Source organism: Cucumis melo, chromosome 10, assembly GCF_025177605.1.
Source record: "Cucumis melo cultivar AY chromosome 10, USDA_Cmelo_AY_1.0, whole genome shotgun sequence".
NCBI classification, from domain to species: domain Eukaryota; kingdom Viridiplantae; phylum Streptophyta; class Magnoliopsida; order Cucurbitales; family Cucurbitaceae; genus Cucumis; species Cucumis melo.
This window is the reverse complement of record NC_066866.1, coordinates 3,988,249-4,099,644: the sequence shown is the minus strand read 5'-3', so window position 1 is coordinate 4,099,644 and position 111,396 is coordinate 3,988,249. Positions and strand designations below refer to the sequence as shown.

General features: G+C 32.5%; 17 protein-coding genes, 1 long non-coding RNA gene and 1 other non-coding gene across 26 annotated transcripts; 7 read left to right on the top strand and 12 right to left on the bottom strand.

The window, feature by feature from the left end:
• Window positions 1–13,877: 13,877 nt before the first annotated feature.
• Window positions 13,878–13,958, bottom strand: TRNAL-AAG (transfer RNA leucine (anticodon AAG)). The gene has a single exon. It is a non-coding gene; the product is annotated as a tRNA-Leu (tRNA).
• A 539-nt stretch (window positions 13,959–14,497) lies between these two features.
• LOC103488916 (mitotic spindle checkpoint protein MAD2) lies at window positions 14,498–17,069 on the top strand. The gene is made up of 7 exons (XM_008447866.3): window positions 14,498–14,777; window positions 14,878–14,893; window positions 14,996–15,126; window positions 15,294–15,414; window positions 15,495–15,598; window positions 16,001–16,122; window positions 16,222–17,069. Exons 1-7 carry the CDS (start codon window positions 14,705–14,707, stop codon window positions 16,279–16,281), a joined length of 627 nt encoding a protein of 208 aa, XP_008446088.1. The 5' UTR covers window positions 14,498–14,704; the 3' UTR covers window positions 16,282–17,069.
• Window positions 16,733–17,069, top strand: LOC103488917 (uncharacterized). The gene has a single exon (XM_008447867.3). It carries the CDS (start codon window positions 16,733–16,735, stop codon window positions 16,916–16,918), a length of 186 nt encoding a protein of 61 aa, XP_008446089.1. The 3' UTR covers window positions 16,919–17,069.
• A 932-nt stretch (window positions 17,070–18,001) lies between these two features.
• Window positions 18,002–21,823, bottom strand: LOC103488919 (F-box protein SKIP14). The gene is made up of 2 exons (XM_051091240.1): window positions 19,355–21,823; window positions 18,002–19,240 (listed from the first exon to the last, which is right to left on the bottom strand). The coding sequence occupies exons 1-2, from the start codon at window positions 21,140–21,142 to the stop codon at window positions 18,740–18,742; spliced, it is 2,289 nt and encodes a 762-aa protein (XP_050947197.1). The 5' UTR covers window positions 21,143–21,823; the 3' UTR covers window positions 18,002–18,739.
• A 1,908-nt stretch (window positions 21,824–23,731) lies between these two features.
• LOC103488920 (uncharacterized) lies at window positions 23,732–27,502 on the bottom strand. The gene is made up of 6 exons (XM_008447870.3): window positions 27,258–27,502; window positions 27,041–27,171; window positions 25,848–26,200; window positions 25,492–25,588; window positions 25,121–25,402; window positions 23,732–24,928 (listed from the first exon to the last, which is right to left on the bottom strand). Exons 1-6 carry the CDS (start codon window positions 27,394–27,396, stop codon window positions 23,927–23,929), a joined length of 2,004 nt encoding a protein of 667 aa, XP_008446092.1. The 5' UTR covers window positions 27,397–27,502; the 3' UTR covers window positions 23,732–23,926.
• A 1,447-nt stretch (window positions 27,503–28,949) lies between these two features.
• LOC103488921 (stemmadenine O-acetyltransferase-like) lies at window positions 28,950–30,612 on the bottom strand. The gene is made up of 2 exons (XM_008447872.3): window positions 29,780–30,612; window positions 28,950–29,663 (listed from the first exon to the last, which is right to left on the bottom strand). The coding sequence occupies exons 1-2, from the start codon at window positions 30,551–30,553 to the stop codon at window positions 29,115–29,117; spliced, it is 1,323 nt and encodes a 440-aa protein (XP_008446094.1). The 5' UTR covers window positions 30,554–30,612; the 3' UTR covers window positions 28,950–29,114.
• A 1,402-nt stretch (window positions 30,613–32,014) lies between these two features.
• Window positions 32,015–33,917, bottom strand: LOC103488922 (stemmadenine O-acetyltransferase-like). The gene is made up of 2 exons (XM_008447873.3): window positions 32,946–33,917; window positions 32,015–32,855 (listed from the first exon to the last, which is right to left on the bottom strand). Exons 1-2 carry the CDS (start codon window positions 33,714–33,716, stop codon window positions 32,310–32,312), a joined length of 1,317 nt encoding a protein of 438 aa, XP_008446095.1. The 5' UTR covers window positions 33,717–33,917; the 3' UTR covers window positions 32,015–32,309.
• Window positions 33,918–39,397: 5,480 nt separating this feature from the next.
• LOC103488923 (uncharacterized) lies at window positions 39,398–41,615 on the top strand. Its single transcript, XR_537556.3, has 5 exons — window positions 39,398–39,542; window positions 40,057–40,240; window positions 40,529–40,599; window positions 41,087–41,184; window positions 41,303–41,615. It is a non-coding gene; the product is annotated as an uncharacterized LOC103488923 (long non-coding RNA).
• A 5,706-nt stretch (window positions 41,616–47,321) lies between these two features.
• On the bottom strand, window positions 47,322–49,454 carry LOC103488924 (very-long-chain 3-oxoacyl-CoA reductase-like protein At1g24470). The gene is made up of 3 exons (XM_008447874.3): window positions 48,537–49,454; window positions 47,776–47,845; window positions 47,322–47,690 (listed from the first exon to the last, which is right to left on the bottom strand). The coding sequence occupies exons 1-3, from the start codon at window positions 49,184–49,186 to the stop codon at window positions 47,412–47,414; spliced, it is 999 nt and encodes a 332-aa protein (XP_008446096.2). The 5' UTR covers window positions 49,187–49,454; the 3' UTR covers window positions 47,322–47,411.
• On the bottom strand, window positions 47,776–54,721 carry LOC103488925 (regulator of G-protein signaling 1). 4 transcript variants are annotated; one of them, XR_007824428.1, is made up of 13 exons: window positions 54,498–54,721; window positions 53,817–53,937; window positions 53,661–53,721; window positions 53,466–53,550; window positions 53,288–53,361; window positions 52,903–53,094; window positions 52,590–52,678; window positions 52,168–52,406; window positions 51,621–51,745; window positions 50,635–50,756; window positions 49,997–50,537; window positions 49,806–49,911; window positions 47,776–47,845 (listed from the first exon to the last, which is right to left on the bottom strand). XR_007824428.1 is itself a non-coding variant. In XM_008447875.2 (11 exons), the coding sequence occupies exons 1-11, from the start codon at window positions 54,572–54,574 to the stop codon at window positions 50,328–50,330; spliced, it is 1,395 nt and encodes a 464-aa protein (XP_008446097.1). In that variant the 5' UTR covers window positions 54,575–54,721; the 3' UTR covers window positions 49,571–50,327. The 4 variants fall into 4 exon arrangements, 1 of the variants encoding a protein (XP_008446097.1); XR_007824427.1 differs by having other exon boundaries at window positions 49,806–50,537; XR_537559.2 differs by lacking the exon at window positions 47,776–47,845 and having other exon boundaries at window positions 49,571–49,911.
• Window positions 54,722–55,504: 783 nt separating this feature from the next.
• On the bottom strand, window positions 55,505–56,534 carry LOC103488926 (protein NOI4-like). Its single transcript, XM_008447876.3, has 3 exons — window positions 56,342–56,534; window positions 56,041–56,259; window positions 55,505–55,771 (listed from the first exon to the last, which is right to left on the bottom strand). Exons 1-3 carry the CDS (start codon window positions 56,348–56,350, stop codon window positions 55,745–55,747), a joined length of 255 nt encoding a protein of 84 aa, XP_008446098.2. The 5' UTR covers window positions 56,351–56,534; the 3' UTR covers window positions 55,505–55,744.
• Window positions 56,535–57,747: 1,213 nt separating this feature from the next.
• Window positions 57,748–65,492, bottom strand: LOC103488928 (trans-Golgi network-localized SYP41-interacting protein 1). 2 transcript variants are annotated; one of them, XM_008447878.3, is made up of 8 exons: window positions 64,814–65,492; window positions 64,419–64,679; window positions 61,131–64,274; window positions 59,812–60,676; window positions 59,074–59,723; window positions 58,657–58,813; window positions 58,500–58,581; window positions 57,748–58,228 (listed from the first exon to the last, which is right to left on the bottom strand). In XM_008447878.3, exons 1-8 carry the CDS (start codon window positions 64,991–64,993, stop codon window positions 58,126–58,128), a joined length of 5,442 nt encoding a protein of 1,813 aa, XP_008446100.1. In that variant the 5' UTR covers window positions 64,994–65,492; the 3' UTR covers window positions 57,748–58,125. The 2 variants fall into 2 exon arrangements, with proteins under 2 accessions (XP_008446100.1, XP_050947196.1); XM_051091239.1 differs by having other exon boundaries at window positions 64,419–64,660; window positions 64,814–64,962.
• Window positions 65,493–67,158: 1,666 nt separating this feature from the next.
• LOC103488929 (E3 ubiquitin-protein ligase AIRP2) lies at window positions 67,159–69,220 on the bottom strand. The gene is made up of 6 exons (XM_051091238.1): window positions 69,009–69,220; window positions 68,632–68,736; window positions 68,244–68,406; window positions 68,057–68,129; window positions 67,709–67,943; window positions 67,159–67,617 (listed from the first exon to the last, which is right to left on the bottom strand). Exons 1-6 carry the CDS (start codon window positions 69,128–69,130, stop codon window positions 67,407–67,409), a joined length of 909 nt encoding a protein of 302 aa, XP_050947195.1. The 5' UTR covers window positions 69,131–69,220; the 3' UTR covers window positions 67,159–67,406.
• Window positions 69,221–71,770: 2,550 nt separating this feature from the next.
• Window positions 71,771–77,665, bottom strand: LOC103488930 (probable LRR receptor-like serine/threonine-protein kinase At1g67720). The gene is made up of 15 exons (XM_008447882.3): window positions 76,871–77,665; window positions 76,199–76,736; window positions 75,452–75,963; window positions 75,190–75,319; window positions 74,892–74,963; window positions 74,740–74,808; window positions 74,577–74,648; window positions 74,377–74,445; window positions 73,850–74,016; window positions 73,528–73,769; window positions 73,154–73,280; window positions 73,017–73,082; window positions 72,678–72,864; window positions 72,458–72,590; window positions 71,771–72,384 (listed from the first exon to the last, which is right to left on the bottom strand). Exons 1-15 carry the CDS (start codon window positions 76,938–76,940, stop codon window positions 72,067–72,069), a joined length of 2,772 nt encoding a protein of 923 aa, XP_008446104.1. The 5' UTR covers window positions 76,941–77,665; the 3' UTR covers window positions 71,771–72,066.
• A 3,586-nt stretch (window positions 77,666–81,251) lies between these two features.
• On the top strand, window positions 81,252–83,083 carry LOC103488931 (E3 ubiquitin-protein ligase AIRP2-like). Of its 3 annotated transcripts, XM_008447884.3 has the most exons (5): window positions 81,252–81,412; window positions 81,767–81,929; window positions 82,077–82,143; window positions 82,225–82,435; window positions 82,557–83,083. In XM_008447884.3, the coding sequence occupies exons 1-5, from the start codon at window positions 81,330–81,332 to the stop codon at window positions 82,762–82,764; spliced, it is 732 nt and encodes a 243-aa protein (XP_008446106.1). In that variant the 5' UTR covers window positions 81,252–81,329; the 3' UTR covers window positions 82,765–83,083. The 3 variants fall into 3 exon arrangements, with proteins under 3 accessions (XP_008446106.1, XP_050947194.1, XP_050947192.1); XM_051091237.1 differs by having other exon boundaries at window positions 81,412–81,549; window positions 82,077–82,435; XM_051091235.1 differs by lacking the exon at window positions 81,252–81,412 and adding an exon at window positions 81,439–81,660 and having other exon boundaries at window positions 82,077–82,435.
• A 734-nt stretch (window positions 83,084–83,817) lies between these two features.
• On the bottom strand, window positions 83,818–85,041 carry LOC103488933 (small heat shock protein, chloroplastic-like). Its single transcript, XM_008447887.3, has 2 exons — window positions 84,568–85,041; window positions 83,818–84,489 (listed from the first exon to the last, which is right to left on the bottom strand). Exons 1-2 carry the CDS (start codon window positions 84,779–84,781, stop codon window positions 84,011–84,013), a joined length of 693 nt encoding a protein of 230 aa, XP_008446109.1. The 5' UTR covers window positions 84,782–85,041; the 3' UTR covers window positions 83,818–84,010.
• A 4,797-nt stretch (window positions 85,042–89,838) lies between these two features.
• On the top strand, window positions 89,839–93,830 carry LOC103489544 (glutamate--glyoxylate aminotransferase 2-like). Its single transcript, XM_051090883.1, has 11 exons — window positions 89,839–89,955; window positions 90,381–90,446; window positions 90,807–90,924; window positions 91,356–91,437; window positions 91,602–91,689; window positions 91,815–91,973; window positions 92,084–92,257; window positions 92,342–92,473; window positions 92,570–92,635; window positions 92,730–92,794; window positions 93,722–93,830. The coding sequence occupies exons 1-11, from the start codon at window positions 89,839–89,841 to the stop codon at window positions 93,828–93,830; spliced, it is 1,176 nt and encodes a 391-aa protein (XP_050946840.1).
• Window positions 93,831–98,546: 4,716 nt separating this feature from the next.
• Window positions 98,547–104,331, top strand: LOC103504480 (glutamate--glyoxylate aminotransferase 2-like). Of its 2 annotated transcripts, none has more exons than XM_051091233.1 (14): window positions 98,547–98,847; window positions 100,048–100,252; window positions 100,751–100,816; window positions 100,933–101,050; window positions 101,421–101,502; window positions 101,613–101,700; window positions 101,835–101,993; window positions 102,556–102,729; window positions 102,804–102,935; window positions 103,033–103,098; window positions 103,195–103,259; window positions 103,496–103,587; window positions 103,695–103,851; window positions 104,066–104,331. In XM_051091233.1, exons 2-14 carry the CDS (start codon window positions 100,136–100,138, stop codon window positions 104,193–104,195), a joined length of 1,446 nt encoding a protein of 481 aa, XP_050947190.1. In that variant the 5' UTR covers window positions 98,547–98,847; window positions 100,048–100,135; the 3' UTR covers window positions 104,196–104,331. The 2 variants fall into 2 exon arrangements, with proteins under 2 accessions (XP_050947190.1, XP_050947191.1); XM_051091234.1 differs by lacking the exon at window positions 98,547–98,847 and adding an exon at window positions 98,857–98,989.
• A 3,377-nt stretch (window positions 104,332–107,708) lies between these two features.
• On the top strand, window positions 107,709–109,067 carry LOC103488937 (uncharacterized). Its single transcript, XM_051091232.1, has one exon. The coding sequence runs from the start codon at window positions 108,162–108,164 to the stop codon at window positions 108,912–108,914; it is 753 nt and encodes a 250-aa protein (XP_050947189.1). The 5' UTR covers window positions 107,709–108,161; the 3' UTR covers window positions 108,915–109,067.
• The last annotated feature ends 2,329 nt before the right edge of the window (window positions 109,068–111,396 follow it).

Genomic DNA, 111,396 nt, shown 5'->3' with positions numbered 1-111,396 from the left:
TAAAATATTTTATATATATAGTTGAAAAATAAAAATAGTTGAAAATTAGTTGCAAAAGCAAATATGTCCACCAAATTTGATAATCCCCACTTAGTAAAAGTGAAACATTGGCAATTTTATTTCTCTTTGCTTAAAAAAGATATGGTATTGATTAACAATAATCATTTGGGTTTTAAAAGTTGAGTTTATAAACCTTTTCATCCATGGGATTTTATCGATAAAGAAAGTCTATTTTAAATTCACCAAATTTACGTATTTTGTCAAATATTCTGTTTTTTATATTTTTCGAGAGTAATCATTTATATTATATTTGGTATTTTTTTTAGTTTTAAATTAAGTCTATTTTGTTTATGTGTTTTAGAATGATATCTTGCTTGAATACAAATTATTGAATTCTTAGCTAAAATTTGGAAACAAAAACAATCTTTTGAAAATTACTTTATCTGGTTTTTAGAATTTAGTTTGGTTTTTAATTTAAACCAGTGATAAAATTTAGAAAAAGTAAGCTTTCAAAACTATTCTTTTAATTTTTGGTTTGGTTTTTTAGGATAGAAGCTTGAAATTTAGAGGTGCCGTAACTTTTATAAAATAATACCACTAAATCAACTACGATCGATTTAGTAAATATTCAAACCAACCTTAATCATCAAAGTTTCATCATTAGTCAATTTTTCAGTTATTTGAAAATGTTTTTTTTTTAGTAATTTGGTTAGAGACACTTTTTTTTTTAATTAGAAAATATAAAACTTTAGTTTAATGCAGGTTAAAGATTTTAACGAATTTGAAATGAATTGTTTATTATTGCATAAAAGATAATAATTTTAAAATCCAAAATGATTTCAAAATCTTATTTTTACCAAAAAGCTTTCTTCGCCGAGGTTTCATAATATCAAAAAGTTAAATACCTAATCATTTTTTAAATTTTCAATTAACATCTTTATAGATAATATCTTTTTCGTGATTATTTTTTGATCCAATAAATTCTCTTAACTTTATTCTTCTCTTTTTCTTTTCAACCACCATACCAACATAAAAATTTCAAAACCAAACCTAATTAATTTATCAAACTAAAAACAAAAGCTTTTTCTTTTCTTCTTCTTATTTTCCTAAAAAAAAAAAAGAGAAAAATAGAATAAATAAATAAATAAATAAATAAACATTCCTTTTTTGAGTCGAGGAATAAGAGACTTTATTCTTCGTAAAAAAAAAAAGAGAGACTGATTTGGTCCCGACTCCCGGAGTCTATAGTGTTAATGTTATTGAGTCCCGTGATCCACTCATATACTACCACGTGTACTGTTTAATGACATAACCCCAAGTCGTGTGGCTGACCAGTGGCTCCTAGTTGCCAACCTGGCCCGGTACGTGTCCCACCACCTCCAAGCGTCTGCCGTCTGCGTGACCCTCACCTGCCGCCCCCCCACCTTCCATTCTACTCCATACAAAATAAAACCCAACCCCCTTTACAACAATAACTTAACTTGCTAGATCTAAATTAGAATTTAGGATTGAGATTGCAATATTTGTTTAATACAACTTGATGGTTATTAGAATCAATTTTCTTGTGTAAATGAAAAGTAATCAAATTGTAGAAAGAGTATTCTATCCAAAAAAAAAAAAAAAAGTGAAATATGTAGTTATTCTTTTAAATTACGAGACAATGGAGTTGACCATCTTAACGTTAAGATTACACTATGTGTGACTAATTTCATATTGGTTTACTTAATAATGCATTCAATTTTCTAATCTCTAAGGTTGAAATAAAAATATATTTATTATTAATGAAACCATTTTAATATAGTGTAATTACTCACGTTTTTCTTTTATTTGAAATATTATTTGAAAAGATATATAAAAGTTGTAATAATATATATTAATATTCATAGAAACTTGTGTTGATATGAAATGATTAATGTTTGAGTTGGAAAATTTATTATTTAATAAATTGTGTTAAATTGAGGAGCAATCCATATATACAATTTTGTGTCGAGGTCACGTTGATTTTTGTTTTCGAGGTAGTGATTCGACACGATACGATAATATTTAACAATTGCAATGGTGAAGATAATAATACGATAATATTTATTTTTTTAGTTATTAATCTTGTGGCTACCTTAAGATGAAAACATATATAGAGTGAAAACACAAACAAAATCTAAACCTATTTTTAATTAATTAAAATATTGTGAAGTGCATTTAAAAAAAGAAAATAAATATTAGAGTTTAAAATTTAACCTTTCACATGTAATTAATTAAAACTAAAAAGAAAAGAAAAAGAAAATAATGAAACACATGATACCAACTTTTCCCTTTTGTTTTGTTTTTATATTTATTAAGACCAAAAGCCTATCCTTTTTGGCTTCTACCAACTTGTATTATTTACTCCTTTTAATAATCAAACTTAAATTGTCATTATATTTATTTAAGGACTAAAATAGATCCTTTCTTTTATTTTTTATTATTTATTATTTTTAGTCCAAAATATATAAATTTTTATAACATCTAATTTTCTATACAAAAAAAAAAAAATCCATATCTCAAATAAAGTATTGGAATATATTGCACATTGAAATTGTTTAGTTCAATAGATACAAAAAGTGTGTGTGTGTGTATATTATATATAACTTTTATTTAGTTTTTAAAAAATAATTAAAAAAAAAAGAAAGAAAGAAAGAAAGAAAGAAAGAAAGAAAGAAAAGAAAACATTATTGAATTGTTGACGAAAGAAGAATATTTTCAAAACGTGTACCAATTAGGATAGATCCAACATCTTTCGTGGACACTTCAAAGGAGAAAGAAACATCCCTCGTGGACAACTTTTCTTTAATGTTTAATTTATCGAGGCGTTTGTAAAAATAACAAAAAAAAACACAAAAAAGTATGATAATATAGTTCATGTCGTAGCATTTCGTAAATTGAAAAAGTAGTAAATTTAAAATCGGATAGTCATTTGATAGTCATATGATATATCTAATTACTTATCATATTTACAATATGAAAAAAAAAAAAGTGTTATGAGTGTTTTTTCTAAATTTTTTTGTCATTTAATGCAATTTTTTTTGAAAAAAGATTATATGAAGTGAAAAATCATATGAAAATTAATGTTCTATATGAAATAAGATACATTTGATCGATGTGGATCTAACACTAAATAAATAGAGCCTCGTATTCCTTTAATTTAACGTAATATTTTAAAACAATCGAAGTGTGTTCTAAAATAGATACATTTTCAAATACAACGAAACCAACCAAAATATTTACAAAATAAAGTAAAATTTAAAAATTTTCATCGATAGAATATGAAATTTTGTTATATTTTATAAATATTTTTGACGATTTTGCCATTTACATTATTTCTCCTTTTCGAGGTTCTTTAACTTGATATTGGTATTTATAATTATTTACAATCTAAATTGAACTAAGTAACACAATTTGAAATCCTCTAGCAATATACTATTCATTCTCTCTTCCTATTTATATTACAATTTAAACTAAAATAGTTTGTAACCGAATACATACTATGAAACTATAGCTTCATTGATTAAGTTTTATACCTTAGTGATTGGAAAAAATCCAAAATTGAATGTGACTAAGAAAATGATCCTTAACTTTGTTAATATGAGATGAACCGACAATAAATAAGTCAACGTTAATATACTATTGTCTATTATTTAATTCAATAATTTGAACTACAATTTGTTGTTTTTAACTTTCAAGAATATTAAGATTTAAGATTGGATAAGTTAGTTTGATTTTTATTTTAAAATATTATGAAAGAAATCTTACTAAAATACACACAAAAGCAAACAAATTTGGAAACAAGAGTAGGATAAATAAATTTCTCACCCCATTTTGACCTTGACTTTAATTTAATATTTTATTAAAATCATTATTTTTCTTATAGAAAACTATAAAAATTAAAAGTCTTAGGTCAAATTTTATGTATTGGAAATTTCGTAAAGAAATACGAAAATGGGTTCTTTTCAAGAATATAAAAAAGCGGCAAAAAATTTACACTCTATAGAACAATTCAAAAAATGGAAAAAGGTCATAAGTTCTGTCATGTCAACCACGCTGTCAATAACGCATGCGTAATATATTTGTGATCGTTTAGATATTGTTACAATTTTACGCAATCGTTTATATATGGTTCAATATATACGCGATCGTTTAGATACAACTACAATGCAATCGTTTAGATATTACTACAAAATCGTTTAATTTTGTTACACGATCATTTAGATCTGGGGGCCAAATCTAAATGATTTTTTTTTCTAAATTCGGTACACAATTTTTTTAATTCTTTTGGTACACGGTCGTTTAGATTTCTTTACAGGTTTACATTTGGGCTACTCAATGATTTTTTTTAAGATTCTTTATACACAATCTTTTATTTTTTTAAACGATCGTTTACATTTGGCTACTCTAATCTAAATGATTTTTTATTCTTTATACACGATCTTTTAGATTTTGCTATTTTGTTGTACACAGTTGTTTATATTTTATTACCCAAATGTAAACATGTAAAAGAAAAGAAAAGAAGAAATATGATAGAAAGAAATCGGAACGAAAAAAAAAAGAAGAGGAAAAGTAGAAAGACGATGGAAAGAAATCGAAGTGAAAAAAAACAAAGAGGAAAAGAAGAAAAACGATATTAAACGACATAAATAAAGAATTGAAAAATAAGAAAGATATGAAAAAAAAATTGCAGAAAAGAAAAGAAAAAAGAAGAAATACGAAATCGAAATAACAGGAGGAAGCGAATCGCGAGTAAGAAAATAAGGATGGAACGACAAACCCGAAATATTTAAAAACTGACTAACTTTATGGGTTTTGTTACACGGGCCGTAAATAGTTTATATTTTTGTTATAAGTTTTCCTAGAAAAATTAGTTAAAGAATAAACATAGTATAAAAAAACAATTTAGTGGAATATTTTGAGAATGAAAAGTTGAAACGTAATTAACCTAAAGAAAATGAAGAGAACATTAAATTTTGATAATTTTTTTTTTCTTTCTATTATATCAATTCATATGTACCTAATTACCTTTTTTAAAAAAGAAAACTCTTTTAGAAATTTCTTTTTAAACTTCAAATGGAATTAAAAATCAAATCCAAATTTAGATAAATTGGTTACTTTAGTACGTATGTTAGAAAAAAAATTAGATAAATTTCTTTACATCGCAATAGATTACTATAGTTCGCGATAGATTAGAATGTGATATTTCGTAGAAATTATTGTAAATGCCAAAACTGTTGAATATATATAGTTAAATTTCAAAATTTATCAATGATAGATATTGATAAACACCAATAGAAAAACGGAACGGAAAAAGAGAAATTTATTTTAATTGTTCCCACTAATCCTTAACTAAAAAGGAAACATTTCTATACATATATATATATATATATATTTTGAACGAGAAACAAAAAACGTTATCAAACACTTTTGTTTCTTATGAAACTAGAAACATAAATAAAAAAAACTAAAATGAAACGACCCCTTATTAGCTGAAACAGCCTCCACAAGTCTAAGGTTGGGGATGAGATAGAGATATACATGGGGGTACCAATTTTAAGTTTAGGAAAAGTCTCCTTCTTTGAGATTTTGTTTTATTTTTGTATATTAATTGATTTAATGTAAACAATATATTGTAATGTTTGGTTTTGTTGATGAAAATGACATTGTGACAACCAATTAATGTATATGACATTAATCTTCTCCTACAATCTTCATCATTCCCTTCCCCCATGCATTATCCTTAAATATCCACAAAGGAATCTTTTTCAAGTTTGTTTTTTTTCTCCTTTTTCTTTTTCTAAAAAATTCCACTTTGATGACGTGGCCTGCCCTATCTCATGATCCCATTGTCACCTTCCTAGAAAATTCTATTTCAATGGAGAATTTTCTATATTACATCTTTTTTTCGTTGTCATCGTATATATTTGAATCCCACTCGTTAGTTTTCTAACGAACATTGGTATGTTATTCATAATAATCAAATATTACAATTCTATGTATATTCAAATTAAAAGACACAAAAAGAAAAAATATATAAGAATAATATTTCCTAAGGATGATAATCTTTTCTAAAAATACTCTAATTATGTCAATACCCTCTCTCAAAATCAAGGTTATCACAAACTTGAATTTGCTAAGAAAGTTTCTTAACCAAATCAGTAGATCTAGGATAGAGTCAGAAACCCACAAAAAAAAACAAAAACACAAGAAACATCTAGATTAGAGATAGACTCACGAAAAAGAAAACAAAAAACTTTTAGGATAGAAATATAGATTATCGTATAGTAATTCATAATAGAACTTACGAAGAACTTTGAATAAGAACAAAGATCCTCGTAGAAAGATCTATAACGGAACCTAAGAACCACCGATTCGAAAACATAAAAAAAAAATAATATTTTTAAAAAATACTCTAACTAGGTGGATACGAATCGAATCAAATGAGTTCATAATTCAATGGAAATATCATGAGTTGAATTGGGTGGGCTATGGACTTTTTATGGTTATCAAACATTCCTGATGTGACAAATGCAGCCATGTCACCAGCTGTTTCACACTCACGCCACCCCCATCTTGTCCCACGTGTCGTACTGTTTATGCGTTTGGGTTTCTAGTGCCTTTGTTTTTAAAAGTTCTTTTTGACAAACCTTTATTATTTTTGTCGTCAAATTTATCCATACACCTACACTATAAGGATGGCTTTTGTCACACTTTCAAACTTTCCCTTTAATCAACCTTGTAGAATTTCAAAAACTTTAAACTAAGTTGTTGTATATTGATTACGATAATTTAAAACCCTCGATTTATAAAGTTGTTAATTAGGAAAAACGGTTAAAGTTAGTGTTCGATTTGTGAATAGTCATTTATACAATTAGATTTTTTGTCTTTGAGTATAATAGAAGACACCAATCCTTGGACCGATTAAAGACGAAGTTTTGATAAAGAAAAATCATCACTTTGGCAAACATATTTGACCTTAATTTAGTAGGATAAGGAAAAGTCAATCTCATCTTGATCAAAAGGTAAATTCAAGGTCATTAGCTACGGTCCAAACAAAATTTGATCTTAATTTAGTAGAAAGAAAGTGATCATCGATACATAATTATTTTAATATCACATTTCCACCCTCCTTTCAAAATACACTTTTAATCGTTTAAAATAAAATCAATTTCTAACAATACACTTGATTTATATATTAGATTAAATGCACTAAAAAGGAAAAAAATGAGAAGAAGAAAAAGAGAATTTGAAAGTTGAAATGTGAAATTAAAAGGGAAGGATATATAGAATGAAAACAGAGCACTAAGGAGGTGGCAGACATTAAAAGAGGATAATGTTGTATGGAGATTTTTGACCAAAATTAATTAAAGTAATGTTTGTTTACAGATCAACTATGCCACGTGACCAAGATGGTTCTCAACAATAATTTTCTCCACCACAACCAAATTTCCACCGCCTCCGCCCGCCAGCCCGCCGTTTGTCGGCGGCTGCAAAATCTTCCACTTGCAACTGCTCAATATATAAATATTAATAACGTTGCGTTGACTGAGGTCAAAGATCTTAATTTTAATTTCTTTATTATTAGTAGAGGGGAAAGTTAATCCAATTGTTTAATCATTGAATCCATTAAATTATGTATAGAAAATTAAAATATGTTGACTTTGGAGGTATGTTTTAATCCTCTATTTATGAAATTTTATTTTATTTCCAAGCTTAGAACAGAATATAAATAGTTATAATGTTAAAAAAGGAAGAAAAAAAAGAAAATCAAGGAGTACTTAATTACCTTCCATTTTTTTTAGAGTAATTTTTTCCTCCGTTTAGTTTTAGAATTAAAATAAATGTAACATTTTTTATTTTTAATTTAAGATCTTATTTTTTTGTTTACTTTTAAAAATTTATGAATTTATGAAATAAGTTGGTTTTGAATAAACCTATGAAATATAAAATGCATTTTAGTGTTTTATATTTAATCTCTTCTTAATTTTATATAATTTTCAATTATCAAAATGTCCTTAGAAATCATTTATCTAACTTTGCATTATTATCGCGAACAACTAATTAATATACTCATTTTTAATATATAACAAATTAATTAAATCAAACTGATCATAATCAAACACATAGATATTTTTAGTTTTAAAAGATTTTAAAATAAAAATGACTTTGACAAGTCAATCCAAACAACACCGAGTCCATTGCATGAAAGTGTTCGGATTAAAATGAAAAAAAAGAAAAAAAAAAAAGAAAGAAAAATTCTCAATTTTGGGAGACTATTGATGATGAAACCAAGTAAAGTATTATATATTTATTCAATTTATTAAGATGAAAAAAGAAAGATGCAGGTAGAGAGGTTGGTGTTTGAATGGAGAATTAATAGAAAAAGAGGATATTGGTAACTGCAAAATTGAGTATGGTAACCTTATTGGAAAGAGAGAGTGGGTCAATATTCCAAATCTTTCAAAACAACCCATTTCCCTACACTTTCCTTTTTCATTCAAACATTTTTCTCTTCTAAAAAATTTTCCCATTTTTTTTTTCTTATTATACTTTCGCTTTGTAATAAGGTCTCTAGTGACATTATTTGATATACGAGGATTATTAGTTTTTGTGTTTCTTCCATTTTAGGGGATGTTCGAATATAATTGAATCCTTAATTTTTCCAAACTAAATTTTAGGTGTTGTTTTGTGACTTTTAGTTTTTTTTTTTTTTTTTTTTTTTTTTAATATAGATTTGTTTATATTTTTCTACAAAAATAAATAATACCCTAAAATAATAAATTTATTGATTTAATTCAAAGTAGTTTTGATTTTAATAAGTGTATTAATATATACTTTGTGGTGTCCTTCATTTTCATACACATTATGTTAGACTAATAATTCAATTATTGGTTTTTTTTAAAAAAATTTGTTCTGCATCAATTAATAATTCATTTTATTAGTTTAACAAATGTGTTTTTCTGTAAGATAATAAAAAATAAATTATTTACATTTTTTGAAAAAAAAAATAAAAAATAAATGCTCGAAGTTAAAATATTTTGTCTACTTTACCATTTTTTACAATTCTCTGTTAAATACGATTGTCTGTCACATGTAATAAAATAAATGAACATATTTACAAATACAATTAAATTTTACTATATTATATTTTCGGTGTTTCAGCATTTAAAATAATTTTTTTTATTAAATATAAATATAGTATAGAAATTTACTATTCTTATAAATTTTGGGCTATGAAATTTGGTTTCCATCTAAATGTTAAATAAATAAATAAATTGAATTCATATCCAATAAAAAAAAAAAACACTTGTTGGTTTGTCCATTTTTATTAACGGTGTCCAATTTTTTATTTATTTTTTATTTTAGAATTTATATTTTGAACTATTTTCTTTTAGAAATTGAAATGATTGATTTGCACATTATGAATTTTTGACCTTTTATTATTCCTCTTTTCATTACATAAAGTTAGCCTTTTTAATTCTATATATATTTTCCACCTTCTATGTTTAATTTCAAGTTTTAATTACTTAATTATGAATTATTAGTAATGAATAGGTTTATACTCTCCATAGCATTTATTAAAAGAAATTAAATCCCTATACGTATATATATTTATAGGGTAATTAAGTCAAGTATAATATTGAAAAATACTTTAATAAAAGAAATTACACTAAAATCACTTTTATCATATCAAAATTTATCGAAAACACCCAAATTTAATTTTTAAAAAATAACTTGATGTTTAATTTTACATTTTTTCTTTTGCTAATAAATTTGATTTTAAATGATAAAAGAAGGTTTTTTCTTAGTGATTTTTAAAATAATTTGAGAATTGCTTTCAAATATGCATTTAAAAGAAAATAAATTATAGCTCGTTAACAATTATTTGATGGGATGGCTAAACTAGTAAAATGCTTATATTATTCTGTATGATAGCTAACTAGACGTCTAATCATTATGTTCTTTAGAATATAGTATTAAATGTGATTGTTAGACTTGTGAAAAACACAAACTTTTAGTCCATCAAAGGTTCTTCTCAACTTTGTTTTGTTTGTTAGAACAGTGAAAAATAACCACAGCACTAAGTTTTCGTCGACATATTGATGTTTTGATTGACATTTCTCCATTTTCAATTTGAACCATCAGTTGGCATTAAATATTTAAACATTTAAAAACTAATTAAGTTCGAGATACACAAATCAAAATTAGAAGCTATATATATATATATGTATATATATATATATATATATATATATATATATATATATATATATGTTTAAGAGTAGAAGTTAACTGGGGAATTTCCATCCAATAATCTCTAGCAACAAAAATTGGCAAAATAAAATAAAACAAATCTTTTATAAAAGCATAAATTAACAATCGAGACAATAGTTTAAACTCGAGATTCAACGAATAGAATCAATATTAAATCGGAGAGCAAATAGCATTAAGAGTTTGAATGCATAATTTTTTGCTTTGATACTACATTGAATTAATAATTATTTCGTCTCCATTGGATGTTTAGATTTATTTTGTGTGAAGGACAGAAGCCAAACTGTGTTGGGAACAAACCCTTCAAACGTCTATACCTTTATTGCCTTTTTCTTTTGGGTTTTGCCGGAAAAAGTAACCCTTTATTTAGCCATTCTTGAACTTTGATTGCATTCCCGACAATTCATTTCAAAATAGTCATCTGATCTCTCCAAAATTACACTTAAGCATACTGCTTGGTTTTGTTTTTGGTTTATCTAAAAGTTCTCAAAAACATTAGAGATAGTTGGTATTCGAACCACAATTTATTTAGACAACATGGACTTTGATTGCATTACCAGCTGAAAAGATTCAAATGACAAGAGCAATATTAGTAGTGATACTGATGATAATGTATATGAGTTATGTGTAGTAGATCAGAATGGATTTTTATTCTAAAACAACATTATTTCATCATTTTATTTTTTTCATAGAGAGAAGTCTCTCAAATTAAGTGCCACATCTTGTACTACATTCAAATATCTACATGCTTGCTCATGATGAAACAAATGGTCGTCGTATTGTTTAATCGGGAAAGCATTACAGTAGAAGTAATATGAAATTCATCAGATGAAGAGCTTGCCAAGGCAAATCAATTGTGGACGTAGCACACAAAGAAGATCACAAAATGGAGTTAAGCCATTGAAAGAAGATAAACCACAGAGAAAGAGCATGCATGTCAAATATAAGCTCTAATAAAGTAAAGAACAAACGAGGTATACCTCAAAATATTACCATAGCATTTCTCTCTACTGATTCTGATCTTTTTGGAGCATTTTTAAGAAATAACAGTTAGAACAGTGCAAGCAGAATCTTGAGTTAATGGTGGGATTCGGAAGAAAGTATGAGGAAACTCCATGGATAAATAAATCCAAAGTGATTGAACAAAACCAAGAACATAGAAAACAGTAAATTAGAAAAGAAGCCAATGATTTGAGAAAACCATATTAAAATAATATGTGGTTTGTTCAAAATATTAATTAATGGAATTTATGGAGTTTCAGAAGATGACAATGGCATTTTTGGAGGAAGGGAGAAAGAAAATACCCCATGAAAATGGAAGCAGGTAGGTTTTAAAGAAAGGGATAGAACTAAGGAACCCTTTTATAATAGTGAAATCCACTCCACTACTTGGTAGAAATGTTTATATGAAGTATTTACTTTTGTAGGAAGGCAACCAAATTATGGGTTAAATTTAGTAAGTTTAGTTGATTAACTTTCTAAGTTTGTGGAAGTAAAATTGTGTACTTCCACCTCTTGTTTTCGACCCAAGGAATTAGGAGGTTTCACGACTAAAAAAACATAACTTCATATCATCTTGTTATCTAAGACAATTACAATAAATTTATATATCGACATTTTTTCTACAAAAATGTAAATATTGTAAGATCTATAGTGGTAAACTCTATTAATGATCGACTTTTTCCAACGATACAGACTATCACTAATCTGACTTTGAAAACCTAGATGTAGATTTTGTTATATTTATAAATTCTTTTAAATTATATCGTTATATCTACTATTATTTTGGGTTTGACTGCTCCATTTTGCAATTGTCTCTATTAAGTACTTATCTTATGGACTCTAAAACTTGACAACTCTCTAGACGTCACGTTCCACTCCTTACCTTAGACACTCAAAACTTTAAAAAGTGTCAAATAATTTTTTAAAAGTTTCAATTTTATATTAAATATATTTTTAAACTTTCAGTTTTATTCAAAATCGAAAGCTTGGAATGATATTAGACCTATAAACTTCAAAATATATGGACCAAACCCGTACATAGACGATGAAATTATTTTGTCGCTAGAATTCTTCTACCGTCAATAAATGGAATCAACAACTTAACTTTTCATTAAATTAGAACTTTGCAAAATAAAAAAGACTCGTTAGTCGGCTGTTAATCTTTCCGATTTTCAGTAGGTTTTTTGTTTATACAATTAATAATGAATAATTTTAATCTAAAGAACAAATATAAAGAAATTATTTCTGAACAATTTTGTAGTAAAAAAACTCAGTGCCATATTTCCTATTTTTATCTTATGTCACCAAAAACTGCACATTGCTGATGTCTCTTCTCTCAAATTGTCAACATTTTTCACCACAACATCTTTTAACTTTTTACTTTTACCCAATAAACCGATCCATTCTTATTAGGTTGGATATATAATTTGATTGAACAATAATGGAAAGATTTAAATAACGTAATAGGAGATAAATTGACAAAGTAATTTATGTAATTCATTGATATCATGTGTTAGAAAGAAATATATTCGAGTTAGAGATTTGTATACTGTGTACTTCTCTAAACTCTTATGATCAAAATTGTAAATAACACAACTCTATATCCGGACCTTTTTTTAAGCACCAAATAACATATTTGAAGTATTTCAACACTTCAAGAAGCTCAAAAGTGAGTATCGTATGATATCAAGAATTTGGCCATCAACTGAATTATTTATCTCTAAACTTTCCTGATATATATAGTTTGCGCATGTTGAAATATTTAAGGGCTTTCATAAGTTCTAAAGTATATGCATGAATGTTTGTTTTAATTTATTTGTTCTTCAGAATGTGACAGCCATATTTGTTCTCACCTCAGTTTCTACCTAATTACACTTAAAAACCTATTGTTAGCTAGACGAAAGCTTTATCAACTGTATTTTTTTTCTTGGATATGCTATTTGCTTGAGATGATGAGTCTCAAGTTTCTTACTCGACAGAATTCTTCACCCTTTGCAGTTCATAGCAGTGTGCAATGTCCATCATCATTATCAACAAATTATGTTTTACCTCCTCTACAAATAGATCTCGATCGACTGTTGTATATTGAATCTCCTCAAGAAGAATTCATCCACCAACACTTTGAAAATGTGGAAGAAAACTGTTCTCGAGTAATGGAGATGGAGAATCGTGCTCAGTGACCTTACCTACAACGTTCAAGCTGATGCATTAGGGAAGGATATATCAATGTCCTCTTCTATAGTATATGCTCAACTCCATGCAAACTAGGAATCATATATATCTACAAAAAAAAAAAATAAAAAAAATTGAAGACTATGAAAGAAGTTGGCTTGCCTTTCATCGTCAAGAACCAAAACCAAATCATGGTCGATAACTGTCGGTATCCGATGAGCCACGGTAACAACGGTACATTCATTAATTTGTTTCCTCTCTGATTAGTTTCTGAACAATATATGTTCTTTCAATTGCAACAATCAAAAGACTTTCCATTTCCTGTCCTGTATATCCACAATGGCTTTTTAGCTCAATTTGCATTATACTTAAAAAATGATTACAGATCAATAAAAAGATATAAAAGTATGTGTTGAGAGTGGGATTTGAACCCACGCCCTTTCGGACCAGAACCTTAATCTGGCGCCTTAGACCAACTCGGCCATCTCAACACCTATGAGACAAGGGTGCTACATACATTAATATATATAATCTACTAAACTTTAATATTACTTCCCCATCTTATGAGATTAGAAATTAAAATTTGAAAGATTTTTTTTAAATATAGTAAAATTTCAAGTATTCTTAATGACAGATATCAAATTTTGTAAATATAATTTTTCATTTCGAGAAAACTTACAATATTTACACAAAAATTTAGATATTTTTATTTTAAAAGTATTTTTCCATAATTAGTGTTTAAACTTCAAAGGGGATATAGATTGATTTATTTTTGCTTGTTAGAGTTAAAATGGTTAAAATTCCCAAAATTTAAATATATACAAATGGGAATCATTTGTGATATAGAAGGAGGGATTAAACAAATAATAATAAAAAAAAGTTTTATATAATGAGGGCAATTTGGAGAATATAACGGAGCCGGTTCCGGAACCCAACATCCTACCGTTACGGCGCTAACGGTAGATAACGGCGTAAATTTTAAAAGAATGTTACCGTTGGAAAGAGCCGTTGCATTTCCACTCGATGTTCTCTTGGAGACGAACCCTTCGTCTTTTACTTTTAATCACTTTCTGCATCTCAAAGTTGTCAAATTTTCTCACATCCTCTCCTTTTTCTCTTTGTCCGTTTGGTTTCTTGATTCAGCTACTCCAATTTTTCTTTCAAATTTTGGTTTCCCCCTGTTTCGATTACAAGCCCTAAATCCGCTCAACCCAAGAACTTTTGGGGAAGATTTGAAATGGCTTCGAAAACAGCAACCAAAGACATAATCACTCTTCGTGGTTCTGCGGCAATTGTCAGCGAGTTCTTCGGTATATTTATCGCAATTTTCTGTTTAATTTGGTTGATGATTGATGAATAACCTTGGCTGATTTTTTTTTCCTTTTCGTTTTCTTGAAATTCCCCAATTAGGGTATGCTGCGAATAGGTATGAATATTGGGTGTTCTTTCTTTATTCTTGTTTTTGTCTTTGTGATCATGTAAATTTGGATTTTGTCACTTACAAGCGATGTCGATTGTAACTGTGTAGCATCCTTTACAATCGTGGGCTTTATCCGGAGGAAAGTTTTGTTAGGGTTAAGAAATATGGACTTCCTATGTTGCTTACTCAGGATGAAGGTGTTAAGAGCTTCATTTCTAATCTAACTGCTCAGCTTTCTGGTTAGTTCCCTTTCTCTGAATGTAAGATTCGTAACTTCCAGCAGTTCAGAATTGTAATTTTTTTTTTTTAATTTTTTCTCTTGCAGTAGATAAGATTGTAGTGTGATTTATACTTTCTTGAGAACTGTACTTATTGGTAAGTTTTTGAATTGTGAAATTGGTTTTAGAATGGCTGGAAGCTGGGAAGTTACAAAGGGTTGTGCTGGTTATAATGAGCAAATCCAACAATGAGGTCCTTGAGAGGTGGAATTTTAGAATTGAAACTGATGGGGAGGTGGTGGAACAAGGGTAACAAATTCAACGAAAAACTCCTCTTCCCCTTTCCTAAATTTATTGATTTTTTTTTTGATCAGATGACATTGTTGCAGTGTATCGAGGGAAAAGAGTGATAAAGAAATAATGAGGGAGATCCAAGCAATTATGAGGCAGATTGCTTCAAGCATCACCTACTTGCCCTGCCTAGATGAACCCTGTAAGTGTTGACAAAATTTTTCATTTTACGGATTGGTGTAACATGATGTGATGTTGCTTACCCATGTTCCAAGTCGATAGGATGTCTAGTTACCATTATGAAATCATTAAGCAGATCCTGCAAGTTTTGCTCCAATCATCACTTGCCCCGCTAGATGATGAACCGTAGGATTACCATGATGCTGCATTTGCTATTTTGGGGATTAGTTTCACATGTGAAGCCTTATATTTTTAGGCTGCGTTATGAAACAGTTGGATGTCATATAAGTTCCACTGTGAAATCGTTACTATTTATAGATGATTTGAACATAGCTTGAATGGCTATGCATAGGTGTATCTTTCTTATGGGATTTAAGTTCAAATCATACTCAATCAAGTTTTCTTGATGTTTTTGTTGTCTCAGGTGTATTCGATGTGTTAGCATATACTGATAAAGATCTTGCTGTTCCATTTACTTGGATGGAGAGTGACCCTAAACTGATTGCTAATCCACAAATGGTGAAGCTGCATTCTTTTGACACAAAGGTGAGAGATTGGGGACTTAATAATATCTAACTTATTCGTTCAACTTATCTTGATCCACTGCAAGCAAATAATTAAACCTTTAAATGGTGTGTATTGCAGATTCACAAAGTGGACACTCTTGTTTCTTACAAGAATGATGATGACGGTGACGACGAGTAAACACAAAAACAAACTCCATTTTCTTCAATTTGTTGATGATTTCTAAATCCTCCAACCTGACCTCTTGCTTTCAAGGTGGCATTGTGAATCATTTATTCACATTTTGTATTGTACTCTAACGCTGGAACGAACAATGTTGTTTTGTGTGTTCAATTAGAATTCCACCTAAATGAAATGGTTGAAGGTTGTCATTGTTTCTTTATAAAGAAAACATGTTTTCTACAAGAACAAGGTTGTCATTGTTGTGTTTTAAGAACAAGAGTGGACCAAGTCTCTGAATCCACTCAGTTTGTCCAAATTCTTCGGTCGAACCAAAGAATTCTGTTCTCTAAAAATAACAATTTATCCAAAATTAGAAACTTTGCAGGTAAATTTAATTTGAAAATTCCAAAAGTTAGATGTGAAAACGAAGAGAAGCTGCCGAGAGAAAAACAAGGGAAAAAGAAGAAGAATGGGCTTAGACGGTGGTCTGTCATGGGCAGATCAATGGGACTACAACCCTGACCCTCCACCATCTTCATCGGATAATGACAAGAAGAAGAACAAAGATGGATCTTCAGACAAGAGCAAATTTAGGAAGACAATCTTGGGCTTCAAGTGGATGAAAGACTTGCGAAAGAAATCTGACAAATCTTGAAAAAAAAAAAAAATACTTTCTTATTGTTGGTTAAGCTTTATGAATGAAATGACAGAAGCCAGGAAATGAGCATAAAAATTATTCTGGTTTCCTTAAACCTCACCATCCAATGAATTCTGATATAATTAATTATTGTTACATTACTGAATTATTCTTCTGTTTTCTTCTTCTTCTTCTTCCAAACTCAGCATCCAATGAATTCTATAATAATAATAGACAAATGTTATGAGATGTTTGAAAATGGACGAAGGTAGTTGAGTAGAAGGACCACTCTGACTGACAAAAATGATTTATTCGATATTACATCACTGAATTATGCTATTGTTTTCTTCTTCTTCCAAACAAATTGTGAGGGTGGGTGGGTTGAGGATAAAAAAATGAATTATGCTATTTTTTTCTTATCCATATACTATTTTGTATCATACTTCCAAAATATGTCCGAAAAGGAAGTAGTTCCTTAGATTTCATCCCCAAAAACAAGGAGGTTTTGTTTCTCCAAACAAAAAGATAATCGATATCTTATTCCCAATCTATGGCTTATAAAATTTGTCCAAAAAACGGATCTTAGATTTCATCTCAAAGACAACAAAGTTCTGTTTCTCTAATGAAAAAAGATGATAGATGTTCTATTCACAAACAATTTTGTATCAAAATTTGTTTTATTTTAACCACCGCCTCTTATTCACTTCAAGTCCATGCCAGAGTGCATTTGAGAAAATAAAACATAAAAAAAAAAAAAGTCAATTTGCGCAATTTGTAATGACAGAACAGACACCAAATTTTAAAACTTAACACTAGTTTTCAAAGGAGGCAATTAGGATAAGAAAATTTGAACCAAACCTCGTGGTTTATAGTAATGTCAGCTAAGGTAAAAGTGAGCTATAGTCATAATAAGCGAGTTTATTTAATAATATTATTAAAAGAAAACAGGAAAAATGGAAGCTTACATTCTCAACCAAGATGTAAAAGGTTTGAATCATGCTTTAACTTAGAGCATAACTCAAATTATTATCATTATTTTCCTACGTTCCAGATAAAATAAATAAAAGAAGATGAATGTCAAAGAAGTTGTAGAAATTGAAGTTTACAGGAATGTTCGACTTCATTTAGTTCATTATTGAAACATCCAACCAACATGACATTAGGATCCCCACAACATAATAGAAGTAAAAAATACGACATCTAAGTCGTAAGACCAACAAGTTCTTAGAAATTAAAGAGAGAATGAAGGAACAGAGCATAACATGAACTGTCTGACACAAATAGCATAACTTCGACATACTGAAAAACCACCACAGTGATAAGAAACAGGACGTAATGAATAATAAAGACGACCAAATCCTATAGAAAAAAGACACCTTCTCTCCTGACTTCATCAACAGTTGAACGTTCTGAATTGTGTGCACGGATGATGATAGTCTTCAACAGGCAAGTTCCCAGTAGAGCTTGAGGAAGAAAAACGGAGAGCCGACGTCAAGATGACTAAATCTGAGAAGCAGAAAGTTATTTCCAGAACCATGGCACCAATTCTGATGCTAGGAGTTTTTTTCTTTTTTCTTTTTTTTCTTTTTTCTTTTTTTTCTTTTTCTTTTTTTCTTTTTCTTTTTTTCTTTGACTTCATTCAAAAGTCTAAAATATCCAACATTTGGATTGATAATGCCAATCTCTCCTACGATCATTGGCAGTTTAAAATAGGTTTCTGGCAAGAACCAATCCGAAAATTTTAACTTAAATGCACATATAATATTTAACCAAGAAGCAAAAAGGCTGCAAGAATTGATTCAGTACAGATGGAAAAACCCCGGTTGGCGTTCGTCCCTCTTATTCACATTTGGATATCTCCTTCCCACAATCAATGCAACGCAAGTCCAGACAAAATGTCTCCTCATGTACTGTCTCATCGATGCAGCGTCCACACCAGTTGCACCGAGGTATACAAATGGTGCATGCCCTGCATCGCGGTGTGTTGGTGTTAGGGTCGGTGTCACCTTTTATTCCCTTGCAGCCAACCACCGGGCAGTCATAAACGATCCTCATATTCATACATTTTGGACATCTTTCTATGTCAATGGCACGCCCACCATCACTTGATGGAAAACGAGGTTCACCTCCTCGATAAAATCGAGGCTGGCAAGTATCTAGGTGAGTTAAGTTTTCAATACCTACTAACAGCTTCTCCAACTCTTTATAATGCACTTCTGTTACTCCGTATATTCCTGCTACACTTAAATGTTTTATTCCTGGTCCACCTATTGATTTGAAGGCTTTCAAATTATCAACAATACCTCCAATTGTGAGTCTTGTGCATCCTGGAACACACAACTACAGAAAGAAGTACAATTAGAATCTAACGACAATTTGAAATTGATATTTATGTAACATGCAAATTAAAAAGGAAGTTTTTGTACAGTAACGGTGCAAAACTGTAATTCCTACCTTCGTAACTTTAGGATTATTGAGAAGCACCTTGTTAAGACCATCATCACTTATCATTACGCAGTTTACAAGGCTCAGACTTTCCAGACCACCTTGAGCCTTGCTAGTCAATCTCAATAGAACATCGTCTGTAATTTTTACATCCGGCTTTCCACATATGTTAATGTTTTTCCAAAAGAAAGGATCCCCTTCTGCAGTTGACTGCAGGAACTTGCAAACTGATTCAACAACAAGAAGTTCCCGTGTGCCAAGATAACCAAGCACAAAACTAAGAGCTGCATGAGGAGGTCCACTTGCATCAAACGGGACAGAGTCTCCCTCGTGAAGAACTACAGGTTGCACCTCAGAAGTTTCAGGTTCAGTACCAAGAGTCTGACGTGTACCCACTAAATATGGTGGTGATTCTGGAACAGGAAAATAGGATATGACACCAGATTTTCTACCGTCAGACCATGTAACGAAGACCCCTCCAGGAAATTCAGATTCAATAGTATGAGTATGAATTGAATCCATAACATAAGATGATTGAGGATCAGTATGGCAGGATAGACCACCTGTCTTTCTCCCATCAGACCACACACTGAATCCCCCTCCAGAAAATTCAGGTTCAACACCAAAAGTCTGAATTGTATCCACAACATATGTGGGTGATTCAGGTTCAGCAAGGCAGGACAGACCACCTGCTTCCATCCCACCAGACCACACACTGAATCCCCCTCCAGAAATTGCAGGTTCGATATCAAGAGTCTGAATTGTGTCCACAGCATATGATGAACGAGGATCAGTATGGAAGGATACCGCACCTGCTTTTCTTCCATCAGACCACGCACTGAATCCACCTCCAGAAATTTCAGGTTCCATACCAAAAGTCTGAATTGTATCCACAGCATATGATGATTGAGGTTCAGTATGGCAGGATAAACCACCTGCCTTTATCCCGCCAGACCACGAACTAAATCCATCACCAGATTCTGGTTCAATACCAAGAGTCTGGAATGTATCCACAAAATAATGTGATTCAGGATCAGAATGGCCTCCTGTTGTCCCATCAGACCACGAACTGAATCCATCTCCAGAAATTTCAGGTTCAATGCCAAGAGTCTGAAATGTATCCACAAGATATGTTGATTCAGCATCCGAATGGCAGGATAAAGAACCTGCTTTTATCCCATCAGACCACGAACTGAACCCATCTCCAGAAATTTCAGGTTCAATACCAAGAGTCTGAATTGTATCCACAAGATATGGTAATTCAGAATCAGAATGGCAGGATGCACTACCTGCTTTTCTCTCATCTGACCACGCACCAAATCCCCCCAGCTCACCAGTACCGTGAAAAATTCCTCCATTTCCAAGGGGAAACGACTGGAACCTAAAAGCATTGTTCCAAATATAGTTCAATCCAGCAAAAAGCTCATAATTCTCATCGACTGGGACTCTCTCATCTCTCCCATATCCACTACCATAGTCAACATTCAAATCATCAAGCCAGCCTGTGATCGCTGTCACAGTGGTACTTATATCCATACCAAAGGGATCTGAAGGCAAGAGATCCAAAACATCCCCCGGGACACGATCTCGAGACCCACCCCCTTCGCAGGTATCCTCTAAAAAATTAAGGCAATCCACGAGCTCCCGATTAATCAGCCAGGACGTCCCATAAACATCAAAATTCCTCTCGGAAACATCATCGACAACAAAACCACTCGAAATGTTCATCGAAGAAACCAAATTCTCCTCCGTAAGATGAGGGGGGAAAATCGGTCGATGTGAAAAATTCAAAGCCATTACATATACACCCTAATCCAATAATTTTCCTATTGCTAGAAGGAAAAGTACAAAAGAAAAATAGAACTAATAGAGGAGATCCCACCTAAAAGAAGAGGAAAAAAAGAACTCTCAATTTCGGATAGCAAACAAAAACACAGCACACCAAAATTTCACGGAGTTTTCTCGCAATTATAAGGTAAACCCAGATCGAATCACAGGTGAAAGAACAAAAGGGGAACTAAAAAGGAAGTACCCAAATCAAATATACCCAGAAAGAAGAACAGACACAAGCTACGACAATCCAATCTTTTTTATTTTATTTTTTTCCAATTTTTTTCCAATTTTTTTTGGGTTCAGATCAACAAAAACAAAACAAGAAGAACAAAACACCAGAATGGAAATCCAAAAAGCGAAGAAACAAAAGAAAGAAGGAGAGGAAGAAGAAGATATAAGAGTAACAGAGAGAGAAAGATGAAACCCTAAGAAATAAAGGGAAAATCTGGCGGAATCGAATGTCCCCACAAACGTAGCTTACTGAGAATTGGGAAAACAGTAAAATGAATTGATAAGCTGCGGCAAGCTTTAATGACGAATGGGAGAATTCAACCAGAGAAAGAGAGAAGATGCAGATTCGAGCTTTAAGAGAGAGAGAGAGAGAGAGGGAGGGGGGAGGAGGGGATTTGTGAAACGGAGAAGGTGAAGAAAAAGGGGGAAAAAAATAATAAGGAAGTTGGAAAAATAAGAAAAAAACGGTGAGAAGGACACGTGTCGGTTACCTAAGAAAGGATTCTGTTTAAGGGTAACCTAAATGTGGCGGGAGACGGAGCCCTAATTGGCGCCTCCTCCTCAATATCCCCACTTTATACTTTGTTCGTTTTATACCGTTGGATTTTCATCTGACGGCCGGTTTTTCTTTCATGGAACTTGTGGGCCATTCTCCTCTCGTTTAGGTTCAGTTTCAAATTCTAACTGCCGTCAACCACGCGCTTGTCCCTACTTTTTCTCTCTCCACTCCCACGCGCCTCAATTGGATAAATTAAATAAATAAACTTCTTCTTTTTCCTTTTTAAATAAATACCAATAAATTTTTTTTAATTATTTTCAAATATAAAACCAAAATATTTACAAATATAACCAAATATCGAGATTTATATAAACTATATTTAGAAAGATATATCTTACGATAAAAGGATAATTATAGTTGGTAGTAATTTTAAGAATAATAATTAAGTATATAAAAATATTTTTTAAAATGTTGCTATATATTTGATTATTTTAAATCTAAGTGATATATTTGCAACTATCTTTATAATAAAATTTTCAAATATAAATCAATTTTATAATTTTTTATAAATTAAAAAAACGTATTTATTTAAAAAAAATGATATTTTTATTTTTATTTTTACTAGTCACATCGTACGTATATGCGTATTCAAATTGGAATGAGATGGAAACACATTCATAGTTATATTTTTGTATTCTTATTACTTGTATTTAGTTGACATGACCAAGCTAATTCGGTTGAGCTAGGTTCGTATTGGTATTTGCTAAACTAATTCGATTGTTGTTGTTATTATTATTATTTTACCTAACACTTCATTATTTAAGTTTGGAAGATTGAATAACATTGTAGACTTTTAAGCTTCCTTACACATATAGCATTCTCGAGTGTGTGTGTGTGTATATATGGTAAAACGGGGAGTTATTGGCATTACCATATTGTAGCAAATTATGTATGAAAAGGGTAGTTGTGTAGAATAGCAAAAAAAGAAAATCAAGTAAATTGAAAGAAACCAAATTTGGTTGGGTAAGAAAAGTTGGTTATTTATTAATAAATATAGAGAGAGAAGTTAGAAGAGATGCTGTTGGGATAACTTGGAGGATAAGATTGGCATAGTTTCATTGGTATTTGCTAAATGCTTTCCATAGCAAATCCAATAGGTTGGTAAAGGGTCCCATTTTCTCATCTCCCTTCAATTTCTTCCCATCAAATTTCAATTCAAACCCAAGTTTTAATTATTTAGTCAAATCCCTACCTTTCTTGTTTAATTAAAGTAATGAATCATATTTAGGCCAAAGATACCCCTTTAGAATTTTGAAATCAAACTCTCTCTAAATTAACATAGTATGTAGTCTAAGTTGAAAATAGTAAACATAGTAACAAACGAAGATTTGAAATAGTTGGAGACGCCAGTCTCGTTCAAATAACAACTCACTCCACTCACTTGAAATTAAAGGAATCAAAACACAGCTAAAAACTGAAAATGAATTTAAATAGACTAAACTATCTAAAGCATTAGCCGTCATAAAAATCAATAAGTGTAAAATTGTAATATTAACTTCGAGGTACAAGGTTTGACAACTATGTCACTTGTACCCTGAAAAGAAAAGGTAATGTAATTATCAGTTAATATATAATTATCTCAAAGCTTTCTCAGTCACAACTTGGGAGTCAAGTCAGACCTTTTCTTTCTTGTATTGCACGAAGAAGCATCTACTCCACATGCAAGCTACGAAGCTTCCTTCAAGTAATTCAAGGTGAAACTTCCATGGAAATCTTGTCTAACAATTCAAGCAACATTATGAGGATGACATTAACTCAAAAACTACAGAATTGATGTGATCTCATTAAAATTTTGAATTGCACTGTTAAAAATCGTTAATATCTTAATTCAAAGAGAACTGATGCTGATGTGGTGACAAAGTATTTAGAATGCTCACTTTAACATATAACATAAATTGTTCAAATACCAGATTATCCAAGGAAACAGAATCCCAAAATTTGGACCTGGATTTCTTAATTTAATTCCTAGACTTCTTTTTTGAAGACTTTGATGAAGGCTTAGATTGTTCAGTGTTTTGGTTGGTCCCTTTCGAGCTCGTTGCTTGGTTAGATTTTGAATTTGCATTGTTGGAACTGCCTCCAGAGACATTAGTTTCATGTTTTTCTCTAACCACTGCACCTTGAGAACCTCTCACCTGGGCAGCTCGCTTATCTTTTCGCTTTGGTCTATAGCTTGATCTCTCTCTCCTGGGAAGCCACCTTTCTGGATCTGGGGGAGGACCAGGATTTGCAGGATCAAATCCTTTAGGATATCTTGGCTTTCTCTTTCTCTTTTTCTTTGATTTGGTTTTGTTTTTATCCACCATGTATGCATCAGATGCTCCAAGATCAGCAGCATTCTCAACATGTTTTGCTCCGGAAGTCCTCTCCAGATTCTCCACATCAACCTCCTTCAAGCCCGGTAATGGCTTCAACTGCTTCTCGTAAGTTTCTGCCTTCTTAATATCCACACGAGCTACTGTCTTGACCAATCCAGCCAATGCTTCTATACTTCCATGAGTTTTAACAAGCTCTTCGTATAATTTGGCTGCATCTTCTTCACGGCCATGCTTCAGCTTGAAGGAAGCTGCTTCTTGCAAAACAACATCAAGCTTGTTGTCTTCAGTCATAGCATTTGACCACCATTTGACTGCAGAGTCAAGCACAGCAATAGCTCCCTCAACATCGCCAGCGCGTTCTTTGAGAGACACAAGTGTAGCAACGGTCGCAGGCATGTGTTGAATATCTTGTATTTTAGAAAGGGACTCAAATGCAATATGAGGATGGCCTGCAGCAGCAGCAACCTGCGCCCTTGCTAGGAGAACCAATTTCGACTTGTCTGGGAAATTTTCAGCAAACTGACCCAAAATTTCTTCCGCTTTCCCGGCTTTATTCTCTCTTACTAATACAGCCGCTTGAAGCAGTACAGGAGTCACACTGTTTGGAAACATATCTGCCATATTTGCAACCATTTCTCGAGCCTGGAACATGTAAAAGGGTCTTTCAAGCAGATGCAAACCACAAAATTTATGTACAAGAATAATCAATATGCGGCCACAAGGAAAGTTCTATTCCCACTAATTAATATTTCATTTCAAACTATTATACATCCATAAAATTGCAGAAAGGTATGAACTATGAAGTTCTAAAGAAAATGCAGGATATAAACAGACCTGATCCATCTTATTAGCATGGAGAAGGAGAAGGAGACGATTTGCATATATTGCTTCCCTTTGTTTTTGAGAAATCTTTGGTTCAAGTCCACGAGCAAGTCGGAAGTTTGGTGCATCTTTCTCTTTTAGCTTATCGAGTTTTCTAAGGCCATCGGAAATATCTTTTGGACCTTTCAATGCAATGAGATTGTTCACCGCCACTGCAAGCGAAGATTCATCTGCCAAATCTCGATTAATGATGTCTTTGTAAGCTTCAGAGGCTTCAGATGTGTGACCAAGAAGCTGATTAATAGATAGATTGGTATTACTTCACTGAATACCTCAAGTGCTCAAGGAAAAGAAAAAGGCATTCATTTTGTCAGTGAAGTTACCTGCTGCAAGTATGCCAATTGGACAGCTATTGGGGCTAGCTCAATCTCAATATCTTCATCAGGCAAATTCTCTTCCATGAGCGTTTCTTGACCAATTCTGACAAAATCATGCAGAGTATAACCAAAAATGTTAGTTTAAAGAAAATAATTTTTACGATAAATGGAGAACTTCAAGTAAAACAAAGATACAAGACAACCACTTAAAAAACATTTCTAATAACAAGCAACAATAGCAGTGATAAACACATGTGTAAATTGACACTCAAATACGTCACTTGTCTGTCATGCCACCATCGAGCACCAAAAAACTAGAAACCAACTATTTCTGTGAACTTATATATTAATAAACGTATTACCTTCGAGCTGACAGCAACAGTTGTTCCGCGTCTGTATACTTGTTCACGTCAACCAAGGAACATGCAGTATTGTATGCCAACTCAAAGCTACTAGTAGCTTTCACCCTAAGAGCCTCCATGGCTCCTTGTACTTCAGAGGCCCGCCCAGCTGCAGTTAAAGCTGCAACATAATTTATTTCTAACGAATCAATCTTTGATTTTGCAAGCTTCTGATAAGTGTCCACGCAAGCATCCATTTGTCCTAAACGATATAAGATCTGGGATTCCAATAGCATCGTCATTGAGTTTCTCTCTTGGTCTCTTAAGGAACTCAAAGCTTCATCTAACTTATTTTGCCTGTATAGGCAGTATGCCTAATTTTTGAAAAGAAGTGTAAACAACGAAAAATGAGTTAGTTGTGTGAGGGCACACTTACATAACTACATGAATCTAAAGAAAGAAGATAAAAATAATCAATCAAGTTTTGTTTGGTCTAAAGGAGTAATCGAGTGTTTTCTAGAATTTGATGGTTGAAACTCCTTAATTTTGGAAAGGAAAGACATAGACAAAAACAGAAATAGACTGAACAAAAGACATTAGTTTTTCATCTCCATTTACTAGCGAGTTCATTTGAAATTTGCATGTGCATCAAACCAACAACGGTAATATAGTCTACTAGAAGGATTCTGGAAATTCTATTCATTTTTATTCTTAAACATTATTATTCTTCACTGAACTTTAAGAGCTGCAAGCCAATCAATCCAGGTTGAAAAGCCTATCTAAAGTGAAACAAGAAGACAACATTGAACGAAAAAATTAATCTCAGGCACTCAAGCTATATCTTCGCTAGTAACCCTAACCGTAATTTCATTCAAGTTAATTAAGACTAAAGGCTCAACATTCCCAAAAACATTACAATTTGTAAACCATCAAGCTCCATAAAATCAAAGACAGAACAAGATGAAAGCAAAATTTACTATCCTTAGACCAATTTAAATTCATAAATACACTGTTGCATTTTATTTAATTACTCATTAGTTTCATTTTCTTTTGACTGTTGTTTTCAGCGGCATGAAATAATTTTAAGAAGTGACTAAAAATGGGCTAAGAAATCCAAGTTCCTCAAAAACATAATCCAACGATAATTTCCCCCCAAAATACTCAATTCATCCATGTTTAAAAACAGCCAACGTAATTCCTAAAACCCCATCTACCTTGAAGAAGCTGAAATCAGCGGTCTTAGAAGATTGAATAGCTGAAAGAGCATTATCGATTCTATCATCCTTGATCAACGCTACGATTTTGCATCGAAGGGCATCTTCGTCGCCAGGAGCAACCGAAAGAACTGAGAGATAATTCAAAGAGATGAGAATTTAGGAAGTAAAAAGAAATGGAATAAAAAAAATGTTGGAGAAAAAGAAGAGTACTGACTTTGATCTGCAACTTTGACGGCCTGTGAGAATTCAGATCGCTGGATGTGTCTGTTAAGAGAAGTGAATTGATCTTCAATGGGTGGAGGCGGCTGGGAAGATGGTGATGCCTTCGGCTTGTCTTTCGATTTCGGAGCCATTTTTCTTCTTCGCCGAAGCGAAAGCTCTGATTTTTGCTTCTCTCTCGCCAAACAGACGGATGGATCTATCGCGTTGCTTCATCTAGTCGTAATGGGCATCTAGACAAGACGAGGCCCAAACTCTTAGTCTCTAGACGCATCTTTGAAGCCCAAAATATTTTTGGGCCGATCTAGCAATTTTTAGAATAATTATTAATTACGTAGCAATATTTTAAAAAAATTGTAAATATAGCAAAATCTATCAGTGATACACTTCTATCGTTGATATACTCTTATGGTTTATCAGTGATAGACCAATATTTGCTACATAGTCTATCAGTCATAGACCCCTATCATCGATAGATTTTGACAGATTTTGCTATATTTGCAATTTTTTAAAATGTTGCTATATAATTAATTATTTTAAATATAATTGCTAAATTTACAATTATCCCTATAATTTTGATTTTAAGAAATATTACAAGGGGAAAAAGAGTAAAATAATAGAAAATTGACAATGAAATGGTTAATTAGAAGGCAAAAACTCTTAATCAATTCATGGTGATCTTCTTTAAGATGAACAAAAACCTCAACTCCATCACCATCTTTCCTGTCAATGAAGACAAAGAGGTTCTTGAAGATCAAGGTTGGGGAACTAATCGAGTAAGGTTTTCTCCACCCAATATTGATGTCGTAGATCGGCATTTGACGGAGGCCGATAAAGGAGGAAAGGATGAGCTCACTCGTAAAGGATTGAGTTGCTATCTTCTTTATGGAGTCCAGGAATTTATAGCTTTCTTGAATCCTTTTGGGATAATATTTGTCGATCTTCTCGATTTCTTCCCTCTCTTGCTTTTACAAGATCATAACATTACTTATCGTCAAGAATATTTTTCGAGGGAACTGCAAATGTAGTTCGGTAATAGTTTTTGAATTCATAATCAATATCAAGTGGATCAAATCTTGAGTGTATGTTTACAGAGCAACATACTAAGAATATCCTTTTTTCTGATTATGAGTTTTCATTAAACCAACTGTCTTGAAACCTATCTTGAAATAAATTTTTTTTGGGAGGATAATGAACAACTAGAACAAGTAATCTAATCTTATAAAATTTACAATGTGTTCTTAGAATAACCTTTTTCCATCTACCATACTAAAAAATGTTACTAAAAATTGTCTAACAAGATAGGTCAATTTAGCGGCCTATAAATGCTTAAACCACAATACTCAACAAATACTACGGCGTACAAAATTATATATAAAATATAATGAGATTTGAAGGTATAATTTTCTATGTTTTTTTATAGACTACATGTATATCTATTGGTTTTGGGTTATATCTTACGAGAGAAAGCGTATTCTTTCAATAAGACATTGTAGTACATTAAAGAAAAATACACTCTCTTGTCAAGAATTGTTGTAATTTTTTTAAAAATAGATGATTATGCTTCAAGATCTTTATCAAACAGTCTGCGTTCAATTCTTTCATGAGGCATGTTTACCTTTTGATCCAACACACATTTATCAAACAACAACTTTTTTAATGGTTGTCAAACAGTGATTCAACCACAAATCGAATCATATTTTTATTGGGTTTTTAAATTTTGTTTCAATGGACAAACTAAATCAAGAATTAAAATAGCATATAACATGACATTATTCCAATACATTAAAGTTACAAATTCAAATCCATACACAACACCCAAATATACAAGAGTTAATACTCAATGAAATTATTAATTAGAAGGCAACTTGGCATACTTGAGGAACTCTTCGTCCATTTCAAACTTATTCATGTGCTCTTGCTTGAGATGAACATAAATATCAACTCCATCACCATCTTTTTTGTCAATGAAGACAAAGAGATTCTTGAACATCAATGCTGGGGAGCCGATCCAAGCGGGTTTGCCCCACCCAAAATCAGCATCATAAATAGGCATCCGACAGAGGCTAGTGAAGGAGCAAGAGATAAGTTCACCGGTAGAGAATTGTGCGGCCGTCTTCTTCATGGAGTCGAGAAATTTCGAACCTTGTTGAAGCCTTTTTAGATATTCTTTGTCGATCTTCCCAATTTCATCCCTTGCCTGCTTCACAAGATCGTAACAGTAAGTGTCATTGAGAATATTCTCAGCGGGAACTGCAAACGTGGTTCGATAATAGTTTCCAAATGCGTAATCCACAACCGGCGGGTCGAGCCTTGATCGTATGTTTACAGAGTGACATACTAGGAATATGTTCTTCTCCAATTCCGTGGACCTTCCATTCTCCAACTCTGAACTAGAAACCTATCAATATATAATGGGAAATTAATCAATTTTAATTTCATCCTTGTTATGAGACACAAAGACATTGAAGTTGTTGTTTTATTATCTAAAACTTGTAAGGTAGAGTGAGCTCATACTACGGCTTTAATGGCGGCAATAAAACGACCATAGATGAAGGCAGACAAGGCTTCAACTCTCGTAGGCCGCCTTTGGCTTTCCATGGCAGAGCACTCTGCATATTTAGCTCTAATACTTTCAACATTCCCACCATCAATTTCATACCGTCTCGCCACTCTTTGTCTAAAAATACTCGTCCTCGTGTTGTAAAGCCCGGTCTTCGTCGGCGGAAATAGCTCCGCCGAGGACAAATGAGCCCGCACCACCTCCTTCTCCCCCCGGCAATATGCCGCCCACTCATTAACCACAATGAACAAAGACAGAGCATCGCTAATCTTATGAGAAACACAGATCCCAACAGCAACGCCGCCGCATTCGAACACATTCAACTGAACCCCCATTGAGACTTCGTCAAGCTGGTCCAATTCGAACGGAAGAAATTTGTTTAATTCAGAAGGAAACGGCGTGTTCATTACACCGGACATTCGGCAGTTGATTTTGGTTTCAATGAAAGGGACACCGTCGTCGTTGCAGTCTACGAAAAACTCGTCGTAGTTTACTTTACCAGCGAGAGGGTAGTAATGGGTCAAGACATGGGAGAGGGATTTTTTCAGGTGGTCGGAGATTTCTGCGGGGGTGGCAGAGCCGCCAGCGGGGTAGAAATAGACCATTGGGTTGTAGACATCGACGGTGACTTGGTCGAGGAAGGATAAACTGTAACGGCGGAGATGCTCCGGCGTTGGGGAAGAGGGTTTGATTATTGCTTTAGAAACGATTTCGATTTGGACGGCCATTATTGATTGAAATTTGAAAAGTGAAAGAAGAACGCGAAGAAGATAGACGCCGGGGAGGGGAGGGGAAGGGGTGAAAAACGAAGCTCTGTTTTGGATTCAAATTTATGGACAATGAGGACATAAAATTGAGTGGAAGTCAAATAGAGAAGACAACACGTCATCATTATAATATATATTAACAATGTTTGTAAGTTAATTAACTTGTTAAGCAAACAAAAATATTTCTATTTACTATTTACTATTACATAAACTTTCTTATTCCTATGATTGATTCTTAATACAAACAATAATTATAGAACCAATGAAAACTTAGTTGAATTATATATGTATTAATGTAGCATTTTGTTTAAGAGTAATTCAACTTTGGGTATGTTTTTTTCTTTATTTAATTGTTTGTTGAATAAGTTGGGTATGGATTGGGTTGTCCTTTCTCATTCACCTACTATTGTACTAAGTTGTAAAAATATTTGCCCCCAAAGTATAATTTAAAATTCAAATTTAAACTCCACCCTTATCAATTTAGTTTAATTATATTAAATTACATTATGTTGAAAAAATTATATTACTAAAAGAAATTAAAAAGGAGTACGTTGTTTTTTAATATACGATTCCTCGGTGAAAATGTGACAATAATGTTTATCATAAATTAGATAATACTATACAAAAAGATTTCGGATTTAAAAAATTAAAAGAATTATAAACTAAAGCTTTTTTATTTTATAAAAATAATTTAAGTAGATATTAATTTTTTAAAATCTCCGTCAATATTTAAGTTTTGTTTTAATTTTCTTAAAAATAAGTTTTGATTTTTCAAAAATATCTTTCAAGGGGCACTTTATGAGATCTTAGATTTGAATTTCTTTTTTTTATTCAAATTTTAGAAAAATTTACTTTCTTTTTGACATGGTTAAGTGAAAACCAGATTTGTTGCTTATCGAAACTATTTTAACTTAAATTATAGAGATAAATCTTTTTTGTTTTGATATCTATACGTACATAACATGAAACGAAATAGATAGCAAAACCTTTTAAATATCTTTTAACGTGAACTCATCTTGAACTTGAAATCTTTCTTCTTCTTTTTTTTTTTCTTTTTTCAATTTTAGTTTCTTTTAACATGGTGTGAGATTTGTTTTCTTAAAAAAATCATTTCAACGTGAATTATATAGACAAAAAATTTCTTCAAATCTATATTCACATGACGTGAAACCAAAATAGGGGCAAAATGGAAAACAAAGGTTTTTTTCCTCAACGACCGATGTTTTAGATAGTATAGATGTATGTGGTAGGGTGTGTGTGTATATATATATATTGTGTCACGGTGATTATAATATATTATTACTAAAAGAATTTTTGTTATTGTTGTCGTTATTGATAAGACTTTTATTTCAACTTATTATCTATCGTAAATAGAAAGTGAATCTGTAAATTCCAAAAATAATAATAATAAAAAAAGGTAAATAGATAAATAAAGAAATCAATTTATTTCATTCAACACACGTATTTATTAAACAATAATTTAATGACAAAACAGAACTTGACCTTACAGTATAATTGTCCGTAACAATTTCACAAACCAACCTTGCTCTTATTGGTTTCTTTGTCTTGTTTCAAGAGACAAATGAAATCGAGAACTAATTTAAAAGTAGATAATATGACAACATGTACTCCTCCACATTTAAGTTAGATATTCAAATATAATTCGTGCAATATTCAAATACTAATCGTACTAATAACATATTAAACAACAAAATGATTAATTAGAAGGCAACTTCGCGTACTTGAGAAACTCTTCATCTATTTCAAACTTTTTCATGTGCTCTTCGGTGAGATGAACATAAATCTCAATTCCATCGCCATCTTTCTTGTCAATGAAGACAAAAAGGTTCTTGAAAAGCAAGGCTGGGGAGCTTATCCAGTCGGGTTGTCCCCATCCAAAATCGATGTCGTAGATCGGCATCCGACAAAGGCTAGTGAAGGAGCAAGAGACGAGTTCGCCAGTGAAGAATTGGGAGGCAGTCTTTTTCATGGATTCGATGAATTTCGAGCTTTCTTGAAGCCTTTTAAGATAATCTTTGTTGATCTTCCCAATTTCTTCCCTCACTTGCTTCACAAGATCGTAACAGTACTCGTCGTTAAGAATCTCCTCTGAAGGAGGTGCAAATGTGGTTCGATAATAGTTTCCAAATGCATAATCAGGAACTGGTGGGTCAAGTCTTGAACGTATGTTTACGGAGTGACATACTAAGAATATCTTTTTCTCTGTTTCCGAGCTTCCATTTTCCAAGCGTTCCTTTGAAACCTATCATAATTGAAAAAACTAACTCAATTTTCTAATTAAACTTGTAATCATTCAGTCCATGAACTTTGATAAAGTCTAAAAGGATGTTACCGCTTTAATGGCGGCAATAAAACGGCTATAGATGAAAGTAGACAAAGCCTCAACTCTCGAAGGTCGCCTTTGGTTTTCCATGGCAGGACACTCTGCATATTTAGCTCTAATGGTTTCAACGTTTGCTGCATCAATATGATACCGTCTCCCTACTCTCTGTCTAAAAATACTCGTCCTCGTGTTGTGAACCTTCGTCTTCGTCGGTGGAAACACCTCGGCCGACGACAAATGAGCTCGCAATGCCTCCTTCTCTCCTCGACAATACGCCGCCCACCCATTAACCACAATGAAAAAAGACAGAGCATCACTAATCTTATGAGAAACACAGATTCCAACAGCAACGCCGCCGCATTCGAACACATTCAACTGAACCCCCATTGAAACATCGTCAAGCTTGTCCAATTCAAATGGAAGCAATCTGTTCAATTCGGAAGGAAATGGCGTGTTCATTACATCAGAAAGCGGGCAGTTGACTCTGGTTTCAATGAAGGGGACACCATCGTCGTTGCAGTCAATGAAAAACTCATCGTAGTTGAGTCTACCGGCGAGAGGGTAGTAATGGGTCAAGACGTCGGAGAGGGATGTTTTTAGGCGGTCGGCTATTTCTGCAGGGGTGGTGGTGGAGCCGGCGACAAAGAAATAGACCATTGGGTTGTAGACATCGACGGTGACTTGATCGAGGAAAGATAAACTGTAACGACGAAGGTGGTCCGGCGTCGGAGAAGAGGGTTTGATTGTTTCTTTTGAAACGATTTGGATTTGGAATGCCATGATTGATTGAAATCTGGAGAGTGAAAGAATAATAACAATAATAATAATAATAATAATGTAAAGAAGATAAACTCAAAGGAAGGGGTTGAAAATGAAGCTCTGTTTTGGATCCAAATTTATGAAGAAGTGCATGAAACTAAGTCAAAGTAAAATGGAGAAGATGACACCTCATCATATAAATAATATAATGCCAATTCTATTTAATTCTTTGTTGAATCGGTTATAATATATACATATATTTATAAGTATATGTATATGTATATGTATGTATATGTGCATTGCAATTGTTGTTTCCCACTCACCTACTCCTTCTAACAATGATTGACACCAAACTATAATTTGATATAAATGATGATTTAAAATTCATTTTTTATTTTACTTTTTTGTTCTCACCTCAACTAATGTCACGTAACAAATCGTCTACCCCTACAACATTTAAATGTCAAGTAAATTCGTAAAAAGTTAATTCCTAAGTATTTATTGAGATTATGTCTCTCTTCTTACTATTAGGTCAATCCATGATAGTTTATTTTTTATGCGTGATTTGTAAGTATACTGTTGTTGTTGTTATTGTTATTATTATTACAATAATAGTCAGGTGTTTTCGCATCTTTAGTTTAATTAAGTTGAAGGTAATTATATAATCGGAGGTTGATAATTTTAATACGTTAATTAAGTTTATATATATTTTTGTTGGACGAATATTAATTTGTAGCATTAAACCTTAACTTGAAATTTTTTGGTATATGGTAGAAATGAAAATGTATGTTTTTCAATTTTTTTTTTTATTTTCAATGATATTTGGCAACTTTTATTTAGATTTTTGGAAAGCTGACATTGAAGTAAAGTTTTGTATTTGATTAAAAAAACTACAATTATACGGCTCAAAATTTAAATTAAAAGAAAAAACACACACACACACACAACTTGAAGATTAAACTAAACAAATTCAACTTTGTACATTACGTGTGACAAATTATGATTTTCATTTCCCTTTTCCTTTTCTAATTAAAATTCCATGCAACTTCGACACTTTACCTACAAATTAAGTTAGCTCAAGTTTTAAATTAAATTAAATTAAATAGCTAAACTCATTTATTCTCACATAAACCTCCTCAATGGTAGCTTAAGCCACCTTGAATCACTATAATTAATGAAACGAGAATCGTATTTTGTAATGTAATGTAATCTTAAATTTATGTTTGATTCGAACATTTTAAGGTTAATTTGTAATATACAATTTATTTCGTTTCGATAATTTTTAATCTTTTTTTTTTTTTATGTTTTTTTTTACTTTATTTCCGTCTTATATTGTTTCCAATTTTTAATACACATATGATTTTCGGTAATCCTAATTAAGGGTTGTTTATAATTAAACCATTTTAATTTTTTTTCTTAATAATAATTTCGATCATTGTTTTTAGTTTTTGTTTCTTATGAAATCAATGACATAAACTATTTTTGAGACAAATATTGTTATTTTTTTTTCTAATCAATTATGGAAAAAAAATATTTTAATAATTTTATTTTCTAATTAAATCAAAAATTTTACTCCCAAACTATAATTGGTGAAAAAAAAATCGAATTTTAAAATTTGCACTAAAACTACTTGTATTTAAATATAATATAAAATGTTGATTACATCTAATTTATTGAGAAAATACGTAATTTTAATTTATAGTTACAAATGAATGTAAATAATATGTAATTTACAATCAATTGAAAAAAAAATATGATAATATTACTGTCAATTTGTTTATATCAAACGGATTATTAAAAGGACCAAACGTAATAAAGATTATCTAAAACTGTAATATCCACGTCTTATTGAATACTATTTTAAAAATTTCTAATTGGCTACGATAAACATTATTTTAAAACTCCCAATTTACTATAGTATTTATTATTTGGTATAAATTTTACGATTTGACATTATTCTTATTTACTATAATGTTTACTATTTTTTTATTAAATTAAAATAGTTTACTCAAAACATATATTATTATAACCTAAACTAAAATAATCTAAGCTATTTTAATCGAACATCACTTAATTAAATGGCTTCTATTGTTGTTAACAGTAAATTTCTACTAAAAAAAGTCAATGATTAATAACTTGTTCCTTTTGAGTTTAATTAATTGATTGATTAATTTATAATTAAATTAAAATATTATGTATAGAAAACATAACAATGTGTATATTAATAATAATAAATATATAATTAGAGAGAGAGAGAGAGAGATTGGAAGTGTTTTTGTTTGAACATTTCCAATTGCTTTGTGATTGGGATTAAATCAATTTTATGTTGCAATCTTGATATAGTTCCATAGCATATCTTTGATATGAAGAGTATTAACTTAAAACAAATCTTCCAACTTGTACCCAGAAATCAAAGCCTAATCAATTATTTATTTATTACAGGGGAGACTTTTTCAACCCCATTATAATATAATCAAATTTAGCCTCTTCATATCTATAATCTAATCTAGCGTAACTAAATTAATTAAAATGTGTATTATTTGATTTTTGTGAATGTCTCAATTTCATGTGTTGTTATTGTTATTTTAAGATATTTTTATGTGAAAAATAGTTATGATAACGCGACGATATACGATAAAAGTCAATTGATTGTAATTGTGTATGCTTAAAAAAAATGTAATGAATTTAAGTAGCAAATTTAATATTTGTCATTTATGAATATTGACTTAATTACCACCAACTCTTTTAAATTATATATATATATATATATCACAAAGAGATGTCGATGATTTTACTCATTCTCTCCATTTGTTATGTTTAATTTGAGTTTAATAATATTATTAATGTGATCGTGTATGTTATTTACTTTTAAATCTTTTAGTTAGGTCGAGAAAAAAAGATAAATTTCTCTACTTAAACATCTTGATGGAGGTGCCTATGTAAAGATATAGTTTCAAAGTTGGTTCTTTCGGCTTAACTCGTTAAGTAACTTTTTTCTAAGAAGACTTAAACAAACTCTAAAAGAATATTGAGGTAAAGAAACAAAATCACTTATCACGATCATTACCGTGGATAAGATATGTTATTACTTTAATTGAAAATCACCTAATTCAAAGATCTTGACTAATTTTATTATTTTATATAACGTGAGATGTTTTTTTTTTTTTTTTTATAGGTAATCACAATAAAGTTATTTAAATATTTTAACTAATCTACAAAGAGACCACATGGAGTTGGAAATTCAACCCTCTAAAAATTTAAAATCTAGTCAATGATAGCATATACATCTTAATCAACATAATTAAGTATAGCACAATAATGATAGTATATGAAAAAATAATAAATGATATCGATATCGATATTTCATTTATTATTTACTTCTTCAACGTTTACTTTCAACTATTTTTCAATTCGTCTACTAAATATCTATTGAATGATCTTTCTTCGAGTTTGCTTTCCAAAAAAGAGGGAGAAAAAGTATGGTGTCAATAAGTTAATATTACAATTTAAAAAAGAAAAGTCAATGTTCTAAAACTCTTAATTGAGAGGAAACTAATGTTTATATATATATATATATATATTTTGTTATTAGCTGTGATTGATTATATATATATAATTAAAATGGGATGCAAAGTTTCTCATAATTAATACAAAGATTTTGTGGTAGTGGAAGACATTTCCGATTCAAAATCTCTATGAACATATTTAATTTAATTTAATTTAATTTAGTAACAGATAATTCTTTTTTTGTTACTTGAATTATAAAATATGTCATTTTCTTTTGGGATAGTTGCAAATGTAGCAATTATATTCAAAATAATTAAGAATATAGCAACATTTAAATAAAATATAGCAATGGAAATAGTTTAGTAATGGAAATATAGCAATGGAAATAGTTCAGTAAAACTACCAATTTGAGACGGAATCGTTGCCTTTGACTCTCCCATTTCTTGTGCGTAAAGTAACCGCAATCTCCTTTCTCCAACTCTCCTCCAGACCCACTCGAACCGTTCATCCACGAAGAACAGCCGCCGGAAACCCAAGGAAGACACGTAGTCCTCCCTCGGCGCTTAACCGCTACTGCTACTTTTCGAACCTCGACGGCTTCTTCCGGTGACTGTTTTTTTACGTGACCAGTTTAACGTTTGAGAAATTTCCTTTGGTTAAAAGAACTGCAAGAAACAAGAGAGGATAAGTTGTTCTAATTTCAAGATTTCGAACTCTTCCTTACTTAATTGATCAAGCTAGATTTAAAGTCCTAAACATATATTCTAATACAAGAACATAAAGAAATGCATAAAGTTTGAGAGAGAACACTTTATAAAAAATTTCACTCAAAGTTCAAATCGTGTTGTTCAATCTTATTTATGTTTTGTGAAATGACACAATATTTAGTTTTATATCATTTCAACCCATTCTAATAAATGAAAATATAAGTATATAATCCTCTTGCTAACTCTTCAAGTTTATCGAAAAGCTTAACTCGAATGTAACTCATTTTCTATGTTAGCTAATCAATGTCAATTATTTGTTTTTTTGGGCATTTTCTTCGCTTTTCCATACTAAAGGGACTTTAGTTTTGTTTTACCCACTCCTAATGCTTTTAAATATGTAGGATTAAGCTTATTATTTATTCAGAAACGTTCCAGCAAGGCCATTGTAGCCGTTCAAAGTTTTCTTATGGAAAGCTATGTAAGTTCTACCATTCTCTCATCTCACATTCAACTTTTGATTTCCTAATTGTACTTTTTTAAAGTTGATTCTATGGTTCAGCAAAATCTTCAAACCTATTATTTGGCCATTTGTTGCGTTGTAGACATAGCATTTTTGTACAAATCGAAGTAATTGTTAGATGGTATAACATTAAATTTAGGTCAATTAGTAACCAACAAAGTGTCTATATTTTCTCTCCAACTAATATTAATTTCCACTCATTCTATGAGTCTTATCTTCTACTTGTTTCAAGTTCGGATGGGAGAGTGTTTGATATAATATAATATTAAATTTACTTCCGTCCATCGACTTAAACTTTTGGATCAATCGAGGATTTAACACGAGTCATTTTGTCTATTGAGTTATTCTTTTGTTTGTGTTTAATTTTTTAGAAGTCCTACAAAGTTAATCCTTCTGGGTCCTAGGATATGTCAAAGTTTAAGCGGACCATGACAGCCTGATTTTAGCATTGACGATTTGCGAATGGAGCTTCATATTCCATGGAGAAGAAGCTAAAGACGTCCTGATCAACGCCTTTCAAGAAAACATGTTCGTGGTATCGTAGCATTTAATAGTTGAAAGAAACACAATGAATTTGTGCATGCTTCTTGTTTTTCTTTGTTTTTTTTTTTACTTGTATGTTAACGCAGACTTTCCTGTCATAAGAACTATGAAGAGAAGCTCCAAGCTAAGCCTTTTGTCATGGGCGTGTGTATGAGGATGAACTACAAGGAATATTATTTAGTGATCTTGAAGTGGTTGGTCACCAAAGTTCAAATGCTATACACTTCAACCGTGATGGAATTTTATTTCTTCTTTTGAAGCTTCATTTGTTTTTATTTAGTGAATATTTGTATGTATAATCTTCCTCACATATGTTTTCCTAGGTGGAATTTAAAATGAAAATATGTTTTGTTTTGTCTAATTTTATTTAACTTTTAAGGACTCGTTCATGTTTTTGAAGTTTTCTTCATGTGATGTGCAAAATTATTATACGCTACTATATATATTTTTGATTTAAACTATCACTACAAGGAATCACCACTTCAAGCACAAGCTGATTTGAAGCAGGACGTGGATTTAGTGGAAAGTTGTTTAGATCATCTAAAATATGATCGTCTGCTTAATACAAAGGTGTTTTTGGGAGTATATAAATTTACATTATTTCTTTTGTTGACGCATTTTTTAGCATCTCTAAGTATATGAATGCGACATACGTTTCATTCCTCTTGATATTTCTTTTGTCCATCCCTCATGTCACGTATCAACATTATATTTTCTCAATTAGTTTGTCCTTTTGCTTTAGTTTTTACTTGCTTGAGTAGAAAAAACTTTGAGAGAGAAGCTATTGTATAGTAATCATCTTGATATTGATCAATAATGATATAAATGTGTGTCAAAATCCCCCAGGTGATTTTTAGCATGAATGTGACAAAAGCTTTTCTGTTTTGTACAAAAATGATATATTTGAAAAGGTTTCCGACTCTTTTTCTCTCTTTTTCCATTCTATTTCGATGTTTTCATCTTCATTTCTCTTTATCCAAAATATAGATCAGATATTCATGTGACTTATCGTGTTTGGTTTACCAACTTACTTGCTATCATGATTTCTTCTAACGTCGAACCTTTTGGGCCAATCTCATGGCAGGTAGCATGGTTCAAGCTTCAAAGAGTGCTTAGACTTTAGAGCAGGAGAGACTACAAAAACTTATGTGTAGCATGGTTCGAGCCTCAAAGAGTGCTTTGACTCTGACTCTAGAGCAGGAGAGACTACAGAAACTTAGGGAGGGGTAAAGGAGGGGAACCAAGGATTGAGATTGAGTTCAAATAAGGTGTGACATTAACAAATTAATAATTTGAAAGCTTATTATCTTGTCAGTTCTATTTGCAACAAATTTTGCCAGACGTGGATAATGTATATTTCATTTTTACGTGGAATGCAACTTACGGGTTAGGTTAGGATATCATAGTTAACATTGGTTAGGCTTCCATGTGATTGAATGTATCTCTTAACCTTTCTTTTCTTATACCCATCTAAGAATTATTTCACTTCTATTAATTAAACGTAGAAAAATTTCGTTCTACGACTTATATGTACCTATCTTTTCATTTGATTTCAGGATTTTAGCACCCATGAAAAGCATATTGCTAGGATAATTAAACAAATAGGGGGGATAGAAGAGAATGTCAGGTATGAGAGTTCTTAAACTTTACATCTGAAAAGAAGTTCTTTGGTTTTCATATGGCTATCTTGCAATTGAAACTGTTTTGATACAGCACTTCTGTTTTTCATGTGCACTTCTCTTTGCAACTGGGGAAGCTTCTTTGTTAGCATTTATTTAGTTACAAATGCGCTGTCCTGTCACCTATAGCTTTGGTCTGCTAAATGTTTAGGATGCTGAATTTAGATCCCCACCTTTGTCTTTAGGCTTCATAATGTTATTGCTGTTGTTGTTTATATATATTTTTCATGAATGGTATGATATTAGTTCAATGTTTAAATGTAATATTTCACGTTAGTTTAGTTTATATGTGAACAATAACGTGTCGCGGATAGTGTCGTCATGTTTAGTTCTTTCAAAAATTTGCTTGTTTTTTTCATCATTTTGTACTTGAGACTTTTTTAATACAATTACTATTTATCATGCATGCTAATGCAAGCAAACTTTAAGAGTCAGGTTCCAAGTGCTATGGTTCTTTTTCTTGTAGAGCTCCATGGAGTTTGCATTTATTCGGTTCGGAAGCACATAGAATATCTCTAACCTTATTCTATATGGTAATACCCTAAGTTTCAGTGTTCTGTCTCCTCCTTCTTGGTGGCAGTTTACTATGTCATTGAATACAATCTTGATTGACTGATTCTTATTATTTTAAATTTTAACCTTTTGCCATAGGCTGCATTTGAGTCCAACGAGTCATATCATAAAACTACTGGATTTTGAGAAGACAACGGAAAAAATATGGAGAGTGATGAGAATTATTCGATGTCAATTATCAAGTTGTTTGTACTCTCGAACTAAACTCTAGATATTGTTATTCGTAGTTCCATTCATATTATGTTTTACATGTATTTATAAAAGATGTTGGAGATATCTACGAATGTTCCAACTTTACATAGACATTCTTTAATGAAAAAAGAAAATTTCAGCAATACTCAAAGGCTGTACTCCAGAAATTGTGTATAAACTTGTAACGAACTTTGTTTAATGACAGTGATGAATTTTGTCTAAAGGAAAAACTTTTGCTTTGTCGATGATAAACATGTTTGAAAGATTTATGCATCAGCATAAAAACCAAATGTGTGCACATTTATAAAAGAAATTTTTTAAAAAATGAATAAACTAAATGATAAGTTTAACATGATCTCCGTACTTGAAAGTTACCGCAAATATAAAAAAGGAGTGTGCGACATTCGGTCAGAGTCTAAACAAACTTTGATTGTTGAGGAGTGCAAACTAATCCTCGGTTTTACTTTTTAAGATCTTTGGTTTTATTTTTTAAAATTATTTTAGAAAAATTGTCAAATTTAATTTTTCCAAACCGAGTTGGTTTGTTTGTTTGTTTGTTTCTTTTTTTTCTTTTTTTTTTTTTTTTTACCTATCATACTCACTCATGTGGTAATTTTATTTTCTGAATTTTTAATTAAAATAAACCACTCAATTTGATTTAATTTATTAAAATTCCAATATTTTATACCCAGAAGTTTGAAAATATATTAGAAAGACCTATTCAACATAAAATTATTTAAAAAGTATAGTCTAAATTCAAATATATTATTAGGCACAAATTTATAAATTTATAGAATAACCTGTATAGTTTAACCTTTCTTTTTTTCAAATGGCAGGAAGTAATTGATTAAAATAGCGAGTAATTTAATTACTCAAAGTAAGTTTAATTCAATAATAATTTGCATGTATTTCATTGGAGATTCCAATCTTTATCTCCGTAATTGTTATATTAAAAAATCTATCATGAAAACTTAAAAGATTTAGTTGATAAAACCATAGCGTTGGATAATGTTTATCTAAACAAACAAAACATAATAAATGATATGTATATATATTTTAATTAGATTTTCGATCCAAGATTTTAATCGGAACAATCTTCAAATAGATATTTTCTCTTTTAATTATTATTAATAAATCATCGATCTTAAGTTTTGCTAATTAAAAATAGAAAATATCCACGTGAAGGCCATTATTTCAATTAAAATCTTGAATCGACAATTATATCAATTTAAACATATCAATCTCTTATGTTTTGTTTAGATAAATATTATTTAAGATTATATAGTTTTTTATCAAGTAAACTCTTAGGTTTTCATGATCAAATTAATTTACGGAGTGTTTGGATTACATTTTCAACTATTTAATTTTTAAAGATAAGTTATTTTGAAAAAAATTAAAGTGTTTGAAAACTTCAAAATAGTTTTTTAAGTGTATTTTAAACAATTTTTTTTCAAGAAAAAGCTTAAACAAAAATGAATTCTTCACAAACATTTTTTTATTAAGTCAACCCAAACGAATTGTTTGAATAATGATAATAATAATAAAGTTAGGTTTAAGATGTATGATGAAGGTCAACTTTGGTGTCAAATCCTTTACTATAGTGTTCTTGAAAACCAATAAATCATAGATAACAAAAGTCTAAGACATTATTTTTCTTTTCGAAGAAGTTTGGATATTAATCTTAGCCGCCATCCTCTTCGAAGAAAGATTATTCAATCAATTCTCTTTAAAATTTTCTTTTAGAATAATCGCGTTTATAGATGAGAGATTGAACATTTGCTTTTTAAAGAGAAGGATCATGTCAATTATTATTGAACGAAAGTTCATTTCGATATTATTCAATGAATATCTCTATTGCATATAACTCATTGTTCTTAATACCTATTGGAGATTCAAAGTTATTTTTACAAATTCTCTCGTGTTTCTATTATTAGTTACATTGTTACGTATATGAATAATTTCTTGTAAGAAAGTCTAACGTGGTTGGGAAGTTCTCTTAATTTTCCTTTCAACAATTATATCAAATATACATATTATTATTAAATTCGAGAGAAACCTAATTCATTAGATTATGGTAGTTTTATTTTAAAAAAAAATTAGTTGTCTTAATTTATTGGTTTATAAATGTTGGGAATGATTTTGGATGGAAGAGTACAATTGACATTTTTTATACAAGCCACGATTAAGGTGGTTGGCTCTCGTGGGTGGTCAAGACCTTTGCTGGGGTTGACTTGAGCTCGGCCCAAGTCCGTGGCTGACTCTTGCCAAATGCCCAATGCGGCATATTCTAGGCATGCAGCCTCAATCCAATATTACACTTGAAGTCCAATATATAGTATGAGGAAAATCATTGTCGAGGTCAAGGTTGACCCCTTAAGGCACGCCATGACCCATTCAACTTGAAAGATAATCTATATATCTCATCTAGGATTAGGAGATAATTTTCTAAATTCTATTTGGCCAAAGATAAACCTATATCAAATCCTTTATAATTAATAGAGACCTTATCTCCATATGTGGTAGCTTAAACTTCTCACTTCTTCTCTATTTTTTCCTAAGTTACAAATACAACCGTTGTTGTCACGTGGAGGAGGGTTAAGTACGGTTTTTTGGGCAAAAATTTGACATCAAGAATGAAGATTAAAATTAAAGAAAAAAGAATACATTTTTAGTCAACTTAATGTTTTATTTAACTTTTAAAACAGACTATTAGTTTTATATAATATTATCGAGTAATTAACTTGCTTGCTTAATTCAGTATAACATAGATTTACAAAATAAATAGACAACCAAGAATACAATTGAGGAACATAAACCCTAATTATTTTTTTTTTAACATCGACAATGAACGAAGACAACAAATAGTTTAGATATGGAAAGTCGGGCTGCCGGAGAAGAAAAAGACGAAGAAAGAGTACTCCAATATGTCATTAAAGCCCTTTAGCATCTATTCTTTCCGCCGATCATCAAAGCCCTTTAGCATCGATCATCTTAACCCTAAGCTAACTCATTCTATTTCATCTTTTTTTAGTATCCCTACTCCTAAGGGAAGTTGAATATTTTACAATTTCCATTAAAAAAGAGATGTCTTAAGCCACTAGATGATAGAGATTGGAGAAGATGGAGATGGGGTAAAAAAAGTTGTTTAATCGTATATATCTATATATACATATACATATACATATACACATATATATACATACACACACACACATATATATATATTAAATAATTGGCATACCAAAAGATTCATATATAACAAAAATGATCAAGAAGTATTAGTATCATTATTAGTTAGCTTAGTGCTCGATCTATCTTTTAGCTTCCTCTAAACCTACGTTAACGTCCCTATTCCTTGCGATATTTTTTTAGATTGTTTTTATTGAATGATAAAAGTCCACAATCTACAAATTTTTTGAATACCCCACAAATTAAACATGTAATTGTATATAATTTAGTTCATTTATAATTTATTTGGGATTGTTTGATTATTATAATAAGTGGCTATTGTAGATTAATGTTGATCATAAGAGTTTGAATTATATCATATTATAACAAATGGAAACTATAATTAACTTATTCTACTTAAGGTAAGTTGAAGGTCCAAAACTTTTTTTTTAATGTAACAACTGTGTATAGGGGATTGAACTTTCAACCTCTAAAAACGTGGTCATGCCAAGATCAAAATCCTATAAAAATAAGATGTCTCGTTTGGTTCAAAGTTTTATGAATGTCTGAAATTACAAGATGACTAAAAATTAAATGTTCGAGAATATAATGTTTGGGAATGAAAAAAAAAAAAACTGTTTTATTTTGGTTGTACATAAAAATGATATCAAGACTTTATGAAAAAAAAATTATTTTGTATTTAATTTATGAATTTAAAATTGACAATTGAAATTTTTCTCTCTTTGATTTTGTTTGAATTTAGGGCAAAATTTATATTCATTGATATGTACATTTAATGCATTGTTAGTTTCCGTTAACATTAATGTCTTTTTCGAGCTATGAGTTTCCCAATGTCATCAACTTTGTGTAGAATATATAATTATAAAACTTTAAAGTATTTAAACTTTCAAAAATATTTTCCAACTATTAAAAAGTTTAAAAAATAATGTTAAAAATTTTAAAAGTATTTTTATTGATCGAAATTTTACGTCAATTTTCTCGGTAATTATGATTTTGATCTAAATATAAAATTTTAAAAATTTTCGTAAAAATTTTAAAATAAAAATTTCTCCTTAAAATATACTAAAACAATAACTAGTCAACTAAAAAAAGTATTTAACTATTAATACATTAAACTTTTGAAAATATCCTTAAACTAAAAGAAAATTTTGAACAATTCCTTGTTGTTATATAGCAGAAGCCATAATTGTTGTACTTTTCTAATATTTTTTTTCTTTTTTCTCCACTCTTTTCTTCAATACAAATAAATAAATTTATGTAATTTAGTAACATATACTAATTCTAATAAAAATAAAAAGAATAATAGAAGTACTAAGAGATTTTAGGACTTAAGTGCTCTAACGAACTTTTGTACGTTAGTGTGTTAAAAGGGAATTTCTCAAAATATTTAAACTTCGTAGAAAAATCAAATGTAATGAAATTTGTATTTTAGTTAATCGAGTGTAACTACTTTTTGAAAAAAATCCCGTGTGTCAATAGTCAAATATTTTTCTTTAACTAATTATATTGTTTTAGTATGTCTTAGAAGAGAAGTTTTTATTTTAGAATTTTGTGAGTAGAATTTTACGTTTTAACTTAAATTTTTCATTTTTATTTTGGAGCTAAGAAATTTGGTGTAAATTTTGGGTGAATGAGAGTATATTTTAACTTTTATTAACTGTAAAGATATTTTTTAAACAAAACTTTAACTATTTTCCTCGAAATGATATTTTTGAACTATTTTTAAAAGTTGAACAGCAATTTTAGAAACTTTTGAAAACTTTTTGGATATTTTTTACCCAAACTATTTTTATAATTTAGCTTATAAGATAGAGATGAATTATATTTTGGATGGGTATACATCCACCATAATTTCAATTTAATTTCCACAAATTCAAAAAGTCTCTTATCATCATTTAATAATTTAAAATCGAATAAATTTGTCTCATTGAAAAATTAGATAAAAAAAAAATATGGTTGCATTATATTTTTCGTGGCTATACCCTCCACCATAATTTCACTTTAATTTCTACAAAATTAATAGTTTCATTATCATACCTACCTTCTTTTAATAATTAAAACGTAATAAATTTTGTCTCAATGAAAAATAAATTTAAAATGTGCTTGAATTATATATATAAGGAAAACTTTTATAAATGTAACTATTAAAATATTTACTAACAAAACCCCTAAAGCTAACTATTGTTTCAAAAGAATTAAGAAAAAATCGTTTAGATTGACTAAATGATCGTATACTAAAGAATACTGAAAAAAAAATATAAAATCATTATGTAAACGTGTACTTTGAAAAAAATCTTTTACCCAAATCTAAATGGTCGTATACCAAATTTTAAGAAAAAATCGTTTAGATTTAGGTTAGCCAGTCAAATCTAAAGTGTAACCTAATTAGTAATTGTTATTGACGGAACATTTTTGGTATTTTCCATGGTGGACCTGTAGGTTTTTTTTTGTTTTTAAAATTGTTTGTAAATATTTTGCCGCTTTGAAAAGGGTCTGTATATATATATATCCCCAACTTTAAAAATATAATCATCATGTCTACATTTAAGTTAAAATTTAATAAATATAATAATGTTAGTCTGCTACATCTATTAACTATTTTTTACCACTTCATACATCACTCAAATAATGTTCTTAAATCGAGAGATTGAACTATCAACTTCTAAGATGTTGACGATCCGTATGCTCGAATTGTAATTTTTGGGAACAATCAAAATAATATGATCATATTCTTACTATCATCTTATTGAACAACTTGACTTGTAATACATTTACTATTTCACTATATCGTGTAGTTTGTAACCTTTCATTCTTGTTTGCAACCTTCAGTCCCTTCCATGGCGACGGATCCGTTGCTCCTCCTCTGCAAGCCAATGGACAGCCGCCAGGCGTCAAGCACAGCCTCTGGGAGCAGGCGAGCAAAACACCACTGGAGCGAGTGAGCCCAGTAAGGGGTGCACCGTGGCTCGTATCCAATTTGGCGAATTGCAGCTTTCACATAGTCATCGGCTGATGGAACGAACGGCGACGCTCTGCTTACCGACGCTACTCTTGACGCCATTTCAGTTGCGACATACAACGGCACCTGGATTGTGGAGTATTTATTTCACGCAAAAATTTGAGCTCAATGGTTAAGTTTTGTAACAAATGAGAGTTCTTGTTTTACAAACCTGACATTGAACATCAATTCCCCAATCTTTGTATTCCACGTATAGAGATCTTGAGAGTTGGTCCACGTACCTGAAAAAAAAAGATAAAGAATTAGAAAGAACAACATGATTATATCAACATTCAACAAAGATCATATGGAGGCTTTCTTTTCAGCTTTTCGATAATCCCATAATCAGAAAAAACAAAAGTCAAAGGTTTTTAACTTAGACGTGGAAGTTGGGGCCCGGTGTGTGGATGGAAAAATGAGTTGCGTTTCATGTGGTTCACATTTGAGAGTGGTTTTGAAATTGTTGAAACCATGTTACGTTCAAAATGACTATGAAACATGTCTTTAATTGCACTCTTAAATGCAATTTTCATATCATCAGCTTTGATTTAGGACTCCAAACATGTTTTGAAGTGATTTTAAAAATGTTATTACAAGAGCATTTTATTTAACCATGAACCAATGCCATCTGCCAAAACCTTTTCAACCGTACCTGTACTTTTTCTAATTTCAAAAAGCAGAGGAGAAGTCAACAATTTCTCAAAAATTAATTAGGAACTTTGGCAGAAGACATGGCAGTTGCTGAGACATGGGGGAAGTGATGGAGGCCCATCTCAGTGAACAGTTCTTCCCTCAGGAAGATAGAGAAAGAGATGGACTTCTTCCCTCAAACCTTCTTCATTTTATTTTTCTCTTTCTTCCCTAAAAGAAGAACAACAAGAACAAGAACAAGAAAATATATCAAGGAAGAGAGTTGAGAATTTGATTGCATACGCTTTTGTAGCAGCATAGATTGCATAGAGAGGATGAGAAGGAACAATAACAGCAGCTCCAGAGCCAATATTCACAATAGCTCCTCTGTTCTTCTTAATCATCTTTGGCAAAACAGCTTTGGTAACCCAAGTAGTTCCCTTCACATTCACTTTGAAAAGATTCATCCAAACTTTCTCATCCACTTCATGGAAAAAGCTAGCGTTCGGATATGTAATCCCCACGTTGTTTATCAAAATCCCCACATCCAAATCTTCAATCACCTCCTCAATCTCTGCAATACCACCACTAATATCGTCTTCTGTGAAGTCTAATTCAATGATCTTTACCTTTGTATCAGGAAATTCAGATTGAATATCCTCGGAAACTGCCTTGAGCTTCGTGGAGCTTCTGCTCACCAGTATAAGGTTGAGTCCGGCTCTGGCCAGCTGATAGGCAAAGGACTTTCCAATGCCATCAGTGGCGCCGGTGACTATTCCCCAAGAGCCATAGTATCTCAAATCCTTGGAGGGTCTGAGAAAGGCTCGGAAAACCCATCGGGCGACAGTGGCGGAGTGCCGAAGAATGGTGAAGAAACCGAGTAAGGAGAGGATGAGAAGCCAAATGGGATTAGTGTAAAGTAACAGAAAGAATGTCTCCTTCATTCTGTGCATGATTTGTTTTCTTCTCCTCCTTTTATCTTACTTGCGTTCGCCTCATTGTCATGTTATAACCGATTACTTAATAAGAAAGAGGAGGGAGAGAGAATAGTAGGGTCGAGAGTAGAGGAAGGGTAGAGAAAGGGTAGAAAAAGGAAACTCTGCTTGGTTACCTGCTTCGTATGAATGGTCATTTTCTTTTGTTCGTTATTGCAATTCAACAAAAATCAAGAAAAAGCTTACATTTGTGTGGATGCTAAAGAAATAAACTAGGACTTACAAATGTTAAAAGAATAAAGAAACGGTTTTTTTGTGTTTGAAAGTATGCCACCGACGATTAAATAAAACTCTAAAGATGAAGAAGGCCACCAACCATTAGGCATTAATGGCGAAATCAGAGAAAAGTAACACAGATCACTTCCATAATAGGTAAACAATGAAATTATGCCTGTACATTAGGAGTAATTTCTGTGCAGCTGAAGCTGTCAAATTTGTACTTCAAACAACATTTGGGATGCATCAAATGCACAAAACCATGGAGTTGAAGGCAACAATGGTTCGTAATTGTTGTAATAAGAAAAAAAAGTTAAAGGTAACTTTAGGAAATTTGTGAACTGACATAAATATTTTGTACCTAAAAGTTGGAGGGTTCTTGAAAAACTAAATGGGTCTAGTTCGTGATTCAGCCTATCCACCTGTCCATTTTCAGTGCTTTATTTCATCAAAAGTGACCATCTTTCCTGCAAGATGAAAGCGCCGATGCCATTACTCCTTATGAGGAGGACCACTAGATATCAAATGAAACGGGGGACATTAATTGCTTACAGTGCATCCCCTCAGTTAACATTTACATCTTGGAGGCCATAACTCGTAAAGAAGACAAACTTTCGTTTTATTGCTTTAAAAGATGAGAACAATCACATGATTTATCTGTTGCTTCGCTGCGTTATCAACTCTGAGCTTGCCTTGTTGTTGATGTAGAGAGATTAATGACAAATACGCTTTGTTCTCCCAACTTCTTCCCATTTTTTTTCTTTGGACCCCATCCTTGTGAGTCAGAAAGAAGGAAATAGTTTAGCCTACGAACCGATTAATAGACTTGAGATGTAAAGGCAGCTGCAACCAGGCATGTGTAGGATTCAAATCTTAGGCACTTTTAGTGGTCAGAGTCGTGAGTACTATCATGGCCAGAGCCCTTTGAAAATTGCTCTTGCTGGAAAGGATCGTCGGTGCCTTGTACAGAACTCAATCTAGGAGAGAGGTTCCAACTCGCCATCTGTTCAAGGTCTCGCCCATTTGATCTCATACTCGTTTCTTCTTTTAACTTCAGAAAGAACATTGATGACCAGAAATCTTTTGCCAAATTCTTCAAGGAGAAAAAAAAAGAGGACAAAATACGGAGATGTTATGAAATTGAATTGAATGGAAAATAAGTGAGAAGTGCAATAGAGATAGATATATACCATCTTTATCAACTGTATCAGCTCGTTTAGTGCAGTATTGAAGAGATTGGGATCAGCCAGATCAGAAGTAGTCAAAATCTCTTGACGGCATCGATGAGAAATGTTCACCTCCATTGTGGCACCTGTTGGAGGAATGAAATATGACACTTTGAATGAAAACAGAGCTCACTTAAGTTCAAACAAATATATAGCACATTTAAAATACAAAATGGAGTTAAATCCGGCCAACTATATAGCACATTTAAAAGAAATCTAATTCCATTGTTTTCCATTATTTGGTCCTTGAAACAGTGCTAGGCTAAAACGCCATTACAACAGGAGGAAAAATTATTGATTGCTTAAAGTTTTCATATAAGGTTTGATCATTAATAACCAACTTGCGGTAACTGTCAAGACTTGATCACCCGTTATCTTCATGCTTGTCGATCGCTCCTTCCTCACCAAAAGAGGACAAAGCAAGCAATCACGAGTTTAGATTTTATATAAAATATGAAAGCATTAAGCATATAACGCAGATTTTTTTTCTTTGTTCTTTCGTTTTTTTTTTTAAAGTTGAATGAGTTGGAATCATTTAAAAATAAATTACACCAAGTGACAGTAAAATGACATTATGAAAGTAGGTAGAAAACAAATGCTTGTGCGTACACACTATAGACTAGGGACAACTGTTTTTCACATTATAACTGAAACCCAGAAAGAGTTTTTCACATTATAGCACCAACTCTATAGACTAGCACCAACTGTTTTTCACTCTATAGACCATCACCAATTTAATGACCAAAACGTTAAAGATTATATTTACCCAAAGAAACTCGGAAAGAGTGATTTTAACCCAACTGTCCTTGGTTCAAAAGGGAGTCAAATTTTTAATGTGTTCCAATCAAAGTAAAAACTTTTAGTCACTCACAAGCATACATTACAATGAAACTCAAGCTTGAACAAAAGCACGACTGGTTAAGTTTCAAGGATATATCAAATGCCCGAACCTGGTGTTATGTAATTGTCAATTATATGTCTTGCCATATAGATTCTTCTCACAGGGTCGTCCAAAGGCAGTTTTCCAAGCTCGTGCACTTCATCATAAAAGTGCACATTCTCCCCAGCTAAGCAACTGCAATTGAGAGTGGGGGAGTATATTAAATAGTAAAATCACAAGCACTTAAACCCTCTAAGTTCTTCTAGAGAACTTGGAGAGTTTTACATGAGAAGTTGCAAGGAAAAAGATAACCCAACAAAGGCAGCATAGGTTGAATAACCCAAAGCAATTAATAATACAAGTAAGAAAAAAGTGAAGACTCCTAAAGGTCAGAGCCAAAAGTTTGACACAAACTCCCACCAATGATCTCCGTCTCTATCAACATCTCTTCTCTATACTCATAAATGAGCTTTGAATACCAACAAATTCCAAAAACAAAGTCAAAGCCAACAAACGACTCAATCCTAGCACACATTCAAACAAATCAACAACTGTTCCATCTTCAACTTTGTTCTCTCTCTTACAGAAAAATACAGGAGGAACGACATATTTAATACCTGTCAGCAAAAGCCATGAATGATCGACGAAATCTTTTGTTCAGAAGTAATTTCTCCAGTGGTTCATTAGGATCTATGACTGTTTCCGGTTCCCTTTGTAGTAACAATCCACTATCTGGTATGCCCAGAGCATGACCCATGGAGTCATATTCAAGTGCTTCCCTTTTTCTCAAACTGATTTGAGAAAGCAGCGGTTGTGAGCTTGAGGTAGAGAAGAAGGTCAGCACAAGAATACTTGCCTGTAAAATATGCCTGGGAAATGTTAGGTAAATTGGCATAAGTCCTACAAAATGTCTCACATTACAAGTGAACTATTGACACCTCTACTATTTGAAAGCAAGTTACTAGAATGTGTATTCATATTTGCCGGCTAGGCCACAAGAGGAACAAAAAAGACAAGTAAACCAGCATGGATGTCATACCGTTACTAATAGCAGAAATCTAGAGGCAACCTGAAGACCTAAGATCTCTTCATGGATTTCATTTGTAATGTAGGCAGAAACCCAAACTCCTGGAAGAACAAAGAACAAGAGAAAAAATTAACCCCGAATTTTGAATCCTAGTATCTGCACGTATATTTACTCCATACAAGATTCTTGTAAATTACTTTGACCCTTTTTGACGGTCATCTATTAAGTTTTTGTGTTCCATCAGCTGAGATTTGGCATAAAGACAATAAAATTTTAGCATCGTATACTATGCTCATCAAAGAAAAACATCAGAGGTATTATATACCAACGGAAAATGCTGAGACTATTATTCCCTTCCACAGATCTCTTAGTTCATCAAACCTGAACTCTATATGACGAACAGCCCATGTAAGAACAATCAATGTAGCAACATATAAGATATGAAGAGTCATGATTGGAATAATCCACCGTGGCCCCATGTGGCACCTGTAATTTAAAGGCTTCTTGACATTGATAACTGCAGAAACAAAACGAAAAATTCTTGTTTCTGAAACTTTCTCATCTGAAGTTACAAAAGGATATCTTGAACTCATAATAACTCATGTGTAAAATATATCGAGGACAAAATATTGTCGTCAAGTCAAGTGAATGAGGTTGATATTTCGTGCATAGTGGTTCTAAAGTAAGAAAGTTCATTATTTCAGACTCACATGTAGCCCCAGAAATCCACGGCAACAGAATTAGTGGAAGGAAGATGTGTGTTTTGATGGGTGGTAGACGCCGCCTGAAAATCAAAAGGCAAACCCAAAAGAACATTAGGAAGGGAGGCGTATAGCAGAATGTCTGAGCTTTCTAGTCCACTATTCCATAATCTATACGTTTACTTACTTTACAAAAATGTAATATAGTTGAAAGGTCTGTGTTATACGACTGCTCAGCAGCAAACCGAATCCAAGGGGACCTTCAACCCACACTAAAGCAAGAAATGGGAAATCAAATTTGGGAGAAAAGTAATAACAAATATTTAAGAACTCTATTAGATAAGACGTTTATAAATTCTAAGAATAACAAAAGTATTGAAACCTGCCCAGATATAGCAAGAGCGCCACTTTTGCCTCTTGAATTTGAAGAAACTAACAGATATCTGTACAGAAAGACAGAAAGGTGGCATAAATTACACCTTGAATCGAAAAAATGGAAAAGAGAATAAAGAGTAATACAAATAGTTCTATAGCCTACCACAATTGACAGCAGAAGATTGAGGCTAGAAAAAACTTGAATTACTGGAATCCAAAAGCGGCTGCCTTTGGGAAGAGGAATCTTGTACATCACATACGGTAATATCCACCGAAAAATCAGCCTGAAAGCAAGAAAGTGGGATAATTTATACCCGATTCAAACAGACAACGATCAATTAATCAACAGAAGCAAATATGGGAAGAGCTTAGCCTTCAATTACCAACTAGCCCAGCTCTAAAATATAATACTGCATAGCTCCACTCATCAACAATTAAGAAGAACCAATTCTCTGACAACAAAATGCAGATGCTTTCCATTTTTCACAAAGAAAACGACATTCCACGTAAATGAATTACAACTCAACTCATCCAAGAAACGATAGAAGGTGAAATGAGAGAAAGACATAATCAACAGACCCAGAACTCATGGAAAGGAGAACATAGCTAAGCTACCATGGCCGCAATGGAACGAACACATCCAACCCCATTGAAGAACAGAGTGTAATAGGAACAAAAAGAAGAACAAATATACACAGAGAAATGAGCCAAAACGTCGGATCGTTTCAAGTTGAACAACAACAAAATTTTTGCATTAGGTTAGAGAATCAACAAGCAAATAACTCCAAAACTATCAGAAGCAAAAATAAAGAATTGATCAAAGAGAAGAAGAAAAGAAACTCACAAAGCCAAACAAAGTGCAGCAAAAACTATAGCGATGTAATCGCTGGGGCAGCCACCGTCGACGGCACAGCGCGCCATTTTGCTGATAAATAAATTCCTTCTATTAATGGAAGTAGAAGGAATCAGTAAGTTGAAGAAATCATTCTGATTCGTGAGAAATTCTTCGACATAATCGGTTGATTTTCACTCAATCAATTCTTCTTCTCTTTCCAATAATCGATTGATGATTGTGTACTTGTTGGGGTCGTCTTCGTTTTCACTTTTCAGGGTCCATTGCCACGTCAGTATGAAAGTTTGACTGAAAAGTCAGTATTGTTTGAATATTCAAACACACTTTATTGACTAAATTAGGTAAGGTGTGCTGACGTGTCTTGCTTTAGACGACATGTCGTCTATCATTTTCTGTATTATCATATCTCTTTGAAAAATACTTTGACAAAGTGAGCTTCAATTAACCCATATAGATTTGTGTAAAACAACTTACAAATTTGTGGTTGGATACTAAAATAGTATTTGTTAAGAAATATAAAAATATGATTAAGATATTAGGAGGTAACAAATGATATATTTCAGTGTCATACCTCTTTTGCATGTCGGGAGTAAACAACATTAATGTTGTATTTATGAAATTAATCGTGGTGAGTGTGAGTAAGTTAAAATGTTGTGGGATATTCTTTTAGTGGATGATATATGAAGTGCTTAATTACCCTAAACATAATTTAGATTGTTAAGCACTACTTAGATTGATTCTACTATTAGCAAACATGTTTACAAACATTAGGCTTGTATTTTCGTCTTTTTCGTATTTGTAAAAATGATTTAAAAATATTGTCGTAGTTTGAAAGGTAAATAACGAAAGTTACTGATACAAATACTTTAATGCTGCATTTTGATACTCAATACAATTTTTTCGAATGCAATTTTAGGTTTGATATTCAAATTTGAAAATTTAAAAGACGGAGGTGACGATGAAATTAAGGGAATGTGAAAACAAAAGAGGCCAAAGAATTAGGTAAACTCAAACCTTTTTCTTTCTATAAACAATGTTTATTTTCTTATTATTACAAGAGGAGGCAACCCAAGAAGCCTAATTAATGTAATGAAAAGAATGAAAACCCCATGAAAAGTTTCCCAAAATCTTTATACAACACAACAAATTGAATCTACAGCATCCATCAATACTCAAGATCAAAGCCACCAACCACGAAGAGAAGAGTTTTGTGTTCTTTCATTGTGACAAAAAGTGGTCTACCAAAAGCAGGAACACCATCCTTTCTGCAACAAAGAAAACGGTCAGATGGTTAGAAAGAAAAATTCACATTGTAAAAGTGATAGTTTGGTTTTCACAAGATACTAAAATAGTAATGAACTTCAAGAACCCAGATTATGTCTTTGATTTTCATTCATTCCAGTTTAAAGTCCATAGATCATAATGTTTTAAGAGAGTGCTTCTTTAATTAGGATTTTAGAGAGGTTTTTAAAACATAACATGAGGAAGAAGAGAGGTGCAAAGCAAAAGAGAACTGGACAGAACTAAACCAGACCTGCTTTCTTGGATACTTCTGCTTCTGCTTGATCTCCTTAGAAGGTTCTTGCTTTTGAGTTTGGTTTTGGGGTGGTATCACGTTATTAGGAGTTCCAGCTCCTCCACCATTCTTCTTATTATCCCTTGCCCTGTTGAAAATCACCGTAAACCCTTCAGCAGCAGCAGGATTCTTTTCATCCCAATCACCAAATTTAGGCAGAAATGGACCTTTTTGAGCCTAAAAAAAGAACAACAAATCAGAAATGAAAGAGAAAAAACAAAGTAGCAAAGCGTGAAACGAAAATGGAGAAAGTTCTTACTGAAGTCATAATTGAAGAAAGTTGCAGTTTTGAGGAAATGGGTAATTCAAAGAGTACTTGAGCTGATGAAGGAGAAGAAGAACAAGGAGTTGTGGGTTGAAGAAGAAGATGAAATTTGGGGTTTCTTATAGAGGATTGGGCTATGTTCAACGCGTCAGAGAGTTTCAAAGGCCTCAAAAATGGCGGCTCAATAACGATGGCCGAGTGGACATTCAATTTATAAACACAAAGTATTATATAAACTATACTTTAAAATAATCATATGTAATTCATATCTCCATATGTTTGTTTCATTGTCTATCTACCATAAAAGCTAAGATAATTATAGATACGTACACATAATAGATTGTATTTTTTTGTTAATGACAGGTCAAAAACATAACTTTTCAATGAATGGACAGAGTTGGAAAAGGTATTACTAAGACTTGTAAAAGTTCATATTATGTTGTCTTGACCAAATATATAACCGCGTTTTACCTTAAGTTGACAGCATTTTATAACATTAACACATTTGAAGAAAAAAAATTCAATGATTTTTGGAAAGAAAAGTTCTTTCTTTTTTTTTTTTTTTTTTAATGTTGTTTGCAAATTTGTGATTAAAGTGATTTGGTAAAAGATTATATGATTGTGTATATTAAAGTAAATGTGAGAAGTTCAAATTTAGTTTAGATAATTGTAACTCTCATGCTCATTTTAATACTTTTAACTTTGACTTATTTTGGTTATTATAGTTTCAATTTTAGACTTGTAATTATTATAATTTATTTATTTTTATTTTTAAGGATTCAAAATAATATTTTAGTTAAATAAACTAAAGTTAATCTTTTTAAAAAAAGTATAGCAACCAAAATAAACTAAAAAGATAAAATTTAAACTTGAATTAAACCAAGTGTACGTTTTGACTATCTATGAAAAAAGTACTTCTTAATAATACATTTTCTTTTAAACACTTTCTTTAAATTGAGTTTCAAATTTAAACACTTATATATTTGGTTATATACTTTTATAAATATTTATATACATACTTTTACAAAATATGGTTCAAAGAGTTTTCTTTGGAATTGATTGTCTCATTTTTAAAATGTAAATACATTTTGAAAAGTTACCGAACACCTCAAATTCTTTTAAAATATTTTCTTTTTCAAATTTAAACACTTTGAAAAAGTAATCAAAGTAGAAGGATGAAGCTAACTGCAATCATGAATTCTTACAAGGAAAGAATAATTTTCCTTTTAAAAAAATGGTCTTTGAAGGGAAGAACAATTCTTTATATATAAAAAATGTAATTCACACATATTTTTGTTCTTAAAAAGGGAAAATATTTCGCAAAACAATCTCCTCAAACAACACGGTGAGTCTTTTTCTAGAAAACATTATACATCGACTTTCAAACAGCCAGAGCCAGCTAGTAGGAATTAGTTTGGCCATTGTACTTTTTCTTCATGTCTTGGTAGCGTAGAAAGTTACATAATTGACCATTTAAACTAAAGAAAATGGTCAATCGAAGAAACCGAAATGTAAAGGAAAAGTATCAAGGCCTATATTCTATTATTCATCTATAACTTGATCTATCATCTAGCAAATACAAAAAAGAAGTGAGCTCTCTGAACTCCTAAAAGTTGAGCCCCGAGAATCAAATATAGGCGTGACAACAGGTATAATCTAATGAAGTCAATAAATGAACCAAGAAAAAAAGAAAAGAGAAGTATGGTTGCAATGTACATGATACAAATTACCAACACCTGAAGGAAATTCCCTTAGGTGGTGGATGGTCTTCTATTTGGTCACAAAATGGTTCCCAGTAACCATATGTGTAACAAGAGACAGTAGGTTATGAGGCTGAGCCTTGCACCTGGACGACTCATTAAAATTCGCCCACCAGAAACCCTGCAATGGGATTACCATCAGGAATGCTCGTGTATCATGTATAATCCAAAGGGTAGAAATTTGAGTGTACTTTGTCATTTGACCGTTTAATGAAAATGGTAGTTAAGTATTAACAATTTTTCTATATGGTGGGGAGGAAATCATTTGTGTTTGATCATGTTGAGACCATACTCTACTAACTAACCATACCATGATAATTCAGTAGGAGCTCAGGTGAAGCGTATGTTTTTGTAAAAAATATAGTACTACCTCGAGAAATTTTGGCACTTACCAAATTCCATCAATTCGATCTGCAATAAGTTTTCCTTGTCTTGGGATGAGACCTGATGTATTGAGTGATTTGAACACGTGACCTGAAAGAAAAAAGTTGGAGTAAGTACTCCAAGCTTTGGAACTGATGAAACAAATAGGCAAAACTTATAACACACCTTTGTCTTCATCACTTTCCCTGCCCTTTTCTAGTAAACGATCAGATTCTATATCCACATCAATCGCAAGATGATCAGTTGAACCTTTTCGCAAAGTTCGTGCATGGGCAGCTGAGGCTGGTGGAACAGGTGGTATTGCACTTTTCCCAGGTGGTCCCTGCAAAATATCAAACAGTGGAAGACGTAATGCATGGAATTTCATGCCCAGAGAACCATTTATATGGAGTGTACATCTAAAAAGTCACAAAAACAGTATCCTACTCTTGACTCGTGGGTAATACAGTAGCTAACTATTTTGTCTAACGCAAGCAACTTACATTCCATATATTAAAAACCTCAAGTTTCTTTTATTATTTTTTTCCCTCTTTTGTTGTTTCTCACAAGTAAATTCAATCTTCCTAGTGTGTGGATACGTACCGCATCTTCAATCTCTGATATCTCTGATCCAGATGGAAAGGAAGGTGCTTCAAAAATGCTCCTTTCTTTGATGATCTCTGGTGGGGATGTCCGCCCTTGAAGTGACTCCTCAAGTAGCTTATTCTTGGCAGTTAGTTCATCTACGATTTTTTGGCTTCCTATTAACTTTTTACTCAGTTCCTCAAATTTGACTTTTGAATTTTCAGATTCTGAGAGCATATCCACAATCTGCTTTCCTAATGTTCTTACTAGTCCCTTCAAGCCATCTGACTTCGACTCTCCACTGTAGTTAGTATCCAATGAACTAATCATTTGTACCAAAGATAAAGAAACCTCCGAGAGATCTTTCTTCATCTTCTCTGAATCAAGTTGATTCCTTGATGCTCGGTCAAACTCCTCTTTCAGCTGTTCAAATTCAAGTATTTGTGTAGTCACTGTAGATTGCAGCTTTTGCTTGTCATGAGATAATAAGTTGAGCTGATTCTGTAACTCAGAAACATAATCAGCTAGGTAAAAGAGCTTCTTTACATCAGGTGAATCATATTCTTCCAGATCTAGGTGTTCTGAATCTGGCAAAGGGATCTCAATCCTTCTAACTTTCTCGAAGAGGGCTTTCATTTGCATTGTTGACAAAACGCAGTCTTCTGCATCTGAGAAAAATATAAATAAATCAGCAGAAGATTTTTAAAAGATAGTGGAAAATATCTACAAATACTTGCAGGAAGAAGAATGGTTTACCTTGTCCTTTCACCAGCATACTATTATACAATGATGAAACTTCAGCTTCCCTTTCTTTTAACTTTTCTTCGGTTGCTTGGCTAGCCTCCAGTTGACGCCTAAGTTCACCAAAGGTACTCTGTAATAGTTGAAAATCAGTTTCCAACTTACCCACCATATTTTGGTTCAAGTCCTTTTCCGCTCTCACTTTTTCAGTTGTTGCCTCAGTTATTTCCAATCTATGCTGCATATCTTGAATTCTACTAGCTGCAACCTTGCTAGTGCTCTCAAACTGCTCAAACATAGATCGAACTTTTCTAGTAGCAGTTAATAATTGTTCTGCAGCAGCAGCTGATTCGTTACTAGATGATTTCATTCGAGAGTCTACAGCTGAAGCTCCACTAGTCTCACTACTTTCCATGAGTTTGGCATCCTTCAAGTTGTCAAAATCGGGAACAGAGTTGAGTAGAAGTAGATGGTTGGTCATTTCAAACTGAAGTTCTTTAGCTGTGTCAACACACACCGACCTTAGAAGTGAAACATCATTTTCTAACATCACTCTGGTACTTTCTTGTTCCTGTTTATGCATTTCGAGATTCTTCACCATCTCTTTCAAGGACTCCACACGTCCACACACACAAACTATTTCCTCCCTTGTTGCTTGCACATTTTTTAACAGATAAGCAATAAACCCGTCCATTGGAGAGGAGAAACCTTCAAAATAATCGGTAATTTTTTTGTTCTTTAACCAGATTTCTTCCAGAATCTTTCTGAAAGATGATGAAATATTACCAACATCATCTTCAACAACCGCCTTATGAGTTTCACTTTCAACATCAAAATCAAGGAGCTTTCCATGAGAGAGGCTTTCCATGCCATTCAGATCCTGGATTAAATTTTAAAAAAATGTAATCAGAAAAAGAAACCATATTCGACAATAACTAATTAGATACTTCACAAATTTCTAAAACTGCAATAGCAATCAGGTTAGTGTACCCCAGGGAAAGAGGAAAATACTAGAATTTGTGTGCCACTGTTAATAGATTCAAAATAGCATCAAATGGGTGCATCCACAAAGAAAATGCAAAATCCAAAGAAAATAATAATAATAAGATTTTTTTACGATGAGAAAACTGCATTTATTAAGAAGAATAAGAATACTATAGAAAAACAGGCCACAAAGAGATTTCAGGCCGAACCAAAACCAAATAAATGAACTACCAAAATATACAAACGTTAAAGACAGAGACCACACAGAAAAACCTTCGTATGCACTTATTGAAAGTGATAGAAGATACTATTTTACCAATCTTGATATCCAGAAAAGCATAGAAAATTACCATGACAGCATGGTGATTATGAGAATCTATTATACCGCTGTTAACAAGACAATTCCTGGTGTCCTTCAGAATGATATCCATCTCTCTTAGACTCTCAAGCTTCTTCTCAAAGCATCCAGTCATCACAGTTAACAATGTCTTGTCTGCAATAAACTTATGAAGATCATTGAGGTAGCCCGCAAACTCTACAGATCTGCTCTCTAAGCTACCATTTGTCCCGGCCAACTCTTCCATGCATGCATTTAACTTGGAATTTAGAGCAAATATCTCATTTTCAGAAATTTTCCTCTCTCCTTCAATTATAGAAATTTTATTTTCTGCCTTAAGTAATGAATCTTCCAAGGATTTTCTTGTTTCCACTGCTTCAACAACTTTGCTCGCTTGAGAGCTTACTTCCTCTTGCAATACCTTTCGCTCATGCTCTAGCTTCTCTATAGCACTTTGTGCTTCAGCATTCTGTTCCGTCAGCAAAGCAACATTGGTTTCAAGCTCAGTCAATGTCTTTTCTAATCTGTTTATAGTTCCTTGGGCCTCTGCCAGTCTATCTGTCTGAACAGCTACTTGCTCCTTGACTTTGTGAGACTCCGCCTCTGCAGTGACCTTACAGACTTCAGCTTCTTCTTTCTCTTTGACAAGCACAGATATTTTATTTTCTGCCAGTGATAGCGACTCTTGAAGACGACTCATAGATAAAGAAGCCTCCGCAGAGATCATGCTGGACTGGGAATAGGCTTCGTCCAATGCTTTCTGTAATTCCTGTTCAATTAATGTCTTACTAGATTCTAATTCCCTTTTCTCCTTGGAAAGTTGGAAAATGTTGTTCTCTGCAGATGATAATGCATCTTCCAATGATTTCATAGCAGTTAAAGTATCTCCTAATTTACTTTCCATAGCACTTGATTCCTCCTTAACATTCTCCAATTCTTGTTCAGTACGTGTCTTAGCATCATGAGATTCCCTAACGTATTCTGAAATCCACTTCACCTTAGCTACAGGCTCTTCAAAAACAATATTAATGGGAAGAACAATTCCATCGATTGATTCAATTACTTTCTGTAACATATTATTGCTCTCCAACAAGAACTGTTCATATTGACTGCATTTGTCCTTTAAGATACCAAGTTCAGACTCCAACTCCGGAATGCGTTGTGCATCAATAGACAACAAATTGATTTGACTTCTGCAATCAGCAACTGTTGACTCTAGACTATTTAATTGTAGTTTCAACTTCTCTATTTCTAAGTTCTTATCATCCAAGAGACTTTTCATACTTTCCCTGTCCTGGACCAGTCCTTTGCCTTTCTTAACTGCCAAGGACAACTTTTCCCTTAGCATAGCATATTTCTCCTCTGATCTCTGAAGATCCTTCTGCAAAGAGTCATTTTCCTCTTTCACTTCTCTATGTTCTTCAGATATTAATTTTAACCTAGTCTGGCAATTACTCAAATTAGAAGACTCCTCTCCCAGTATTATATCATAGAGCATCAAATCTTGATGACTGATATACAAAAGAGCATGAACCTTCTCAAAAGATTCCACATATTCACTAGAAATTTCAGCAGAAGCACAAGCCTGCTCTTTTATCCTTTGAATGCATCTGTAAACAAGCAAGTTCAAATCCAACGAAGTTTCACTAATCCCTGCATTATCTGTTGTCACTCCAGATTCTTCTTGTAACATTTTTATGATTTGAGCCTTCTCCAACGAATTCTGATGCTCTTTTATACTGGCTTCTTCATATTTGTTTGACAAGTCATCCAACTGCTCCTGGATATAGTCCTTTTCCTGTAATTTGATTAAAACCAATGCACTTATGCGGTCAATCTCTGCCTGTGCTGCTTCTTTTGTTTTAGCAAGTTCATCTTGCAAGATTGTTATTTCATCTTTAGCTTGAAAAAATGCTTCCTTAAGCCAACTAACAGAAGATTTCAGGTCATAAGGTGCAATCAAATCTGGCCAATCAGATAAGTTTACAGCATCTTTTAATTTATAAAACTCCAACAAAATAGCCTCCAGAACTTTTTTCTCGTCCACAAGCCACTTGAGTCTTTCCATACTGTCCATTGATTCAAGTTCCCGAGGAACGTCAAGTTGAGATATAATATCCTCAAAACTTTCAAGGATCATGTTCCTTTGCAACAGATTTTCCTGAAGTGATGCGACTAAAGTTTCATTTTTAGCCAAGTCAACCTTAATTACTTCTGCAGCCTCCAAAGCAATTGACTTCTCTTGTAGTTCGGCAGAAACTTTTTCAAGTTCGCTAACCTTTTCAGCTAGAGACTGCTCTAATGAATTGCGTTTCTGTACTAATGCCTTCCCTTTTGTCACAGCCATTGTTAACTTTTCTTTGGTATTAGCACACCTCATCCTTTCCTGCTCCAGCTCACTCTTTGCCTTTTCAAGTTCTCTATTAACAGTCTCAGCTGCCAACCTGCAATTGTCTAGCTCCTCTGCCAATCTTCTATTTTCATCCTCCAGGTGATATATTTTTCCAACATCGCTTACCTCTTTAGCTTTGAGCCGAATTAACTCATCATGAGCAGAGGCCAAAACTGTTCCAACTTCTGTAACGTTGATGTCTGACTCTGTCCCAGATAAAGATTTTTGGAGTTGATTGATATCTAGAAGGATTCTGTTATAATTATCAATTAACAGAGAAGTGCTTCTTTCGACATTAAGTCTTTTTTCTGATATAGAATCATCAAGAAGATGTTGCTGATTCAGTACTGAGTTGAGAGAAGTTAAAACCCTATCTAATGTGGCTTCCATATCCCTCTCCTTTTCTGATGAAACTTTCATAGAATCTTCAATTGAATTTGCATAAGAGCGAACAACTTGATCAGACACTGAAATTTCAATAACCTTTGCATTAAGATATTCAATCTCGTGATCCTTCATTAAAAGTTTATTACGGAGTTCTCCTACAGTAGCTTCATACTGCAACCGTTCATCTAAAGTTCTATTAACCAATTGTGAGCATTCACTGACCAGGTCTTTCAATGTGGTATTAGTACCCAGATTGTTTTCTTCCACGTGCTTGATTCCATGACTGCCGCTAATATCAAGCATCAACGGTTGATTAGTAGCAGCCTTGAGTTGGCGACAAATGATAAGAAGTTCTTGCACAGAAGCCTCTCTTTCTTCCTGCAAATCAAACACCCAAAAAATGCAATTTAATCCCGAAAGCATACAACCATAACTGGGAGGGTGGTTATGAACCTCAAAGTCGTGTATGACATTTTCTTTCTCAAAAATAGTCTTATTCAGAGTGGCCCTCGTGTTTTCTACCTCGTGCATCTGAGAAACCTTTTCCACCTCATACTGAAATTCCTGTTGCATATCAGAAGGCGTTTCCTCCATCAAACTACCTTGAATTTCAGCAGCTGCTACTACTTCTCTGCCATCAACATTGCCAACTAACTCGTCCGGGCAGTCCACAAACATATCTTCTTTTCCAGCATCTTCGACTACAAGAGTACCATCAGGACCATCTTGTCCAGAGTTCTCTGCACCTTCCGTAAGAGTACCCACTGGCGACAATGTTTGTTCCTAAAACCCATGTTAAAAATAATCTTATCTTCAAAGAATTTAACTACAATTTTCTTCTCTAATTAACAAGGAAAATTCATATTAAGAACATTCTACAACTTCTGCATGCGAATAAATACTATAACAACACTAACCCGGTTGGATTCAGAAGGAGAAAATCCAGTGGACACTTCAGAAGACTGCAAAACGGAGTCATTCTGAGAAGATGACTCCCCAACATTAACATTGACCGCACCTTCCACCCCTTCATCTCCATTTTCAGCTCCATTTCCTAAACTCTGCAGCGCCTGTTCTGGATCATGATTCTCAGACATGTCGATATCTCATAACCCAACCACCCTAACCTCACAACGAGAACTAGATCTCAAACACAACAAAATCAATACTAACAAATCAAGAAGCTCGATAATGAAACCTAATTTGAATCAAATAACCATTAAACCCTTAAAAAAAAATATACAATCCAACACCCACAATTCGTTGAATTACAAATTCAAAATAATAATAATAATAATAAATAAATAAATAAATAGATCCAAATGGCGCGTAATGGAAATGGAAATCAGGAAACAGAGTATCGCGAATCCGTAGAATGGATGAGTAATCGTGTTGTATGAATAATAGATCAACAGGTCGAAGAAGTTTTCCACATGAAGCTGGAGAGTTTGACGCGATTCACTTGGCGAAACAATTGGTCTGATGATTTAGCGCCATTGTTCGTCTCAATCGAATGGGCTCAAGCCTCAAAGGGGATGATGCTATTCACTACCGTAATTTAGTTTGAAAGCCATCCGGTTGAAGAAGTAGATCTTATCTTCAAATCCTGACCGTTCATTTTCTATTCCTTAAATATCACAATAAATAAAATAAAATTATTATGCTCTATGGGTTGTGATTATTCAATTACTAATTTAAATTAAAAATGTTGGCGGAATTTTTTAGGAGACCAACAAAATATTAAATTTTGTTTTTATAGTTTTCGAAATTTACGATATTCTGTTTTCTTTTAACAAAATTTTCATACTTATTATTAAAAAAAATATTTCTTTTTATCTTTATAAGAAAAATGATCAAAAATATAATAATTCATAAAATATATATTCTTCCTCGAGTAATAAAATTTGTGTTTTAGTGATTTTTTTACGGATTATTCTTTAGCCTCATCGAACATTACATGGCATGATAACTTTTGTTAGGTAGCACGTCTCGATATACATTCTTTCGAGAAAATAAGCTATACTTTCTAACGTGTATCTAAAATCTGCCGTATATTTGTTTGTATCTCTATTTTCAACTCCATCAATCTTACCTCAAAGTTTTAGATTGCATTTTTGTTTAGAAAACTAAATAATATCTAAACTAGTTAATATATAAATAACTTACATATAACAAAAAAAAATGATCATGTACGCAGATATTGCTTGTACACACAAAATGTAATTCAATACGAACATGGCTTCTAGACATCTCAAAATCAAACTTCAATTTTCTACTTCACTTATTAAAAAAAACCATGACGACACAAATACTTTCGGCAGCGTTGCTTTGAGATTTTGTCGAATGAGAATGGCGTAGCCATCAAATCAAACAGGTCCATGAGAACGATGCTAAATAGAATTTGTCAGCAGACTTAATGTACATTATCAAGAAAACATAGTCACTCGTATCCCCCAAGGAAAGTTAGTGACTAATAGCATTGAAAGACTCTACAAAATTAATGACTTTTTAGGGAGGAGAAATTAGTGACTAATAGCATCAAGAAAATGTATGACTTTTTAGGTAATCTCTTGAAAAGCTTTCAATATAAGAAAGAAAGAAAGTGCATTGAATCAAGCTCTTGAAGTCTCGTTTCAATGTCTTTTTCTATGTTCGTTAGTTGAATAACCCCATCTAACCCTACTCTACTTATACTTATAATGATGGGTCTAGGTTGAAATTCAAAGACGATAAGCTCATGTGAGGATGTATGATATACAGGCAGCTTTGAAAGCATGAAAATAGTGAACCATTCATTTTTCAACGTGTAGTTTAACATCATGAAGAACTCATGTACTAAAAGAAAAGACTTCAATATGTAGTCCACAATTTGCTTTCAATAAGTAGTCTACTCCTAAGGACAGAGATCATACCATTATCATTGGGCCAAACTCACTTTAGCAAAGAAAAGTCTCCAATTTTCTCAATCTTAATCTGTTTTCTGCCATGAGCATTGCTTTCAAATTGGATTTTCAATCATTTTCAATTCCTTCAGACAGCAGATTACTTTCTTTGAAATTATTGTACTTTGGCTAACCTTGACTATTGATCACAAGTTATCTTGTTGATGATATAATCACAACCCCACATGAAAAAACAGGGCGACTCAAAATATATTATCGATAATGCACAATAAGGTCAGAGTGTTGAAGGTTTAGAGAAGACCCCACAAATTACACAGTGCATGTTGAGATTTTTTAAGATCACATGCCAACAAAACATATGATATAAACCACCAGAGACCAAATTCATCTTTATTGACAATCAGTGCATTAGAAAAAGGCACTTTCAAGTTTATAAGATACACGAGCCGAGATGCGGAGATGATTGGCATCTTACATTGATTCATTATTGGTTCTAGCTAAGCATGTCATGTGATCAATGATTCTATATGAAGCAGAGAGGATATGTTCTGACCTTTACAATTTGCGTCGGGATTTTCCCTCTATACAGTTTACTCTGAAGCCTGAACTAAATTAGATATTCGGAATATACTATGAAGAGGGCATCTGGATAGTCTTTTGGAAGGCTGTTTATGTAGCGATGAAACTGCAACATGTCCTCCTTGGAGACGGTTTCAGTATCAACCACATCATCGCTGCACGTGAGCACCCATAAGTCCTCTGAGTTGACCCTCTTCAAGCTGCCACGACAAAATGGACATGATTCTGACCTTGTGTTCCTGTAATGTAGGAAGAATTAGCAATTGAGCACAGAGGTCACTACAAAGTGCTTCATAGACAATGACGATGCTTAATAAGACTTGTTTTTACCAATTACGATAGCATTTGATGCACATTGAATGACAGCAATTCGGCAAAACCATCTTTGTACAGGGCTCCAAGCAAATACCACACTCGTCTTCTCGCTTCATATCGATGTTCTTGAGTCTACCATCTTTATCACCTCTCTTCTTGCTAGACATCTCAATCCAGTGATGCCCTTCCTTGCAATCGTCCAACTTATCCAAGCTACCATGGATTCGCTGAAGCGAAGGCAATATTATAGCTGGAATCCAAAACATGAGGAAACACACAATATCAGAATACACAAAACTACAAAAAAAAAAAAAAAAAAAAAAAGGTACAAATCGTTAGCCAACAAACTTAACAAGTCAGTACCATAGAAATCCCTAATAGTTGCCTTCCTTCCATGCCTTGATATATTTTGTTTTTGTTTCCCCTCCGGATATACCTGAATTGATACAAAGATCAACAATAAGATACCTCAACCATACCGATACTGTTGCAGTTGAAAGAAACTTCATATAATCGTCAATCGTCTACAACTACAAAAAAACCAACAGACCTTGTACACAAGTATGTGGAAGAGGTTCAAATATCTTGGAAGCAAGCAAGTGCAAGAACAATCCATCCATTGTAGCAAAAACAGAACAATGGGAGCCAAGTGATTATAAACCAACTTCATTTGAAGGTAGACACCCCCTTTTGCCATGGGGATTGCAGCAGCCCTAAAAGACCAAAAAAGAAAATCAAACAAAAAACAATCAGATATCTAAGAATAACATCATCAAAACCCCAACAAACAACAATTTATTTCTTTCCATTTTGGGAAAAACCAAACTCCTACCCTTACAATCACTTCCAGACAGAAACAAAACCAAGATGTCGATCATCGGACTGAAAGGGGAAAATTAAGAAAAGTACTCAACATACAATTAAAAGAGAAAACTCACAAAGAATTAGCATACTGAATATCCGCTTCCAAGACTTCCAGAGAATCCTGATGAGAGAATTTCTCGAGCTGATAATACATACTCTGAAAGAATCCCTTCCCTCCTCTGCAAGAAACCGATGAAAACAATAGAGAAAAAGCAAGAAAAACCAAAGCGTAGAGGTGGTTTTCTTAATGGGGTATGGCGAAAGAACAAACCCTAGCTTAAAAACCTATAACCCAAAATCCCCAACAAAAGAAGAGACTGCAAAACGGAGAAGGTAAGCCCCAAACCCACTTTCGAAACCAAAAAAGAAGCCTCTTTTTTTTATTATTATTTCTCTCTAGCTTTTAGAAGCTTTGTCCTTTAGTCAATGGCGGGTGGCAGTGAAATTAAACCTTTGCTCAGCCTTTGGGGTCAGGAAAAGACTTTCATATAAGAAAGAACAAGTTTCAGCTGAAATATGATGATGATGAAGAAGATGAAGATGAAGATGAAGATGATGAATGGTAGAGTTCATTATGGGTTTGTTGGAGGATGGCTTCAAATTGTATTTTATTTTTTTTCCTTTTTGATAAAGCTTTGATTTTTTTCATTCTTATCCATCCAAAACATATTCCTTTATTGCTTGTGAAGCCTTTATCCTTTTTTTAATAAATAAATAAACAAATAAGAATTATTTTTTTCTTAACTCATTTTATATATATATATTTCTGCCCTCCATTATTGAAAAGCAGAATTATTATTTTAGTTATTTTCAAATTTTTTTTTTATTTTTATTTGAAAATGAACTAATACCCACTTAATTAATCTATAATTAGTTGGGCTAATTGATGAATTATGCTGTCCTAATGCTATAATAAGTTCATGGCCTATGTTGGTTAATTTACCAAATCAAAAGGATGGGTTTGGCACAAATTTGTTTTTAATTTTTATCATATCTATAGATGATATAAATTCATTTTCACCTACTAATCATTAATTGATTTATAAAATTGTTAACTTTTTTCCATGCTTTGATCATAAGGAATAAGATTTGGAAGAAAAAGAAGTTTTATTTGAAAAATTAGCTTTCATAATAATTACACAGGTTCTCAAATACACTTGCATTTCTAAAGGTACGGTTTTAAAAATAATTATGTTGAAAAAAATTCTTTCTTTTTTTTTGTTTTGAATTCAACGCTTAGAGTTAAAAGTCAAATTTATAGTCTTTCGTGCGTCTCGAATAATTAGAGTATGTTTGAATTAGCGGTGAAATTCGATAAGTTTAATTTGATGCAATAATACCTTTTTATCCAATTTCTTTTAAATAAACTAACATTAACAAATAGATATTGTCATTTTAAATATAATATAAGTTTTTTTAAGTCATTAATAATTACATTATATTAACTATCTAACCAATCATAATCATCTAAAAATTTAATAATTTTTAATACTAAATTTTATAAGAGAATTAGAACTTTCACCAATATAATACTAATAATAATAAAGAAAATTTTAATATAAATATAAATGTATTATTACATCGAATTAAATTTTGATAACAACTAGTTTGCTTGCTAATTCAAACGTATCTTAATTGTTCAAAATATATGTTCATCTAACAAAAAAAAAAAAAATCTATAGGTTCTGACTTTTAATTCTAAATTTGAATTTAGAAGAATCGAACTTCTTACTCGATTTTTCTAATGGTTCACATGTAAAATTCCACGGTTTGAACTAATAGACATTAGGAATCTTTATCGATGTTTTTAAGCTTTTTATTATTATTATTATTTGTTTTATGCAACCTAATTTATTAATTAGATTTAGTAATCTTTCTCGTTTTCCTATGTCTATGTGGTCAAACTTATGATATTAACATTTAACAATTGGTCACTTTATTTCTCTTTTTACTAACATTTTTGTTTGTACTCTTTATGACTCTTTGGCACATGGCCAAAAGCACTGCTTTCTTTCTGCTTTCATATCAATCCCATATCTTTACCTAATTCTACTTTCCATTTTAATTAAACATAAACCAGTAATGATATGTAGGTTAAAAAGAGTATTTATTCGTCTCAATATTTAGATTTTTGTTTCAGATTGGTAGAAACTAATAGAAGTTTATTAATGTCTATCGATATGAAATTTTGCTACATTTTATAAATATTTTTAATAGCTTTGTCGTTTACAATAATTTTTCTAACATTGTTGTAGTTTAACCAATTTAAATTAAAAAAAATCAGTTTTGAATGGTTGAATTGAAGATTTATATGTAATAGTGACTAATTTTTCATTCTTTTACAAATACATTCACATGTTTGTATCCGAGTACAAGGACAAGAGGTCCCGAATTCAAATTCACTCACCTTTAAGTTGTTGTATGAAACCGTTTAAAAAAAATAAGAAAATTAAAATATATAGAGACTAAATAAGTATTTGACTTAATATTACTCGATTACTTTCCATTTTGATTAGCATAGGTAGATTTTTACCGACACGCTCAAACGTGATTTTAAAATGTTTAGAATTAATTACTTTTATCTTTTCAAAACCACCTTAAAATACAAAATTCCAAACTAATATTAATTACAAGAAATCTATGATGGGAAGAAAAAAAGAATTAATCTCAAAGTAATTTTAACGGTTTCAAAATGATTTGTAAATTAAAACATTAACTATTTGAAGAAAACAATTCAATTTCCATGCCATTGAAGCTTTGTAATTATCACTTCTATAACTATTAACAACATATATTTATGGCTAGAATAACCTCTTAAAAAAAAAAAATTCAAATACAAAAACAAAAATTTTTGATATAGAAATCGAAAAATGAGTTATTCCCAAATTTAACAAAATGAACCAAACTATTTACAAAATATAGTAAAATACCACAATTTATTTACAATGAATCACCATAAACAAATATATTAGGATATTTTTTAAAGAAAATTGTGATTTAAAATGAGAGTAAAGTAGAGTAGCTCAACTTGTATAAAATATTTAGTTCAAATCTCTTTTTACCTCTATTATATTAAAAGAAATAATTGTGATGATCACTTTTATGATCATTAACATCTATTAATTAATAGTGATTGATTCAAAACGTAAATGTAAAGCAATGGCAATCTTAGAGAATCTTTGGAGAACAAATAAATCAAACAAATTCACTACATTCTAAAATCAAGTTGTAATATTATAATAGGCATTGATAAGATATTAATCACTTCCCCTATGAACAATTTCAAAGTATATTCTTCCATATTCACTATAACCAAAAGTTATGTCTCATCTGTTCAAAAAATCATACTAAAAAGTATAATTATTCAAGAAATAAGAGAATGATGAAAGGTGAAAATGTGTTGTCAGTGTTCCTACTCTTTGTGTTCCTATCAAACAATATTTCAGTCAGGTATCGGTATCATTTTTATCGTACATTACCTGAAAGTCATGTCGAAGTTGTTGAGGGTTTTATCTTGCAGATGGAAGGAGGGAACCATCGGGGCTCTCGATTTCAAGAAAGGTCGTCAGCAAAGTTTTTCGAGATGATTGTGCTTTTAAACTGTCTGAAGATAGCTTTTGGTTCCCTTCGGTACCACCATGTTCAATCTTGATTGCATCTTGTATGGCTAAGATGACTTCTTGCATCCTTGGTCTGGAAACTCCATGCTGTTGCACACACTGTATGGCAACTTCGGCGATTCTCCACACCGATTCTATTTTGACTTTTCCTTCTAAAAATGGATCTACGATGCTCGTCACGTCCCCTTTATGGACCAGGGACCTCGCCTGTAAAAAACAAATCGATTGTCTAAAGAATTGAGAATTGTGATAATGTGTTGAAAGTGAAGATCTTACATACCCAGTGAACAATGTTCAATTCATTGCCGTAGTCTTCTGGTGAGACAGGTTTCTTCCCAGAAATCAGTTCGAGCAGCACGACCCCAAAACTATATACGTCGCTCTTTTCGGTGAGTTGTTGACAAGCATAATACCTGTTATTTTCATATGTCTATAGTTATGCTTATGAGCAGGGGAAGGGGGTGAAATGTGTTGTGGAAAAACAATAAAATTCGGCATACTCAGGATCCAAGTAGCCTACGGTTCCTCGAGCAACGCTTGAAACGTGGGTCAAATCTTCCTCAGCTTGCCTCGAGAGGCCAAAGTCAGAAACTTTTGCCCTCATATTGATGTCGAGGAGTATGTTGCTAGTTTTTACATCTCGATGAATGATACTCGGGCTGCATCCTGTGTGCAAATACTCAAGCCCTGAAAAATGATCAATTCATTTCAGAAGAAAAAAAAGTAAAAAAAAACTAAAAAAGAAAAAGAAGAAGAAGAAGAAGAAGAAGAAGGCAAGGCTTGAAAATGGAGAGCTAAAATTCAGAGAAAAAATAACATAGTTTTTCACTAGGATGAACCTTTAGCTGCATCTTCTGCAATGTGCAGGCGAGCCAGCCAGTCCAAGTGCTTTTGAGTCGTAGAACCTGCACATGAATGATTAATGGAGAAAGACTGGAAAAGTGAACTTTTCTTAAGACTGGATGGAAGAACAAACCATATAAGTGATCTCGCAACGTCCCATTATGCATGTATTCATATACCAGTATCCGTTGATGTTCTTCTTCGCAGTATCCGATCAAAGGGACCAAATTCCGGTGATGAATTCTTGATAAGAGGGCAACCTGTTGATATTTACACGTTCGGTAAAATTGAGTACAATTTCACATGTCAACTGTATTCACTCTCCCTCGTTTCCTTTTTTAAAGTTGTTGAGTTAAGAGTATATAGTTCTCTCTTGGCAACATAAGAACCACAGGGATCTTAAATGGACTAATCTGTGCGTAATCAAGAGAACGTTTGATTCATTTCTAAGAATATAAAGTTATGTAAACACAACGAGATCCATCCAATAATAGGCCGACGACCTACCTCAGTCATAAATTGTTGATTCCCATGTGTAGATGACTCGGCCATGATCTTGACGGCAACTTCTTTGCCATCATTCATTTTCCCATAAAAGACTGATCCAAAGCTGCCTTTACCAATTTTCTTAGAGAAGTTATTTGTCGCCTCTTCCAGCTCGGAGAGGGATAAATAGTAGGCCATGCCTTCGTCCCCCTTGCCGATTGAGTATGCCGAAGAGCGTTTCGTGCTGATATTCAGAGAACCACCTAAAGCCCACAAGACATGACATAATTTAGAAAAGGTGGTGCTATAATAGAAATATTAAGCAGGTTTCTCGAGTGGAAACCTTTTTTCTGGTAAGGTGCCGTTTTTCTTCGAAGCTTGCGGAGTAATAGCAAACTTCCTAAAAGTAGAATAACCAGAAGCACAAGCACTCCCAATGAAACTCCTAATATAAGCTTAGAATGCACCTTGTCTCGTTCACTTTTGTACAGCTCCACGTTACCATCGTACCTGCAAGGTAAGATCACAAAGAAGTAATACAAACACATCAGGACCCCTCTTCTTGTCCCATCCCTGTCGTTCTTATTAAGACTGCTCCTCTTCGAGCAGAAATGGCAACTTCAAACACGTGAGTTGTTTTATCAGGTCTTATGGTGCACAATCTACATAGACTTCGTGCAAGAAATAGGGACCAACAGACTCATTTCCACTAACAAAAAACGCACTCATCCGGCATGACTCCCTCTAGATGAGTCCCAACTCTTGAAGGCATTTGTAACTTATTTTTCTATGCTTTGTCTCTAGAAAAAGAAAATCACATTCTCAAAGGCAGTTTAAGACTTATGGTGGGATATCAGTTGGAGTACTTACTTAAAGATGAGTTTCTTTGCCAATAATTCTGAGGGTATTTCACCCGAAAATGTATTGTTTTGAATATATCTGCCACGCACAATTCACACAGTCAATATAACAAGCAAGCTTTCCATAAATGTTATGAGAGAAACAATAACCCAAACTTTCTATTCAACCTATTTGCCATACAATGCTCAGAGTTAGAGATTTGAACATACAGTTCCTGTAAGTTGGGTAAACTACCCAGGTAAGAAGGCAATGTCCCTGTTAATTTGTTATTCTCGAGATGTCTGCACGTTCAAAGATCACAATGTTAAATCACGATGAAACATAATGTCCTGTTTCAAGAATGGAAAGTTGTAGATAACCAAGAGTGCTTACAAAATCTTCAAGTTTATTAGATTACTCATGTCAGGAAGTGGCCCTGCAAGAGAATTTCCATCCAACCACCTGAAGAAAAAGAGGACATGACAATGAGTTGCAATGAGGATAGGTCAGAAATCGGTGCTTTGCTTGAAGCAAGTTGGACTTACAGTTCCATCAACCCATCCATAGTATTGATCTCTGGTGGAATTTCTCCCTTGAGATTCTTTCTGGAAAGCTCTCTGCATAAGAGGTGAAAGGATAGATATGCATGCATAGGTAAAATGCTTAATTTCCTTGAATGCATATTCAACTTCTTAAAATTTTCAATTAATTGGTACAAAAGGCTTGAATCTTGCATTTCCTTTCTCAAGCAGGAGATTCTCAACTAGCTACATATGAAAAATGAATGGTTTGAACCTCTGAAAAGGATAAAAATAGAGCCATTGACGTGATGAAGAAAGTTACATTTTAGTTATTCTTGGTGGTTGCGTGGCAGAACAAGTCACCCATTCCCAGCTTGTTGGAACACAAGGATCGCCTATATTTGACCAGACATTCTCTGCTGACACGTTACGGAAGATATTCGCAACAGCCTCTACAATTTGAGACAGAAAACACAAGTCAATCAACGATAAAAGTCTGATGGGAAAATTTATAATTTGTCACAGATAAAAAGTCTGATGATATCACGAATCTTCATAATAAGATGTAACGATGAAGAATCTACCATCTCGCCCATCAGTCTTGGGAGCAATTTCAACATATCTGCTAATTTCCAATGCATTCAAAAGTGGTCCACGAGTCGAATCTCGAGTCTTGACAAACGAGAACGAAAGCACAAAACTCAGAGTCACATTCATATAACTTGGTTCATAAAGAGTATACGTCCCATTGGCATTCTCTGCAATATTCACCACTGCATTACTCGAATCCGGAATGTTAGGTTCCTCCAATTTGAACTTCCGAGTCTCGTTCCAACCCAAATCTTCGATCTCAGCAAAATATGCATAAGCCCTAGCATTGGCAGGAAAATCATCCAAATTCAACCTGTAGCTGAGCACTCCTTTTGTGCCAAGAACTGCAGTTTGCATCACTTTAACAGGTGGATATTCTCTGGTCATTACATTAATATTATTCAATGTGCTAATTCTTTCTGTCCCTGGAGCCACCCCCACAAGATAATTCTGCCTCTTCTCAAGGTCTGAATCCCAAATTCTGTCATATGGATCATCTGGGTACCTAAGAAAAACAGATTCAAGTACACCAAATAAGTAGTTTCCTCACCATTCAAACGAACACCTGAAGCCATTGATTTACGCGGTTGTGTGTTAGCTACGTTCACTTGAACAGAGGGGAATAGTTTACTACTAAGCCAGATTACATATCGGAGATGCCTCAAACCGTAAATAATGTAAATATGACAAATCCGAACAACAACTTAGGTTTCGGGGCGGAACCCTTCAAACTAACTTACCTTATCGCATCCTTGGTTAAAGCACCAAAATTCACTCTAGCAGCTACTTCCAAGAAGAAATTATCTTCAAAATCTGTTGCATACATTGAAAGATTAAAAGGGCGAAGCTCAAGAGTGGATATGAACGGAGAACCAGTAGTTGCACAGCATATGCAAACATCAAATGAATTTGAAGGTGCCCTGATGATCATCTCCTTCACATAAACTCTCGAAGCATCAAAAATAGTAACAGTAGACCACTTAGTTGCATCCAAATAGAGCTGAAATTTAGGGTAAGTTTCTTCATCTTTCAAACTCCCATATTGAAAAGTTGCCCGAACCAAATACCTTCTTCTTTCCTCTGTTTTCAAAGTGTAACAGTACTTCTTGTCGTCGATTGGAAAGTCTCGCCGTGTTTGGTACTGCATCAAGTTTCCATTTGGGTTTTCCACTGGTGATGACCCACCGGCGTTCATAATTCCGGCGTCGGAAATCCATGCCAGCCCTGTAACTGGGTCGGTGTAATTCTTTGTCCCTCCACAATCTATACTGATGAACTCTGTTTTTTTTTTTTTGGAGAAATCAGTGTTGTGGAGTTCATTTTAAACAAAATGCTTATGCATTTCAAAGCATCAAACGGGGAAAAACAAAATGAGGAACAACAGAGAGAGAAGAAAGAAAGAAAGAACATACCTTTAACCTGACAATGGACAGAAGAAACGACGAGAAGAAGAATCAAACCCCAAAAAAGAGGAAACCCCATTTGAAGAACAAAGAGAGTGAAGAAACCCACTGATTTTTATCGATGATTATGCATAACAGTGATCGTTATAACGACAACAGTGAGCTGAGTTTCACTTTCAAAGTCACATGGTGTCCTCCAACTTTAGATGGGTTTGCGCTTTCTATGTCCATTATGCTCAATCATATCCTCTCCTTGGCGTAGATTTTGGGTTATGGAATCGTCTTTTTCCAACCCAAAACCTTTCACGGGCAAGTTTTTTAGACTTTTGTTGGTCCAATCCTAGAAATCTATCAAACTTACTTTTTCATTGAACGTCATCAACCCACTCTACTCCTTGGAACTCATCCTCTTCCGATTTTAGGATCAAGTCATTTCACCTTTAACACCTCAAGAATTGCCTCATATATTACAAAAATTCAGGTATAGTTTCAACTACCAAATCCAATAAGTTACATTTGAAATACAGAGTTGCGAAATAAAATCACTCGATAAACATAAAAAGTAGAAAAATAAGTAAAAATCAAAGAAAAGATGGAGTAAGAAACTTAAAAAGTAAAGTTAGTAGGACAAACTGGCTGTGAAGCTTTTATCTCCATTTCATTCCTTTTATTTTTTACTTTAGTTTTTGGAAATGAGTGCAATACAACAAGGTGAGGCTAAATGTTTATGGGAAAAGAAACAAAGATAAAATCATTTGTTTTTCATATGGAAATACAGAAAGAAAAAGAGGGCATTCATTCAAATCCTCATGCAACAGTGAGGAATATGGAAAAAGCATAAACTTTTAGAAAGAAAAAGATAAAGAGAAGTGACAAATTGAAAATGATGGTGCACTACACTACACTTCTAAATTCACAAGATTTTATGAAGATAGATGGGGCATAATAGATTGATAGAGAGAGCCATGCAAAAAGATAAAATAAAATAAAGTGTGAGGAAAGAGGTTGAATACAATATATATATATATATATATATATATATATATGTATGTATATATATTCTTGTGGCTTTAAATCAACTTTTGCTTTTGGTTAAAATTACAAAATAAGTGCTTTTCTTTTCTCCACTTGGGAGGGACAGCTTGTCTGCAGCTTTTTAAAGCTTTGAAAAAAATGCACACACGGATTCGTTTTCGGTTTGGTCCCTCTCAATGACGAAATCTACTTCCATTTTTTTCACCTTTGAATTGGTCAAGGAATCAAATTCCCACTTTTTTTCTTTAGCTATGGAAAAATTTCTAGTACTACGATCATAAAAGAGGAGATGCAATGCAAACAGATAGATTGATGTAATTATACTATATCAGTTATCATTATTTTGTTATGGTTATATGTATGACAGACCTCTATTATTACTGTTTTAGAACAAAAAAATTGTTCATGTTGATAACCTTATGTGTTATCGTTATCTTTAATAGTTTCATTAACAATTAATCTGAATAGTTTATAACTTTAAGTAGATATCATAAAAAGACTCACTAAATATTTATCACGATTGTATTAACAATTTTGTAAGTGTAGCCTAAATTTAATCTTTTAACATCAAAAAACTCTAGATTATATCTTAGAATTTCATTACTAATAAAATATTCTGTATGAAAATTAATAATCTGACAGAAGAAAAAATTGAACAGAATTAATTATTTGGCTGAATTGTCTCTATCAACCTATTGAATGGATGACAAAAAATTAATTTCAACTTATGACCGATTACAATTTTAAAAGTTTTATTTCGAAAAATGAAAGATATAAATGATAGGTGTCATCAATCACTAATTTTTATTCACTCATAGTTTTCAATTCGAGAAGTATGTTATTCAATTACTATCACTAATAGCCATATTTTAAGATAACCCAACAACCATTAGTAACAAAATTGACTCATAACCCTAAATCAATCGATACCCTAGAAATCCTCAAAATAGTGCTAAAGGTTACTACTAAGATGAGTAAAGTAAGATAAATCAACTAAAACGAATCAACGACATACATTGACAACAATCATGAATCAAATTACACATTTTAGGGATTTAGAAAGGTAACCTACTTCAAAACCAAAATTTCCCGAATAACATAAGTTTAAATTGAATTACATTGAAGACAATTTTTAACCCTATTGCACCTTCTCTTCTTATTAAGTTATGATATCGTTTTGTAATATTGTTAAAATGTTAGAACCAAGTTTGAGTAACCACGTTCTTTAATTGATATTATTTTTCTTTTTTTTGGTTGCTTTCGGTGTGTATCATTTTTTTTTTCAATAACCAATTGTTGGAGCTTCTGCACATATCATTACAGCCTCCACACAGCTTTACACCAAACATATTTCCTGTTGCCATTATAAATTAAACATATACAAATTTGTATATATCATACGTGGCATAGTATATTTATAGGATTAAAGAACAAACAGATACCCACAGGCCACGCTACTAAATGGTACATCTCATAACAAAATATTAAGGGTATATTGCAAGCAAATACGCCGACCAATGTGATGGGATGGGTATATTTGACAAAGAAACCTTGTTCATTCCACCCAGAAAGAACTTTACCTATATTTCAAGTGAATATTCCCACAAATATTCCACAGAGGTTTAAATCATAACAAAGTTTGGCGACAAGATATACACCTGAAACCCAAATATATATACACACACACATATGAAATTCAACCCAGATAAGGGTAATAAGGCAAGGGCACATATCCAATTTGTGCTAAACAATTTTGAAATATTTTAGTCCATGAGTGCCTGATTGATGTTGAAATCAGTGTAGGGATGAGATTTCCTTTTAAAGGCCCAAGAGAATTTTAGCCCAAGGCTTTAGAAGAATAAAAAAGTCTTTTGCTTGCATTAACAAAGTATTCTAAGGCCGCTCCTCCGTCTTGCTTCTCGCTTCTCCATGTTGTTGCTTTTTTATTTTGTACGAATTCTTCCTCACTTCTCACGCTTTCCTTATATTCCTCATCCGTCGTAACTGTAATTGACCTTAGAACAAGGGAGAGGAAAGAAACGGTAGAACATTTGTGTAATAAACATGGTATATATTTTTGCCTAAAAATAGTATATTTGATAAGATGAAATATCAGACGAGAGTATTGTTCATACAAGAAATGGAAAAGAAAATGTAGAAACCCGTGATGATATGACAGTAACGGAAATGATTCAGTCTAAGGATTTGGAGAAGAAATATCAATGAAATGCTTAAACAGTTAAAATAAAATTTAGAAAGAAAAAAAAATTAAAATTATCTAAAATCGTTGAAATAAAAAGTTAAGGAGATTTGCTTGAATCGAACAAAAGCATGAACAAAAAAACCTACGACAAAGGAAGCAAAAATTTTAAGAGAGAAGAAAAAAGCCATAAATAAGTCCGACAATAGTCCACGGTTCGATTGGTCCAAATTTAGATTGTTAAATTTTTTTAAAAAAGTGTGGATATTTGATGTTGAAATTTGATAATGTGGTCCTTTCAGCTAAATATTCCTATTTTTTTCTTGGCTATAAATCCTAATATTTAGGCCCGAATTATTCCATTCAACTTTGGATTGAAAAAAATGAAGGATTGACCGTTGGTTCTTGTATTCTTTGTTTGATATAACAATTTATCATCTTAAACGTTGATAACTATTTAAATTCATTTCGTTATATTTGAAAACAAGCCTACAATACTAATAACAATAATTATTACTATTATTTAAAGAAAAAAAAGGACCTTTGAATTGGGATCTTGATCTTCCTAAATAAATATGACGGGTTTGGTCCAGGGTAAACGTCGACATCCTAGAAGTAAAAGGACTCGTATTGAGGAAGAGAGATGGTCCAACCGTTAAAATCCATGGAGGAGTTCGTTCAAGAGACAGAAGAAGATGGGTGTTGCTGGTCAAGAACCACAGCCCACTTTTCGGTGGAATGAAGTGGCGAGGAAGAATCACAATTATGTTGTTTGTGAATTCATAACCCTCTATTTGTTTTACTTTTAGCAATCAATCAATGAGTTACGGGATTAGTTAATCCTACGTTTATCCTAACAATGCTTAGTTATTGGGTTTTGGGTTTTTTTTAGCAAAGGAAGGAAAGTCTGACTTGGAAACAATGCAATCCCCAATTGCAGTTGAGAAAGTTAAGAAAAACAAAAGGGTAAAGACTTAACAAGAGAACCTATCCTTTTCTTGTCTTAAAGTGTTACAAGGTTTGAAGTTTGAAATCAAAGCAAGGTTTACCCATCTCCCCATTCTTTTACTTTTCTTGTTTTCTTTTCGTTTTGATTACCCCCTTATAATTCTCAGATGACAGGACAAAGCCTTTCCTCAAATACATTTCACCTTTTTTTCTCTAGATCATCTTCCTTTTTGTCTTTTTCTTTATCATTTGTTTTTCTGTTCTGTCAAATTCAAAGAACAAAGAATGTGGCCAGAACAACCCAAAAGGAATTCATTTAAAGAATCTCTTAAAGCTGTCGAAGCTGATATAAGACATGCAAATACATTGTAAGTATAATACATAGGCTTAATCCAAGAAATGTAAAATACCTGGCAATATAAGGAGGCAACTTTGGGGGTGGTTCTGTTCTCAGCATCTAACTCTTCCAAGTGATTTATTTCAATGCTCCTCCAATTTTCTGCTGGTAGTTTTCAAGTGTTGGCGATATTTCCATCATTTTCCCTAAATTTAAGACTTCTTCTCAAGTTTCATCTTCTGTCCACTTTATATTCTAGAATCCAGAAGATTGCCATGGGTCTGAACTTCTGATATACAAGCCTTGTTGTTACACTGGTAGAGTATTGACATTGAAACCTGGGGTTTCTCATGGGGTTTGAACCGTTTTGGTTTTGCATTTGCAGGGCCGCTATGCTACCGAGAGAATATGGTGGGTTTTGTATTCAGATGAGATTGCATTACAGCCCATTTGCTCCGTTTCTTCTTCATTGGATTGAATGGATGGATTTCAATTGCACAGATCCAGTTCCAAGTTTCTTGGGCCTTTTCCACATACTCTTGTACAAGGTAAGGTGTTTCCCTCAATTTTTGAGGCATTATTGACAACTTCACTTCCATATTCCCAAGCTTCGGTGAAGTTTTTCTTTCTCGCCTGAAGGTTTCTAGCTGTTTAAAGAAATCTAAAGCCCCTTCAATGTTTACTCAAGTATGCAGGTATACGTCGATGGAAAACCGTTGGTGTCGCCAAGAGAAAGAAAAGCCACCCTCAAGGAGTTCTATGGTCCGTACTTCTCTCCTAACTTCTTCTTTTCCAGAATCGAGCAGATTGGTTCAAAATTATTTACTATCGAAACCATGGCAGCTGTAATATACCCTTCACTCAGGCAACTTCAAAGTGGGCGTGTTGATTCAAAAGAAGAGACTTCGCCTAGGAAGATAACAGAGGATGAACAAAAGCTATCTAATGAAGATCTTCAGAGGGATGAAGAGTGTGGGATATGCATGGAGAACTGTAGAGATGTCGTCTTGCCAAATTGTGGTCATTCGATGTGCCTCAACTGCTTTAAAGACTGGTAATCTCAATAGTGGCCAATTTACACCAAATTTTCTTTCTTCCCAAGTTCAAAATTACTGTTGTACGCCTTGCTCATCATTAGTTAACAAGAAATCTCCCTCTGGTAATCATGTTTTCAGGAGTGCGAGATCACGTTCCTGTCCATTCTGTCGTAACTGTCTAAATAGGTTGAGCACCAGGGATCTATGGATTCTTACAAGCGATACTGAAATCATCGACTCCGAAACTCTTGCCAAGGAAAATTTATTACATTTCTACCTTTACACCGAAAGCCTCCCACTATTTCAACCAGACATGAATATTTTTATACCAGATTATATGTTGTGATCCATCAGAAGAAAGAAACATTATCCGACTCCTTGACAAGACTTGTATATAACTTCAGTTGAGGGAACCCCCTTCGCAACATGGGAGGAAGATTCTGGAAATCTACAAATTGGATAATAGGAGATGTCAAAACAATGGCTTCTCAAGTACAAGACAGTCATCTAGATCGTATCCAAACTATTGTGTAAGCTTGATTCTCTGCTAATATCATCTGTACAGATTCACGAGATTGCAAGATAGAAAGATAGAGAGAGAATGAGAGAGCATTTATCTGTATGATTCCTACAGCTAATCCAATGGTTTCTTTTCTCCTTTCTCAGCGCTTGCATTCAGTTACTCTGTACAAATTCAACGTGTCTACCTTATACCATATGAATTACTAATAGAGCATTGTCATTTCAACAACGTAATCAACTTCAAATTTTTAGTAAATAATTCAACATAATACAGATGGGGCCATAACAATGAAAGTAGATTAAGAATAAGGTTAAGTATAGAGTAATAATTGATACCACTGGTGGCTCGTGTCGAGTTCAGACAACTACAAGACACTGACCCATCCTTGAGAGAGCTTGTTCCCCAGATGCGTTTTGATCCTATTGTGGGATCGGATATACTATTGTTTCAATCATAAATTAACAGACTAATTCAGTGAAGAAAAAACTGGCTTGTCGTTCCTGAAATTTATCTGTCCAAATAGGAAACTCGGGTCTGCTTAAATTGTTGTGAAATAGTGAAAGTTTCTTGATTCTAAATAATCCATTGAGGGTTTTGTTCATACGGAAGTATTGGCTCTACCACTTAACTGGGCAACAGATAGAGATAAGAGAATCATCCTAAACAACTTACACCTGAAGATTGGCATTCTGATTCATCTCTCTAAAACTCTAACGCGGCATTCATGTTCAGCTTCATTTTCTGAAAGCAATAAAGCAATAACATAACTCCTGAAGTAACGCTTCAGCTACGAATATTCAGTCAAGAGAAAGGGACCACGGTTCTTCAAAATTCTGATGAACCAATTCTCTCAAAACAAAATTCATAGCAGTTGCGTTTAACAGGTAACTAAAGGTATCATTCCATCAGTAATGCCAAATGTTCACATCGAAGCTTTGTTTAATATAGATTACAAAAGCCAGGATGAAATTGCAAGAACTTCATCTTCATAACTGTTTACATCAGGTTCTTTGAAACTGAAAGCAGCAAAAAATAACTACACCTACTCTCAAAATCTAATCCCAACTCTTCACTGGACATTAATGTCCACAATTTTACTTGTAGCCATAGCCTTTGGTATTGTTATGTACAAAACCCCATCCTTTACCTCTGCCTTAATCTGCTCAAATTGAACATTCTCAGGCAAAGCAATTCTGCTACTATATTTTCCATAGCTTTTAGCAGACCAATCTCCTTCTTCTTCTTCAACCTTTCCATTTTCTTCACCAGCCTTCTTCACCTTCTCAGCCTTCACAACCAACATCTTCTCCTCCACCCACACCTTCACATCGTTCTTCGTCATACCCGGCATGTCAAACCTCATCTTATACTCATTTTCCCCTTCCTTGATCTCCCATGGAGTTCTTCCCCTACTGTACCCAGCTCCTTCGCTGGTAAATGGAGGCGATGGCCATGCTCCCGAGTAAGCAAAAGGATCATCCATTATCCTCTCCATTGTCTCCATCATTTGCTGTACCGTTCTCGCCGTCGGAAATCGATCCCAAAGCCCTAGAAAAAACAAACACAAACAATTAACAAAAATAAACCAAAAGCAAAAAGTACAGTTGTCGCCGTCAGATTAATTACCAATTGGAGCAACAGGAGCTACTCGTTTCTTCGGTGGCTGAGTTGTTTGTTTTTCCTTTCCAATAGTTCTCTGTAAGTGATCGAGATTATCTCTGCCATCCCCTGCCACGGCTTTGACGTTACTTCTACGAACAAACTTCTTGGGATCATTGGAGGCGGCTTTGGTAGGGGTAAAGGAGACGAATCGAGTAAGATTTGATACTGCTTGAGCCATTCAAACGGAACTTTGTAAAAGCGAAGTTTGAAGTGAGTTGTAGGCAGTAGTAGGAATGAGGATCGTGTTAAGGAAGTTTTAGGTGATGAGAAAATCGACATTGTTGGAGTTATAAAAGGATGGAGAAGGAGGGTCTGGAGATGGAAGGAACTGGAACCTCCTTTCGTTCTAGATCTCTCCAGAAATTTTAGCCATCCAACACAATTATCCTCTCTTCTATTTCTAATAATTCTACTTCGTAAATTCAAATATATCAACTACACATCTCTTAAATAAAGGTGTCTAATTAGTTATAAGAACCATGAGCTAAATTCAGTAGTAATCAAATAATTGGAAATTTTTTAATTAGGCTTTTAACTTAATTTTAAGAATAAAATATATCTATCCACAAAAAAAAAAAAAAAAAAAACAATGAATTATATAGAGAAAAAAAGTTCAAATATAGAATTTATTACACTTATTTGTAATATATATTATAAAAGCAAATTACATCTCAAGACTTCAATAGATGTATTAGTTTAGACCCGAACTAATTATTATATCAAGTATATTAACACTTTTTTTGTATGGATAATTGTAAATATAACAGTTATTCAAAATAATTAAATTTATAACAACATTTTAAACAAAACTACACATGTAATAGAAAATTGTCAAAATCTATCGACAATAGAAGTTTATCACTAATAGATCATGTAACAAATGTTGATTTATCACTGACAAACCATAAGAGTTTATGAGCGACAGAAATTTATCATTAATAGACTTTGTTATATTTGCAATTTTTTTAAAAATATTACTACATACTTAATAATTATTCTAAAAATGCTATCTATTATAATTATCAAATTGCGTATTTCATTAAAAGAAAATGGTGTTAACCATATAATTGTTTTTTAAAGTATAATTGAAACATGTTTTGGGGAGTTAAACTTGTATTTACATTGATTTGATATGATGTAATGTGACTTGTTCTATACTATTCGATCATCTTATTCTCTCTCAATTGAATTCATATACTTAATTTGAACAAATAGAGTCAGTGATGTTTTCGAAGCCAAAGTCTTGGAAGAATATTTGTATATCCTAAAGATTTGTATCTTCAAAAAGCAGTCGATTTCAGGGTTTAGGAGTCTTTTGATCGTAGGAAGAATTCTTTCAATGTCTCTGAAGTATAAAATTTCTATCCCGTCAATTAAATAGAATATTTTATTTATAAAGTTTTGAGGTGGGATTTATAAGTTAGGGTGGTGATGGACTTGTCCCATTGGACTCAACTAAGTGGACTTGAGCTTTCTATTGACATTTGGGCTAATCATAAGTCACATTATATTTAATTTATGGTGCACAATCACGTTGGAAAAGAAAAGGGTAATTAGAATGGATAGCAATTATTAGAATAATTATTAACTATGTAACAACATTTTAAACAAATTGTAAATATAGCAAAATCTATCGGTGATAGACTTTTATCGTTCATAGACTCCTTCAGTGATAGACCAACATTTGTTACATTGTCTATCGGTGATAGACTCCTATCATTGATAGATTTTAACAAATTTTGCTATATTTACAATTTTTTTAAATGTTGTTATATCCTTAATTATTTTGAATATAATTGCTACATTTGCAACTATCCCTATTATCTAATAATTATATGTGCAAAAGATGGCAAAGATATAGCCACTGTTACAAGAGTTGGTAAGTAACTAGAGAACCGACTCTAATATAAACTTTACCGGAATAATCATAATTATCAAACCTTTCTTTGTTAATGAAGTAAGCCAAAATAAGTATGACCCCTCAACTAGCAAAAAGTTGTACACTTTAGAAGTTCCATTTCATCACCCCATATATTGTTTCTAGAAAAAAGAAGGAATTTAATGAGGCAGTAATAAGGGCATGCACTAAATGAATAAATAAAATACAATAATTTAAGGTCTGAAATGGAAATCGACAACTAAAATCACATTTGATCATTCCGGAACGTCACATCGATAATTCGTATTCAGAACTAAAATTAACGCACAAATGAAACACTATCGAATATATTTCCTCCAGCATGGCTAAAGCAATCTAACTAACCTCCATGAGATACTACGCAGATCAATTCCATCAGACTCGTCAGCGATTAATTTCTCCGCAAGAGTCTTCGTCTCCGGGCAGAAAAAGAGGCAGATCTTCTTGGCGTCGGTTTTAGAAGTCAATTCCAAAGCCGCGACGGCGGCGGAGGCAGCAGCCATTGGAACGGAGGTCGAAATAGAAGCAGAATTTTGAATTGAGCAAAAAGAATCAGTAGTACCAGGAACGCTTTCGATAGTCCACTGATAAGTATTCTCGAAATTCTTGATCTCACACGCAATGCGGTTCTTGATCTTCGAATCTCCGATGGCATATGTTCTAGAAAATGGCACCGACGATGAATTTCGGGAGGAATTAAGGAGTGTGTTAGGGTTTTTGAAAGGAAAGCGAAGGGGGCGATTTGCCGCCATATGGCGGATGTGACTCTCGTGACTGGCGCCGTTTTTTGCTGCACTTGGGGTGGCCTTTTAACTGTATAAAGTTTGTTCCGGTTGCCGGTACAAAGAGGCCTATGCAGTCAAAAATACCCCTGAGGCTCTAAAACCACGTGGGTTTTCTGGTGGGTAAAAATGTAAATATAGCTAACGATGACGTTGCCCACCTACGTACGTGAAAATTCCAAGGCTGGCTGTATTTTTTTTTGCCCTTTCTGTGACGTCCGACTCGTTTCCTACTCCGTTAAAAAATTAGAAATTTGTTTTAGTTACGACAAAAATGGAAAAAAAGGTCGATGGATTTGTTAATTGCAAATTATTTGTTACATTATATCCAACGCCAAAGACCACCTTACTTTGTATATATATGTCAATTATATTCTTGGATTTTGAATAATTGCAATTTGACCCTTTTAACTTTCATATGTTATTTTTAGAAAATTATATTTGCAAAAAAGGGAAAAAGATAATAACATAATAATGAAATTGATTCTATGAATTATGTCGAAAATGATATATATATATATAATTTGATGAATTATGTTGTAAGTGATGTGGTCAAATGGGGACGATGATGTATAGTAATAACAATCAACCAATGATGTGGGATTGTCTTTAGGAGTGGTGCTAGTGTTGTCTTTGTGATGGTGCTTGAGGCAAAGTGGCTCGTAAAAGTGATGTTAGTTGGGTGTTTGTGGATCATAGGGGTGCCCTTGTTGTTGTTAGTAGGAGGTTTATGCATGGAACTTTTTGATGTGTTGCTTTTTAGAGTTTCTTATGGAAGAGGATGGTGTCCGAGCAATGGTGAATATTGGACAATTGTCAATTAGTGGTGGATTTAGATAGTTGGACAACCATCCAACCGTTGAAATGGGGAGGATGAGATAATAACTCCACTTAAAGCAGTGGTAGATGCTATTTTGATCATAGAAGTGCAATAATCAAGAGGATCGTTTTAGGCATATTAGAAGATCACATAATATGTTCGTTTGTTGGGATGCAAATGAGCCCAAATCTCATTGTTGTTGAGATGATTTTTCTAGTTGGTGATATCTTCTTGCAAGTGAGGATTTTGGCCTCAACATTTGCTTAGTTGTTCGATACATGTTATTCCAAACAAAAAAAGACGATCAAATACAATGAAACACCATGCTACTATAATACGGCTTCAATTAATAAATTTGTGTGATTTATCCCTAATATGAGTGCATCATATTGCATCAAAGTTTTTTTTTTAATCAAATTAATGTTATTTTATTTTTCTCCCGTTTTGTAACGGTAAATTGCAAAAATACACGTTTTTAAATATGATGGTAGTAGTAATGATGAGGTCAAAATGGAATCTAACCCTCAAACTCTCAATTATAAAAAAAACGAACTTCCAAATTTACATAATTGTAGAAATTATTGTGCGTAAGTTAGATGGTACAAGTTTTATCTATTTAATGGTCTAATTCCTAGGACTATTATAAATTTAAGATCAAATTTTAATATCAACCAAAATTTTGCTTTAACTGACGTTGGTATAAAGAAAAAGAACCAAATTTGGAGGGAAATTTTGTTTGAAGATATAATTGTGATTACTGCCGTATTTATAGGTTAGTTTTACGATTTGACATCTTTTTTTAAAAATGAACACCCGTCACTACTTGCCAATTTCATTGTCCAAATATGACAACTGAGCCAAAGAAACAGAACCGCCAAAATTCTGTAGTCTATCGAAACTGAGCTTTCTGCTTGAAGCTCCGCCACACTTTAGCTGCTTCAACGTTATCTCTTCAAATTTTCGATATGGAAAAATCTCCATTCCAAATTTCAGTGGTTCTGGTGCATCGTTACGTTCGAATATCCATCTAAAATAATGAGCCCCTGCTCATAATTTCGAATATCGCTGCACTCCCTAACGACTTCCCCTCTCGAAGTTCTTCGCCTAATCTGATTAGTCACCACTATTTTCTCTGTTTACTGTTGAACTCGATTGGGGAGTGTTTCGTTTCCATTGGGTAAATTATCTTCTTTGCATATATGTTTGTGTTTAACTGCTAATTTTCGTGTTAATTTGTCAATTCAGAAATTAAAAGAGTTCTAAGTTTTTTGGTCTATTATTTTGCATGCATTAGATTGCTTCGAGGACATGGTTCTCTTTGTTAATCAACATTGGAAGAATGGATTCTAGTAGCTTGAAATGTTATGGGTCTGTTAATGGGAGTTTATTGCTGTTTTCCTCGTATTTATTTTCATAAGTAACATAAAACTTCTCATATTTGGGGATTAGATGTTCATACCATACACGAAACTCAACCCATGAACTGGCATATTGGTTGGGAGGGTCAATACAAAGTGGACTCTCTCACTCTGATACCATGTTGAGTGACCACTAAATTCAAATGCTTAAGCTAACCATTAAATAGATAGGTTGGCATATATTTTAGATCATGTTTGATAAGGTCTTGGTGTTTTGTATCTAAAAATTATGTTTGATACATTGCAGCTTTTTTGCCTGTATTGGAGTAACAGCTACAAGAGGTTAAATAAAGCATCATGTCACAAAAGGCACTAGACTATGAGTCAATTAATGAAACTGTGAAGAAGGCTCAGTATGCTGTTAGAGGAGAACTATATCTGCGAGCTTCGGAGCTTCAGAAAGAAGGAAAAAAGGTATAAAGTTTCTTTTCATCTAATCATATTTCTGTCAATCGTATATCGATTGTTTGAGGAGTTTGTTTAATTGGTTATGTTTTACCTTTGATCAATGCTTTATCCTATTGTGACTTGTTACTAAGTTCTTGGAATAAACTTAGCATGCAACTTTTAAATGATATGATATTAGCCACTTGAGCATAAGCTCTAGAGACTTTGCTTTTAGCTTCGTTCAAAACACCTCACACCTAATGAAGGTATTGTCTCCTACTTATATACTTAAGATCTTCTTGTTATCTAGCCAAGGTGGGACTTTGGTTGCACACCCAGTATGCCTGTTATTTTATATTTTATGTTTCAATTTTGTTTGGGCTATTTGGAGTTTTGAAGTAACTTTTCTAGCCTGAACACTTATAATGCTCATAATTTCAAAAACTCTGCAGATTATTTTCACAAATGTCGGAAATCCTCATGCTCTTGGACAGAAGCCATTGACTTTTCCACGTCAGGTTGGATTTTTTTTCCTTCTGTTGTTGGTTAAATTACAAGTTTAGTCCATCGACTTATCAAATTTATATCTGACGGGTCCATAAGTGTCTTGTAGATCTTTAAACTTCATAAACATTTTAGTAGAACTTTGAACCTTTAATTTTGTATCTAAATTCCTAAATGTTTAGGAAGCAAATAGACATAGATCTAAAACTTGAAAGACTTATAAGATACTTTTTAAATTTAGGGACTAAGTAGACACAACTCAAAAAGTTCTGGAACTAAACTTGTAATTTACCATTTTTTGGTTTCTTTCGGGATCAAATTCAACTCCTGTTCCTATGGTTACCATAAATACTTCCAAACTCTTACTCATGCAGGTTGTTGCTCTTTGCCAAGCTCCCTTTTTGTTGGAAGATCCTAATGTAGGATTAATATTTCCTGCTGATGCTATTGCACGAGCCAAAAGTTACCTCTCCTTGATTCCGGGAGGCCTAGGTAATTTCTTAATTTGATTTCATAAGTTAGAGTGATTTTGGATTAATCATTGTGAACGATCTTGCTGGGAAGGATGGGGTTTCACGAAATCATAAAAGCAAAGACACATAGGACAGCTTTAGTTTCGAATTTTGTTTTCTGTAATATTTTCACCATTCGTACATACAAGCTTCTCTATGACCACAAAAATCTTGCATATAAGCATTGGGTCTCAGGACCACATTTATCCTTTTCTTAGTCTACATTATTTAGTTTGTTAAAGTTTTATAAACTTGACAACATCAATTTCTCAATTTCCTTTTATTTACTACATGGAGGGACTTGGAAGTATAGCTAGTTCAGAAAGTTCTGAAATCAGTTTCACAGAAGTTAAGATCTTCTAGAAGCTACATATAATTGATTGGCATTTAACCCTATCAAAATACTTCTAGGTGCTTACAGCGATTCCCGAGGAATTCCTGCAATCAGGAAGGAAGTAGCAGACTTTATAGGAAGGCGAGATGGCTATCCAAGGTAATAAAAATAATGATGATATCTACTCGAATCTTATCATTTGTGTGAGTTAGGACCTGTTTGGAAAATCATTTAAAGCACTTAAAACATATTCCTTTCACTTAAAAATATGTATTTTTTTAAAACAGTTAGAAAATGCTTGATGTTCATTGCTCTCATGACAGTGATCCAGAACTCATATACCTCACTGATGGCGCTAGTAAGGGTGTAATGCAGATATTGAACACTATTATCCGTGGTGAAGGGGATGGGGTACTATTTCTTGACCGATCATGAGAATTTGATTGCTTTCTCTTGCAAAATATGTTACTCGAATAGCTTTTCTCCATTTGCATCACACTGTCTACATTGTTAAGTTTAAATTGATGCTTTATCAGATTTTGGTCCCGGTTCCGCAATACCCTCTTTACTCAGCTACTATTGCACTCTTTGGGGGCTCTCTTGTTCCATACTACCTAGAAGAGACTGCAAATTGGGGTCTTGACATTAATGATCTTCGCCAGTCAGTCGCGCAGGCTCGCTCCAAAGGAATTAATGTTAGTCCATTTCCCATATTTCTCATTAAACATTTATATATTGAGTCTGTTTATATCTTTAGTTGATGCCATACCAATAACTTGTGCCTTATTCTTTGGTTTCTGGTTAGGTAAGAGCTATGGTGATTATAAATCCTGGCAACCCCACTGGCCAATGCCTTAGTGAAGCAAATCTGAGAGAGATTCTGAACTTCTGTTTCCAAGAGAATTTGGTCTTACTCGGAGATGAGGTGTATCAGCAAAATGTATACCAAGACGAACGCCCTTTCATTAGTTCTAGAAAGGTAAAGTGGTCATGTTTGAGTCTCAACAGTTTTTTTTTCGGGTCTGGTTTTCAACTTGCTGATATAATCCATTGCATCTCTCAGGTATTACGAGATATGGGTCCACCTATTAGCAATGAGCTGCAGCTTATTTCTTTTCACACCGTGTCAAAAGGATATTGGGGAGAATGTGGACAACGTGGGGGATACTTTGAGATGACCAACATTCCTCCAAGGGTTTGATTACTTTATAAGATCACTGCTCAATTTTGTAGGTTTCCTTTCAACATTTTTATGAAACTCGATGTAAATTTAGATTGTCCAATGTTGCAGACGGTTGATGAAATATATAAAGTTGCTTCTATATCACTCAGCCCAAACGTTCTTGCCCAGATATTTGTGAGTCAACTGAACGTGTTATATGTTTATTATTAACATTTTCATCTGGCACACCAGAAATTTCTCAAACAGAAACTTGCTTTATGTTTTGCAGATGGGTTTGATGGTCAATCCTCCCAAGCCCGATGATTTTTCATATGATCAGTATATTAGCGAAAGGTGAGGCTAACATCTTATAAATTTTCTCCCCTCCTCTTTAATGGTTACATCTCGTTTCTCTAAGAATTCATTTCATTAGTTGGGGTCTTGTTTGACAACGGTTTGTTGATTTTTTGTTTTTAGAGATTAAGCTTGTAAGCATGACTCCCACTCATAAGTATTTTGTACGGTTATACACTTTTTACCGATGTTTTCCAAAACACAATTCAAGTTGTAAAAACTGAAAAAAAATAGTTTTAAAAAACTTGTTTTCGTTGTTTCAAATTTAACTAAGAATTCAAACGTTTCTTTAAAAATAATGAAAACCGTGGTAAGAAAGTTCGGTAGAAGCATAAATTTCACAAACTAAAAACAAATTGGTAATAAACATGGCCTTAGTTATTCCAAAGTTGATATACATCAACAAATCTAACTAAAAATTACAAAGATCTGTTTGACAACTCATTTGTTTTCGAAAATTAATTTTTGAAAAACAGCTATGTTTGGTGACTAATTAACTTTTTTGCTTTTCAAACAAGAAACTTGTTTTTAAAATGAAGAAGAAAAAAGAAAAAAGAAAAGAAGCTTTTAAAAAATACATTTTATTTTTCAAAAACAAAAAACAAAATCAGTTACCAAACATATATGGTTTTTGTGTTCAATAAACAAAAATTTAAAAACTGATTCAAAAAACAGGGGGAAAAAACAAAAACAAAAAATTGAAATGGCAAACTTATTATCAGTGTTTGGGCAGAAAGAAGGGTAATATTATCAGTGCTTTTACAAAATTTCTTGATCGACAAGTATTTGTTCTGTTAAATAATCAACTACATTGCCTTCCGAACTATAGAAACCATAACATGATCTTCTCGTATCTCGGCCATGTACTAATTTTTATTCATGCATTTTGGTTTGAACATTGGAATTGGCTGATCTTTTTCCCTTTAGGGTGTTCCATTTGAGGACAACAATCTTACCAGCTGAGGAAGACATGCCTGAAATCATGGCAAGTTTCAAGAAGTTCAACGATGGATTCATGGAGGAATATGGGGCATAGTGGTTATTCAAGAATGTGATCGGGACAGCTTCCTTGGCTCGATCCGGATTCGCTATGTACTCTTCAGTTACTGTAAAGCTTTTGCAAGAAATACATATTCTAACCTTACTATGAGAACTTAATTATTCTATTGGATTGGATGTGATCTTTTACTCTTTTTCTTTGGAATTTTGATATTGGATTGCACTTTGTAAGTGATGATGAGGAAATTGAGTGAAGAACTTTGTTGAAATCTGAAAGTTGAGGAATATGGAATACTGGATAAGGGGGGGAAAAGCAGCTCTTGATAAACTACTTTGCCGAGCACTTGGGGAAGAAACCTACAAATTGCAAGATTAATGAAGATAATAGGGAAAAAAAGTTTAAAATTGACAAATCTAACTGAGGAATGCAATGCTATGGTTTAAACTTTTTTTCTCTCTTCTTTTATAGTAAAAATTCTTTTCTTTATGGAACCGTGCGCCTCATTTTCTAGTAAAGTGGCTTCATCGTTGATTTGTCAACGCAATTTGCTACAACTAGAAGCATTCCGTTCCCAATGCTTAATAGAAGTACTCGTTATTTTATTTCCCTATTGGCGCACTTTTCTTTAAAATATGAAATGTAGAATCCCCAAATTATGATGGTTTTACTGTAAGCTTTTGTAGCTTTAAGTTTCTCAATCTCAATGCCATTTCTAGATAACTCGATAGGGATGTTTAGAACAAACCTTTATAAGACTAATGTATAAGTGTTGCAGTAAATATTATTTTATATTTTCTAATTATTTATATTCAACATTATTTCAAAATTCTTATTTAGTACAGTATTTACTCTTTACAATTAGTTTTTATTTTTTATTTTTACGAATTAATTGCAAGAATAATGTTCAAAAATGGGGTAGATTTGAAAGAATAAATAAACCAATGGTCAAAATTCAAATTATAGTAAAAAAGTATTGTGATTTTGGAAGGGAGCAAATTTAATGTACCAGGTACACGACTTGACTTAATTCGTGAAAGTTTACCTGGCCAATTATGTCAAACGTTATGACTGAAGTCATGTAACAGGTATACTAATTTCAAAATATAATGATTTTGTTACAATTATAACCCTACAATAATTTTGTTACAAGTAAGCTATAAGGTTATTGATTTTGTTATTTTATTTTTGTTTGTTACTGGATTGACTAATTCACTATATTTTATTTCGTTTAATGATTCTGCACCATGAAATTTGATCTTGTTAATGTTGTACAATTATATTCATTCACAATTTGTATGGAATACTTCACTCAAGGTACTATTATGTTAGATCAGACCATTATGGTATTATGTAGTACATTGAAGTAATTGTTTGTTTGTTTGTTTTTTTTTTTTGCTCAAATTGGATTTATTCAATTAGATTGACTTGGAGCATTGGAGACATGAAATCCACACATTTTACTTGTAAATGTTATGATCCAATTATGACTATTTTTGGACGGGAAGGCTATTATGATTCCGTTGATGTGTAATTGGAAACAAGTCAATGAAGATTTCTTGAAAATTTGACCACTTGATAATATGAGGTCAAAGGTTCACAAAATTGGCATCTAATGCCAATGTTGTCATTGTCTAGAGATATGCTTGTGCACATATATTGCAACTCAAATGGATGATTTTTGTTTGTCTGACAAGTCAAACACATTTGGACAATGCATGTTTGTTCCACTTTGAGGCATTGCATGCCTTCCATGAATTGTGTTGAGCTAGTAGTATACTTAGTGGTGTGTCTAAAAAAAAACTATTTATTTTGAGACATACAACAGAGTTAGAGGCATGACACTCTAATGTCAATAGAAAACAATGATCCTCTACATATCTTTACAACGGTATGATATTACATTTTGGACATAATCTATCATCACTTTTTTTCGGGTTCCCTCCATACTATCCTTCCCGTTCCAGACCTTCTAGCTTTGTAGTTGCAACATATGAAAATCACATTTGTATCTGTTAAACTCTACCTCCACAGCTGGTTTATGCCAAGTATATCGAATCATAGGAACTAATATTAAAGTTTATCAACTACCAAATTCTAACTCTTCCCTGGGTGTGATAGATACCAAATTTGTAATTAAACAAAATAAATAAAATAAAATAAAATAAAATAAAATAAAAAATCTTGATTTATATCAATTATGAACCTCAGAAAATCAATATGATGCTCTCTTCGTGACAAGGATGATATTAGAGTCAATATAGTATATGTACCGTAGGAAATACTGCAGCTGTTTATGAAATTTCTTCTATGCTCCATCATAGGGAAAGGCAATCACTATCTGGAAAGTAGAAAATTCAATGAGATAGATACTGCAAACTAAAATCTACTCAACAGTTCCATTTCAAAAAGTCTAGATCAACCTTATCTCTCACAATGCAGTTTTAGTTTTTAGATGAATATTCAAAACGACTTCAGTATGGCAAATTAGTTAAAGATCAGCATCTTTTACAAAAGCATCCACAATTATTGACATAGGTTGTATATAACTGTAGAAAAAGAAACAAGAATAAATAGAAGACAAGAGTTTACAATGCCAGAATCTATCCGCTGCTGCAATCCAATCTTCTTGCCTCGGAGATCAGTCACTGGTATCGAGATCGATGTAGAAGCAGAGTTTTAAATTGAATAGAAAGGATCAGTCCACTGTGATAAGAATTCTTGAAATTCTTCGTCTCGCACACCATTCTGCTCTTTAGCTTTGAACATCCGATGGAGTACGACAGAGAACTTCGGGAGGATTTGAGGGGTTTGCTAGGGTTTCTGAACGGAAACCGAAGAGGGCGATATCCCGCCGTACGGCGTATGGGACTCTGATGACTAGCACTGACGCGCCATTTATCTGCCGGGTAAAAATTCAAAATCAGGTTAAACGATGACGTTTTTTAACATTCGTATGTTTTCGTAGAGAAATGACGTTTTAAATTAGGGTATTTTGGCCTTCTGTGACATTTAACAGCCTATTAAAAGAAAGTTGCAAATTATACTTTTAAAACTTTCTCATTTATTTCCTTTGTTCTTTTTAAATTTTGTCTCATTGTCGGTTAATTTTGGATTGAATGTTTAAGTTATTAATGGACTAATTTTTTTAATACTTTTTTGATGAAAATCGAAATAATTGTAGTTGACATGAAATAAGGTTAGGTTGTGGTGTTTAAATTTTCATTTTTATTTTAGATTGATAATAAATTATATTAGATTTCAACATTTCTTTTACATTTTAATAGATTTCTACTTCAAATAAGTATAAAACTACTTTTGAGAAAACAAACGTAAATTTTATAAACATAAAACCAAAATAAAACCATCATCATCAAAAGAAGGTAGCTTGGTATCAACAAAAAAAAAAAAAAAAATTGACATAACAACATGAAATTTGAAAACAAGTTATTGATATCGAAATTTGGTTATTCGTTGACGACTTGGACAATGCCCAAAAAAGACAATAAAATATAACATTGGTGTATTGCTTAGCTAACTACAGTTAATAAAAATTTAAATAACTAAACAAATGAAGATTTGATAATGTTTTCATCGTACCATAAATGTCTTAAGCTTGATTAATTATATATAAAATATAATTTTGTAACTAGTTTATTGACTTACTAATCTTTTTCTATAATTAATTTAACTTGGCTATTACAAATGGACTAATCCAAGCAAATGGGTTGTGTTTAAAACAATTAATCCAAGCTTGTCTATCATGGCATCCCCCAGTGTTGGTCATCACAAGGCACATGAGCTACCTTGAATCTACCATCTCATGCTTTCTTTAAATTTTATTGTAAAATCATCTTTTACCTTCGGAATACATATTGAATTTTCATTCATCTGATAGATTGATCTGTCTAATACTTATAGTCGAATTATAGGTCAATCTCTATACTTAACCAAATAACACACTTCTTTTAGAATGACTCATTCAGTCGTCCTTTTAAAACTAAATACTTAGCCATATGTTTCTATTCATAGCATTAATAAATAAGTAAAAGATGTTAGATTTGTACATAACCTTCGCAAACAACTATTAACCTAATTGATGTAAGTTGATAATTTTTTTTTATCAAAGGTATTAAATCAAATTAGCAAGTACGCAAAAATTGGTTAAGACGTACATCTACAGTTTCAAATATCTCTACCTCACTCATTGAACTAAAAGAAAACTCACTCCCCTGACCTTTGCAAAAGCACAAAAAGAACAAAAAACTGGTCACCCTATGATTCGATGATTTGTTGTCAAATGAATAGAGAATTTGCTTAAGGAGGATCTCAAACTCCTTTCCATATTTCACAAAGAATGAACAATTTTAAAATCTTATAAGTACTGTAGATTTAATTTTTTTAAAATAAATATTATACTTTAGTACATCAATTATCAACATTTTTTTACTTCAAGGGGATGATTTTTCATATCTAAAATATCAATTTTTGCAAGAAATTTTAACTCTTCTTTTCCTCTTTTTTATTTTATTTTATTTTATTTTTTATTTTTAAAGGACATCACATCTCATTGTCTAACTAAAAAGGCTTTAATAAGGATATTTACATGGTTCTATACCTCTTGACCTCATCATAATGGTATATCTCACTTTGTCAGGTTTCACATTAATTTTTAATTTTAAAGGATAATAAAAAAACACCCACCACTACTTATTGATTTCATTTGTCCAATGTCTGACCATTGAGCCAAAGAAACATAGCCACCAAATTTATGCACTCTATCAAACTAAAATTTCAGTATGAAGCTACGCCACACTTTTATAGTTTCATGAACTTTATCTCTTATTATCTTTTTTCCAATATGGAAAAAGAAATCCATACTCCAATTTTCAGTGGCTCTGATGCATCGTTACGTTCAATTTTATTGCCACATAATTCCCCCTCCCCAATATCCAACTTTCACTCAGACCCGGGTCCCAATTTTGTGTGTCAGTCGAATATCGCTGCATTTCCTCAATAGTTTCCCTCTCTTCTGCAGCGATTCGCTCCAACAAAGGTCAGTTTTGACCTCCCTACGCCATACCGTATTGAACCCATCTCCGATTTTTCTAATCATAAATAAAGTCATCTTTAGTTGTTTGCTTAATCTGATTACTCATCTAGTTCTTTAAATCAGCATTGGTTTTCACTGGGATTTGGTAGTGTTTCCTTTGCATTCTTATGATTAATCTTTGAATTTCTTGCTTAGTTTTGCGTTATGAATCCATTGTTGAATGAATACGTGATGTTGTTAGTTTAACTCTTTGTGGGTTTTTGATCATTAGTCATTTATTTGTTCTGTTTTAGTTTTTCCTAATCCGTGGCTTCCTGGAGTAGTCTAGCTGTCTTAACTCTGGTGGGTTTTGATCATTAGTGAAAAATCATGCTATTCTGTGTTGTTTGTTTGTGGATTTCTCCTCGTTTGTATCGATGCGCAGTTCTTCCTTTGCAAGACTTCAGAAATCAAAAGAGCTATGAGATTTTTGGTTTATTCTTTTACATAGATTAGACTGCTATGAGCCGATTTAGTTCGTTTATATTGCTGTTGTCAATCACTCACATATTGGAAGAATGGATGTTTTTTTGAGCCTTCGAGTGTGCACTTTTAGTTTTCTTCCAGTCGTCGTTCTTGGTGAAAGATGAGTAGCTTGAAGTTTTATGGAGTCTATCGATGGAAGTTTACTGATGTTTTCTACGGATTCATTTACGTAAATCATAAAACTATCAACATTCCCCTTGATGCATTGGATTAGATATTAATTTCACTCACGAAACTCAAAATGTGAACTAATATATCAAGTCGGAAAAAGAAATGCCATTATAGAAATTGACCATGGGAGTTACTTTGACAATGTTACAATTACTTTGTCACGTTAAAAATCACTCCAGTTCTTTAGTTACTTAAAATTAATTTAATATTTAATTTTACAATGTAATCTTTATTTCATCAAAAGTAACTTTAATCATTTTAGAATCACTCTTAAATATACCTTCATACTACATTATGCTAGGACTAAATTCAAATAGATAGGTTAGGGTATATTTTATTTTATTTTATCTCATTTTGTATATTCTCAATACTTTTGTGTGAATCTGTGATAAAGACACGAAAATCTGTAATTTCAGGTCCATGTTTTCTTATCCTCCTAAGAGCTTTGAAAAACTTGTGCATTTGGTTTCTTATTTATCTTATATTTCACTCTCTTGTAAATTTCAGGTTCAAGGCAGATTTTTCTTTGGTTGGTAAATTCTAGCTTTGTTTGCCTGTATTGGAGTGATAGATTAAATAAGTCAAGTACATCACCATGTCACGCAAGGCACTAGACTATGACTCGATTAATGAAAACGTGAAAAAAGCTCAGTATGCTGTCAGAGGAGAACTATATCTGCGAGCTTCTGAGCTTCAGAAGGAAGGAAAAAGGGTATTAAGTTTTAGTCTAAATATATTTCTGTCAATCATACAGTTCCTTCTCTGCGCTTAAGAAATTTTCCTTTGATTATTTTAGGAGTAGGTCAATTTGTTATGTTTTACTTCCATCAATACTTTCTCCCTCTACTGTGCTTTATTGCATAGTTCTTGAAATAAACTTGGCGTTCCCATGAGTCGAAATACTTATTCCTTGGTTTATTAGTGAACTAGTGATAATTTTTATTATTCTTTGCCGTGGTCCAATTTAAATTGATTAAACAGAATTCCATTTGAAATATTCGTTCTTTTCCTCTTTCTCTATCCCTTCTCAAAGTTTTGGAATTTTGATCTTTGATTTATATTTAAGTTAATCTTCTTGCTACCATTACATCGTTGAGACCTGTTGATACCCTTGGAAGTTTGTCGCCATTTTTAGTTTTGTTTAGCAACTTTTCTACTTGGTCTATTTGATAGTCTAGCTTATACACTTGTATCTCAAATATATCTGCAGATTATTTTCACAAATGTTGGGAATCCTCATGCTCTTGGACAGAAGCCATTGACTTTTCCACGTCAGGTTTGTTGCTACAGCCCCTTCCATTTTTGTTGATGTCCGATCTCTTTATTTCTTTTGAGACTGAAGGCAACTCCTGTTCCGATGTCAGCATAAAACTACCTCTCTTTATTCGACAGGTTGTCGCTCTTTGCCAAGCTCCCTTTCTGTTAGAAGATCCTAATGTAGGATTAATATTTCCTGCTGATGCTATTGCAAGAGCCAAACATTACCTCTCACTGACTCCAGGAGGCCTAGGTAATTTCTCAATTTTCTTTCTCATGTTAGAATGATTCAGTTTTAATCGTTGAAGGATCCTGCTGTTGAGAAGGGGTGTAATGAAATCATAACAGCAAGAACACAACTTTAGTTTCAAATTTTCTTGTACTCTGGTACTAACATTAGGTTTCAGGACCACATTTGTCCGTTTCTTATGTCTACCTTATTTATTTTGTTTAAATTTTCTAAACTCGACAGCATCCATTACTCAATTTCCTTTTTTTACTACTCGGAACTTGGAAGTGTAACTGACTTAGAAAGCTCTGAAAGCACTTGGTTTCATAGAAGTTCAGATCTTCAAGGACATACATTAAATTGATTGGTTTTAATTCTTCCAAAATACTTCTAGGTGCTTACAGCGATTCCCGAGGAATTCCTGCAATTAGGAAGGAAGTAGCAGACTTTATAGGAAGGCGAGATGGCTATCCAAGGTGATAGTCATGTTATATCTATGAACTTCAATAAACTTATGTGCATAAAAAATGTGTGTGAGTTAAGTTGATAAGATTAAAATGCTTATGGTTCATTGCTCACATGGCAGCGATCCAGAACTCATATACCTCACTGATGGTGCTAGTAAAGGTGTTATGCAGATTTTGAATACTATTATCCGCGGTGCAGGGGATGGGGTATTGTTCTATTTTCTTTATTGACCTTGAGAACGTGATTGCTTTTTACTACAAAAGTTGATACTTGAATGAATATCTTTCTTCATTCTCTCTACCCTCTTTGTATGTGAATTTTAAAACTGGTGTCTTATCAGATTCTGGTCCCGGTTCCACAATACCCTCTTTACTCAGCCGCAATTGCACTGTTCGGGGGTTCCCTTGTTCCGTACTACCTAGAAGAGACTGCAAATTGGGGTCTAGATGTTAACGACCTTCGCCAATCCGTTGCTCAGGCTCGCTCCAAGGGAATTACTGTGCGTGTGTTTTCCTTATTTATTGGTGGAAGCAAAATCTTCTAAGCAGTGTTTTGATATGAAATTGAATTCAAGTATTTGGTTTTCAAAATTTAGAACCAAGCCATCTTAATTGATCTTCCATCCGTAGCTCATTAACATTTATATAACAACGAGTGTGTTTAAGGATTGTTTGGAGCGTTTGCTATTTTAGTTATTGGTTATTATGGTTTATAGATTATAGGAATGTTTCTAGGGGTAATATTTTAGTTTGAATTATAACTTAGAGTAGCCTGTGTTTGAAGTGGAAATTATTTTAGTATGGACTACAAATGCATTTGTAAGAGAATGGTTACAAAATTATAAATACGATAGAAAATTAAGGTTTTCAAATAGTTTTATTGTAGCTAAGTGTAAGTTATAATAATTGGGAACTCCGACTCTTATAATCGGAGGCCTATACATTTACAACTATAATAACCCACTCTACCCAAAGCAAGTTGGGACCTAATGTCCCCAAGTCCGTAGGTTAAAGTCAGCAATAACTCGACAACTAATGTATTGTCTATTGGTTTCTGGTTAGGTAAGAGCTATGGTGATCATAAATCCTGGGAACCCAACTGGTCAATGCCTTAGTGAAGCAAATCTGAGAGAGATACTAAACTTCTGTTTCCAAGAAAACTTGGTTTTGCTCGGAGATGAGGTTTATCAGCAAAATGTATACCAAGATGAACGCCCCTTCATTAGTTCTAAAAAGGTAAATGGTTATATCTTAGTCTCAACTTTCTTTTTGGTTTTCAAATCCATACTCTGATTTGTTGCATCTCTCAGGTATTACTGGATATGGGCCCACCCATCAGCAAGGAACTGCAACTTATTTCTTTCCATACTGTGTCGAAAGGATATTGGGGAGAATGTGGACAGCGAGGTGGATACTTTGAGATGACCAACATTCCTCCAAGGGTTTGATTACATCATAAGTTAATTGTTCAATTCTATAAGTTTCCTTTCAGCGTTTTTATAATACTCATGTAAACTTCGATCTCATCCGATGCTGCAGACGGTCGATGAAATTTATAAGGTTGCATCGATATCACTCAGCCCAAACGTTCCTGCTCAGATATTTGTGAGTCAACTCAATGTGTTATATGTTTGTTTCTTAGCCTTCAGATCTGTCACACCTGAATTTTCTCACGAAGAAAGTTGCATTATTTATTTGCAGATGGGGTTGATGGTCAACCCACCTAAGCCTGGTGACATTTCATATGATCAGTTTATTAGGGAAAGGTATGGCTAGCTTAACATAATACTTTTCCCCACCTCTTTAATGGCATGTACGTTGAGCAAGATCACATTTTACAATAGTACTGTTCCATTAATACTCGCTAGCTGTATTGAATCCTTACGTTGTTGAATTGTTCTGAAGGCGATATTACTAGTCATATACGCCAACATATTAGGATTGTGGGAATCACCAACTTTTCAAGTAAATAAACTGTATTTTATCATTTGTGGGATTGTAGCAAGGGGATCCTTGAATCTCTGAGGAGAAGAGCAAGAATAATGACTGATGGATTCAATAGCTGCAGAAATGTGATCTGCAATTTCACAGAAGGTAAATTGTCTTTTGTTTTGACATTTCATCTTTTCTTTTTCTTCTCTTCTTCCAAATTCGATGTCTATGTTATTAGATTACAAAAAACAAGAGGATTTTTTTATCAGGTGCCATGTATTCTTTCCCACAAATTCGCCTCCCGCCCAAAGCCATTGAGGCTGCTAAAAAGTTAGGAAAAGTGCCTGATGTTTTCTACTGTCTCAAGCTCTTGGAAGCCACTGGAATCTCCACTGTTCCAGGTTCAGGCTTTGGGCAGAAAGAAGGGTAATATTATAAGTACTTTTAGAATCTTTCCTTATTTCTTCTTTTACAAGCATTTGGTCTCCTTTAGTTAATCAACTTCATCGTCTTCCTAACTATTGTTACTTTTAGAACTGAACACGGTCCTCTTGTATCTCGGCAATGTACTTATTTTGGTTTGAACATGATCTTGCATAACTTAAAAGTCAATTGCCATTGCCTGATCTTTTTCTTACAGGGTGTTCCATTTGAGGACAACCATCTTGCCTGCTGAGGAAGACATGCCTGAAATCATGGCAAGTTTCAAGAAGTTCAACGATTCATTCATGGAGGAATATGAAGACCATAGGGATTATTCAAGAACGTGATCAGGCGGCTTCCATGTGTCTATTTGAATTCACGATATAATTACTGTAAAGCTTTGGCAAGCATACATATCTAACCTTATTATAAGAACTCTATTGTTATATATTGGATTGGATGTCATCTTTTACTTTCTCTTTATATTGGATTGCACTTTGTAAGTGATGATTAGAGAAGCAGAAGAGTAGCAGTGTTTGGTGAACTCCTTTGCTAAGCACTGGAAAAAAATCTAGCACTTGGTAGGTTAATGATAGAAACAAATAAATACTAACATAGAAAATAGAAAATATTGATAATGTTGCTACTCTTTTCTGATGGGTGGAAGCCGGGGAAATCTCTACTTTGCTTGCAAGTTTGAACCTTATAAGGAGGATTGATCTGGGGGCTTTGGGATTGAATTTGATGCTGCTAGTGTTGTCAAGTCCCTCCTCTCTTTCTTGTTCTCTTTTTCCTTTTTGTGTCATTCATTGTCCTCTCTTATTAGTTGCTTAGATGTTGGAAGGTTGTGCTACTCTTCTAGGTACATTGCAATTTGAAGACCCATTCTTTGACCAAATCATATTCTTTGTCTCTTGTCTCGCAGAGTAGACTTATCCTTTTTTTTATTAGCTTTCCTATGTTGTCAGGACTGATAAGATTGTAGGTGGGATATGACTTTTGTTTTCAAATAAAAAAGTCAAATAAAATGTTTCAATTTGTTTAGATCAGCCTTAATTCCCCAATATTACTTACAAAATTACTTTAGCATTCACATTATAGCGTAAACAAGCATAAAAGTTTATTTATTTTTCCTTAATTCTCTTCGTCTCTATATTTAATATCTTCAAATAAGAAGTCAAACATTCAAATAAACAAAAACAACATATCGATTGGCCTATTGATTGCTATATATAATTATTTCTAATATAGTATGATCCTTTGTGGCTGTCATTGTTACGCTATCATTTTTTAATTTAGGTTAATTTATCTCCACTGTATTTTGAACAAAGAAAAAACCTATTGTTATTGTTTTTGACAACGATACATTGTTATTATTATATATTGACATAAAAGATAAAAATATTTCATAACTAAATAAAATAGGATATATGCATCTCAATTATCATAATGCATATCCCCTTAATTAGAGGTCATCGTCAATTGGCCGATGTCAATTTAAATCAATTTTGATTGATTGATGGTTCTCAACTTTTGTATTTTTTCTTAAGGATCTTTAGGATAGATTGACTTACTAAATGAATCGCAGCAGTTTCTTTGTTTTTCTTTCGGTCAAAGAAAGTTGATCGAAACCTTTAAAAGTTCACGTTGAAATAAAACATTAATAGTTTTCATTTAATATTAATGTTTTTTTAAATATAATAATATTTTTAAATAAAATACTAAGAACGCTTGACACAAAAAATTGCTTTTTCAAAATATATTATTTTAATTTCGATTATAATAACATGTGTTTGAGATATTTTAGCTTGAGAATAAAATAATAAATATGAAATAGTGACCGTAATAGAAAATAGAAAGTTTTGAAATACTATTAAAAGTAAAAAATAATATTTACTGCTTATTACAATATTAGATGGTTATTATTTCGAATATTTGATGGCAGTTTCAATAAAAAAAATATTGTAGAATTTATAAGGGAGCTACTGACAAATTTGGGATCCCCGTAAAATTTGGAATTGCATTATGTGTTCTACGTTTAGACAAGACATTGATTGTTGTGTTAATTTTAAATTATACTACTAAGATTTAGTCAAATATCCTTTTTGTTTTTTTCAATTATTCGGGTTGAAGCTAAGATGAGTTATACTCACTTATATTTGTATGGACTATTTTTAAAAAATTATTTTTAGATTTTTAAGTTTTAAATAGAGTGAAAAATTTATATTTTCTAATGTATTCAAATTTTGAAATGTATAATTGTATTAATATTAAATAAAAATAAAAATATTTTGAAATATAGGATTTTCATGAAACTCAATTTATATTTTTAAATTTAAACTATGTATTATGTAATAAATGATAGTATTACTATATGATAAATATACAATTCGTTTAATTTTTTATTGAGAAATTTCAGTTAATCAAAAATTGACTCGTGGTTATTCTTTTGTTCAATTACAAATCTACCCTCAAATTAAAATGAAAGATGTGAAAGTTGGCAAATCAAATTAGGGTAATTAGAATGGATAGCAATTATTAGAATAATTATTAACCATGTAACAACATTTTAAACAAATTGTAAATATAGCAAAATCTATCGGTGATAGACTTTTATCGTTGATAGACTCCTTCAGCGATAGACCAACATTTGCTACATGGTCTATCGGTGATAGACTCCTATCATTGATAGATTTTAACAAATTTTGCTATATTTACAAATTTTTTTAAATGTTGTTATATTCTTAATTATTTTGAATATAATTGCTACATTTGCAACTATCCCATGGAGTATATGTTTGAAAAAAGCAAGACCAAGATGCTTTGTTTTGGCACTAAGTGAGTGTTTATAGATACTTAAACTATACTTTACCTAAATAATTCATTAAAAAATATAAAGAAAAGAAAAAAAAAAGCCAAAAATCACTCCACATTCTAATCCCAATTAAGAATCAATGTATTATTATTATTTTAATATAAAGTTTGCTTGTTATTTAATGTTATATATCATGGACGTCATTTTCGTTACACAATAAAAATTCAATTAATTGACGTGGATTGTGTATAGTGTTGTGTTGTAATAATCAATGAACATTCAATGAAGTTATTAAATGAAAAATAATAATACAATTTAGATGGAGGTGACAGTTGGTGGGTTATGTCTATTTCTCTAATCCATTATGATTCATGTTTAGTTTAAATAAAGATTTAATTTGTATGCTTTTATTATTTATAAATATAAATAATACTCTTTTTAATTTTTATATATATAAAAAATAATGTTCCAACTTTTACTTTATTTACTTAAATTTTAGTGTCTCCATCATTATACTCATTCCGACAATTAAAAAAAAGAGAGAGAGAGAGGTTTTTTTTTTCGAGTATAATAAAAAAAATTTATAATTTATTTAAAATAGTTATGATAGATTGTGATATTTTACTATATTTGTAAACGTTTTTAACAATTTTGTTGTTTAAAATAATTTCTCTCGTCAAATTAGTATTCTACATCGAATTATTCAAAATAGAAAAATAAACCAAAGAGAATTAAAGAAACAAGAATTTAAACGTTAACTAAATAAATTATAGTTAAAATTTGTAGAGATATATATAACAGAAAAAATTTAAAACTATTTATAAAATATAACAAAACCTAAATCATTCGTAGTTTATTTAAATTCTTTTCACTAGGTTGAAGACCACAATTTACCTCGACATGAACTCAACTCGACTGGTATGATATGTTGTAATTAAAAGTATTTTCAATAATAATAATAATAATAATAAAGACATCAATTGATTATCTTTATTTTTATTTTTATATATATATATATATTTTTAGGGAAGACTATCTTATTTCTCACCACCAACCATATCCCATTCTCATCACAATTTTATAATATATATGAAAAGAAAAACAAACATTAGAGGTGTAATGTAAAAGCAAGCCATGTGAAGGCATTAGTTGTCCAAATTCCCCATGCAATTTCTCCTTTAAATTACCACAATACCCCCATCCAACATTCAACTTTCCCATTTTGCCACCACCACCCTCACACTTCATTAGAAAGAAGAAAAAAGAAAAAAAAAAAACTCAAATCTAATTTTTCAAATAAAAACGAAGTCAACTTGCAAAAAGCATCTGTTTTCCTTTGTGCAGTTCTTCAGGAAAGAACAACATCATCATCATCATCATCATCATCAACAACAACAAAGAGAAAAACAGTAACTTTCCTTTCCTTCTTTTCCTTTCTTTTTTTAGATTAAGAGTTTTCTTCAATTCCATCTTCTCTGTTCTTCAAAAAAAACAAAAAATGAAACCTTCTCAATCAAAACCCCTCATTATATCCAAATACTTCGTGTTATCCCTCTTCTTCTCCCTCCCTTTTCTCCTCCTCCTCTCTCTCCGCCCTTACTACCACCGCTTCTCCTCCCCCCCCACCAACATTCCCACCCCTGATTTAAAGATCCGACCCGGCTACACTTCCTACGAACATTACATCAAGAAGCAACTCAACAAAACCCTAGACCCCAAGCTCCGCAAGATATGGACCACCCGAGATTGGGATCGCAAAATCCAAGTCTTCTCCAGATTCTTCGACGGTTTAAAACGGGAAGGCCTAATCTCCACGGAATCCAAAGCCCTGTGTATCGGAGCAAGGGTCGGGCAAGAGGTGGAGGCGTTGAAGAAGATTGGAGTCTCGGATTCCATCGGAATGGATCTGGTTCCTTACCCGCCGTTGGTGGTTGAAGGTGATTTTCATAATCAGCCGTTTGGGAACAATAGTTTTGATTTCGAATTCTCTAATGTCTTCGATCACGCGCTGTACCCGGAGCGGTTCGTGGCGGAGATCGAACGGACGTTGAAGCCCGGCGGGATCTGTGTGTTGCACGTGGCGTTATCGCGACAGACGGACAAATACTCCGCCAATGACCTTTACAGTGTGAAGCCGTTGGAGGCCTTGTTTCGGAGATCGATGGTGGTTCGCATTGGGAAGATCGACGGCTTCGGATTGGACACGGAGATTGTTTTCAGAAAAACGGCAAACACCATCCAACGGTCTTGATTCATTCATTATTTCTTTTTGTATTTACTTAAAAAAAAATAGTTTTGAATTTTTTTAAAGATAAAATACCATTTCGTTTCCACATCGACCCTAATTATATTATTTTGAATTGTGTAATTTTAGTTTTATAAATATGATCTCTCATATTAATAATTTTTTAGAATAAATGAAATAGAGAAAATGATGTGTTTATTTTACTAAAATGACAAAATGAAATGAACCACTAGAAGAGATGTTTGGATTATTTTTTTGTATAATTAGTCAACAAAATGAATAATGAAAAGAGAGAAGAAGAGGAAAGGAAAGCAAAAAGGGGAAGACAGACAGCTGGATTGAAAGGGAAATTTTATTTATTTGTTAAATGATAATTAATTATTCGTTTAGTAATTTTTGATTGGACCACGTGGCTGACGTGGCATGGTCCCTTGGACTTATTATTCCCTTTCCTACACATTCTTTTTGTTTGTGTTTATTTCTGTTTTAATTTGCATTTAATTGGTTTTTATAAGGAAATTAATAAGCAGTTAGTTTATTTGTTTACTTAAAATTTTCATAAATATAATACACTACTAAATTATTTACCGTCCATATAACAAAATCATGAAGAAATATTTTATCATTCCATCCTTCTTTTCGGACAATTTTTTTTTCTTTTCATTTTTTATGGTCTTTCTTTTTTTTTTTTTCTTTTTATTGTTATCTTTCTTTCTAACATCTCTTTTTTCATGCAATTTTTATTAAGATTAGGATAATCAAATATAAAATATAATTTTGAAAAGAAACTTTTAGATTGAAGTAGCCAATCTAAAAATTATGTATCAAATGAATTTTGAAAAAAATCGTCTAAACAATTCTAAACACCCAAAAAAATCTTGAAAAAAATTCATTTAGCCAAATCTAAACCATCGTAACATTTTTTTTAAAAAAAGAAATTATTTAGATTTGGATACAACTAAATCTAAACGATGGTATAACAAATTTAAATAATCGTATAACCAAATTAAACTATAGAATTGAAAAACTAAATCGTTTGGGTTTGAATATCCAAATCTAAATGATTGTGTACCACCTATATTGCGCTTTGTTGATGACATGATTGATAAGACATTTTTGGTAATTTTCATTGTGGACATGTACGCTTTTTTTCATTTTCGAAATTGTTTGGTGTAAATATTTTGCCGATTTGCTATAATTTAAAAAAGATTCATTTGTTTATTAGAATGATGTTTACTTATATTGACCGTAATATCAAGGAATTCTTTACTTTTCGACAACTAATTTAATTTAGCAAACACATTTTCAAATATGTTAAATTAAATTGTCTTGTTTGATTAATTTGTTGTCTTTCTTAAATATAATTTTTCATTTTTCCTACATAAAAAAAATAAAAAAAGATAAATGCATAATTTTCTTTTTTTAAAAAAAAGATTATTCAAAAGTTAAGTGAATTTATCGTTTTAATTTTCTTAAAAATTTTGCTTGTTATTTTCCCAATATTGTATTCATGGTTTTCGTATTTTTTTTTTCTTCTAGGTGTTTAAGTTTATTAGCCAATTTGATAACTTCAACTAACTATTCCCTTTTCATTAAACTTTTGTTGTTATTTTAAAAACATTTATAAAGTATAAGTTACGATACAATTTTCAAAAGCCAAAATAATGTTCGACTATAAACATCGAAGATTACGTGGTACACACCTTATCATACTACCATTGCAAATTACGCTTCTTCTTTAAAATTATAAATTTACTACCGAGAATTACACCAATTATGATTATTTTAACTTTTTCCTCCCATAACAAATGATATAGAATAATCTAAAATAATTAGTTTGTATTATTAAGATTTTTCTAACAAATTTGTAAAGCTAAAATAACGATGGTTGCATTAAATGACACCAACCTATGGAAAAACGATAAATATTTGATCTCAAGATATTTGTATATAACTTAGGATGAGACTACTCTAACGAGTTTCTCTAATAACCAATTAGAACGGTCATATATTTAAAGAAAAACTGGTCAATGAAAATGATTTTAAATAAAAATAAAATCATTAGATCATATGAGGTCTAAATGTTTAGATCAACAAGTAGAAGTTGGTAGAGTAAATTATTACGGTCCATTGGAACTCCAACTATAAAATAGTGTTAATGCAACTATTTATTACATATATAATTAAGTATAGTAAATACGACTTTTAAATCTCTTTTGCTACAATATTTATTATCTTTCTCTCACCATCTCTTCTATTATTTAGTACCATGTTTACTATTTCTTACACAAATAAAAATAACTCACACCCAAAACAAAAACTGTTACCTATACTAAAATAGTTTGCATCCCAAATACTAACTATTAAACCTAGATGTCAAATTCATTGTTAGTCTAATCAAATCTTATAAGTTTCATAACTTACTCAAACACGCATAGATATTTTTACTTTTATTGATATATTTATAAAATTGAAATCTCGATATTGA

Excerpts from the sequence above, each read along its gene's own strand:
- LOC103488930 (XM_008447882.3), bottom strand. The coding sequence starts at position 76,940 with ATGGGGTTTCCTCTTTTTTGGGGTTTGATTCTTCTTCTCGTCGTTTCT. Across the intron at positions 76,737-76,870 it reads TGTCCATTGTCAGGTTAAAG|AGTTCATCAGTATAGATTGT; the intron begins GTATGTTCTTTC and ends AAAAAAAAACAG. Across the intron at positions 75,320-75,451 it reads CAAGACTGATGGGCGAGATG|AGGCTGTTGCGAATATCTTC; the intron begins GTAGATTCTTCA and ends CTCAAATTGTAG.
- LOC103488929 (XM_051091238.1), bottom strand. The coding sequence starts at position 69,130 with ATGAACTCTACCATTCATCATCTTCATCTTCATCTTCATCTTCTTCAT. Across the intron at positions 68,407-68,631 it reads ATTCAGTATGCTAATTCTTT|GGCTGCTGCAATCCCCATGG; the intron begins GTGAGTTTTCTC and ends TTGGTCTTTTAG. Across the intron at positions 67,944-68,056 it reads AACTATTAGGGATTTCTATG|CTATAATATTGCCTTCGCTT; the intron begins GTACTGACTTGT and ends TTTGGATTCCAG.
- LOC103488916 (XM_008447866.3), top strand. The coding sequence starts at position 14,705 with ATGGCTTCGAAAACAGCAACCAAAGACATAATCACTCTTCGTGGTTCT. Across the intron at positions 15,415-15,494 it reads GGGGAGGTGGTGGAACAAGG|TGTATCGAGGGAAAAGAGTG; the intron begins GTAACAAATTCA and ends ACATTGTTGCAG. Across the intron at positions 15,599-16,000 it reads GCCCTGCCTAGATGAACCCT|GTGTATTCGATGTGTTAGCA; the intron begins GTAAGTGTTGAC and ends TTGTTGTCTCAG.
- LOC103488933 (XM_008447887.3), bottom strand. The coding sequence starts at position 84,781 with ATGGCTCAAGCAGTATCAAATCTTACTCGATTCGTCTCCTTTACCCCT. Across the intron at positions 84,490-84,567 it reads AGCTCCTGTTGCTCCAATTG|GGCTTTGGGATCGATTTCCG; the intron begins GTAATTAATCTG and ends TGTTTTTTCTAG.
- LOC103488922 (XM_008447873.3), bottom strand. The coding sequence starts at position 33,716 with ATGGCATTCCAAATCCAAATCGTTTCAAAAGAAACAATCAAACCCTCT. Across the intron at positions 32,856-32,945 it reads TTATTGCCGCCATTAAAGCG|GTTTCAAAGGAACGCTTGGA; the intron begins GTAACATCCTTT and ends CAATTATGATAG.
- LOC103488920 (XM_008447870.3), bottom strand. The coding sequence starts at position 27,396 with ATGGCTCCGAAATCGAAAGACAAGCCGAAGGCATCACCATCTTCCCAG. Across the intron at positions 27,172-27,257 it reads CGTCAAAGTTGCAGATCAAA|TTCTTTCGGTTGCTCCTGGC; the intron begins GTCAGTACTCTT and ends ATTATCTCTCAG. Across the intron at positions 24,929-25,120 it reads ATGCTAATAAGATGGATCAG|GCTCGAGAAATGGTTGCAAA; the intron begins GTCTGTTTATAT and ends TACATGTTCCAG.
- LOC103488917 (XM_008447867.3), top strand. The coding sequence starts at position 16,733 with ATGGGCTTAGACGGTGGTCTGTCATGGGCAGATCAATGGGACTACAAC.
- LOC103489544 (XM_051090883.1), top strand. The coding sequence starts at position 89,839 with ATGTCACAAAAGGCACTAGACTATGAGTCAATTAATGAAACTGTGAAG. Across the intron at positions 89,956-90,380 it reads TTCAGAAAGAAGGAAAAAAG|ATTATTTTCACAAATGTCGG; the intron begins GTATAAAGTTTC and ends AAAACTCTGCAG. Across the intron at positions 90,925-91,355 it reads CTTGATTCCGGGAGGCCTAG|GTGCTTACAGCGATTCCCGA; the intron begins GTAATTTCTTAA and ends AAATACTTCTAG.
- LOC103504480 (XM_051091233.1), top strand. The coding sequence starts at position 100,136 with ATGTCACGCAAGGCACTAGACTATGACTCGATTAATGAAAACGTGAAA. Across the intron at positions 100,817-100,932 it reads CATTGACTTTTCCACGTCAG|GTTGTCGCTCTTTGCCAAGC; the intron begins GTTTGTTGCTAC and ends TTTATTCGACAG. Across the intron at positions 103,099-103,194 it reads ACGTTCCTGCTCAGATATTT|ATGGGGTTGATGGTCAACCC; the intron begins GTGAGTCAACTC and ends ATTTATTTGCAG.
- LOC103488937 (XM_051091232.1), top strand. The coding sequence starts at position 108,162 with ATGAAACCTTCTCAATCAAAACCCCTCATTATATCCAAATACTTCGTG.
- LOC103488928 (XM_008447878.3), bottom strand. The coding sequence starts at position 64,993 with ATGTCTGAGAATCATGATCCAGAACAGGCGCTGCAGAGTTTAGGAAAT. Across the intron at positions 64,680-64,813 it reads CTCCTTCTGAATCCAACCGG|GAACAAACATTGTCGCCAGT; the intron begins GTTAGTGTTGTT and ends CATGGGTTTTAG. Across the intron at positions 58,814-59,073 it reads TATCAGAGATTGAAGATGCG|GGACCACCTGGGAAAAGTGC; the intron begins GTACGTATCCAC and ends GATATTTTGCAG.
- LOC103488924 (XM_008447874.3), bottom strand. The coding sequence starts at position 49,186 with ATGCACAGAATGAAGGAGACATTCTTTCTGTTACTTTACACTAATCCC. Across the intron at positions 47,846-48,536 it reads ATCTATGCTGCTACAAAAGC|GTACGTGGACCAACTCTCAA; the intron begins GTATGCAATCAA and ends TTTTTTTTTCAG. Across the intron at positions 47,691-47,775 it reads GAATTGATGTTCAATGTCAG|GTGCCGTTGTATGTCGCAAC; the intron begins GTTTGTAAAACA and ends TCCACAATCCAG.
- LOC103488921 (XM_008447872.3), bottom strand. The coding sequence starts at position 30,553 with ATGGCCGTCCAAATCGAAATCGTTTCTAAAGCAATAATCAAACCCTCT. Across the intron at positions 29,664-29,779 it reads TTGCCGCCATTAAAGCCGTA|GTTTCTAGTTCAGAGTTGGA; the intron begins GTATGAGCTCAC and ends ATATATTGATAG.
- LOC103488926 (XM_008447876.3), bottom strand. Across the intron at positions 55,772-56,040 it reads AGAAGTATCCAAGAAAGCAG|AAAGGATGGTGTTCCTGCTT; the intron begins GTCTGGTTTAGT and ends TCTTTGTTGCAG.
- LOC103488919 (XM_051091240.1), bottom strand. The coding sequence starts at position 21,142 with ATGGCTTTGAATTTTTCACATCGACCGATTTTCCCCCCTCATCTTACG. Across the intron at positions 19,241-19,354 it reads ATAATCCTAAAGTTACGAAG|TTGTGTGTTCCAGGATGCAC; the intron begins GTAGGAATTACA and ends TTCTTTCTGTAG.
- LOC103488925 (XM_008447875.2), bottom strand. The coding sequence starts at position 54,574 with ATGGCGCGCTGTGCCGTCGACGGTGGCTGCCCCAGCGATTACATCGCT. Across the intron at positions 53,722-53,816 it reads ATCTTCTGCTGTCAATTGTG|ATATCTGTTAGTTTCTTCAA; the intron begins GTAGGCTATAGA and ends CTTTCTGTACAG. Across the intron at positions 50,757-51,620 it reads TGACAATTACATAACACCAG|GTGCCACAATGGAGGTGAAC; the intron begins GTTCGGGCATTT and ends TTCCTCCAACAG.
- LOC103488931 (XM_008447884.3), top strand. The coding sequence starts at position 81,330 with ATGTGGCCAGAACAACCCAAAAGGAATTCATTTAAAGAATCTCTTAAA. Across the intron at positions 81,930-82,076 it reads TCCACATACTCTTGTACAAG|GTATACGTCGATGGAAAACC; the intron begins GTAAGGTGTTTC and ends TCAAGTATGCAG. Across the intron at positions 82,436-82,556 it reads CTCAACTGCTTTAAAGACTG|GAGTGCGAGATCACGTTCCT; the intron begins GTAATCTCAATA and ends TCATGTTTTCAG.